At 33.0% G+C, this 117,593-nt stretch overlaps 7 protein-coding genes and 2 long non-coding RNA genes across 11 annotated transcripts; 7 read left to right on the top strand and 2 right to left on the bottom strand.

Annotated features, from left to right (window-relative positions):
* Window positions 1-92: 92 nt before the first annotated feature.
* Window positions 93-4,368, top strand: LOC117683261 (neurocalcin). Its single transcript, XM_034452338.2, has 2 exons — window positions 93-560; window positions 4,081-4,368. Exons 1-2 carry the CDS (start codon window positions 183-185, stop codon window positions 4,252-4,254), a joined length of 552 nt encoding a protein of 183 aa, XP_034308229.2. The 5' UTR covers window positions 93-182; the 3' UTR covers window positions 4,255-4,368.
* An 8,892-nt stretch (window positions 4,369-13,260) lies between these two features.
* LOC105339457 (protein CFAP276) lies at window positions 13,261-17,360 on the bottom strand. 2 transcript variants are annotated; one of them, XM_011445014.4, is made up of 4 exons: window positions 17,200-17,360; window positions 16,466-16,698; window positions 15,866-15,984; window positions 13,261-14,341 (listed from the first exon to the last, which is right to left on the bottom strand). In XM_011445014.4, the coding sequence occupies exons 1-4, from the start codon at window positions 17,278-17,280 to the stop codon at window positions 14,271-14,273; spliced, it is 504 nt and encodes a 167-aa protein (XP_011443316.1). In that variant the 5' UTR covers window positions 17,281-17,360; the 3' UTR covers window positions 13,261-14,270. The 2 variants fall into 2 exon arrangements, with proteins under 2 accessions (XP_011443316.1, XP_034308231.1); XM_034452340.2 differs by having other exon boundaries at window positions 13,261-13,725.
* A 161-nt stretch (window positions 17,361-17,521) lies between these two features.
* Window positions 17,522-37,781, top strand: LOC105339458 (endosome/lysosome-associated apoptosis and autophagy regulator family member 2). The gene is made up of 22 exons (XM_011445016.4): window positions 17,522-17,737; window positions 21,550-21,676; window positions 22,040-22,232; window positions 24,149-24,299; window positions 24,841-24,930; window positions 25,866-25,983; window positions 26,345-26,494; window positions 27,059-27,147; window positions 27,612-27,897; window positions 28,166-28,377; window positions 28,730-28,794; window positions 29,021-29,188; window positions 29,783-30,001; window positions 30,266-30,389; window positions 30,719-30,816; window positions 31,979-32,070; window positions 33,148-33,187; window positions 33,357-33,599; window positions 34,029-34,107; window positions 34,628-34,710; window positions 35,092-35,269; window positions 35,690-37,781. The coding sequence occupies exons 1-22, from the start codon at window positions 17,627-17,629 to the stop codon at window positions 35,744-35,746; spliced, it is 2,973 nt and encodes a 990-aa protein (XP_011443318.3). The 5' UTR covers window positions 17,522-17,626; the 3' UTR covers window positions 35,747-37,781.
* A 1,040-nt stretch (window positions 37,782-38,821) lies between these two features.
* Window positions 38,822-50,975, top strand: LOC105339460 (uncharacterized). The gene is made up of 10 exons (XM_011445019.4): window positions 38,822-39,106; window positions 39,700-39,796; window positions 42,303-42,436; window positions 42,881-42,977; window positions 43,202-43,329; window positions 43,524-43,626; window positions 45,593-45,735; window positions 46,082-46,205; window positions 49,426-49,589; window positions 50,104-50,975. Exons 1-10 carry the CDS (start codon window positions 39,064-39,066, stop codon window positions 50,364-50,366), a joined length of 1,296 nt encoding a protein of 431 aa, XP_011443321.3. The 5' UTR covers window positions 38,822-39,063; the 3' UTR covers window positions 50,367-50,975.
* A 49-nt stretch (window positions 50,976-51,024) lies between these two features.
* Window positions 51,025-66,604, bottom strand: LOC105339459 (protein arginine N-methyltransferase 6). 2 transcript variants are annotated; one of them, XM_034452341.2, is made up of 13 exons: window positions 66,451-66,604; window positions 61,683-61,781; window positions 59,696-59,761; window positions 57,271-57,380; window positions 56,113-56,213; window positions 55,007-55,054; window positions 53,664-53,732; window positions 53,191-53,261; window positions 52,719-52,801; window positions 52,212-52,321; window positions 51,704-51,813; window positions 51,355-51,465; window positions 51,025-51,143 (listed from the first exon to the last, which is right to left on the bottom strand). In XM_034452341.2, exons 1-13 carry the CDS (start codon window positions 66,471-66,473, stop codon window positions 51,059-51,061), a joined length of 1,086 nt encoding a protein of 361 aa, XP_034308232.2. In that variant the 5' UTR covers window positions 66,474-66,604; the 3' UTR covers window positions 51,025-51,058. The 2 variants fall into 2 exon arrangements, with proteins under 2 accessions (XP_034308232.2, XP_034308233.2); XM_034452342.2 differs by lacking the exon at window positions 66,451-66,604 and having other exon boundaries at window positions 61,683-62,528.
* Window positions 66,605-67,228: 624 nt separating this feature from the next.
* Window positions 67,229-71,184, top strand: LOC105339461 (uncharacterized). The gene is made up of 4 exons (XM_011445021.4): window positions 67,229-67,386; window positions 70,336-70,459; window positions 70,581-70,759; window positions 70,894-71,184. The coding sequence occupies exons 1-4, from the start codon at window positions 67,332-67,334 to the stop codon at window positions 71,064-71,066; spliced, it is 531 nt and encodes a 176-aa protein (XP_011443323.3). The 5' UTR covers window positions 67,229-67,331; the 3' UTR covers window positions 71,067-71,184.
* A 7,071-nt stretch (window positions 71,185-78,255) lies between these two features.
* LOC136274305 (uncharacterized) lies at window positions 78,256-80,283 on the top strand. The gene is made up of 4 exons (XR_010712577.1): window positions 78,256-78,389; window positions 79,081-79,192; window positions 79,389-79,447; window positions 79,571-80,283. It is a non-coding gene; the product is annotated as an uncharacterized lncRNA (long non-coding RNA).
* An 11,160-nt stretch (window positions 80,284-91,443) lies between these two features.
* Window positions 91,444-100,569, top strand: LOC105339510 (uncharacterized). The gene is made up of 9 exons (XM_066081361.1): window positions 91,444-91,646; window positions 92,351-92,462; window positions 92,659-92,717; window positions 92,899-93,315; window positions 93,400-93,487; window positions 95,310-95,430; window positions 95,684-96,070; window positions 96,667-96,739; window positions 96,911-100,569. The coding sequence occupies exons 1-9, from the start codon at window positions 91,613-91,615 to the stop codon at window positions 96,994-96,996; spliced, it is 1,377 nt and encodes a 458-aa protein (XP_065937433.1). The 5' UTR covers window positions 91,444-91,612; the 3' UTR covers window positions 96,997-100,569.
* Window positions 100,570-108,222: 7,653 nt separating this feature from the next.
* On the top strand, window positions 108,223-113,754 carry LOC105345416 (uncharacterized). The gene is made up of 8 exons (XR_010712828.1): window positions 108,223-108,331; window positions 108,992-109,351; window positions 109,496-109,894; window positions 110,001-110,094; window positions 110,682-110,811; window positions 112,277-112,771; window positions 113,084-113,177; window positions 113,339-113,754. It is a non-coding gene; the product is annotated as an uncharacterized lncRNA (long non-coding RNA).
* Window positions 113,755-117,593: the final 3,839 nt, after the last annotated feature.

Below are 117,593 nucleotides of genomic sequence, written 5' to 3'. Positions count from 1 at the left end.
TCAAAGTACTTATATGCATCTAATTGAAAAGCAAATCAATATTAATTCATTAAATATTGATAAAAAGGTGTTGAATTAACGAAACACGATAAACGTTCTCTTACATTTTATTTAGTACAGGAACAAGTATTTGAAGCGAAGTTGTAAATAGTCTAGCTATTTTGAAGCTCTTAGCAGTTAAAATGGGACAAAGACAAAGCAAACTCGCTCCGAGGACCCTTGCGGAATTAAGGAACCAGACAAACTTCTCAGTGGAGGAACTTCATGAATGGTACAAAGAGTTCAAAGCTAGCTGGCCAAAGGGCTTTTTGACAGAAGACGAGTTCAAGGGAGTGTATTCTAACATATTTCCGCTAGGGGACGCAACAGAGTTTGCCAGACATGTATTCCGTGTGTTCGATCAGAATAAGGACGGCCTGTTGGATTTCCGAGAGTTTATGTGTGGATTTAGTGTTGTATTACTAGGGAGTTTGGAGGAAAAGCTGAAGTTCAGTTTCAATATATACGATATTGACGGAAATGGATTTATTTCACGGAACGAAATGTCTGCGATTCTCTCTGTACGTAGTTTCTGTAATACGGGTAGAAAGAAAGATTTTATTCATTGTGTTGTTCTAATTCTGTTATTTATCGAGGCCCTGCTTGTAGCTAGCTTTAAAACAAAAATTAAAACTGTTTTTATATTATACTAAGTAATTATGATCTACGCAGTATGTCACTTTAAACACTATTAACTAAGATAAGATACTTGAAATTTTATAGAATTAAAAACCATGAAAAGAATCGAACTTTATTTACGAATTTGTTTGAAAAAATTTGACATAACTGAGCAAAAGTTGTATGTTCTTTATAGATTATTTTCAACTTTGAGATGACCCCTGTAGAGTTTTTTTTGAGCGCAAAATCGAAATTTCTCTTCCTAATTCTATCGTGTAAATCGTACTATTGTTTATGTGGGATTTCATCAAAAGATTGTCAATTTTTATCCAGTGTCGAATCAATTTTGAAATCAAGACAATTTTGTGAAAATACTAGATCTGATTTAGAAACTACTTAGTATCCCCGTTTTGCAATGTAATACAAGTACAACAATAACTGAATGTTTTATTTTTTAGCTCACCTGAGCTGAAAGCTCAAGTGAGCTATTCTGATCACATTTTGTCTGTCGTCCGTCCGTCTGTCCGTCTGTCTGTAAACTTTTCACATTTTCAACATCTTCTCAATAACCACTGGGCCAATTTCAACCAAACTTGGCACAAAGCATCCTTAGCCTAAGGGGATACAAAGTTGTGAAAATTAAGGACCACGCCCTTTTGCAAAGGAATTTATGAACATTTTCGAGAAATTTTCAAAAATCTTCTCATGAACCATAAGACCAGGAAAGCTGAAACTTGTGTGGAAGCAACCTCAGGTAGTGTAGATACAAAATTGTGAAATTCATGACCCCCGGGGGTAGGGTGGGGCCACAATGGGGGATCGAAGTTTAACATATGATTATTTAGAGTATATCTTTAAAAATCTTCTCCACAGAAACTAATCTTCTAGGAAAGCTGACACTTGTGTTGAAGCATCCTCAGGTAGTGTAAATTCAAAGTTGTGAAAATCATGACCCCCGGGGGTAGGCTGGGGCCACAATGAGGGGTCGAAGTTTAACATATGAATATATAGAGTAAATCTTTAAAAATCTTCTTCTCAGAAACTAATCAGCCAGGAAAGCTGAAACTTGTGTTGAAGCATCCTCAGGTAGTGTAAATTCAAAATTGTGAAAATCATGATCCCCGGGGGTAGGGTGGGGCCAAAATAGGGGGTCGAAGTTTTACATAGGAATATATATAGTAAATCTTTAAAACTCTTCCCAGAAACTAATCAGCCAGGAAAGCTGAAACTTGTATGAAAGCATCCTCAGGTAGTGTAAATTCAAAGTTGTGAAAATCATGACCCCCGGGGGTAGGGTGGGGCCACAATGGGGGATCGAAGTTTTACATAGGAATATATATAGTAAATCTTTAAAAATCTTCTTCTCAAAAACTAATCAGCCAGGAAAGCTGACACTTGTTTGGAAGCATGCTCAGGTAGTGTAAATTCAAAGTTGTGAAAATCATGGCCCCCGGGGGTAGGGTGGGGCCACAATGGGGGGGTCGAAGTTTAACATAGGAATATATAGAGTAAATCTATAAAAATCTTCTTCTCAGAAACTAATCAGCCTGCAAATCTGACACTTGTGTGGAAGCATCCTCATGTAGTGTAAATTCAAAGTTGTGAAAATCATGACCCCTGGGGGTAGGGTGGGGCCACAATGGGGTGTCGAAGTTTAAGAATATATAGAGTAAATCTTTAAAAATCTTCTTCTCAAAAACTAATCAGCCTGGAAAGCTGAAACTTGTGTGGAAGCATCCTCATGTAGTGTAGATTCAAAGTTGTGAAAATCACGACCCGGGGGTAGGGTGGGGCCACAATGGGGGGGGGGGGGGTCAAAGTTTAACATATGAATATATAGAGTAAATCTTTAAAAATCGTCTTCTCAGAAACTAATCAGCCAGGAAAGCTGAAACTTTCGTGAAAGTATCCTCAGGTAGTGTAGATACAAAGTTGTGAAAATCATGACCCCCGGGGATAGGGTGGGGACACAATGAGGGATCGAAATTTTAAATAGGAATATACAGAGTAAATCTTTAAAAATCTTTTTTTCATGAACCATATAACCAGGAAAGCTGAAACTTGTGCGGAAGCATCCTCAGGTAGTGTAGATACGAGGTTGTGAAATCATGACCCCTGGGGTAGGGTGGGGCCACAATGGGGGATTGAAGTTTTACATAGGAATATATAGAGTAAATCTTTAAAAATCAAATTCTCAGAAACTAATCAGCCAGGAAAGCTGACACTTGTGTGAAAGCATTATCAGGTAGTGTAGAAACGAGGTTGTGAAAATCATAACCCCTGGGGTAGGGTGGGGCCACAATGGGGGATTGAAGTTTTACATAGGAATATATAGAGTAAATCTTTAAAAATCTTTCTCTCAGAAACTAATCAGCCAGGAAAGCTGAAACTTGTGTGAAAGCATTATCAGGTAGTGTAGATCCAAAGTTGTGAAAATCATGACCCCCGGGGGTAGGCTGGGGCCACAATGGGGGATCGAAGTTTTACATAGGAATATATATAGTTAATCTTTAAAAATCTTCTCCTCAGAAACTAATCAGCCAGGAAAGCTGAAACTTGCGTGGAAGCATCCTCAGGTAGTGTAGATTTAAAATCGTGAAAATCATGACCCCTGGGGGTAGGGTGGGGCCACAATGGGGGGGGGGTCAAAAATTTACATAGGAATATATGGAGTAAATCTTTAAAAATCTTCTCAGAAATTAATCAGCCAGCAAAGCTGAAACTTGTGTGGAAGCATCCTCAGGTAGTGTAGATTTAAAATTGTGAAAATCATGACTCCTGGTGGTAGGGTGGGGCCACAATGGGGGGTCGAAGTTAAGCGTAGGAATATATAGAGTAAATCTTTAAAAATCTTCTTCTCAGAAACTAATCCGCCAAGAAAGCTGACACTTGTGTTGAAGCATCCTCAGGTAGTGTAGATTCAAAGTTGTGAAAATCATGGCCCCCGGGGGTAGGGTGGGGCCACAATGGGGTGTCAAAGTTTAACATAGGAATGTATAGAGTAAATCTTTAAAAGTCTTTTTCTCAGAAACTAATCAGCCGGCAAAGCTGAAACTTGTGTGGAAGCATCCTTAGGTAGTGTAAATTCAAAGTTGTGAAAATCATGACCCCTGGGGGTAGGGTAGGGCCACAATGAGAGGTCGAAGTTTTACATAGGAATATATAGAGTTAATCTTTGAAAATCTTCTTCTCAGAAACTAATCAGCCAGGAAAGCTGAAACTTCCTCAGGTAGTGTAGATACAAAGTATGTATTATGTATAATTGTACATTATCCAGATAGTTTGTATTATGACTCCATTAAGCTGATTTTATCATACCTCATGTTTCTCAGGTGAGCGATGTGGCCCATGGGCCTCTTGTGTTATTAGTACAATATATCTTTATGGGAAATCAATAACAAGCAACTTTTTAACAATTTTTAGGCTTTAAACAAAGGCAATTTCTCCTGTGGACTTTCCCAAGATGACCCAGAGGAGAAGACGGCTTCCATATTCAATAAGATGGACAGCGACTGTGACGATAACCTGTCTGTGGAGGAGTTCATAGAGGGCGCGAAGAAGGATCCCTTCATCGTCAAATCACTGAACCTTGACTGAGGCAGCAGGACCGGTGCCATTAGTTATCCGGGCAGTTATATCAATGAAAAACTTGTATTTTAAATAGAATGTAATACCTTTGATAATTACGATATTTTAATTTTTGACAAAGTATACATTAATTTTTTTTAGATTATTTTATTTCTGTTATCATTTGGTATGTGTTATCTAAATTTACATTGTAATAAAATTGATTTTAAAAATATATATATAGTTATATGTTAACAAAGGGGAAACTGTAAAAAAAACAACAAACTCTACCTTTCTGCGTCAGAAAAAATATCACGATTTTTTTAAAGTTTCTTCAAACTGTTGATATTATTTACTTTGATACATTGTAGGTATACAAATATGAACTTATACGAGGGCCATTCAAAAAAATAAATAAACAATAAAACTTTCGCCATAGCATTTTACTTAACGTCATATTATCGTAAAATTTGGTAGATATAATTTGGGAATAAAATTCTATATGATCTATAAAATAAAATACATTCCTTTCTATCTAACTTCAAGGATGAGATCATGGCGGACACATCGTTGAAAAACAGAATTGGAGTTGATGGAACTTTAATCGGATTATGATAAACTATTGCAGGAAATTACATGTAGTACACGATCATCTCAGCCGTTACATATGAAATTACTAATATGTATCTCAATTGTGGGTGGGTGGGGGTGGTTCCGGTTAAGAAGGGCTGGACGGACGTAGCCGTTTTAGACTATATTGATCTTCCTATATAGAAGAGCTCTGAAGAAGGAAATAGGAAATTATTCAAATTTTATAGCTTAATACTGTGTTTTTATGAAATAATCTTTAGCTCAAAAATTATATTATTTAGAAATTTAAAGTAGATCTGATTATGGCTATTCTTTGACTACCCAACTCCCTGTAATTCTGTAGTCAGTCAGTCCTGTAGATTTCTGAAGCTAGTATTCGGGTTCAGGTAAATTGATAATGATGTGGAACCATGGGAATAATGGTGTAAAACAACGAGAGCAAAAAGTGACGGAACAATCTTGGGAACTAACCAAAAATAACGATGAACGGCGAGAAAACTGCGCAAGCAATCGTCATAACATGTACTTTGAAATTATTATATTGCAAGATGTATTTATTTCAATTTTAGATATTTTGTTTTAAATTTGGATGTAAAAATTATCATCTGCTACTGTTCTCTGAACGTCAGCTTCACAGAATAACGAAGCCTTTTTCATTAATCTGATTAACTGAACGTTAGTTTTTCTACTCAATACAGTTCATTCAAAGAAACGACGACCAGCAAAGGAAATAAAGTAAGATCAAAGAATGTGACTTTGTAACAGATACATCAAACTCCAGATCCGTATCTCGGTGACGGTTCTTGATCTTCAGTGTTTTGAGTTTACTCCCTCTTCAAATTTCCAAATGAAGTTCTACTCCCATAGAAATATTTGAAATTTAATTAAAATCTTCTTCATTGAAATTTGACGTGGTTCTTCGGTGGTAACCGCAAGGCTGTCAAATTAATCTAATAATAATAATTTGGGGTCGCTGAACGAGCTGAAGGACATTCGAACGTTTCCTCAATTATTTCAAAAATTCTATCCCCGCAATGTGGAGATTTCCACTGTGTTATCCGTAATCATATTTTTCATTTTACATGTATGCATTGATGCATTTTGTAAGCTACAATAAGGAAAATCCAAAATATGATAACTCCAAAATAGCCTGGTAATGTACCTTGAATTTATTTTGGCATAAACAGTTAAAATTAAAAATAAATTTTCATGGAAATATATTTATATATCTTAATTTGAGGAAAGTCTCGTGTGTACTTTAGCGGGTTAGATACTGGAGATTCATGATAATTAAAGCGAGGAATTATATCCGCGTAAAAATCGCAAATTACATCTCGTGAATTTTAAAATTTCGCTTAAATATTTCGGATATATGTTAATTACAAGAAACTATGATACAAATTCGGCATTCGCGATTTGTTTGTTCTCGCGATTTGATGGAAAACGGTTGAATCGCGGAAATAAGAACTCACGTAAAATAAGGAATTTACAGTAGTCGTGGCCATAATTAGACTATACATTTATCTTCAATGAAAATTGTATATTTACATTTAGTTGTCATTTTTAGGGTCTTTGCCTGTGATAACACTACGTATCGATTTTGTATTATACAGTCTAATAAATTCAAATGACGTATAAATGGGGCACAAGCGGGGTTTGCTTATTTATATTCTTCAGTAACTGCCGTCGGGTGAGCAGTCATATTGAATAACGCGCGTTATATTTACATTCCCTTATTGATGAAGCAAATTATTTTATTAAATAAATCGATATAAATTGCAGATCACGGAGGGAGTAAATTAGTAACAGCAAGAACAGCTATTTCTAAAACCGGTTTATACTGGTTATCACATGGTTTGTTGAGATAAGCCTTGAAATTCAATTCATGAAAAATAACTCTTGAAATTTTGCTTTTAACAATAGAATCAACTTTATTGTTGAATATTTGTAATACATGGTGTTCTACCAACATAGTTGAAATTTTTATAACGATAACATAGAAATCAATGTTTGGGAACTATTTATGTAAACTACATGTTAATACATAAGAAATGATTGGGTTGTTGCATTTAGAGGCATTTAAAAATAACATTATTGAATGAAAAAACACAGTAGAATGTAAATATAAATATTTAATAGCACAATTGCTGAAAATTACATAAATACAAATGTAATAAGAACTCATTTTTGAATACAATTATGAGGTCGTAATTTCGGTCGGGGTAGTGATCACGCATGACAAAAATTATCACCTCATAATACTCAAAGATTCCTTTTTCCTTAAGTAAATTTAAGTAATATGAATATTATCAGTTGATCAAATACGGTCGGGTGTGATCAAATCTATCATACAGCCCTTCGGGCTTTTATTGGATTTGATCAATCTGATTGTAATGTTCAAAGAATGATTCCTTATTCATTTAATATATATAAAGCATATATGAAGGGTATTTCGTTGACCATCTAGTCAAGGGTACATTTCCGCTATTGACGATTCCAGATTAAGTTTTCCTTACTGGCATTGCCTGTTTATCTAACTCACCATTGAATTTATAAGACACACGAAGAATGTGGAATAAAAGTAACTCAGTTTGTTGTTCATTTGTCTTTGCAAATCCAAATTGTATGAAGTTTGATCAAGAAGTGTGATGTTGATATAGCCCTGTGGCTGGTTTGAGAACCCTGGCAACCAACCCTTTTATTACTAAAACCCACATGTTTATAAAAATCTAGACAGCAGGTAGGCGCCCTACAATATTCGCCTACATGTATTATTATCAACTAATGATATAGGTCGATTGACGCAGGTTACATTATTACCTATTATCTGGAGAGGTCGTCTTTATGCATGCATCATTGTCATTATTACTAATTGCGTAATTGTAATCTTAAACGGAGTGCTCTTTAGAATATATTGAGAGAGAGAGAAAGAGAGAGAGAGAGAGAGAGAGAGAGAGAGAGAGAGAGAGAGAGAGAGAGAGAGAGCGGCGTGTTTTTACGCAACTGGTACTAACTTTGAATTTGGCATTTGTGTCTGGAATCAGTTTTTACTCAGCAGCAATTTAATGATGGAATCCCTCTCGCAAAGCCATCGATGGTTCATATATGGAGCACATCAAAAATTAGAAAAACGAGCTTAACATATAGTTTCACAATTAATTACAATAATTATTATAATAATAATAATAATATGTAGCTATAAAAATAGTTTCCTACGAATTCTTTTTATATAAACCAATTAATGTAAAAGAGGGTTATCTGATTAATAAACTATCATAATTTGTAAAATTATGACTACAAATGTAATTGATAAGGTAAGATGGGCATTCTAAAAGTAACTTTACAGATGAAAACTGTACAACTATTGAACGATTAAAGGAATATGAGCTGTATTTTTTTAGAATTTTATTTTGCTGCAAAAACCAGCTATCATGCTAAGTCTGCATGTAACTTAAACTTTTATCATAAATCAGATTTGAAAAAATCATTAATTTTTGTCAGAATAAAGATCTCTCTTCTAAGGAATATATAGCAGTTCAATTTTTGTACAGGTCGAAAGTAATTCAATTTTACTCCAATTAAGGCTTCTTTTAAAAACGGGTTCTCCAACAAAAATAAGGCTAAAGAAATTAAAAAACCATGATATTTTTGTAATTTTAGAAGAAAATAACTTTTTCGTAAAAAAAAAATTCAGCATGAAAATTGCAGCTCATATTGCTTTAACTAATTTTTGTGAAATTGGTCTGCCAACTACCATATTTGATGAACTAGAGTTTATGTACGTTTAAATGGCGTGTAATATGGTCTTTTCCGACCATTAATGATTACGCCTGTTTTTAGTGAAAATTGCTTCTCAACTGTTGCTTTGCGTTTCATCCGAGAATTTGTTAACTTCTAAGAAACTCTTACAATGAGTATATTATTGACATTTTCATCAAATTACAGCTTGGAATTACAAAATTTGACCTTTTTAAATTATGGAACGGGTCGTGGAAAACATTTTAGTTTATAGTAGTAAAAACGTTAGTGTATTGAACAAATTGATATGTAAATTTGGGTGCAAAAAAAATTAAAAAATCAACGCAAGCCACAAACCTTACCGGAGTCAATTATTCTATAAAATACTTAATCATGTCATCATTTTTCCAGAAAAAACTAGCATTGGTGACGTCTAGAGGAACAGGTATCAAAAACTTTTTTTGGGGGGGGGGGGGGGGTCAAATCATGTCTTCAATAATCTTGGTCCCATACACATGAAATGTTGACGACATGAAATGTATGAAACGAGACGCACAAATACAAACTAACCCAAACTGCCATCTCCTGAGGCTAGTGGATTACTTGTTATATAAGACCCTCATGTGACATTAAAGGTCCTTAGGGTGAACACTGTGCTTTGATTCTCTCGAGCATTTCCTGATGGACAGAAGAATTGTTTAATCACGTTTCGACTCTCCCGAAATTTCACAATATATAGTAATGGGTTAAGGAGACTTTCAAGCATCAACAAGGGATAGGATATATCCGAGAAAAACCGTGTAACTTTCATCTCTTTGGCGGGGTCGATGAAGGTTAAGATGATAAAAACTTGGACCGGAAGGTAAAGCGCAAAAAGGCAGCCGGAAGCTGTGGTAATGACAATCGAGAACCGGAAGGTGGTGGTCACTTGTTGTTCAAGTTCCGGATGTTGTTGTAAACGAAGAGTCTGTCTATTTAAATGACACCTGGCACATTGTATAATCGTTTTGCTTGAAACCAGAAAAATCAAAAGGCAACTGAAGTATATTGTCAAGAAAACAGTGTAAACAGTTTTGTCAAATTGTCCGCCCATTGGGTCGTTGGATGAAATCATCGATACTATGACCTGGTTCACCGACAATATGAACCAAATACAAGCACAGAAAAACACGCACGTCCTTTTGTTCACATGCAAAGCGTAAAAGATTGGATACTTGACGGATACAAGTCTATCTACGGCTAACCCGGCGCTGTGGAGAATGGATATCTGGAGCAAGGTTCGAATGACGGCGGCGCTGACATCCACTAGTCTAGGGGCGTTGACCAGCCAGTGTACGATGGGGACCACCACCAAATTGAATCCCGTGAAACAGTCGCACGCCATCAAACTACTGATGTAAACTTTCAAGTTCTGGACGATAGTTTTAGACCTTGAGATGATGGCGATGGCGATGATGTTACAAATGACGGTCGCTATGCCTATAACTGGCATCGTGTTCCAAAACCGCCCATAAAACTGAAAATTGTCGCTAAAGTCGGACCTGTTTAATATCTCTGAGGAATTCATGAAATCAAAATGTGTCGTTCACGCTGCCATCTGAAGAATGTGCGTGATGTTGCCAGGCTCGCTTTAAAAAGGGAGAGACTTCTACCGTTAATTACCCAGACGTAAAGCGGAAAGACGTTTCCTCAATTTCAAAGGGCTTCGACTTAATTAAGCAAGCTAATATACCTGGGCTGTAAACTTTGTATCAGAATATCAGAATGAAAGCCCTTTAGTCAGGTTCACCATTTATCAGTTGTTAGAGGGATTCCAAGATCAATGTATATACTTTTTGGGGAGGGGATTGAGTTTACTTGTTTTTCTAATTAAAGAATTTCTTTATAGATTGTCTCCTTAGAATAATTGTCATCTTCAGCAGCGGATCAGACCGTAAGACAAAAAACGACAGGTGCCCTTAAACACACGGTAAAGTTAGTCAGGTAAATTCAATTAAACAACGGCAGCGGGTACGCCCGTGATGCAACCAGTTCCAGTATAATTAATGGGAAACCATTGACAAAATGATTTAGTTCTCGGCATTGTCATATACATCAATATTTATGCTGAATGGCTGTCAGTTACGCAATCTGTATTATTCCGGCTACTGTACCATGATAATGCGCCAGAGAAAACTAATCACACGGATGACTTTGCGCAGTTGTACCGGTGGTTTCTCGATCTTCCGATTTAGAGTCAGTCTGTATTAAATATTATGTTTAATGGTTTCTTTGGTAGTTCATGCGTATATAAAGGTTGTTGATCGAAACTGAACCCCACAGAAAGCATTTACACGTTTAATCAACGTTGAACTTTATTTGGATCTCTCTAAAATAAGCGAAACCGTATTTAAATGCTTAAAAAGTTGGAAGATTTACAATGTCCATTAGCAGCCCGTGATTTTCGTAGTTTTTATCATTTCAAATATAAATGTCGGTTAATCCTGAAAAAATTAATCTATGTTGAAGGGGCATGGTCAAGATTTTAGTCAAAAATTATTTTCCCGTTTTTGATGTTTACAATGCTTCAGTAAGGATTTTCTAACAGTCAACAAAAATTTCAGCGTCAGTCGTCGTGTTTCATTGTCAAGTAAACAAAGCTTACGTCGTGTTTTTGTTTCCGTTTTGGAAGTTGAAGTAAAAATTCCAGTTAAGACATAGAATGAATGTGGTAAACGCTAAAAACAATTTAGTTATGCTAAAAACGGGTTAGAAGAGAGAGCAGTTAGCTTCAAAACAACTTTTACCCGGTATATCGAACCAATGTAAACAAAAACAGGGCACGAGCCTTGTTTACATGGCAAACAATTGTGAGCTCTATATCTTACTCTAGAACTGACACTCAAATTTTGGTTGATCAATAGAAATGCATTTCTAAGGCATTGTAAACAATAAAAACAGAAAACTAAAATTTGATAAAAATCATAACCATGCCCCCTTAAGGCATTTCTATTTTGGGCTACGTACGTTTCGTTTCGAAGTTTACAGATACCCAAATATAGCGCCTAAGTACGAAAGACGACTAGGGACACATAAAAAAATATTTTTATCTCGTAATTACGAGAAAAGATCTCGTTATTACGAGTTAATTTTCTCGTAATTACGAGAAAAGATCTCGTTATTACGAGAAAAGATCTTTTCAAAATGGTGCGTTTCATTATTCTATTCTCTTTATGTCAAGTGTATGAACTACTGCAATGTTTTTTATTATACACATACTTAGCATAATCATCGCTTAGAAGCATAAACAGAATTTGATATAAAATCGGACCAATCAGTTTTAACGAAATTTCAGAGGAAGGAGCAAAGCAGGTTGATTGATGAATTGATTGAACTATATATTGATTAGAAGGATACATGTAATTTGTTTTCAGACTCCAAAATGTTGATATACAAAATCAATTATTTTCAATATACATATAGGTTGTGTATGAACACAATTCAGGTAAATCCTGTATATCAATGATTGAAACGACATAGTCATTAAAGTCAACTGTAACAATAGAATTGTGTTTTTACGACAAGGGCTATCTGGTATTTACTTCGGAGTGGAATTATGATATGTAAGATGAAATGAGAATTACATGAAGTTCTTTCCACTTATTCATATTAGTTAAATGTCAAATCCGATTAATTTATTTAAAAAATTAATGAATAATGTCCGGTGTTATTTAAACATTAATCAGAATTGAATTAACGTATATGGAAAGGGTGAACCAGTCGACTTGTAGGTGTTTTCAGAAATGCACCATTTATATAAATCTTTTTTCGTAATAACGAGATCTTTCTCGTAATTACGAGATAATTAACTCGTAATAACGAGATCTTTTCTCGTTATAACGAGATAATTAACTCGTAATAACGATATCTTTTCTCGTAATTACGAGATCTTTTCTCGTAATTACGAGATCTTTTCTCGTTATTACGAGATCTTTTCTCGTAATTACGAGATAATTAACTCGTAATAACGAGATCTTTTCTCGTTATAACGAGATAATTAACTCGTAATAACGAGATCTTTTTTCGTAATTACGAGATAATTAACTCTTAATAACGAGATCTTTTCTCGTTATAACGAGATAGTTAACTCGTTATAACGAGATCATTTCTCGTAATTACGAGATAAAAATATTTTTTTATGTGGCCCTATTCGTCTTTCGTACGTAAGATCTATAGATATGAAGTATAAAAATATACTCAGTATGCTAATGCAATGACAATGCAAACTTTTTAATTGCATGGAATTTTACAAGTTTTCTGAATCGCATAAAGCAATTTTTTTCCACGGCTTCGACAGAAAAAAAAATCAGAATATAAATGTTTGATTAAAATTTCATAAAATCGATTGAATTCAAGTTTTCAAGTTCCAAGTTCATTTATTTCGAATAGTAATTTACAGTGCTAGGGTACCTTTTATATGTATAAACAAAAATATTTGTTTCACCGTATTTCATAATTGACGCAAATTATAACGTGTACATAGCTTTCAGATGTTCAAAACAAGTAACAATATATTTTCATTTTATAAAATATATTTATATTTTCATTTTCTTCGGGTAATTCTCTTCACATCATTTTGTAGATATCCTTCCACTCTCCCAAAAATATCTACGGCAGTCTCAAATTCAGTGCTAATGATAATATAGAATTATAAACAGGACTCAAATCATCACAGTAATGCTTTATTTTTCAAAGGAATTGATACAATTGACCAACACTTTCGTTACAAAAGGTATATATTTATTAGAAACGAATTCATTAAGGCTAGATGATAAAATATTCAAAAAGCAATCGTGTGTTACAAACAATTAACAAGTCTGTTATTCAGCTGGGAATCACTTTGGAACAATCATAAATTTCTAATATACAAACTACTCTTAGTTATAAATAAAAAAAATGTAAGAAAGTATTTTTGAAAAAACACTCTACATAATACCTGATGATATAAATATAAACATAAAAATATTCAAAAACATTTGATTTTTTTTTTAAATACTTGGGTTATAATAATGCTTTGACACTTTAAAAAATCTGAAAAGTTCATTTAATCGTTGACCACAAATTAAGTGCAATAGAAGCCACCATCGTGTTTCCTGGAGTATCCACCATTAGTACCAGCGCTGTGGGGGCTCTCTGGTGACAGGGAATGAAAGAAAGGAATAGAAAAGATAAAGATTGAGAGAAGAAGAAAAGTTGATCTCTTGTTTTATGCTGGTCTGTTGTAATTTCATTGGTTAAGTTATTTACTTATAGTTGTAATCTGTCTTAATCCTGTATGTGAATATCTATATTATTGCATGAAATGTACAGTACATGTATATATATTTTCTTCAGTATTCCTAATCCTATTAGATGGAAGTTGTTTTTAATATTTCCATTTTACAACAAAATTGTAATAGCAGTTCCAACTCCCCCTTTAAAAAACCTATACATAATAAATAAAACAACATTGTAAGAAATGTGTGACACTTAATACTTAGCTCCACAGTGTAAACAGTAAAGGGTTTCGAAGAAATTTTAAAGAGTTCAAATCTGCATCAAGGAGAGCATGTTATAAACACAGAGGTTAATGTCCTCTCCAGGTGTTCTTATGCAATACATGTATTGTCATTCTGTGTGTGCATTTGTTGATGCAAGATACATGTAATGAGATTAATTAATTAGACTGGTTAATGAGTCTAAGAGGAGAAGAAGCCTCCGTCTGGTTTTCTAGAGTAACCTCTGTTGGTTGTTTGTGTGTGGTGACCCTCTGGAAATTAACAAATCAAAATTAACAAAATCACATTGATAGTAAAACAATATACCACTTAGCGATGATTTTGAGTTCAATGTCAGGGAAAGTTTGTATAAATACAGATTATAACTCTTGAATATAGGAATTTTAACATCTTGAATACCATGAGTATAAACACTTAAGGAGGCCGATTTGGGTTTTATTGCTGAAAAACTACAATAGCATAACTCTTTATTTTTTAACCATATGTTATTTAAACCAACTCTAGTTTATTTGCGAAGGTTCATGAAAATCGACCGTCTGGTTCTTTTTAGGGACCATCTCAAAATAGAGATACATTTACTATAGGAATATATAGGAAACTGTCATTTTCCGCACATCAAAGCAGTTTAAAAAAATACTACAATAGCTTTTTTTCTCAAATTGTTATATATGATTAGTAATATCATTTCCTACCTTATATGCAAAAAACACAAAATTCTACCGTCTGGTTTTTAGTGGGGGCCATCTCAAAATATTAAAAAGCACCAAATTTTGCTATATATTTGGATCATCACGAATGATGATTGGTATAATGGATTCATTCCAAAAATGAGGAAAATGTCCTCGAGGATAGCATCATTCTGTATATAAAATTTCAACAGCGTACAATTTTTACTTTTTCTTTTATGTTATTTCTTATAACGTACTCCTACAAAGCTTCATTTTATCATAACGTCATAAAAGCGCAATGACAATGCTCCCCTACCGCACAACGTAAAAATCGTGTTAAAATAAAAATTTCCTTTAAAAATTTAAATATTTTTACCTGTATTTTGTTTATTGTGTTCAATTTTATGAATGATATCGAAAAAAATTCATAAGAAGTATAAATCAACGGTATTATATTAGAATGCGCAAAAACATGCACAATGCAAACTAAAGTCGGCCTCCTTAAATGAGTTGGAAATTAGTTTTTAATGTATTTAAAAAATGTTATAGTTTTTTCATCTTAGTAACTTCAAAAAGCAATTTTGGAATTTGTTTAAAAAATAATTGAAAAAATTAATTATATAAAACAGATTATTTGAGTGGTTTTTTTTTACTGTTTTCAAACTATAACACTTAATGCCCACTGCAGCTGTACTTTTAATAGAAAATTGGATTTTTAAAAATGTTATCATACATCTGTACTGTTTTATGATTAAAAAAAAAATAATATGCAGATAACGATACGAGGACAACTTTCTTATCAATTTATTCATAAAAGAAAAACCCTCTCTCATTTTAAAATAATTTTATATCATAAAATTCTACTTATTAAACTCTCCAGTCTACAAATATGAACTTATCCCATGTTTTCTATTACAAAAAAGCTGAATAATAATTAATGCTATACTTGGGAACCATACTGGCAAAATTTGTTTCGATTTTAATATATGAAAAAAAACACCCAAGACGATACCTTTAGGAAGATTACACTTTAAAATTCATCTGCCTGAGGGTCAGACAACAATGACAAATGATATGCTTTAATTTTGACAATATGGGGGTACATACCAATGGCGTTTTCAATAGAGTGAATGCTGTCTTTCTTTTTCTGCTCTATGACAGAGAGGGGATGGTTCAGGTACGGTTTTGGCACGATGACTTCTACCTCACGGTTTTTAAGAACTCGTCTAAAATGAAAACAAAAGATGTTAACTTTGCACATATATACTTAAGGTTTCTTATTGAGATAGGTAATTTGCTATGTAGTATAACCATAAATAAATAACCAACATAATTATCAATCTTTTTATCGAAAGAAATCACAGATGCTTTGTAATTTTGTATTAGTAAAAATATCAATTCAAAAATTCAACAGTCAATTTGAAAAAAAATGCAGTAAATTTATTTATTAATACATGTAACTTTGTTGGCATCAGTTTCTTGGATTTCATTTTCAATCTAGCTGATACAAGAATTCTAGGAAAAAAGATATATTTATTTGTTATGGTTGCAAGTTTCTTTGTTTAACATTTGATTTTGACTGGATCCACTCAACAACTATTAAAATCGATGAAAAATGGTTACTTAAGGAAAAAATTGATAAATTGACAGTATCTAAAGGCAATGCATAATTAATGATATCTTATTCAATGTGTAGGAATACATTACCCATGACTATCACCAGCTGTTTCCGGTTGAGTAAGTGTTTCATTCTTGGCTCTCAGGAATTCATCATGGTGATCGTACTTTGACTTAAGTATAAAATCTAAGCTATCCCGTGGGGCTTTAGGGTCCATGTGATAGATTTCTCTACGAGAGGAAGCTAGTGTACAGGTTCCGTTCAACCTGTTCCAGGGATCTTCCTTTTGAGCCAGATGAACCGGTTTGTCATATGCTTGTTGCTGTAGAAATATAACACACAAATTAAGTTAAACAATTGGCTTCTACATATTTCTAAATGCTTTTAACTTTCACTTAGGGTTCTCTGAATTTGAAACACAGGGTATTGTGTAGGAAAAGCAATTTTAAAAAAGTAAGTACCTCGGAGTAATTTCCTCAGAAATACTTTTTTAACGATGCTTTTTTTTTCTACAAAAGCCCCTGTAGTCGAAACAAAAACAATGGATTGACATAATGCCACCAATTAATTAAGCCACCAAGATTTCACATATCCCGCCAAGAAAATTAATCCTAACCATAAAATAAAAAACCTGCATTTAGGGTGAGAATGTAGTCTTATTATGCTTTTCGGTCTGCATAACGGTCACCATGCAAACATATATGAAATATTGTATGTATACATTATTACATACCAACAAAACTTGCAGGCATACATGATCAATTACCATTTGTAGTTAAATATTCTTTAAAGATATCAATATGTATAAATTATTAAAACATACCTCCATATAGCTCGATCCGTAAAAGTTTTCATCATTCTGTAATTTGGGAAAGGGATACGGGTCTCTTGTTGACTGCATCATTTTCGTCTACTGTTATTAACGCGAAAGTTCACGCTCTCGTTGATGTAACTACCATGGATACACAAAGTCTCGAACCAAACGAGAGTTCAAAGGAGTGTAAAAATAATTTTGAAAAAAAAAAATTCTCCGGAAATATTTTAACAAGTACATTTCATGTCAAACGAAGAAGCAAATTTAGAAAAAATTGATAAGAAAAAAATATATTTTTCGAAGAAAACTGGTTCTCTTTTGTTTACACTTTTGCGCATGTCATCAGGTTGTGTTCCGGTTCAGCAGATGCTGAATGTTGAGAAAATGCATGTGCACTGAAAGCCATTGTGGTTTATTATACTACGTTTGGATATAAATGACAAACTCTCCACACAGAATGTCTCGACTACTCTGTGTTGCATTGATGATAATTTGTGTCACGAAACTAAATACTGAGGCTACCACAACTGTGACCAGCTGTTCTAAGGTTTGTATCTAGACGAGATTCAGACATTATTTTGAATTAAAAAACTTAAGAAACCCCAAAACAAGGCGAAACCAAGTTTGTGATAATCGATCATGTAAATTGAAAAAAGTGTGTTTCATTAGAGATGTACAATATTGTTTGACATGTCACCAGAAAAAGATTGCTCTGATGGCTTGATTTAAAATAATTTGAAATTTAATGTGGAGACTTTTGATACCCAATAATAAATAATTTAAATAGGATAATTGTTCCAAATACCAGGTCCAGTATAATCACTATAGATTAAACTTGAATGGAGTCAAGTAAAGTCGTACCCAAACCGACTCCTACCCAAACAGACTAATAATCCATTGGTTAATCCATCCGGTGGTTAAAACAATAATACTTGGGTTGTAAATGTAAATGATAATCTGATAAGGTTAGGTTTTGATATAATTACAATAATTAAGACAGTATAATCAAATCAAAATGTAAATGACAAAAACAATGGTGGAGTTTAGCCACGAAAACGAAATGTCAGAAGATCAGGTTTTTTGACTGATTCTGTGAAAAAAAAAGATTGCCCCGAAAAAGAACAGGGTGGCCGTATTCAAAACAAATGTATATCTTGGCGACCAATATCACTGATGGATGTTGAAAAAAGTCATGTGATGCTAAACATAAACTTAAAACCATTCTGGATCATGTAATCTTCGTTTTTGCTGCACACTCAAATTACATTTTTTGTCTGCATTCTGGTGCAGATGAATGCACATAAACTTGGCTATGATCATCTTCCCAATATTTTTATTTTATAAAAAATACTTAAAAGAAATTAATAGTTTCTGCACACCGCATAATTCTACAAGTTGTACAAAACATGTAGAATCAAAAAAGTACATTAAGTCAATAAAGTTGCAAATAGACTTTTGTAAAAATTGTCAGAAATCATGTCTGTTGCTGTGTTTGAGAATACTGTGGACATTTTATAATGATGTAAATGACCAATAACCACTATAATGGCGGCTGTAAGCTGAAGGTCATATTTGTCTTTAATGTCTGTATCATGCACTTTAGTACTAAGCTGTCTTGACTAAATTAATTGATCAGCTTTGTTACAGCAGCACCTGTTACCATAGAGTAAACAGCTGCTAGTAGCTGTTATTGTTTAATGATTCCCTATCATTGCTGAATGAATCCCAACCCAGACTATTGAAAAAATAGATTGTGTTACAAAACTTTGTTCAAAAGGTTGCTACCCACAAGTGCGCATTTTTGTTTTTGAATTGTAAATTCGCTGAAAAGCCTGAAATAATTGAAGTGAATGATTATTACCAGTATCTGCATATCTTGAAACTACCATGTTCATACAAAGATAAATAGTTTTGTTGTTGACGGATGACTGGCATTGATAAATGTACATATGCATGTGTGCTGCAGTGCTCAAAATGCTGGTCAAAATGTTTTCAGTTTGAAATGTCTGCCAGATACACTCTAGTAACACATGAAACACTGTTTAATGCCTATTTAGTATCCCATTTTTTGTACCCAGGCCCTTTTCACTGTTTAGATTTAAATGGCAAGTACATACACCAAACTGCCATTAAAGTTACACCAATGTCTGCAGCACTTTTTATTTCTGTCTGAATTGGAAAAATTCATACATTAAAATGTATCGGGTTTAATTCTATTCAGATATATGAATTGTTGTCTTGTTTGAACACGGAAAGTAAAATTGATATATGAAAAATGAGAACGATATGCCCAGTTTTTTAAGCAATCTTTAATGTGCTTTCAAAGATCTTTAACCTTTCGTGATGGTGAATTGACATTTAAATATCTAATTACAAAAATTCAAACATTGAGAACTCAATTGTGTAATGTACAGGTAATTGATTTAATTATGCCACTATAATGAAGACTCTAGAAGGTGCTATGGAAGTTTGAGAATCATTTTACAGTAAAAATGGGAGAGTATGGACAATATTGAATGCGTGATGATTAAATTAGGCGAGAGACATTAAGTTATTATGATGTGAAATGGGTGTCCCAATGTTGCTGTTAATTCTGTATTTATGAAGACCCAGCCTTAACTGTTATGGTTTTAGACGCAATTTTGATAAAGAAATCAATAAAGGATATAAACTCGTGGGACCAATGTAAACAAAGGATGTTCTTATCATTCATTCAAAGTACATGCACACCAAGAAAGGCAAAATCCATAGAAAAAAATGTTTTGAAGTAAAAAAGCAACATACTGTTATATCATGATTTTATGATCAAGAAAGACAATGGACTTAATATTCAATAGATACAACATTGTAACACAGGAAAGCATATTAAAAACAACATCGTTAACACAGGAAAGCATAAAAATCTCATGATTCCAATGGATATTTGTAATTTGATTTAAGATTCTTTATATATAGTCTATATATGTATATATACTGATGGTCAGACTGGACCATCAGTTGGACATATAATTTTAAAAAACCCACCAAAATTACAAAAATCTGGAAAATTATAAAGACAAAAATTGCTATTGAATATCCATTCATACATGTAGATGGATTAAATACATGATCTAACAATGCATGTTTACACTTTTGTCCTCATTATAGACTTATTGTTCAATCCTCTCCACATGGTTCAGTGAGTGAGAATGTCTCGGGGATCTACGAGATGTGATCGGGAGATTGCTGTCGAGTACATGTACATCTCACTGACAACCTTACAGTGGTGTTAAATCTCTATTTCATGCTTCATTTAACACTACTGAATTAAGTGATGGTAGTTAGGAGTAATGTTAGGGAAGTCATGTATGAACATATAGGATGATGTCAATCAGATTGAAACAAACTAATAACATGATACAAGGACTTGATAAGATACAAATAAAACCAATAATTATTCCAGGCCCTTGCATTAATAGCCTGCATGGTTCGATCTGCATTAGCATTTGTTGTTAATGGCCCTATAGATGTTGTTCTTGAATCTATGTTTTTTTTCCAAAGTACCCCAGTATATGGCAGAAATATTTGTAAATATTAGATGCCCTAATAAACAGCAATCAATTCATGATTATAAGAATAATAGAGCTATTGATTCTCATCTGTTTTCACCAGCATATATGTATGGGAATGTTGCCATTCTTTTCTTTATTGATTATGATTACTGGTAGTCGTATTGCATTGCATGCACAATTGAACTGATATTGTTAACATTAAAAAAACCCCAATGGAATCTATTATAAGCATGATTAGTCTAGAACATGTACCTAATAGCTTACTGCTAGTTGAAAAACCGTGAAAAGTAGAAATAAAATTCTTGAATTGTGTACTGGCATTATAGACACAATGCTAATCTGTATTTGATGCCAAAAACTGAATACTATTTTTTTAAATGTGTGAATCCCCAAAAAGGTCTGTAAATAATGTACACCTGCTTTTTTCACATTGTTAGGGATATTCAGTGACGGCCCCAAAATGAAACTAGTATCCTGGCCAGGTACACATTTAACCGGTACCATAATAATACAGCATGTTTTAGTTTAACGATATACCTGGTACACATTTTGTTGAAGGTCCATTAAAATGTCATCTTTATGAGTTGCGATAGTGATTTTTTTGTATTGAGTGTTAGTTTAAAGACCAAAAAATAAAGAAAAAAAAACCAGACGATAAATACCTTAAAAAAAAATGTCGCCAGATTTAAAAAATAAATTAGTGTAATTCTTGAGAATTTAAATTATGGTAAATGGAATCAATGGGAAGAAAGCAAAACATTACCAAGTTCAGCACATAATTCGAAAATTTTAATTTTTATTGTTACAGGAGGATTTGAAGTATGAGTATACAACATGTGATGATAATGGAGGTCGATGGAAAGTGGAAGTACCCATAGAACCCGGGAAATGTTCTATTACAAGTCCCAAAGCTCCTGTAAGGGGCAAAAGTTGTGGTAAGTTATCTGTTGCCAGGTCAGCTAGAACATTATTCAGAGGAGGGAGCAAAAAAGATAAAGGAGCATGAAAGATAATGAGAAGAGAAAAAAAACGGTAAAGAATATTGGGAAAATGAGCACAGAGAGAGAGAAAGCAAGAGAGAGGGAGAGAGAGAGAGAGTTGTCTATACATGTACCTCTGTATATAATATGTAACTCACATTTTTTTGTCAGAAATGTCCAGCATGGTTTTCCATTGTTTCATGTGTTTTGTTCCTAGTAATATATATTCTGTTACTAAATCAGATAATATACTGGGAACACTGTATACTGGAATATACTGGGAACACATGAATACCTTTATTCTTTACTTTTATGTAGATTTTACCTGCCAACCTGGCCAGTACCTTGACATGGAGACAGAGGAATGCAAGCCCTGTGGGGCAGGGACGTACTCCCTGGGGGGTGGGGAGAGGTATGAAGAGTGGGAACAGTTGCCCTCTGGATTCAAGGTCTCTACCGAGACGTTTCAGTCCTTCTTCCAAACTGATGACCAGAATACAAATTGTAACATGTAAGTGAAATGTAAATTGAAAATCAGTAAAGCAAAACTATGTTTAATGTTAACTGATATTCAATTATCACATTTCAATTCTCAGGCATTCCATATAATTGTACAATTTTAAAAGGCAAAACATGTATTTTTGTTGAAAGATTTGATATGTTTGGTAGAGAAATATATTGAAAAAAAAAACCACTTATTATTCTAATGCATAAAATTTTTACAACATTGCTGTAATCAGTATTTCTAAATCCACTGTTAGTACCGGTGTCATATAATATTTTGATACCGCGAAATATTGAACCCGGGTTCAATATATTATGCGATATTATGAACCCGGGTTCAAAATATAGCTGCGATATATTGAACCCCCCCATAAAATATTGAACCCCGGGTTCAAAATATTATGGCCGCGATATTTTGAAACCCTCTCGAATTTTCATTGCTCTTGGAGAGGCGGTTCATAATATTATGGCCACGATATATTGAACCCCCTACTGTTTCCAATTTCCTTTGGAGAGGGGGTTCAAAATATTATGGCCGCGATATTTTGAACCCCCCTCTATTTTTCATTGCTATTGGAGAGGGGGTTCAAAATATTATGGCCGCGATATTTTGAACCCCCTACCTTTTTCCAATTCCCTTTGGAGAGGGGGTTCAAAATATTATAGCTGCGATATTTTGAACCCCCTACCTTTTTCCAATTCCCATTGGATAGGGGGTTCAAAATATTATTGCCGCGATATTTTGAACCCCCCTCTATTTTTCATTGCTATTAGAGAGGGGGTTCAAAATATTATGGCCGCGATATTTTGAACCCCCCTCTATTTTTCATTGCTATTGGAGAGGGGAATCAAAATATTATGGCCGCGATATTTTGAATCCCCTACCTTTTTCCAATTCCCATTGGAGAGAGGGTTCAAAATATTATGGCCACGATATATTGAACCCCCCCTTTATTTTTCATTGCTATTGGAGAGGGGGTTCAAAATATTATGGCTGCGATATATTGAACCCCCCTTTATTTTTCATTGCTTTTGGAGAGGGGGTTCAAAATATTAATGCTGCCATATATTGAACCTCTTACCTATTTCTAATTCCCATTGGATAGGGGGTTCAAAATATTATGGCTGCGATATATTGAACCTCTTACCTTTTTCCAATTCCCTTTCGAGAGGGGGTTCAAAATATTATGGCCGCGATATTTTGAACCCCCTCTCCAATGGGAATTTGAAAAAGGTAGGGGGTTCAAAATATCGTGGCCATAATATTTTGAACCCCCTCTCCAATAGCAATGAAAAATAGAGGGGGGCTCAAAATCTCGGCCATAATATTTTGAACCCCCTTTCCAATGGGAATTTGAAAAAGGTAGGGGGTTCAATATATCGCAGCTATAATATTTTGAACCCCCTCTCCAATACCAATGAAAAATAGAGGGGGGTTCAAAATATCACAGCCATAATATTTTGAACCCCCTCTCCAATGGGAATTGGAAAAATAGAGGGGGGTTCAAAATATGGCGGCCATAATATTTTGATCCCCCTATCCAATGGGAATTGGAAAAAGGTAGGGGATTCAAAATATCGCAGCCATAATATTTTGAACCCTTCTCCGATGGGAATTGGAAAAAGTTAGGGGGTTCAAAATGTCGCGGCCATAATATTTTGAACCCCCTCTCCAATAGCAATGAAAAATAGAGGGGGGTTCAAAATATCGCAGTCATAATATTTTGAACCCCCTCTCCAATACCAATGAAAAATAGAGGGGGGTTCAAAATATCGCGGCCATAAAATATTGAACCCAGGTTCAATATTTTATGGGGGGGTTCAATATATCGCAGCGATATTTTGAACCCGGGTTCAATATATCGCGGGGTTCAAAATATTATATGACACCGGTACATGGTGACTCTTTCTTCCTGTATGTAGGTCAATATGGACCCCCCGGGGTAACTACATCAGCTGTCTCCCCCAGGGCTGCACCTCCGCCCTCACCTACTCCGTTACTCTGGTCAGGGCCGGGTATGTCGAGTTTGAGTATCAGTTCCCCAGCAGCTCAGACACAATGTTCCATTTCATCGTAGGTTCATAGATTTAGCTACTATTTATTTGTTTTACTTAAAGCTGTCCAGTTTAATATTTTTACTAGTAAAGTATCAAATAATTTTCCATGCCAGCAAATTATATTCAACGATTATGCATCACCTATTTACATTTACTCTAGCAAAATTGATCTCCTTTCAAAGATAAAAATATTTGAACTATAAATAAAAACGATTTTTGTATGTGAATGCCAAAAAAGCTCATATAAAGTCATAAGCATTCTATTGAAAGGGAGCTGTTGGATTGCTTGGGTTTAATCAGCCCATATATGCATATATTGTGAAAACAAGATAAATCTCAGAAAGATTTGTGAAAGATGTACACATTTGTTTTATATTAAAGTACTGCGAAAAGAAACTGTATGATATTGAACATATTGATATACAGTATGACTTTTTATGCCTTCTTTTGTTTCTGTTAACTTTATTAATTGCCCTTGAAAGACTGAGATATTACTGTAATATTTTTTTGATGTGATATGATTTACAGTGAAATAATTTCTGGATTGTATTTTATAGGTACAAAACAGCCAGTGTCAGTCCTATGGTAGTAAGGGAGGATCCCAGTTCCCAGATGATACAGGGGAAGGAAAATGGGGAAAAGTCAAGGTACAAGTTTACACAGATATTGTTGTGTGCTTAATGTGAAAACATTTTTATGAGGTGGCCACTTTGCATTTTTCGGTAATCATGCATGGATTTGATTTATTTTACTTTCAAATGTAAAATTTGCACCTAGTTTTCTAGTTATCTTGTGAAAGGGATTGGAAATAATGTTGACAAGGCTAATAGTAAAGATATTAGTAAAGATGAATAACATGTATAACTGTGTAAAAAGGAAACCAATGTTCTGCAGGAAGACAAGTTAAATTTCTTCACTTAGGTATCAGGTAAGGAACTATTATCTGCACCTTTGCTTTGTTCTCACTAAAAACTCCCTTAACATACTTATATTGTCTGGACTTGAGAAATGGACCTGCTTATGCAAAAATTTAATGAATTGCTGACCCAGATTTTTCATTTAAGTAATCTTATCAACAGTACAGAAATTTGCAGAGTTCTTGGAACTGCTTTTCTGAGAGCATTATAACCTACAGTTTGACTCCCATCAGTTAGGCTTTGCTAACTGGCATACACACGAGTACCTGTTTTGTGCATGTGAATCTCTACCTCAAACTCTGTAGGCTATCATTACAAAATAAGTTTTGATTTTAACTTCATGACTTAAATCCTCATCAGCTAAGGCTACTAGCAAAGCCATGAAATGCATGTCCAGGCCTATTTATAATCCATTGTTCTTGACTTTCAGTGTAAATAAGGCTTTTCTCTTGAATCATTTAATTCATCACTATCAAGTATCAATCAACCAAACCCAGTCATAGAATGACCACCAAAGCATGCCTCTGATCACTACGTTTACTCCATAATTATCAAGTTATATCCAATGTCATCATCTTGGTTGAAGATTTCACATGGTATTATGATTATTGTGGTGTATGTTTTATGTGAAGTGTTCATTGCAGTTCTTTAATGTTGGATTGTAGGTACACCTGACCTCGGGATCTAATGTCCTAATATGGAAGGCCCTTTCTCTGGTGTCCGAGTCGTCATCAGAGAGCAACAGACGGAAACCAGTGTTAATTAGAAAGGTGGAAATTCATGGTACGCCAAGCTTAATTCATTTCTTATTAAGCTAATTATGTACATGGAGGCCAGCTTAGGTTGAACATAATTGATTGAATTTCAAAATTAGCAACTAGTTACAGTGCTTGTAAAGTAGCCATTAATGCCTTTTTTCTAAGTGACTATTCTGAATTTATTTCTTATTCAGTGCAAAAATAAGCAGCAGCAGCTAAAAGTTCACACATACACTGTACACAACTGTAGTTTAATATCTGATAGAAGATTTGGAAATTTCAATAAAGATGTAATTCACAAATGAAGGATGTTTTGTTATAACTGCACAGGTAGGATTAATTATTTCAACTTTATTATATAACATACCGGTACTTCCAATTTGTAGGAGTGGCTTTTACATCAGAATGCACCAAGTGTAAGAACGGGACGTTTAGCAGTGAGGGAGCGGTGTCTTGCTCTACGTGTGAGAGGAACACTTTTTCACTGAAGGGCCAGCAAAGTTGTACACAGTGTGACTCAAAGTCAGAGTACTCAGGTAGGTACTTAAATAAAGGTGAATGTGACTCAAAGTCAGAGTACTCAGGTAGGTACTTAAATTAAAGGTGAATGTGACTCAAAGTCAGAGTACTCAGGTAGGTACTTATATAAAAGGTGAATGTGACTCTAAGTCAGAGTACCAGAGAAAGTACCATGTCAAAAAAGAGCTTGTAATTTTGAAAGATTAAAATGTTAGATATTGAATATTGAAACTTTGTTAATTTTAGACAAATATTTTCATTTACATTGATTAAAAAATGAAATTAAAAAACATATATTCAGAAGGCACATGTAGGAATCTGCAAAAATTCTTTGATCAAGAATAAATGTAAATTAAAACTGATATACAAAAAGCAACTTCCAAAGAGTCAAAGGAAAGATAAGACAACTAATGTGAAAGAAAGAAGATATTCACATATTTTTGGCATCATGGATAATCTGTTTTTAGTTTTATGTGATAAACTGGGTTAAAAATCAAAGAGAGCTTTTGAACACTCTAACACTACCGTCATAGATTGATATGAGAATGAAATAGTAACCTTCACTGATATATGTGTTTCAGAGCCAGGGGCCAGTGTCTGTTTAAAAAGACCGGCTTGTACTAAGAAGGATTACTATGAGGTCCAGGATGTATGTGATAGTAATAAAAAGGTAACTAATCATTCCTTAATGTCAGTCAGGAAACCAGTACTGTGGAATCATTTAATTTCGTGGGGGTCAATTTTCGTGGATTGTGGGATTTTTGGGCTTATTCATGGGGATGTTATTTCGTGAATGCGTCGGTTTTCAAGTTCAGTAAAAAAGATAACTCTTTCTAAATTTGTTTTCATTGAGGATGTAAATTCATGGGTAAGAGGTACCCACGAATACCACGAAAATTGAGCCACCACGAATTCTAATGATTCCAAAGTATGTATTATACTGTGCATGATTATTCTTTGTCAACGTTATAATTAATACCAAGGAACTTAACAATACACACATATTTCAGACAAAGAACTTAGCAATACACACATATTTCAGACAAGGAACTTAACAATACACACATATTTCAGACAAGGAAACAATTCACATTTATTTCAAATAAGGAACTTAACAATACACACATATTTCAGACAAGGAAGCTATACAAGTGGTTTGAGCCCCAGATTTGCCGGACAGACATGACAGGGGCTGTGAAACTGCCTGGGCCCAGTGAGCCTGAGGACTGTCCCCCATGTAACCCGGGCATGCACTTTGTGGAGGGGAAGGGCTGCCAGTTCTGCCCGGACAACATGTTCTCTGACGGGGCCAAGAGTTGCCAGCCCTGCCCCGCCTCTACCTCCCCAAACATTAACTTGGAGTACCGCTGGTGGAACCAAATGCCAGCCAACATGTCCGCCAACTGTCTCACGTTCGCTGGTAGTTTTCAATTCTAAATGATACTCACATAGTATTGTTGATTAAAAAAACATGATTTTTTATGCATTTCTATGTATTTATTCATGGACAAAGTATTTGCTTTGTGTGATATATATATTTAAATGCCCAGTGAAATGTTAACCTAAACAATGTAAATTCTGAAAATATTACAATCTGGTTTAAATCAAGCTTCAAAAGTCAATAGGTAGTCTCAGGTATAAGTAGAATTATCATTTGATTGCTGTCATTTAACTCTTCCTCTCCACAGACACGGACTGTTCCACCAATGCCTCCTGGGTCCTGGCAGGAGATCATATTCACACTCAGTTTGGACGCAGCAGAGACGCCTATCTCGTCCTCATTTTTAAAATTGATGGTTTTAGAGGGCAAGAGAGTGAGAATAAGGACATCACTATAGGGACAGTGGAATTCCAGTTTGAGACCACCTGTGCTGGGAACTGTGAACTGCTCTTCCTTTCTGTGTGTTTTATTATTACATAGACATAAATTATATATTTTGTAAATATTTAGCTACAAGTTTAGAACCATAGCAAGTAAAGTTTTTATGCATATTCAACAATAATTTGCCCTTAATCATTATAAATATCAAAGACCCCTTTTTTCTCTGACAGACTATTTTGATACATATATAACTATCCAAATACCGTATTGGCCACATCTAGGGTCATTTATGTTAACAAATTCAATTTGTTTTGTTAACAAATTCAATTTGTTTTGAATGTTTTTTAGGTGTTTTTTTTTTTTGGGGGGGGGGATGTTCCATCAGTAGGATGATGTGTAATTTACACTGCTTTATGAAATAATATTATAGGATGAATTTGGATCCAGTGGTATTGTGAAATCTTGGACTGCTGGGCAGAAGAAGCAGGAATACAGGTAATTTTGTTTTATACAATAAATGTCAGTGTTTATATTTTTTGTGATTTGTATTGCCTGTACAGATGCTTATTATGAAACAACTCTGAAACTGTGCAACTATTAATATTTTCAAATGTATAAGTATTGCAGATACAAGTGTAAACTGTTTATGTTAATGCTGGTTTTTATCCCTCCTGGAAATTGTTTCCATTTACCGTAATTAATTTAATATTTTTCTTTGTAGACATGAAATCAAGAGTATACAACCTTTAGTCCTGACCTGGGCTTTCCAGGGATCTGGGGAAACGGAAGCTGAGGATGTGGCCCGTATCTTCAGTGTCAAGGTTACAAACACCCTGTCAGGCGGGGCCACGGACTGTCAGAACTGTATGAGAGGGGTGAAGGATAACCAGTAAGTCACAGACAAAGCTAATGTCAAAGGTACATATGTGGTAGAGTAATGCACGAGGCTATATTGGGGCATTGACCAAATATAGCTTTGGTTTATTGGGTTACCTTTATTTGGTCAATGCAAGGGGTAGTTGGAGGATAAATAGCACTCCTACTAGCTCTGGCTAGTGGGTTTACCCTTTAGCTCAATTGGTAGAGTGCTAGATTTGCATGTCAGAGGACCCATGTTCAAACCCCAGCATAGGCAATAAGTTTCTTGTTAAAACATTCATAAGCAGAGGATGCTTGCAAATTATTATTGGAAAAACCAGTTATTTATTCCTGTACGTAAAGGGAAATTAACAGAATGAGTCATTGTTTGCAAAAGATGATCATTGAGGATTTGTTATCTGTCAGCCATTTGCAATTAAAAGCTTTTTTCCAATATACCCGGTACTTGGTATATTGTACCTCTTTTTTCATTGAATATCTTTCATAGTTTATGAATATATCTGTAAATCTTTTCATTGGAGTGCATATTGATATGTTTTATTTTGAGTTTCAGTTTTAAAGGTACGAAATTGTAAGGTGTGGTATTTGTTTACAATGTTTACAGGTGTATACCCTGTCCAGCTGGTCACTATGTGGACCCCAACACCACCAACTGTCACCCCTGTCCTAATAATGAGGTTATCAGGTCAAGGTTAGCCTGGGGGGAGGACTCTTGTGTCAAATGCGGACCAGGGTTGTTGGCCAAGGAAGGAACCATGTGTGTGTCTGATTGCATATACACAGACGATGCCAACAGAAAGTATGACTTCACAGCTCTAAAAAGGTAAATGGAAATACACGTATACTTGAATTGTTTTGAATAAGAGTAAAATTGATTTAAGCTGACAGAAATTTTAGCTTTCTTTTAAATTTTTTTATTTCTCATTGAAAATTGAATGAAGAATTTTATAACACATTGTATTAGAATGTTGATGCAAGTTTCATTTCTCACTGGTATGCTATTCGGAAGTTAAAAGATTCCATTTAATCATTAACATGATTAAAGAATCTTCACGTATGTAAAATATTGGTAAATCCTTTTTTACAGCCCAAAGTTTGTGAAGGGAGCTAACCTGTTCACTGGTAGTGGTACTGGATATTATCATGGATTTAACATATCGCTGTGTGCTGAAGAAAAAACCAAGGCTTTCTGCCAGAGTAATATGACGGAGGTAAAAAAATATGTTTTGTAAACGTTAAAAGTGTACCTGTATATTGATACAATAATGTGCTTTTAGGGGCACAATTGAACAATTATGATTATAAAATAAGGAATTTCTTATATTTTATAATTTGATATGTTTAAAAAATTATGAAAATTAAACTTTGCAAAAGAGTTTCACTGTAAATTTGTTAATATCTATTATTGATTTGGAAGGATTAGACTTTATATATGACAAAATTGTGTTAATTGCGTAAATATTATTTGTTACTACTATTTTAACCTAAAAAAGGGTGTGAATAGAACTGAGTTTTATATTAATTACAATTTTATTTCTAGTCCAAGATGACTGGTGAGAAACCTGTTCACTCCATGGTGTGCAGGTCAGCCATTGTGCCCACCAAGGAGGCCCACATTGTGTCCACACAGCCTGTCAGGTGGGCTAAAGTTTCGTTTACAAATATCAGCTGTTTCAGCCTGTTATTTCTATCTAATTTACAATTTATATACTGTTACAGGTGAATCTCGATAACTCGAACTTCGGGGGACCATGATTAAACTTCGAGAGATCAAGAGTTCGAGAGATCGAAAGTTTAAAAAAATCCGGAAATTTTTGTTCCGATCATTCTGGTTCTAAAATTATAGTAGCAGGAAATTTATATTTATAACATGGATGGATAGTCTTACATGATTTCAGTCGTATTTTCTGCTACATTACTTCAATTTAAACAATACAGAACTTACTTGTGTGGTTATTAAGTGTATTTTTTCACGTTAAAAAACTTTTCAGCATATTATGTTTTCTTAATCGTTACGTTAGAATATTTTAAATAAAGAGCATTTACCGTAACATTCACAAGTTGTTGAAATTAATAGATCACATACAAATTACTTATCTACCTCTTGAAGGAAGCAATGGGTAGTGTCACTTTCGTAATCAACCAATTAACACTACCACGCTAGCACCCAGGAGTTCACTCAACCGTCCAGGTAAGGTCCACGCGGAGCTATAATTATACGCTTGATCGGCTGCGTGTGTACACAGCAATTACTTCGAGTAATCAAGAATGAAAAACAATGAAATATGTATAACGGGACCCAGGTTTTACTTCGAGAGATCAAGAACTTCGAGAGATCGGAGTTCGAGAGATCAAGAGTAAATTTGCTTAGTTATATAGAGAAAAAAATTGGGACCGTGAGTACACTTCGAGAGATCAAGAACTTCGAGAGATCGAAGTTCGAGCCATCGAGTGTCACCTGTATTTGTTATTTCTACTTGGCCTGTCAGGTGGGCTAAAGTTTTGTAAACAAGTAAAAGCTATGTCTCTGCTTTACTTATTTCTATATCTATACACCTGTTTATGTCTCCTGTATCAACATACTTCTGTAGGGCATTAAGTCTAACTTAATCATAGCAATATGTGCTAAAAAATTCTTTCAAGGCAAATAATTTCGCTGTTTACATCAGACATTGCCCAAGTTGCTTCAAAAATCAAAACCATGTTTTTAATTTTCAGTAAATACTTCAAAGATTTTGAAATGTTTGAATAATTAAGAATGTCTAAGCTGTTGTGATGATGAGAGTTTGTTCAATTTCAGCATTGGAGATTACCTGACAAAGATCTTGACCAATCAAAGCCATGATTCTGAGCTCCACAAGCTGTACGAACAAGGAGGAGTTCCTACAGAAGGTAAACTAAAATTACCTAACAATATTACATGTCTCCAAGTAATTGTCATGGAGGCTGGATGGTCAACAAACTAACCAAGAGATCTTTACTAAAATTTATGGATATGATTTGTTAAGCAATAAACTATCATTAAGTTAAGAAAAAATCCACACATTTAAACTTTGTGATTTGAATATTTAGCTATATCTGTATATAAAACTCTTCTTTTGAACAATGTTTAATATAGTTTAAAAATGGCCATGACCATCCAGCCCTCTTGATGCTAGGGCAATGCATAAATGCATATGATCAATAACTAGATATTTTTATTCATTTTTGGGAGTTGATTTTAATTTTAAACTCTCCTATGCAGTTACTCAGACAATCCGAAAGTGAAACAGTGTTTGGACCTCAGCACAAATCAATGCCGTTGACAAGACTTAGTTCTTGAAAATAATTGATGAATTCGATGTAATGTATGCTAAAGCATTGTTTTTCAAGGAAACTTTTTTTATAATTACCTTGAAAAAAGTCAGATTTTAAATGGTACTAACAATTTAAATATTTTTTGTATTCGTATGTATTCCTATGCGAGAGTTCAATATAGACTCGTTCAACTCGACGCTCGGCTGTCTCCGTAAATCCTTGTCGGAGATTTACGGTGTCAGCCGAGCATTTGGTTGAACAAGACTAGAGTTCAATATTGCTTGGATCCATACAATTTTTGAGAAATGTTTCTATCACGGATACATAGTTTGATGGAATTGATTTTATCTTTAAATATTATATAACATTATTCATATGGGGGTTTCTCAACATTCTTGTCGAAAAAGTCCAAAAATTCATATTATAAAAATGTGCGTAATTCAAATTAGAAACTACATGTACTTGCCATGCAAAATAACATATCCTTGATTTTAAAATAAATAAACATCGACAAAATCAACTCCCATCAGTTCTTCAGTACTTTGATTAAAACTAAGAGGTTGATCTCAAAGAGAGAGAGAGAGAGAGAGAGAGAGAGAGAGAGAGAGGGGAGAGAGTGCATCATTAATCATATCTTGAAAGATAATGATGTGAAACTTTCTTTTGATGTAGGCATGGAAAGACATGTTCATTTCTTCTATAAGACAGATGAGTAAGTATAGAGTTATTCAATGAACAGATAATTTGTAGATTTTAAACTTAAAAACTTGTAGAGATAAATGGTAATTTATTCTTTATTAAGGAAAACATTGCAGGCAGTAAACCAGGGCACACTTTTACTTAGATTAGAACTTACTTGTATGGACTACTCTTTGTTGCAGGAAAACCCAGGCGTGTGTCAAGGGAAGGGAGACCATCATTTCACTACAGTGTGACCTAACACAGGAAGGAGACGGGGAGATTGAAGTCCCCCCTAAATGTCCGGACGGAACCTGTGACGGCTGCATGTTCCACTTCCTGTGGCACAGTGACCGGGCATGTCCTCAGTGTCAGGAGGAGGACATCCAGATCATTGTTGGGGAGTGTGCTGACGAACTACAGACTGTCCACTACAGCTACCCCAAGTAAGTGTACACTACTGCAGAATCATCAATGTTTAAATAAACTACAGACTGTCCATTACAGTTACCCTTAGTAAGTATATACTACTGCAGAATAGTCATCAATGTCTAAGTAAAGACTGACCATTATAACTTTCTAAAGTAAGTAATGCTATAGAATCACCAGGTTATAGTCAGGAGTGTATAATCTGGTTTAAGAATTTCAAATCCTTTATTGGCTAAGTAAAAGTAAACTACATGACATTGTTTTAACCATCCATTACAGCTGCCATAAGTAAGTGCCAGTATATTGTGCTTAGGAATATTGATGTATGCAGTTTAAATTTGTTAGGTTTTAATTTGGAGTTGGGGTTGGGGGGTGGGGTTATACATTGTACATGTATATGCAGTGCCTAAAATTTTCATGATAAAAAGGATATGATTATTTTGTAGATATTGCAAACCAAAGAAGGGAATGAAAAGTCAAGAACAGAGGAAATGCAGATTGAAATTAGCTGCTCTTCCATTCATTGTAAGTTGGATCTTTCACATCTTTCAACTTGAGAAACGGTAGACAGAATAAAGAGCTGAATAACAGAACTGTACATGATACTGTAGATTCCTAATTAAATGTGAGGAATTAATGTCCGCCTAAAATCAGGAGAGCACAGGTCGTGGATTTTAAAATCTCAGCTTCTATTTATGGACAGATGTAAACTGAATAAAACAGTGATAAATTTACGGATTTATATTCTCGCAATTTGATGAAAAACAGTTGAATCGCGGATTTAAGTACTTGTATAAAATAAGGAATATATAGTATTCTTAATGTTGAAGATGCAAGATTTATGTTGCATACTTCATTTTGTAACATGGGGGTCTTGCTTATATCAGTTTTTCAGCAAATTATCAAAATTCAATTCAAACGGCATAACTATCATTTGACCTGCTGTAAATTGTAGAATCAAAATAATATCGCTTGCAAGTACCGTTACCTCATCATAGTTATACTATATGACCTAATTTAATATGTAATTGTTTTGTGATTACAGCTGAAGGTGGCCATCCCATCCATTGTAGGGATTGGTGTGATTCTGTTCCTGTGTGTCATCTACTGCTGGATGAGGAACCGCAAGTAAGTCCCCTCTACACAGAAGTACAAGTACCCCATCGTGGGGTTTCATTGTTATTTGTAGATTTTATTATGAGGACACACAAAATTAAATGTTCATCACAGTATAAATCTTGAAAATAATATTAACATATATTGATTGATAGATTGGTTTTCCACAAATAACATGTACGTGATTATCCTCAAAACAATGTGTTAAACAGAATCCACATAATTGCTGCCCCCTTAACAAGTTGTACATAAATTTTTAACTTGAAAATAAATTCAAATTTTGGCTAAGAAAGTGTTTAACATTCGCAAGACTTTAGGGTAGTTAGACATGAATTTAGTTATCTGTATGCTGACAGCCACATGTATATGGATGATAATTTTCTCTCCCTGTAGACTAGAGTACAAGTACATGAAGCTGGCCGAGGGGTCGGGACCTAACTACGATGGAGAACTCCCGGGGGTCGACTCCTGCGGTCTGGAGGATGGGGAGGATGAACAGTTTGATACCGTCTCATTCAAGGAGACCAAGAAGAAGGGGCTCTTCAGTAAACTGAGGGGCAAGAAGTACAAGGTCTGTATATAGAAACGTTCGTACTAAAGCTGCTTCATTTGATTGATACAATAGGTATTATTTTTCATATTCATAATAAAAAAATATTATTTAGAAACTGGTTTTAAAACTGTTATTTGTTGGTTGTTTAAAATTGACACAATTAGGCATTTGGATTTTATCAGACAGAAGTCTTAATATTGTATATAAATAAAGCAGTTCTGTTAGTCATTTAGCATGGTTGTCTTTACAATACAACTAAAATATGTCAATTAAGAATATCAATGTCAACTTCATTCTAATTTCAAATTGATAAAAGAACAGAAAATGAATGACAGAGAAAGAAAATTGTTGAAATATCTCTTGTGTTGAAGGATTGATGCTGGAGATGAAAAAGTTAAAAAATTTGTTTCAATTAAATTACGACATTATACTTTTCAGTCCCATGATGATAATCCATTTGAAACATCCCACACTGAGAAGCTACCACTCACGTAAAGGTGCTCCTCATTCTCAACGCATTCCAACTGTAGGGGATCACAAAGCTTGCCATAAAATAAGGATTGTACACAAACATGAATTTCCAACTATTGTGTTTCAAAAGTCTCCAGGTTTACATCGCGTCATGTACCTATTACATTTGTATATGACAAAATCTGTTTGCTAGAAAAAAACATTCTCTTTTTCAGCATTATCTTATTCTGCTCAGCTTCATTGTTGTCTTATCTTTATTTTAAAATTGCTTCCTGGCAATGTATTTTTCTCTTACAGTGTATTTAGATTTCCACCACTTTGATAAAAACCATGTATAAAAATGCTAAGTTATTTACAATTCTGTTCAATCATTCATGTGACGCATTGATGAGTTTAACAAAGATCTGCTACTACAACATGTGTCTTTATTCATTCCAGTTTCTTTTTGGCATCAAATGTTCCATTCCACTTGTTACATTCCTTCTGTCTATTTATTGTGTTGTTAAAGGTAACTGACCTTTGTAAAAATGAATGTAAAATGATTTTTGTGGGTTTTTTTTAACAATAGGCCCATACATTCTCTGAACCAAACCAATTTAAAGGAAACATTATCATTTTCTTGAAATATTTCAAAATAAGCATTCTTTTAATTTTCTTTGGCTTGACCTCTCTTGAACACACATTACAAAGTTTAATGGTGCTGTTATTACTTTGATTTTATGGTCTATACCTCAAAGTTCCTTTTATGTATGTGAAAAAGCATTTACAGTTTATTTTGAAGATTTCTATATATTTTCACTTAATAAGTGCAATACTAATTTTTGGTCATTAATAAGCTAGTTGCTTGGTAGCAAAATATATTTTTTTTTCCTGACTCTTACTTTTATTGTATTTCTCAAATGAATAAAAGAATTATAATTAAGATGGCAAGAAAAAAGAAATATTTGCAATGGAAACAACTTTTGAAAGTTTGTTTTCTTTGATATTGGACCAATGCCATCATAGTTATTCATGATCAAGAGATAGTAAGTAGAGGTCTTTCCTGTGTTTTTTCGTTTGATTATAAACACTTTCTTTTGATTTCATTCATTTTTTTTTTTTAATGAAAACTTGTTTTGAGGAGACTTATTAATGAAGAACTAGATCTGTTAATGTTTTATACAACGTTAGTTTCTTTCATTTGATATTTATTATTTAATGGCATTACCATGTTCTGTACCTCGTTGCAAAAAAAGTAGCTATTTACATTAGTTGTCCCATATGAATCTGATTGAAATCCACTCTTTTTAAAAGAGCTTCAGTGTTATGTTGTTCAGTAATTCTTTTTCTTTAGTTTTTATATACTTATATATATATATTATTAGTTGGTTTTATCTCTTGTTGTGACTTGGTCTCGGCTGTAGTTCAGTGTTGTTGTGGCTTTGTACAGGCGTACACAAAGTCTAGTTTTTGTTTCCATAGTTTGTCCATTTTTATGAAAATGGTTGTGGGTTTATCATTATGGTACATGTACTGCATTTTAATTCTGTGAAACTTTTTGAAATTCACAAATTTATTTTGTATGTTTTACTAGAGTTAAATTATCAATTAGATACAAGGGTATTTACAAGTATGTACATTTACTGTAATTATATCTTTCATTGTCTGTGTATTTAATGACTTCTCAGCATAACATCTGCATTTATTTTGAATGCTTTAACCAATGGACAAAATTTACAGATTATTAGACCCCCCCCCCCCCCAACCCCTACCACAGCTTACTATCATTTCTTTCTGTTTTGAGGCATAATATCTCCTATAATGTCTATCTCCCACTCGAGTCTTGATCTGTGCAATATATGTGTCAACGTGTGTCCATTTATGATGCATATGTGATGATGATATTTCAAAAGTTTTCTATATTTTGACTAAGACTTGCAATGATAGAGAATATTCTCCATGGCCATGAGAGAGAATGGTTCGCTGTACATACTGGTATCAATGAAAAGTTGTCACATTTTTTTGTTCTTTTTCTTTTTTAATGAAGTATATATATAATATTTAATTAAAAAATTTAACTAATTTGGACTTGTTATTTGTGTTGTACTTGCATATGAACTTTAGGATCGTTTTACTTAGTGGTACATGTACAGTGTATATTTTTGTTACATGTATACATTGAGGTTAAGTTTCAGACAATGCATTTGGAACTTATCAAATTCTCTAATTTATACATGCTAAAAAAGGACTGTCAACAATTATTTGCAAATTTAACGTCTTCATTAAAACGCACCACCATTCTGCAGTAAAAAGGAGTAAATGTTAAATCAAGAATTAAGGCTGTACTAATACAAACGTTTATAGATATAAGATAAAAGCGGAAGCTCTGTTTTATAACAGCAGCATGAAACGTGATTTGTGAAGCTGTGTCCTATTCCAATCGGATGGGAATTCGGATTAAACACTGTATCACGTGACCGCACCTTTAGACTGCAAAACCTTTTTGAAACGTCAGTCTCGTCCGGTATAGAGTAGAAGAAAAATGGCATGCGAATAAATGAATATGAATAAAAAGTGTTTATCTGTGATGCCATAACGAGATTTCACACGAAACAAGGTGATTATAAAGACTAATCCAGAATGCCTTTATTTTTCATTACCCATCATTACTTCAGAAATAAATAGGCCGATGTTAATCATTTTCATGAATTTTGCAAGATTCGTTTTAAAAAAAGGGGGGTGGGTGGGGTTAGGTGCAAGGGGAGTTAAGCATTGATTGGATTGTCTACCTCCCGTATTCACGTCTTCAGGAGTGCACTATATGTGGGCCTTCACTCCTCATGATCAGCTAGCCATGCGTACTAAAACCAGTAAATAATGAAATAAATGTTCAGAGGTGAAATAAGACAAAGCATTAGATTGCAGTATCTTATACATGTTCCTTTTTTTTATTTGTGTTTCAAGGTAAGTTATAATACTGGGCAGGTTTAGCACTGTTTAGCAATGTCATTTCAACCGGTTTCACACTCGATAAATACCTGTATCCCTGTTATGTTTTTGAATACACATAATCCGAGAAAAATCCAGCAATATTCCAGCACCCAACGAATAATTACCTCACGATCCACGGCTATACAAGGCTGCTGCCGGGCTCACAGCTACCCGAAAGATTAGACTAACGACCTTCTACTGAGATTTCTATCATTAAGTCCACTATTCAGGGCTGACCAATTAGAGGAATAAACCCAGCGGGGATCTGGTCAACCCTAGGTCCGAATGGTACTAGTTGGTGACCGTCAAAGTTAGATTTATACATATATTTTTAAAATTCTTTCGTAAACAGGGCATCTAAGAGGTGAGAAATGGCAGCTGGGAGATGGATTTCACTTTTTCTGATGATCGCAGGTAATGTGTGTAACGTATTTTAAATTAGTTGTCAGCGACATCGCTAAAAATTTTCATTTGGTATTTTTTTTTCAGTCGTTTTCTATACCTAGTACCATAAGTATTTAATTGCGATATGCCAATATGAAGCGCAAAGTCAAATTTATGTTGTAATAAATCCCAGGATTTGTCCGCATTCATACAAACCAGTTATAGTTAATATTTAATTTGAAGGAAGAATTAACAAAAAAAATGTCGTTTATCTGGAGATGATATTCTTTCTAGTCGCTTTCTTCTAAAGGTATTTTACACTGGTAACGCTGAGGCCATTCTAGTTTTTTTTTATTATGTTCAAGGTCAATCTAACAACCTTGAAATCAATTCAAGTTCAATCTAACAACCTTGAAATCAATTCAAGTTAAATCTAACAAACTTGAAATCAATTCAAGTTCAATCTAACAACCTTGAAATCAATTCAAGTTTAATCTAACAGCTTTGAAATCAATTTCAAGTTAAATCTAACAACCTTGAAATCAATTCAAGTTAAATCTAACAACCCTGAAATCAATTCAGGTTGAATATAACAACCTTGAAATCAATACAATTCATTACAGTGGTCACCGGGCAAGATCTTGTGTGTCCGGAGGAACAGCTGGCCGAGTGTAAGGAGGCCCCCCAAATGAAGACCCTGTTCTTAGAAGACGCTTGTAAGTACGTATTCACTCCAGCATTTATCTCTATGTCTCAACTTCTATATTCTACTATAAGTGAATCACTTATACATGTATAAACACTGCCTTTTATTGCCTTTGCTATTTCAAATTACAATACCTTTGATACCCCCTCTCTCTGAAAAAAAAAACCCAACAAGAAGCTACAAAAAAACAAAAACAAAACCCAAAACAAACAAAAACAAAACAACATCAACAGTGAAAAAAAATCAATTCTTTGAAAAAATAAGAAAAAATTTAAACCCAAGAATGGGTCTTTTTTAATCTAGCTCCAAAATGACCTTACAGATCTTTTGATATGATTTCTTAATACACAGATTTTTATTTCATCTTTATTTGAATATGTTCCTATATAGATTACTATTTTAGCGTATATTGAAGATATAATTATATCCTTATACAGAGCTACTCTAGAAGAGATCTATCTTTTATATCGTATAAAAATGACCACAACCATCCATGCCATAAAAATCAGGAAACGCTCTACGAATTAGAGGATTTGAATGTCTTTACACAGAACTTACACGTATACATATGACATGCACGGATTCAAAACTTTTTTTCCAAGGGGTGGGGGGGGGGTGGATTCCGAGGGAGTTTGATTCACTTGGGTGTTTGCCAGTGGGAGGGTAGGGGGTTGGGAGTTCGGTGCCTATATTCCGTAAATTTACAGTGTGAGTTAAATAAATTTGAATTTCAAGGGGGGGGGGGGGGGGGGGGGGGGCTCTCCAGATCCGCGCTCGTTTCGCCAGTCCAGCATGCATTGAGCATTCGTTTAACCTGGTAATTGGTCGTTACTCAAAAACACGATGCAGTGATTCAGAACGGTAGTTGACCGCAGCTGCTGAACCGTAACTCCAACGTCCAACCGTTGGACCGTCAACCCGAGAGTTTTCCGTGTAGCTTAAGTTCTGCAGGTAAGTTGACCGTTGCTTATACAGAACACTGACTGCAGGGTTGCTTTGTGAATTTATTTTGCTTTTTAAATAAGCCAAAAGAAGTTCATCTTGAGAGAAAGCGGTGATGGGGACGAGTTTCAAGAACGGACGACCGATTTTTTTATCATCCGTTGCATGGCGTTATCTGTGTAATTGTGACTCGAACATTAAGTCAATTTCCAGCATTTTCTAGAAATGTTGGGAGTAAGATTATAAATGACTACATGTAATATCACCCCAAAGCAATCAATGCCTTCTAAACGTAGCACTATTTGAATGATATTTATCAATAAACTTTTACTTATTACACCTTCTTTCAAGGGTCATGGCGACCTAATGTATTTTATACATAACACCAATAAGCTTCTTACGCATCATCTTTAACCAACTTGAAGATATTTTTTGCTTGGCTTGACAAACATAGAGATGAGGCGTGATCTCCCAGCGCTAAGAATCGTGTATATACACGTATATACACATGTATATATATGGGGGTGAAGATCGTCTCAGTATGGGTCATTACATTTGATGACCCCTGGTCATTATTCTACTTAAAAAAATAACCCCTTTGTCTGAAGAATATAATTGTCAATTTCATAAAAATGAGCACACTCAACATGAAGAAAAAAGACCCCTGTAGAATAACGACCCCCTTAAAAATTATGTTTTTCAATATCTTTTGTTGGATTAAATATGTAATTCAGTCTCTACATTATTGTAATTTTTCTTTCACCCTTGGTCAGCTAGTACAAGCGTTGGCGGGATGACTCGGCATCCTACAACCTGCCCAAGGACGCCATCGCTAATGTTGGTCGACAGCCCCAGACCATCGCGATCGGCAACTTGTTTGTATCTTACACATATTTGACAGTATCGTACACATATTTAATCGCGTATCATACACATTTTCCTCTACCATACACATATCTGTTGCGTATACTACACATATTAGCCCGTATCATACACATATTTAATCGGTCATACACATTTTCTTCGTATCATACACATATCTGTTCGCGTATTTTACACATATTTGCCCGTATCATGCACATATTTGTTCGCGTATCATACACATTTTCCTCTACCATACACATATCTGTTGCATATACTACACATATTTGCCCGTATCATACAAATATTAAATCGCGTATCATACACATTTTCTTTGCATCATACACATAATTATCTGTTCGCGTATTTTACACATATTTGCCTGTATCATGCACATATTTGTTCGTGTATCATACACATTTTCCTCGTACACATATTTGTTTGCGTATACTACACATATTTGCCCGTATCATGCACATATTTGTTCGGTATCATACACATTTTCCTCGTACACATATTTGTTTGCGTATATTACACAAATTTGCCCGTATCATACATGGTCATATATTTATTCGTGTATCATACACATATTTGATCGCGCATCATACACATTTTCTTCGTATCGTACGCATACATGTATTTTCTTGTATCATACACATATTTATTGCGTATCTTACCTGTCACTCTATTATAATATAATCCATTCTTTCTGCATAGATATTTTGATGTTCTGAGGAACTGTATCGCGCAGTATTCTTGGGAATGCGCGGAAGCCGGCTCAGCATTATACCAAAAAATGGTGCAAGAAATGCTTACAAACAAAGAAACGTTTTGCAAAGACACGAAGCCAGGTATGTAGATGTCTTTGCAATTAATATATAGTTTTTGCAAGTCTAGACTGATTAAACTTGCTTGTTTTGCGGTATTGTAAACGAATTTAATTTGGCTGTGTATTCTTTTGAGCTATTTTGGTAGTATGGACTTGCAACACTAAATGCCTTACATATATATGTATATAACGAGATACATGATTAAAAATTCATAAATAATAATGATTTGAATATGCTTAGTTTACACGTACAGTTTATTTGTTGCAAAGTAGTTGACAGTCATGATGCTATAGTTAAAATGCAAAAAAAATATAAAAAATTTTCAAGGAAAAAAACCCTTTTAAACCTGGTATTCTGTTAATCAGTATATCTAACGGCGCCAGATTCTTACTTTTTCGGTACTTTTCTCCAAAGCAATATGGAGATGTTCATAACTTTAATATAGACTGCATTTTATCAAATTAGTGTGTGATGAGAAGAACCTAGAGGCCTGTTTTGTTCAGTACATCGATCTGACTAGTGCGAACCTCCAAGACCCGGCTACATTTCCCGTGTTATGCAGGTATAGATTCTTTTTTGGATATATTCATGCCAATTTTTGCAATAAAGTAACATCAAAAGACAACAGCAAAGTGGCCTAAAACGTACCTGACGGGCACGTAACAACTTTTTTTGAAAAGTTAAGTAAACATAAGGAAATGACCCTTTGCCCCCCCCCCCCCCCCCCGTTGATAAGTGCCTGTCTGAGCGAAACATTAATTTATCCCTGGTTTACATTGTGGACAGGAATTTCACCGAGTTATCCGACTGTTACTCCAAGGCTTCTGCTCCGTGTTATGGGGACCCAATGTTCGTCAATTCTCACTGGGAGGGAATCTTTGGACAAGTGAAGATCAACTGTCTATCAACGTCAGGTAAATTTTCTTTTAGGTTGTTATATTTCAAATTCTGTTCAGGACTAAACACAAAGTATTATCTAAATGTCAAATCTTAACATCGGTACACCCCACCCCCACCAAAAAGAAAGTTAAAAAATGCTAAATTTCACTAAAGAATTCCATAAAATTGACGATTTAACTTTGATTTGCTTTTTGTGTTGATCACACAGAATGTAACTATTTTGAGATGTCCAAGTGCGCAAACATGTTGTACGAGGCCCTGACGAGTCTTGCGACCATTCCTTCTTCTGCATTTCTCAACGCGGCGTGCAGGTAGATATTCGTTCCTTTTCTTCTCATGTAGACATTAAGTTTCTACACAGAAACAAAATTTCCAATGCGCTTCGTTGGCGTCCATGATAAACTTCCTTTTATGGATAATTGAAAGGTGGTGCTAAGTTTGACACAACACAACACAGCACCACAATATAACAACACACAACAACAGCACAACATAACAAAATAGCAATACACAACACCACGCAACAACAGCACAACATAACAAAATAGCAATACACAACACTTCAATACAACACCACGCAACAACACAATAAACACAACAATACAGACCACGCAACAACAGCACAACATACTGTGGAATCATTTCTATTTGTGGGGGTCAATGTTCGTGAGTAGCCAACATTTTTCTGGTTCGTTCGGACGTAATTTCGTTGATAGTGCAATCGGGATAATTTAAAAAAAAAATTAAACAAATGGGTGTTAATTGGCTTGAGGGGATGTAAATTCGGAGGCAAGAGTTACCAACGAAAGCCACTAATATTGGTCCCCCGCGACCAATGATGATTCAACTGTAAAAAAAATAGCACTACACAACACCACAATACAACACCGCAATACAACATCAAAACATAACTTAATAGCCAAACACAACACAAACCACAATACAACACAACATAACAATACATTACAACAATACACTACAATAGCACAACATTATATAAATAGTGCCTGTTTGGGAGGGTAACAGTTGAAATTGACACCCCGAGAAAACCATTGTCAACCGACGCGAAGCGGAGGTTGACAATGGTTTTCGAGGGGTGTCAATTTCAACTGTTATCCTCCCAAACAGGCACTATTTATTTTGTTATACTGAATGTCTTTTTTAAAATTTTTAAGAAAATTTTACTGCTTTTATATAGGAATAACGTGAATTCTACAGCGAACCGTACGCGCATAATTTTCGCGCATGTAACATTTTTTAATGTTACCCGTTGCCAAGTGCGTTGCTAACGCTGAGGGTAATAGTAAATATTATTAACTGCGTCTTAACCAATCAGATTTCAGTATTTAACATGAAAGTATAACAATATATAAATAGTGCCTGTTTGGGAGGGTAACAGTTGAAATTGACACTCCGAGAAAACCATTGTCAACCGACGCGAAGCGGAGGTTGACAATGGTTTTCGAGGGGTGTCAATTTCAACTGTTATCCTCCCAAACAGGCACTATTTATTTTGTTATACTGAATGTCTTTTTTAAAATTTTTAAGAAAATTTTACTGTTTTTATATAGGAATAACGTGAATTCTACAGCGAACCGTACGCGCATAATTTTCGCGCATGTAACATTTTTTAATGTTACCCGTTGCCAAGTGCGTTGCTAACGCTGAGGGTAATAGTAAATATTATTAACTGCGTCTTAACCAATCAGATTCCAGTATTTAACATGAAAGTATAACAAAACTAAATAGCACAACAAAACAAATAAACACAACACCGCACTACAACAGCACAATACAACACTACAACATAACAAAATATCACAAAAACACTACACTACAACAGCACAACATAGCACTACAACAGCACAACATAACAAAACAGCACACTATAACACAACAGCACAATACACGACGTGGTTTGAGAACTCCGTTTTAATAAACGTTTAATTGATAAAATATAGAGTGGATATGATCGATTAAGATTTGTGTTGATTTTAAACAAAGTAAATGATTGAACCTAAAATATTCCACAGGAAAAAATTAAGTCTGCCTTTGAAAAATTTGATGCTTAGCGACATCATTTAAATATGATGATGTTAGAACTTTTGATGTGTTTTCCGGAGCTTTACCGGATAACCCGAGAAGAAACTATCGTATTTAATCCAGTTTTCATCATTTCTTTTTACCTGTTCTGACACTTTTTCAAGAAATATTTTTATAAATATTTTTTGATGAACATTGTTCGACTAAAGGAACTCCATCTTGAAATTTATGCAGTGCGTATGTCAAGTTTGAGCCCTGTATGGAGCCTCTCCTAACGATGTGCATGGCAAGCTGGAGTGCTAAGTACGAGGACTTCCTTTTCCAAATGCAAAATAGCGCCTATTTTGTCGAAGTTCTGTGCAAGAACCATTTTCTCGGTAAGTGTCTGGACCTATGTTTTATGGATTGTGTATACTTTATACATGTACATGTAATCATTGGGTATTTGGATGTGTGCATGATTTTTTCAAATCGAATGGGACACACATTCTTTTTACGCCAACTACGGACACGGACACTTGTTTCTTTAATAAAATCTCACCCAAGAGTATAACAAAATTACAAAATTATGTTTTTATGGCACGATGAAATGCTGAAATATCACAGTCACCTTTAATTTCACAGCTGTGAATTACCTGTTACTCAGGTATGCGATGTTGGCCCAATATGTCTTTCTCTCCATTTTACGCAATTTAATTGTGTCTCCCGTCTTACAATTTTCAGGCCTTATACAACACACTACGTGCTATGATAAACAGGAAGTTCAGACCAAGGCGGACGAAACCTGTACGAACCCCTTAATGTCCGTCACTTTCGCCGGGCCACCTGATGAAGTGTCCCTCTGCAGGTACTTGAATATCTCAGCACAATTAATATCTTTTTTCACTGACCTGAATGCAACAGATCTGCTAACATATCCAATAACGTAATAGCAATAGCAATTGCTGTTCATAATGCCATGATCACCAGAAATTTCTGACCCTATAAAGCAAACAAGCGGTGTAACTTTTTCGACTATATGTACAAGGTTTTGAGAATCGTTTGTTGCTTTTGCAAATGGCGTATACCACTTAGACGTAATATTGGTCATGTAGACATCATCAGCTTTTAAATTCTCTTTTATTCTCCAAGGTCTTGTTCAAGGCTACTGTTTTAGAAAACCCAAAACAATCTTTCATAAAAAGTATTAATAAGATACTAGTAATTTTCTCCTTTATTTGGGGAAATCTAGAGCGCATCAAACGTAACACCTTACATAAATGAAGGCGGCATTGGTACTACAAATCTTTGCAAAATTTTACGGTTATAACGAATTCTGATATACTAGTAATGAATTTACGGATATAACGAACTCATTTTGAGTCCCGTAAAAGTGAATAATAACGAAATTTGACATTTTTATAACGAATTTCTTTACAGGTAAAAAGTTTGCACTATCATTTATCATATTAGTTTGAATGAACATATTTTCATTAATATTTTTCAATTCACAAACCAATTATTAAAAGTATCAAAGTAATATATTTCATTTTAAGCCCAAATTATCAAAACTTATAGTGTGGTGAAAGAGAACATGTATATAGTGAATTCGCTATATTCATTATTACGAATTTGTTATATGGATATAACGAATTACAGATATAACGAAGTAAAATCATTGGTCCCTCGGACTTCACTAAACCGAGTTTTACTGTACAAACTTTGAATCAAAACTCAAAGCTATAAAAGCTTTATGGGTTTCGAAAATTAATAAAAATAAAAATGGTATATCTTCACTTTTAATCGCTTGTGTAGTTAAACATAATATCGATAATCTATTTTTGCTCAATTCAAGCATTACAAAATACGAAGAATTTAAGTTATTCAATTTATAATGAGGGGATATTGAACAATTTTGAATCATTTAAAACTAGTTAAATATGTATTGCTAGATAACAATGAAAGTGAAATGAACCAAATTCACATGACAGACAACATTTAACGAGCTGGTCATTTTGGACTTTAAATTTTTTTAAAGAGTTATCTCCCCTTGATGAAAAAAAGAAAATTTTAATTTCGTCAACATATCTGCGGTAAATGATTCATTTTATTTCATATTTCAATAAAGAGAAAGTTTATGCATGTATTAACCAAAAGAGCTTTAGGAATTTTAAGTTACTTTTTACAATATTTTAATAAAACATACATTGTCCATAGACTTCAATGCAAAATTCAAAGTGTAATTAGTTGGACCATAATCAAAATTTTGAAAATCCCTTTGGTGGAGTATTTTTATTTGATAACACCTTCAAAATGATATCATGATTAAGAATATCGGACCATTCATTTATAACGTACAAAATGTGGTCGTTATACATCGAATACCTTAAATTAAACTCTCTCCCTGTGTTCTATTAAGAGGTCCTTGTGGCCTTTAACGAATGCAATGATATTTCATTAACCAATTTTGCTAATCAAAATATCTGGTTCAATAAAAACATATGTTTTAAGGGTAAATCTCTATTTTTTTTCAAGTTGGACTAAAGGTGGTTTATAACTAGTAAAAGACCTTTTTAATGAGAACGGCTTCAAAACAATAAAAGATATAAAAGAATTCTTGGAATCAACAAACAATTTTTTATGTGAGTACTTCATAACTAAAAATGAATTTAAGATGCACCTTTCAAGAATAGATCTACAAACCATAAGTTTCACGAATTCGCTCACTAAGTTGCATTTCTATTTTGAAGGAAAGCTAGAAATACTTCAAATAAAACGTCTTAATTTTCTACAGCATTCTCATAAAAAAGAAATCCCAAAAACCTATTATGGAAAAAATGGTGTAAGGAATTCCAAATAGACAAGTACTACCTTAATGTAATTTACAAGAACAAGATTCGGTCAATATTTTATAAATCTGTATCAGAGTTTAATTATAAATTACTTCACAATTTGTTGTTAACCACGAATCTATGGGTTATTAAATGGGATAAAAGCATTAATGGGAATTGTAATAATTGCAATAAGCCAGAAAACATAAAACATTTAATCTTTGAATGTGACTTGATAATGCCACTTTGGCGGAAAATTTCACTGATACTAAATATTGATGGTTACATGGAAATTGATTTTCATTGGCTTTATTTTGCACGAGCAACAAATATTCGTTTATCATAGATAACACTTTGTCATTCATTGCATGTAAAATTTACAAATATAAAATGAAATGTGGAATCTTAAACGAACATGTTTCATCTGAGAGTATGCGCTGTTTTCAAAAAAAGATGCCCTTATGCAATGTATCTTACTGTAAAAAAAATCAAAATGTGTAAATTTAAACTACCATTCTTGAAAAATTATCAAATAGTATATGATAAATGAAATATTGTAAAGTTTATTATAAGTACTATGTAATGTATAAGAGGGAGACCTGCCCCTCTTCACATATATGCGGTAGGCAATTTTGGACTGTGGATGTTGATGCTAGTCCTGCCGCATATTTGCTTAATGTTCCGTGTTCCTCATATATTTGTATATTTATAACTAAAAAATATTTAATTATGTTACTTCCCCGAATCTTATCTTTTATATATATATATATATATATATATATATATATATATATATATATAATCTATATAATATATATATATATATATATATATATATATATATATATATATATATATATATATATATATATATATATATATATATATATATATATAAATGTACCGTGCTTAATAAATATTTAAAAAAAAAAGATACCCCGTTTTCGTCGAGATAATTACATGCCTGCATTTAATCGAGGGATGACTCCACCATAAATTTGAAAATTTTAGTCTAAATGACAGGACAATCATTAATTGACAATATCGGCCTATCGGGACAAAATAATAACGTTGCTTCAACAAAATATTGTAAAATGAACAAAAAAGACAAGTTGTCCAGAAACCTTATTGTTCTCAATAACCTAACATGACCATGAATTAAACCACATCTTTCTCTAGCAAAATAACCGACACAGTACCCGTAATTTAATCCATAATAGTGTACAATGTGATGATACCGACATGATTTTTCTTCAGATCCTTTAAATCCTACGTTGACTGTTTGAAAGGCTTTATTGAGGCCCAGTGTCCCGGAGAGGCGGGAGCTGCCCTGGCGATAGCGGCGTACCACGAGTCCTGGTTGTCGGAGAATATCAAGACATTGCTAGGGGTCCAATGTCCGCCACTCGGGTACTACTCGGGTAAGTCCAGTTTAATCTAGGGTGAGTCCAGAAGTACCCCGGGTAAGTCCGGTTAAAACTTGGGAAAATTCTGATAAAACTCGAGTAAGTTCGGCCACAACTCGGTAAGTCTGCATGGTTAAAACTCGGTTAATTCCGGAAACAACTCGGGTGAGCCCATTACAATTCGGGTACGTCCGGATACTATCAGGGAAAGTCGGCTGAACGACCGGACACCTGGATGCGCTGACAAGTCTAGCATGTCCATACGGATATACTAATATCTGACAAGAAGGCACGTGTACAGGTTGCAACTTTTAGAAATGTGATAAGCAAATATGTAAAGTTTATATCCTAGCAACACGGAAGCCCGTAAAATTGGCATTAGACATCGCCAAAAAAAATTAAAAAGTAAGTTAAACCAATCAGATTATAATTGTAAAGGTATTGTGGTGTATCATATAAAATTAGAGAGATTATTGATTTTTATATTTTAATCAAATAACAGTATACATCTACAATTATCTATTTGCAGGCCCTGAAGAAACAACTACAATGCCGCAATGGCCAACCGGCCATCTCCTGATACCGAGCACCACAGAGGCACCACCTCCGCCGCCAAGCAGTCATGAGCCACAAACGTTCAATCCAGAATTTGCAACACCAGAACCAACACCGCCAGCCACCACCTTGAAAAATGTAGAAGACAAACCTGGGGCAAGTTCCGGCGAAGTTTGCAGACTGTCCCGAGTTTTCTCTGGAGTTTTACTTGTGTCTATGACATTTTTGGTAATATAACTAATGCAGTACTCGTTATCATAGCACAACACGAGTTTGTGTTGTGCTCAGGAAAAATGCTTGAATTTTAATTTTTAGATGACAACATATATTCACTCCGTGGCCGTCAATTGTTAAGAACAGCAAAACGGTCGCGTGAACAATAAGCCCAAATGATAAAAGAAAACGTGTGCAGTGTCCATGTTAAAACTAATCGTTTAAACTTTTGTGATTATTAAGATTGTCCATTACAAAAAACAGTGTGTACATCAAAGCAGAGCTCAGTCGTCTCTTTTAATACGTCATATAAACAACTTTTCACTTTTTCGGAAATAATGTTACTTAAAATGAGCAAAATTTCAATTCAGTAATTACTTTCACAACTTACAGGTGTATACTTATTTTTAGCAGATGTTTATACACTTATTTTTCTAAGCCTTTCCGTGTTGGCTTGAGAAATCCATTTATATTTCAGATTTCAAAAAAATGTGTATAAACACTTGATCCTTATTAAAAAGAAGGAAAGGTAATCTTTAAAACAAATAACTTTTTCTCAACGTAAGCCAATGAAAGGTATAGTTCTTTATACACAAAGCATTGTTTGTATAAAACTGATACATGCTGTCAAAACAAGCCATTGTCTGTCAAAAGCTTGAAGTGTTATTGTCAACAATGAATGTATAACGTATAGAAACATATAATATCAATAATTATCACGTTATATTGTCACTCATGTAATAAGATTTTTGTTGAATGTTGTGTTTATCGATTTGAAAACCGATGTTAACATCGAGGAATCTGAAAAAAGAAAATTTTGTTTTTTAAATGTACTTAATATTAACATAGTCTGCAAATACGACCTAATGTTTTATTCCATTTGTACATTTTCATAAATAAGTACTATATTAAAAGCTTATGAAAAATACCAGAGTGATTTTCTTTATTATGAGGATAGTGTTATCTAAAAAATCACAAAATTTTAATATATTTGTGAGAAGATAATTTGTACCTTGGTTTGGCTTTATTTGGCTTCATAGTTATCGTTCCTTGTATCTGTGTATCCTGTCTGACGTCACACTCTTCTTCATTATAAAACAATGTCTGTCCCCAATGTGTACTTCTGTAAATGAAAATTACGTTATGTAAGTAAAGCGTTTTTAGCCTTCTTGCTTTTTTTTTTACCCATTTTCGAAATTCCCTTTAAAAAATCACTTGCGTTTTGCTAAATCATTGATTTAATTTCACATGAAGTTGAAATTATTCAAACACTCCCCTGGTTGAAAGAATGATGAGTGTACAATTAAATTGCAAAAACCGTCTATATAGCCTTGTTAATACTGAGAGTAAGAAAGACTTGCTGTGAATATGGTGAGGTAGAGAGAATGACGTTCTCTGGAAACGAGACGGTGAACCAGAGGACAAATCCATGGAGGACCGAGGAGCCGAAACAGGTCAGCTCGAAATTCCTCTGCATAAGAAAAGAGCAGACATTTTAACCGAGATACTGCCGTCCAATCTACGACACATTCAAAATATTATCATAGCCAAAATGACAACTGTTTTTACAGTTAAGATATAAATATACATATATAAAACTTCGATAACTTTTTACATTTGGCTTTGAATCAATAGGCTCCTTCACAGTAACCTCGTAATAAAATTACAAATTGATATTAGAAAAATCTTGTAAAATTGAAAAATAATGTATCTACAAACAATTGCGATAGAAAAGAGTTTATGCTGAAATTGGAAAGAAAATATCATTACTGGATCATTTTTTTCTTCGGGGTTTCTTCTCTGTTGAAGTTGAGAGTATAAAGATAACCTAAACAGTTTTCATTTGCAACTGAAACTAAAATGAGAGACCTGGATGTCCGTGACCTCCTGGACGGTCACTTTACTGAGGTCAAAGTTCACTAACTGACATGCATGCGCAATGACATCCTCAGGACAGATGCACCGGACATGGGCGCCATCTACAATCATCAGGAGGAGTACCGTTAGAGGACTATCATTAAAACAACAACTGATTAATGTCGGATCTTAACTGTTGTCCACACAGACTTAAATATACTTTTTATAGCAATCTAAGGAGAATTTATTATTAACATATGTATAAACAGTTTTTCGACCAATCAGAAGAGTCATTTTCTCACCACTATTACTATTAGAATACTACTGTATTATAAATATGATTTCCAATAAAAATTGCATTAAAATATAAAATCATGTTTTCATGTAAATGTGATAAATACACAGATATTCACAGATTTTAAAATAAATACAACCAAGAAAGAAACGTATCTATTCCATTGAAAACTACTGGTTTGCTGATACCATGAACAAAAAAACCCAAGCAATGAAGAAACTCACATGACAAGCTCTGTTTTGCGTATGTTTTCATACACTCCATGGACACCTTATACTTTTCTTTTATGGCACTCCATGTTTCCAATCTTACACAAAAACAAGAAGCAAACAAATTTAATTGTACCAACATCATATTGCATATAACACAGTAATTTTACAGATATTGTCTATTCTGTTTCAAAAGCTGAACACGTTTTCATCATGTTTTACCATTTTATACCGAATACTTTGATGATACTTGCCCAGAAACCTTGATTTCTACATATCCTCTGAACAAATTTACATCATCAAAATTCAATCAATACCCATCATTAAATAATTCTTCATGCCAATTATTGTGTGTGTGATTAGTCAGCTAACCAATCAAAATGTTCTTTCTATTTGACCAATAAGATGAGAGCGAATTAATATCTGGCCAATCAGGCGTGCTATTAATCTGAATGATCAATGGGGCAATAACAGTGTTTCTGTTCACCTTTCTGAAATTTCGTCGTCTGAAAACGGGGCAATATACAGAGATGCTGACGACGGGAGAATGACACCGTCCTGAAATAGAAAAAATGTTGTACAGCACACAGAAATATTGACTTCAAAGAAAAAGTGTGATACATATTTTGTATATATAAAGCATATTTCCTAAATTTCATAAAGAGATAAAAAAGGCATATAAATTATGCAAATCATAGCAATAAGTAAAATGATGTTTACTGTGGAATCATTTGAATTCGTGGGGGCCAGTTTTCGTGGATTGTGGGTTTTTTGTTTATTTGTGGGGATGTAATTTCGTGGATGTGTCGGTTTTCAGTTTAAGTAAGATAACTAATTCTTTCAAGTTTTTTTTCGTCGAGGATATAGATTCGTGGCTTCTCACGAATACCACGAAAATTGAGCCACCATGAATTCTAAAGATTCAACAGTATCCGATTTTTTAAGGTCTTTCAGTCGTACTTTCTTCATCCAGCGGTCTCTTATATGTAGAACAGATGGCAACATGGATTCATAAAACAACGCATAGCCCTGTAATAAAACAAGAAATGATTTATTCACGTTCATTTTTTTTTAATAAACAGAGTAATGTAAACCCAATAACATACACACTCAATTTACATTTATTTCCCGACAACCCACATTTAAATAAGTCAAAAATTATTTAAGAGAATAAAAGACGCTTTTTAGGCAGTTGTAGAAAAATCACGAAGAAAGTCACCGTACAAATCATTTAGAGTATTGAAAATAAAATACGTCATTTACTTGTCATCAATGAAAGTCGTAAGTCTCATTGCCAAAACGCAAAACCGTCTATATATGCGAATTATTTTGTCATTCAGAAGAAAAATTAAGTGACGACTAATTCATCTTCATCAGTAACGAATGATTGTCACAATAAATTAAAGCTATACACGCTATAATTTACGTCAATTTTGAATGACAGTGAAAACGCATGTGTTTGTCTACTTATAAAAGTTATCCTTAATCTGTAAATTACAATGGTTAATTCCATCTCGTTACAAAGATATAGATTTTTAATTGTTTATTTTTCTGCCAGGAAAATATACCTTTTCATGAATATTGATGAAGGAAGAGCGAAACCGACCTCATTGCGCATGTCCGCGGAGAACTAGGTGGTCGTTATTGTTTGCCTAATTAAATATCCAACTTGATTTTTAATATGCTTTACAGTTGTTAATTTGAAATACATACATGTATAATGAGTAAAATACGTTTGTCATTCACGATACCCTTACTTCTGCATTAACACTTATAGGATCTATAAATAGCACACAGGGGGAAAACACAGGTCTACGTCATTTTTTTAAAGGAAGTATTCATATCTACTCACCGGCTTGTATTTTTTTCTTTTGTTTGTACTCGTATATCAGACAAATTTATGCTTTACTGAAAATATCCTTTCCTTTGTGAAACTATCACAATTATGAAGATGTTAACCCTTCACCAGTTGTGGTATGATAGACTAAATTTAGCTGTCGATATCACGTGATAGATTGATATTCACGAGGAGGCATTACTTTCCTGGCAGGAAAATAAATATTTTTTATTGTTTAATATTTGATATATTTGTTACGTGATCGAATTGAGCATTATAATTAACAGCATAAAGGTAACTTTTATTAGTAATCAAACACATACATTTTCCCCTTTATTCAAAATTGACGCAAATTATAGCGTGTATAGCTTTAAGGAACAGCTGTGTTCCAAGTCTTAAGTTTTTTGCCTCCCCCCCCCCCCCCTTGTGATTAACACCAGTATAACAGTTATAAATTTATACAAACCATCCATTCGCTCACAATGACATCCACTTTTTCTGGCAATTTGACATCCTGCAAGTACAAAACACAAATTTTGAAAAAAGTTTATACATGTATCTACGCAAAGAGTGACGCCTCACATGAAATTCATCTGAAATTTCCCAGCGAGTTATAATACTTATATTGTTATCATTACCGTGAATTGAATTTCATGATTTCGTAAAGTCAAGCGGCCAAAAAAAATCAACTTAATAGGGAGGCGTATTTGGTTTTTTTTGCGGAAAAACTACAATAGCAAAACTCTTCACTTTTTAACCATATATGTCATTTAGATCAATTCTAGTTAATTTGCAAAGTTTAAAAAAAATTGACAATCAGGTTCTTTTTAGGGACCATCTTAAAATAGAGGTACATTTACAATAGGAATATATAAGAAACTGTGATTTTCCGCACTTCGAAGCAGACTGAAAAACTACTACAAAGCGTTTTTTCTCAAATCGTTAACTATGATTTGTAATATCATTTCCTACCTTTTATATAAAAGATACTAAATTCTACCGTCTGGTTTTTAGTGGGGGTCATCTCAAAATGTTAAAATGCACCAAATTTTGTTATATATTTGGAGCATTACGAATGAATATTGGTATAATGGATTCATTCAAAAAATAAGGAAAATGTCCTTGATGATAGCATCATTCTGTGCATAAAATTTTAACGGTGTACGATTTTTACTTTTTCTTTCATGCTATTTCTTATAACGTACCCTACAAAACATTTCATCATAACGTCATAAAAGCACAATGACAACACTCCCATATCGCACAACGGAAGAATAGATCGTTTAAAAGATAAAAAAATTCCTTAAAAAATCTAAATATTTTTATTTGTATTTTGATTATTGTCTTCAAATTTGAAAACGATGTAAAAAAATCGTAAAAAATCATAAGTACATTATATTATACTAGAATGCGCAAAAACATGGGCAAATATCACGTACAGTTCATGTGATGCTTTTTTTTAAAGCGAGGTACATTTACATGTAGCTGTGTATCCATTAAAGTATTGAAGGGAGTGGAGAAATAAATACCTATTAGATAAAGTTATTCATTGTTAGTTATTTTCTACCATACCTCAGCTCTACCCTGCAGTACTGTGATTCTATCCGCCATCTTGTTTTCTTCAACTACCAATCTGGTCTGTTTAGCGAGAGCACTTCCCTCTATCGCATACACTGTCAAAAAATTGTATAATTACATACATGTACTGTAAAACATAAAAACGCACACAGTATGATATTAGGATGCTAGGACGTTACAAAGGAATGAGCTTTGGTCGTAACTTTTCATTAGTTAATGTTCATTGCACATACTATGTTCATCTGTACTCTTTGACTGCGTGAGCCTGATATGACACAGGGAAGTAAAAAAGCAAGGATTTTACTTAGGTTTCAATTTGACCTTTAACTCACAAGTTTTTTTTAAAAAACAATCTTAAGGTGAAGTACCTATATGGCTCAAGGTCGTGAAAACAATTTTTTTTTAATTGCAAAGGTCACAAGATTCAAATCCTTTATCCTTGAGCAATCTTTGGGTCAGGTAAATGTAGAGGCCAGCAAAGACAAGTTCCAATAAAAGAACAAAATGTGATATAGAAAATGAATAATTTTTTTTTGATAGCAATCTGAGACGAACTTGGCCTTGGACCTAGAAAGGCCGTTTAAGGTCTTTTATATAGTCTTTACCCTTAGCCGCTTTTTTGGTATAATTCGGACGCACCACACTTTAGTTTATGTTTAAACCAGATAATACAAAGGGAAGAGAAGATATGGAAGAATTTTACCAAGCGATCTCCTGGCGTTGATTTTGACTTTTTGCTTACAGTTTAGACTTTTTCAGGTGAAAATCAAACCTATTGGCCAAGGGAAGAGAAATTAAGCCTCTGACAAGTGATATTGGAAGGACTGACGAACGGACGTACAGACTGATCACTAACAAACACCCACAGAGCGACACACTAATTAAAGTTCACTTCTTTAGTATGCGTTAATATAAATACATGTAAATTGAATATACGGTACAATATATATCAACTTAGCTGCAGGTCTGTAGCTCCCGGTCTAAAAAAAATTGAATTGACGACCTCCATTCATTTTTCTTTTTTAATCTTGAACTACAGACCTGCAGCGAATATCAACTATATTATTTGAACAAACAAAATATCTGAAGAAATATTTTGTTTCCTCACTAGTATTGAACAATGCTGGTGAATAAAGGCAGGAGTGACGTCACCTTTCTTGGCGCCAGCCTGTACACAGAACACGCTCAGTATTCCCGTCCCCGCCCCAACATCCGCCACCACTTTCCCGAGGATCTTCTCGTAATTCTTCAATATGGCATATCTGTCAAAATCAGTACAACCGTGACATAAATATTGGCTCAAGCATCTTTAAGACAAATCGTTTATTGCCGCGGAGATCAGATCTCGTTAGCGTTTGGGATCTGGTTTTGGCACGTGGCTGCTTCCCGCCAAACGGTCTTGAGTAAACACGCGGAGGCTGCGATATAACTAATCACTACCGGCCGCGCGCTCTCAATTGTTTGTACGAGATCGTGACAGCCAGTTCTTAAGCGATTTTTGGATAAAAACAAATAATTATTATCTGATTCATTTTTTATTTAAAACCCTGATATTATCTAATCAATATTACGCCGCGGAAGTTTTCATTTCGAAATGAGACGGTTGGATTTCGTTGTGTGTAGGAACACTTTTTGTTTGTGTAGTAAAATCGAGAGCGCTTATAACAAAACAATCGTTTATCTTCATTAAAATGTCCAATTACTAATATTGAGAGAATATCAATACTTTCAAGTTGTGTATGAATAAGCCTATTCTCTCCTTTTTATTACAATATTACACGTGTAATATGGTACATTGACGTACTTTAATATATTAGCTAAATTGATCTAAACCTGGGAAAAGGGGGGGGGGGGGAGGTCCGGACCTTCATGACTTTTCAAAATCTATGAATAAGTATATATTTATATGTAGAAACTAGAAAATGACCTTGGAACCCCTCCCCCTGGAGAAACATGGCCCGCGGGACCCGCACTTAATTTTGGTAAGAAGAGATATATATTTAGTAATACTTGTATTCTGGCAGTTGCTGGAGTTTTTTTTAAGGGGAAGGGTGGGAATGGACTCATTTTCCCCTAAAGATACAATGTCCTCGCCTTACTAGTAAATGCATCCCTTTACCACCTGTAGGCAGTTTAGAGGGACAAAAAAATATAACGAGTCCCACCTGTAAGCAGGTTAGAGGAATTATGGGATACAGCAAGTCATACCTGTAGTCAGGTTAGAGGAATGATGGGATATAACGAGTCATACCTGTAGGCAGGTTAGAGGAATGATGGGATATAACGAGTCATACCTGTAGGCAGGTTAGAGGAATGATGGGATTTGATGAGTCATACCTGAAGGCAGGTTAGGGGAATGATGGGATATAACGAGTCATACCTGTAGGCGGGTTAGAGGATTGATGGGATTTGATGAGTCATACCTGAAGGCAGGTTAGGGGAATGATGGGATATAACGAGTCATACCTGTAGTCAGGTTAGAGGAATGATGGGATATAACGAGTCATACCTGAAGGCAGGTTAGGGGAATGATGGGATATAACGAGTCATACCTGAAGGCAAGTTAAAGCAATGATGGGATATAAGGAGTTTGACATTTAGATGGGTAAGAGGGATGATGCATGGGATATAAGGAGTCCTACCAGTAGGCAAGTTAAAGGGAAGATTGGATTTAATGAGTCCCACTCGTAGGCAGGTTAGAGGGATGATAAGACATTATAAGTCCCACCTGTAGGCAGGTTAAAGGGATGATAAGACATTATAAGTCCCACCTGTAGACAGGTTAGAGGGATGATAAGACATTATAAGTCCCACCTGTAGGCAGGTTAAAGGAATGAGGGGATATAATGAGTCACCCCTGTAGACATGATTGAGAGATATAACGAGTCCCATCTGAATACAGCTTTGAGGGATGATGGGATATAGAGTCCAACCTGTAGGCTGGTTAGAGGAATGATGGGATCTAATGGGTCAACCCTGTTGGCAGGTTGGAGGGATAATGGAATATAACGAGTCATACTTGTAGGCGGGTCAGAGGAATGATGGGATTTGATGTATCATACCTGAAGGCAGCTTAGAGGGATGAGGGGATATAATAAATCCCACCTGTAGGCAGGTTTGAGGGAAGATGGGATATAGAGTCTAACCGTTCTGTAGGCAGGTTAAAGAAATGATGAGATATAATGAGTCCCATCTGTGAGCAGGTTAGATTGATGATGGGATATAATAAATCCCACCTGTAAGCAGGTTAAAGGGATGATGGGATATAATAAATCCCACTTGTAACCAGGTTAGAAGGGTGATGGGATATAATAAATCCCAACTGTAGGCAGGTTGAAGGGATGATGGGATATAATAAATTCCACCAGTAGGCAGGTTTGAGGAATGATGGGATTAACGAGTCCCACCTGAGGGCAGGTTTGAGGGATGATGGGATATAGTGTCCAACCTGTAGGCAGGTTAGAGGGATGATGGGATATAACGAGTCCCTCCTTGAGACGTATTAGAGGGAATATGGGGTATAATGAGCCCTATCTGTAAACAGGTTAGAGGGATGATGGGATATCATGAATCCCACCTGTAGGCGTTCGTCCTGACGACGTCATTCAACATCTCCTCGTGAATCCCCACATCAGCGTAACTCCTGAAAAAATACGGGAAAAAATAATACAGGAATAAAACAGATGTTAGATGTAAGTTTACTTCCATTTTCAAGTTTCTATACCTTTGAATTTACAATTTTCTATCTAATAGGCAAAATTATTTTTAAAAATTATACAATAAATATCTAAAGAAAACAAAAGATTGTCTCCCAAACTGATATTAGCTATAAAGAATGCAAAAAATACGACTTAAAAACTATAACTTCAAATATTTTTCTAGAAAACAAATCTTCTAAAGTTCATTGAAGTTCCCCATTGTTTTGGAAGTAATTTTCAATCTCGAGATGAAGTACAGTAGCATTGGTGTGGAATTAAAGAAGAAAACCAGATTAAGTCATTTATCCCAAAGTTTGAAATATTTCAGCCGACTGGTAGTGTCGATTTTCTCACTTCAGATGTAAGAATATTGCGTAATTCTGTACATCTCCAAGCTCTTATATAAACCGACCTCAGTGATTTACGAGTCATACAAATGGTTTGTTTGGTAGAGATGAAACAGAGCTTGGTCCTAACCATCTATGCGTTATCAGTATAGATTACAAATAAAAACATCTGGAATTAACGTGGATGGTCGGATCAAACTCAATCCAAAGACATCAATTTTTCATAGATCAAAACTGTTCCCTTTCATCTTATCTTGACATTTTACAAGACTGAATACAACATACATACTTCTATATTTCCTTCAAATTTATTTCCAATGCAGATCAGCGAGATGTGTTACTACAGGGCAAGCTTTGGCGCGATTAGCTGCAGATATCAATATATAGTAACGGTATTTCGTCATCCATCTTCATTTGTCTCGAATTATCAGCCTCACTGACTGATTCGCTGTAATCAGCATTACATGGTAAGATTTAATGAAACTCCTAACAATCAGAAATGCCCGTACAATCCATTATCTGCAGCAAGAACAATGCTTTATCGGAGACGAGATGTCTGAGGATGCAGATTCTTTTTTTTTTTACAATTAACTTTAAGTGTTAAAAAAAGAACACTGGGAGAAAAGCGAAAGGCTAAAATGCGACCTGAAATACTTATGTTGTGTAGTAAGGTCATACAAATAATGAAAACTCCGAACACTATACATTTAATAGTAGTCCATATGTCTCGCAAAAGTCTTCCAGGAATCGTTTGATGTGAAACGATACACGTAAATTTCTCGTGATATGCCCACTGTGAATAGAGATACACTGTACTGAGGAATAAATGAAATATCGTCTAAAGATTTACTGGATATCGATGACGTAGCTACCAGGGGAGGTAATCTGTGTACCACCTCACAGATATGGTACCCTATACACAACTAGCTCCCACCGTGTCATCTGGTTCTTTTCAAATTAGGCCTGCCATGTCTAAACAGTTCTTGCAAATTACCAAAAAATATAGCGACACGGTAAGTATAAAAATGCCCTGCCTCAGTGCATAGATTCTAGATATCAAGATGCAGAAAGGGTTTCCGATAATATGCGTGTTCAAATATGCATTTTAAGATGGCAAAAAAAAAAAAGGTCAACTTCTTCGACCAAGTCACAAATAATTTTTAATATTTGTATTTTTTGTGGTTCGTAACGATATTTCATTTCCACCCAGAATTCTCCAGGGGTGGGTACAGACTACTGTGATATTTGTAAATGTTAAATATAGCGGGAGGGTTTATAAAGTTTACAAACTTATAAATTAACAACTTGGAATTTCAATAGTTACACCCAGTAAATTCAAAATCCACAATATTTCTACAATTCAAGACCTACGATACTTCTAGTGTTGATTTATTATAAACGTGTCGTAAATTGCGAACACGTCAAAGTACTGCTAACATAACACACCACGATGCAACGCACACGTTTTTCATTTACATGACAACACGTACAGAGACAAAAACAAAATATTGTGACTCACTGGAAATATTCCTTGTCCTGACTCCCCGCTTTTATTTCTTGCTCTTCGCCATTGCTTGACATAGTCCTCGAATTCTCGGTATCATCGTCCAACTTTTTCCTGAAATATTTATACACAAAATTGAACAAGTCCATTGTTGCTTTTTTTTTTTTATCCCGTTTACTTCCCTTTGCTACTCCTTGAAATGGTCTGAATAATGCGCACGTGTTTTGATCAAGTCCGTTCCGCTATTGCGAGTGAATCTACTGATTCTTATTGTTTACATTAGAATGCTTATCTAACACAAATAAATTCAACAACATCGGTTAAAACGTTTTAAACGTCAAACAAGTGAGCATGGCTGCGTTTTTTAAGCATCTGACACGAGTTGAAGATTAGCAAGAGTTTTTTTCCCCCGTAAGTTCTGATCACACGCCAAAGAACCAAAAATTAACTTCTTCATCCGGCGACGGTGCTTTGCTCTAATTCTATCCATTTTTCAAACTTTGTATCTATTTCACAAGATGTTATACATTTATTTTTTTCTCTCTATCCAGTACCGCCTATATTGCGTCCAGACGCAAGACATCTTTAATCCCCTCTACTCGCCTGCGTTTAATTTGACGTGCGTTAATTGATATTGTCAATAGCATTCACTGCGCTATTGACATGACACGATACACATATATAATTATACGCGTGCTTTTAAATCAATCCACCAAAATCACGCAGCACTTACTAAATTATTTAACCCCCAACCCAAACTACACAATAAGCCCCCTCTTCCTTCTCACGCAATCTCTATATAGAAAAATTGTCCACTCTCATAAATTGGTTTGAATTTGTTTGCGTTATCCCCTCGCCCCTGCCTTCTGTTGATACAGAGCCATTAATAACTGCTATACAACAAGGAGTAGACCAATGGCATGTCTTCTGACCCAGTCGAACATTTATACTAGTTTAACGTACATCATGCACAACATCGGCGTTTGGATTTGTCGTAGATTGAATTTTACCGAGTTTTAATGACCCTACATTTCCAATATTGCAACTTAAACGGAAACTAATACAATTTTATGGAATCAATTTTCCACCAGGAATAAAGATTCTGAGAAAACCAACACGTATTTGTCGACCTATAATCTAATATTTTCCCACGCCGGTTAGGGATTCCGGACTTGGAATAAGCCACCATTATGATAACATACAACAGTATTGACATGAATTGACATTTATCATATAACTACAGTAGAAGCTGTGTCGCTGGGCATCTCAGTACTCCAACAAACTGTAGATTACAAGAAACATTGTAATCATTCACCAGTGGAATAGAGTTACGTCCCCTGATCTCCCTCACAGTCATGCCTGTCAAATTACTCCAAATCTGGTATACAGCTCTCTGTTAGAGAAATCATAGCTAACTTCTAACCCTGATAGGATGTTTTCAAATGGAAACAAACACACAATAAACAATTAATGTTGTTGATATTAGATTATTTTTCTTTTTGGAAAAATATTGCATTGATAGTTGTTATGTTTGTTTTTGAATAACTTGATTTATGTACATGTACTATAGCATGCAATTGCAAGGATTTCTCTGATTTTCATATTTTAGCCTTGATAGTAAGTGAATTCAAAGTGGGGAAATTTAAAATGGTATAACATAACTCTTTACACAAGTACTTTGGGGCTAATTCAGAACTTGTCAAGGTAAAAAAAAAGATATGTCAGTGCGATCAAGGGAACATAAAATGAGGGCATTCAAAAGTACCTTGTACAGAGGGTTATAACATCGTGTTCTCAAAGGACACCAAATAAGATTCAACCTATTTTTTGTAAGTATTGCAAGTAAAAAAGAATGTATGAGAGTGTGGATAGGCTCTGTATTGCATCTCCTACAGAGTGTACTAGTACTAGCTAGTGGGTTAACCCTTTAGCTCAGTTGGTAGAGCATTAGGTTTTGGACTGAAGGGTCACCAATATTTAAGGCTACTTGTGGTCATTCATCCTATTCTATTACAAATGTTATGCCCAAATATCTGTAGATATATAAATTATAGATTCTATCAGGTAATACTCATATACAATGTATCTGTGTGTGTCGAGCCATTGTCATATATGTAATATTGTACAGTTATTGACTTGGTATAAAAATAATTAGTTTGACCTAAAGAAACCAGTGTTGCCCAATGTGGAGGGTCAAATTTCTGTGTAAAGGTCCAAAATTTATTTGTTGCCCAAATCCCATTCAACATCTGTTTTGTTATACCTTTCACTACAGATGCAAGTTTAATTTCAGGTAGCAATCAGCCATTAATGTCTCACAGTTCTTCAGCTATTTATTTCACCCAGATCAGATGAATATTATTTAGCTGTGACGTAAAGGTGTAACAATTTTTATGTTGGACCAACAGCGCAGACAACATTAAAGATTATTATACTTTTATGTTAAATACTGAAATCTGATTGGTTTAGATGCAGTTGGTAATCCGCTCTATTACCCTAAGCGTTAGCAACAAACTTAGCAACGGGTAACACAAAGAATTGTTACATGTGCGTAAATTATGCGCGTACGGTTCACCATAGAATTCACTTCATTTCTATATAAAAGCAGTAAAATTTTCTTTAAAATTAAGACATTCAGAATAATAAAAGAAATAGTGCATGTATGGGAGGGTAACTGTTGAAATTGACAGCCCTCGAAAACCATTGTCAACCTATGCTTCATGTCGGTTGACAATGGTTTTCTCGGGGTGTCAATTTCAACAGTTACCCTCCCAAACAGGCACTATTTATATAATGTAGGGGAATAAGCCGAGGCATAAGCCCACTTCAGTACATTTGAAAAATCCATAGTTTTTTTTCTTACAATTATTACTTTTGTTACATTTATTAAGCATATGTAATCATTTGCATTCAGTATTGCTAAATCCTTCAAAAATTGACTTCAAATTTAATTGATATTAAGACATCAAAATATGTATATGCTAACTGAGCAGCAAAATGCTATTGAAATTGGATGTTCAGAGTATATTTTTTTTAAAGAGTGGGTCATCATACCATTTTTAAAGAATGTACACTGATAAAACATGTAAATGTCTATCTTTTTCGAATTTAAAAAAAATGGTACCAAGACCCACTCTATGGTAAAAAGCAAGTTTTCTCCCTTCAATTTTCAAGATGATCATCAAATGGCCAAGACCGAATTATGTTTGCGTAATACTAAATTGAGTTCATTATTTAAATGGTTTAAAACATGTGTTTCCGTGGTGTAGCGGTTAGCGAGGGGCTCTTAAACGTAAGTATGGTATTCCAATGAATATTATAAATATTTTTTATATATTTGTTTACTTTGTTTAAGGTCAGACGACACGTTCCTCAATTTTATATAACTTTTTCCAGGAATTTGTTAATGGTTTACTACTACTTTGACAAGCTTTCTTGGAAAAAATTAGGATACCTTACCAGGCATTTCTGCAAAATAGTAGAGTATGTAATTTCCTATATAATCTTCTTGAAAATACACTTGAATTTCTGATATAAAAGTTAATAAATATACAACACAGCAAAAGACCATAGTGGAACTCTATCTTGGCCGGGGCCGGGCTTTGAACTCACGAACTCAATAACGTACGCTCTTGGCAGTGAGCGGCCACGACTACAACCACTCGGCCATCTAAACATATTCCAGTATATACACGTAAATTTTAATCATTATGAAATAATTATAAATATGATAATTTTTATTTGAACTCTTTATTACGAGGAGATACAAAAAAGATGCTCGAGGAACGTTTCATCTGACCTTAAATTGGAAAAACTAATTTGACATAGAGAAAGTAAAAATTGCGTTATTATGAATTAAACACATGTACTTAATCATTTAAGAGTTTTTTAGTTAACTGCTTAATAAGTTATCTTTAGTTTTATTTTTTTAAATAAACATGTTACTTTTATGAAGGGGTACAAATTATGGACTTAACGACAAAAGATTAAAATTCTTTATTCTATGTACACACACACACAAATTCTCTGTAGATATGTAAGCACAGGAAATGGGTAACTTTATGTAATCTCACAATATCTAGTGTCAATGGAAAAGTACGGTAACTGACTGTCCTTGAATAGTTTGCTGGTTAGTTGATGAGCTTGATATATACTTGTAGCTCAATGCTAACTCTATGTGTGTTTACTCTGGAGTTTGATGTTTTATCAATAAAAGAGCTAAAAAAAGATTACATCCTCTAGTTTAAAAAAAAAGCAGGTTTTTATTTATTAGAGGATGTAAAAGAGCTAAAAAAAGATTACATCCTCTAGTTTAAAAAAAAAAGCAGGTTTTTATTTATTAGAGGATGTAATACTGACTATTATGGCTCCATTATTGATTTAACTTCAGACTCATGTAGATTACTTGATAATCAAAAGTAACCAAGCTGCATCAATATATAAATACGTGTTGTAGACTACATAAATCTTGATCTTATTATAACGTTCAATAATTGCATGCCAAAGAGACATAATCCTATGTTGAGTACGGAAAATAGCAAAGACGTTATCATAATCAGAAGTAGCATAACGATAGGAGAAATGGAAAAAAGAACATATAACAAATGGTACATTCATCAACAAGCAACCTATAGTACTGTTCTAGATGTACATGTAAACACCTGTAAGTAATTTCATTCCTGAAGAGAACTTCTGGAGAACAACAATAGGATGAATGCGGTGAATATATATCACAGACATTATTGACAATCAAAAATTGCATTGTGTAAAAAAGTAAGCTAACCTTTTGCACGGACAATCCTCCATTTAGACTGTTGTCACTAAATGAAAAATGTTTCTCATGCATGTGATATGGGCGCAGACATTGTTGTTTTTATGGGTCTGATTTACGCGTATACAGATCCCGATTAAAATTCTCTCTCTCTCTCTCTCTCTCTCTCTCTCTCTCTCTCTCTCTCTCTCTCTCTCTCTCTCTCTCTCTCTCTCTCTCTCTCTCTCAATTCATGCAAATGAACTATTTTTGTTAGGTAAAACTTTTCTGTTACTTTTAAAACCATACAACAGGATTTTAAAATCACAGGGACATCGTATCCGCCCCTGTGGTTATTACAGACCTGCCCGCAATCTTTTACGTGGAGGATCTTTTTTTAATATTACACCGGCGATCAAAAAGTTGTCTGAATAAACAAAATCCTACTTATTTTCGAAGCACTATGCGATAAAGATAAATTAGGTCCCTTTGTACGAAATATACATTTTTTAGCTAACGTACGTTGCTGATTTATATTTTCATAAGTTAAAAAATCGTTGAAAAATACCCTCAAATAATTATGAAACACATAAAAACACTTGTGTTCTTAATAAATCTAATCGAAAAACGGAAAAAAAAAAATAAAAATAAGAAAAAAAATAAAAGTAAAAGTAGAGAATACATGTAGAATGTAATATGTGTTTGTTAAATTTCCTAAGCAAAATTTCACCTTCTGATAAATCAAGATAAGGAAATCGATCGTATTAATTTTAAAGGTCTTACCCCTTCTGGATGGCTCTTATACCCCAAAACACTACTTGTTTGTGTACAGTGTATCGATTTTCTTATCAGAACCTGTAAAATCTAGGGTTATACATATACCAACACGAACGGAAAAGTCAATTCAACTAAGGATGGACAGCCTAAATTTATTTGTTGGATTATTTGGAACATTTCTAATTGGTTTTGGTGAGCTCAACCAATTTATTTCATAAATTGTTCAAGTTATATTTTTATCAATATTTACCCTCATTCAGCAAATACTACTTTTGTGTATACACACATTGTATTAAACATTTTTGAGAAAAATCTAGAAAATTTATGTGACGGATTATTTCATTAATTAATGTGTTATCCTTGTAAAAGTAATTTGCCGTGATTGTAAATTTTATTTCAAAGAGGTAGATATGGTGAAATATGTAAATGGACAGTCATTAAATTGATTTTCGGTTAATAAATTAGGAACGGGTAGCTACAAACAATTTAAATTCAACCATGTCCGTATCTGAATTATACGGCTATCTTATGAACAAAATGATTTACCTCGTCACATTGAAGTATATTACGTAATTGATACCTGATACCGCCCCCCCCCTCTCCCCGACCAAGTTTGCACCTCAACACTGCTTTAAAGGTGGAATGTCCCTCTGATAAGAGAGATAACTTCTGTAGAAAATAATATCACTTTGTTTCTGTTAACTCACAATTATAAAGGCATGTAACAACAAGGGAGGTGGTGCTGGGTCCTAATTTATGTTGGAAGGTGATACACTTATTCAAATTCAATAAAATAGAAAAAAAAATTGACCGGAACGAATTGAACCCCAGGGCCTTTTTGAAGCAGTCGGCAAAAAAGTAAAGAAAGCTTTTACAAAATATTACAAGAAATGTATCATAATGATAAAGTATTTATGAGGCAATACATGTATCTACATGACTATTCCTCCTCCTCCAAATCCCGATGGATTAATTCCTTTTTTAAATATATCAAAATTGTATGTACTTGTTCAGTACATGTACAGTTGATGTTTGATGTTTTAGGCCAGAGAATATTTGGATGGAATGTTTTTATTTCTCTATCTGTAGCTCGGTCACAGAGCTGAATGAATTATAATTGGGAAAAATGTGACTAAGACAATTACAAATTCTATACTTAGTTATAATCGTTTAAATCTTATAACATTTCAAATGTTTAAAATTTAATCAGGCTTTTCTATTCTGAGGGAGCAGATATGGGAAAACAAAATAAAAAAACAAACCCAATATCTCATTTGATTTATGGAAGATTGTTCGCTTCATCCCCTTGTTGTGCTATAACAAAATTTATGCCCTGGTTTACATTTTTAGGATTTCTTAATATATGGATCCATTTACTATTATCTTATCCAAATATGAAAACAGAAAACCTTTTTCTGAAAATTTAGAAACTGTGGCAATTTATCATGCAGTGGATGTAAAACATGTATGTAAAACCTTCAAAAGTCTATGATAAAGAAAGATAACTCTTGCTGATTGAGGCAATATTTTTGCAAACCTATACAACAAAATGCTATTCTGAACTAAAATGCCGCGCTTCAATATGTTTTGTAATATGAAATGAAAATGTATATAACTATATATTATTTTCATATACATTTTGGATTTTTAATTTTATGCTGCGATGGTAAAATTTTGCTTTTTCTAATCACTATGTCTATTTTTCTTCATATCATGATTAGACACATTATCAATTTTTGAAAAATCTAGCAGCGCTTCATCACTTCATTTTTGTTTCATATGAATCGATTGATATTGAATTTGATGAAAATCAATATGAATTTAAAAAAAAATAAATATATGGCAAAATTAATAGCAGAGGGATATTACACCTTAACCTCACACCCCTGAAAATAAAAAAAAAGCATTAAAAACCCATGTGCCTACCCAAAATCCTGCTGGGTGATAGCAGTTCCACAAAATAATTTACGGCTTCTTTGGCATCAATATCATTCTCATGAGCGAAATTACTCGACTGTTTTTGTTTTGATTCATTGAGCACTACTATTGGAGATTATTATGCCTTCTGTCAGTTTGTCACTATATAATTAATACTCATCTATTTTCGCATAGTATACAATGGATTTATATAGCGTAAGCACACTATGCCGAAATAGAGCACGGTAAATATATTCAACGAAAATCTTTTTAACCCCGACAGCGGGATTCGAACTCACGACGCTAAAATCATTCTCTCCTGAAGTCCAACGCGTTACCTCTACGTTAAAAGATCAGTTATTATACTTAACGGTATTTATGTACATAAAACGTAGATATTTACGACTGAATTCAAGCAATTAAAATTATTCATTATTGACGGTAATTTCAAAGTTAAAGTTTCTTATAAACTTTTGAACAAATAGATTTTTTCTCGGTAAGGCCAAACGTCTCTCATTTCTTGAAAAGAACATAAACCTTTGTTGACTTTTTATTGTAGTCAACAACTTGTTGATTAAATAAACAATCTAATCAATTGATTAATTTGAAAAAAAACCCCACCAAACGCTTGCTTTTCCGGTGATTATTTTTAGGGACTTGTCAACACTGGAACGTCACAGCTACTTATAGCAAAGAACGTCAGTATATTCAACAGTCGGCATAATAATAACAATATGTGTTGTGCATGTACTATGCCTATATAAATAGTAGTCAGGGTTTGATACATAGTGCACTCGCCTCCGGCTCGTGCACTATGTATCAAACCCTGACTACTATTTAGGCATAGTACATGCACAACACAACACTATTATATAAATACTATTAAGTATAAGAAATCATGCAGAATTTATCACCAAATAAGTAGATATCCATCCTCATTCAAATTTAATACCCTGTTCCTGCCTTGTAAAATAATTGATTGGCGAGTAGTCACATTGACAAAAGTAGATATCACATCTGTGCAACGGCAGGGGTGGATCCAGAAAAATGCATCCTTGGTTGGGCGGGATCAGTAGTAATTTTTCATTTCACTAAGGCACTCCCAGCTACATGTTTGTACATGCGGGATCCTATGGATATTCTTTGTAAAAAATGCCATATAGTAGAGGTGACTGGGCTAGAAATACAAGTTTACTCTGAAAGAATCTTGTTATTTTTTTAAAGATCTTCCCGTGGTATCTGCTGTGTATTCCTGTGTGTCTTACAACCCCTACTTCAAGACCGAGCTTTGCTACAACAAACAGACCTGTTGCGGATATTATAGCTACCGATACTGCTGTCACGACTTGTAAATATCTTAAACAATGACTAAAACTCTGTGATACTGCATGCATGTCTTTGAATTAATTATGAAATTTTACATATACACGCATTAAAGTTTAGATGTACATGCTTGTCCATTTTTGTAGAAGTTCAGGCTCTATCGCTGGGATTGTAATAGGATGTATCATTGGAATCGTCTGCTTGGGAGTGTTCATTGTCGTCTGCTGCAAAATGATGAACAAAAATAGGGGCGCGACAGGAAGAGTTGTCTACCCTAACAATGGCAACGGGAACGTGACCATACTGAACTCACAGAACCATCCAGGTTCGATAACCCTAGACTGCAAAAATTGACATGATTTTCTTAAATTCAGTATAAAAATTAATTCATTATCTGTAAATTAATTTAACTAACTTCGGTAGAGTTGATGAAGTTGTTTTGATATTTTTTTTTTACAGTTTACCCAGGTTATTCTCAGCAAGGTTACCCCGCCTATCCCACAGCCCCGGCGTACCCTCCCCCTGGGGCCGGTCCGGCTTATCCCCCTGCAGGACCGTCGCAGTACCCCCCTCCCCCGCCACAGTACAGCCAGACGGACCCCGCCCCTGCCCCATACCCCCAGAAGTACTGACCACGAAACAAGCTCTTCTGGAAGCTCATCTGTGATTAACTCATTCTTTTTGTTGTCGATTTCATAACAAATAAACTAAAATTGTAACGAATGGATGAAGATTACAAGAGACATTGCACAGTTGTTAAAAAATATCTACTAGTCTTGAATTAACAAATCATTGTTATATTGTTTTGAAATATAATTTTAATTTCTTCTTTATATGAAGCAAATTGAGATCTGTTGTTGTGATTTATAAGTTTTCTTTGTTTAATTGTTTTATTGACGTTTATGTAATTGATATTCTGGAAAATTCAACATATTTTTTCTGCTATGTAATATATATCAAAGCTACATGTATGACATTTTAACGAATGGAATTTGTAGTTGTATTTGTCTAGTAAGTGAATAGCTTAGACACACAAAATGTTAGTAAACGAGGTTAAATGTATTATTACTGACTACACATGATAATCGAGAACGTTATAATACCGGTATTCATTGATACATTTGCACTCATGTAATATGATGATTAAAGATGTAATTTTGTTTAAAGCACAACGTTTCTCTGATAAAAGAGGTAATCCATTAACATTGCTTTGTGTCGTGTTTTGCTTCAAATATTCTTGTCAAAATTTTTAGATTTGTCAAATATATAAAAGATTATATAGATAAATAATAATTATCGACGAGTAAGTGTGGTATTTAGCATGATTTTAAATGACGTAAAATAAAATTAAAATTAAAAAACCCACAAAGGGAGCAAGAGATAACGGCACAAAAAATAGTATTGGACACCAGAGAAAAATCAACAATTACTTCATATTAAGAAACTTTTGTTATGTAATTTTTGTTGAAATGAAAAAAATCCACAAATAACTTTTTTCTCTGGGTTTTTTTGGCATGAAAAGTTTAAGGTGTCCCACATTTGCATGTATTTCCCACCCAAATTATTGGAAACAAAGTTAATAATGTCGGCTTCTGTTTTTCTAAACGATATCCTGCTTTTATAATGTGTCAGCAGGTTTATATCAAAACCCATTGGGACCATATCAAAATCCTTCAAACAATTCAGAGCTACCTTTTTTTATTTGTTTTTTTTAACAAATAATTTCAAATAAACTATTCTTTCTCCAAATGATATGTTCTTGGCATGTCTGTCACAGACAACATATATTGAAGATAATATACATATACAGCAACACGGATCCTTTACATGTGTAGATTTAGGACTAACACAAAACCACTGTGTCCATTGGTCTGTAGAACAGCTGCTGTAAAAGTCAAAATAATTCGTTTATTTTTATTAATTTCGAGGAATATCAATTGTTTTTGTCGTTAGCCATTTTTAGTTGGAAGACGAAGGACGCCGTGTGGTGAAAGCCAGAGACAGAAGGAAACTACAAGGCTGAAAACCCTTCTCGGACCCAGAAACATCAACATAGGAACTTGGAATGTCAGAACCATGGACGAGGCTGGGAAAACGGCACAAATTGTAGCAAAGATGAAATATTATAATCTAACACTGCTCGGCATACGTGAGGCAAGATGGATTCAGTCAGGACAGTGCAGACTACTACAGGGGAACTACTCCTCTATTCTGGACATGAATAAGAAAACTCTGCACACACACAATGAGTGGCACTAATGCTATCCAAAACAGCAAGGGACGCAATGATAGGCTGGGAAGCACATGAGTCAGGGATCATCAAAGCATCATTTAAAACAAAACACAAAAGAATTAACACAAATATTATACAATGCTATGCACCAACAAATGATGCAGAAGAAACAAAGAATGAGTTCTTCAAGAGACTCCAAAGCGTTGTGAGGAAAGAGATGTTACCATCATGATAGGAGACCTTAATGCAAAAACTGGAAATGATAACACCGGATAGACGAGGTAATGGGACAACATGGACTGGGCCAAATGAATTAAAATGGTGAAAGACTTGCAAACTTTTGTGCATACAACAAACTAGCTATCAGTGGCATCTTATTTCAACACAAACAAATCTACAAATCCACATGGGTATCATTAGATCAAACAACTGAGAACCAGATAGATCATATATTTATTAATTAAAAGTTTAGAAGATCTCTGCTGGATACCAGGGTCAAACGAGCAGCAGATGTGGCTTCAGACCATCACCTACTGACAGGCATTATCAAACTGAAGCTCAAGAAAAACAAAACGGAAAGAACCACACAGAGACTCAGATATAACACCAGGCTTCTCAAAGACACCCGAATGCTAGAGGAATATAAGATTACAGTGAAAAACAAATGCAAATGTACCAGGCTCTGCAAGAAATTTATGAACAGACAAGAGTGGGAAATTGTTGGGAGGGTATAAAGGAGACCTTCACCAAAAGCTGCCATGAAATACTTGGAATGAAAATGTACCATCACAAAGAATGGATCACAAACGACAAACTCACGAAAGTAATGTAGAGGAAGGATAAGAAGGCAAAGTTCAACTCAAGCAGAACTAAAGCAGGGAAAACTAAAGCACAAAAAGAATATGTAGAGGCCAATAAGATAACAAAAAAGTATCCAAGCTGGCAAAAGAAAATACAATGACGAACTAGCAACAGAAGCAGAACAAGCAGCAAAAGTAGGTAGCATGAAGGACCCGTATGACATAACCAAGAAGCTAGCTGGAAAACGAGCTAAACAAGAAAGGCCAGTTAAAGACAGGAAAGGACAACAACTAGAATCAAAGTACTGAAAGTACTGAAAAGCGCTAACCTTGCTTGGTTCTAAAGGAAATTAATTTGTGCAAGCTTAGTTAGAAATGAGACTTATCGGTATAATGTTAATTAATATTAATTGAAAGTATTTATGCCAGAAGGGTCGAAATGGCGTTTAAGTTGTACTTATCCAAAATTTATCCTTATTTAATTTAATTTGGTTAAGAAAATTTGGTCGAAATTACGTTTCTTTAAACATACATGTATACCCGGTATTATGATTTATCATATACACCAAAGTTAATTTAAATCAAAGCTGAACACGACTTCTAAATGGACACCTGCCTGAATCATGTTATATAAAAGCCTTTGATTTTGTTACACTTTATTTCACATCTGTACCTTGTGTGCGACGTGTTAAATACGTTTGTTTGACAAATGTCTGAACTTGTATTGTCGTTATACGCGTGCATTTTCTTTATAAAGGTATTGCATTGACCATTATAATTGATGTTCTGAATCTTCTTCTGCATATGTACTGCATTTATCTGGTAAGTTGTTGCTTCTACGTAACAAATATAAGCGACGTAAAATATACGTCCACACAGATGAGATCTACTATGCAAACTTAAAGTGTTTAGGTTTGCTTATATATGTGCTGTGAGGAAAGCGGCGAACACCAAGCACTATATGTGGCTATTTACAAGTCGTTTTGATTTTTCTACATTCCAGCTTCTGTTTATGCACTCACAAGATTAGCTTTTTTAAAAGCTAAGAAACTCAGCCACTGGAATATACATTTTAGGTGACAAGAGACTACACACTCTACATGTATAAAAATACAAGATATAAAGATTTTGGATAATAATATGCAGATGTACATATATTTATATAACTTATGTGAGGAGGCAAGTGTGTAGCAGTGTACACGTATACAATGCAGTTTGACCTAAACCCGACCAGTTTCATGTGTTTAAAATAAACAACATCAATCAACCAGACTTGATATTGAACTATTAGGACCCGACACTCTAAACCACACCTGATTGTTGCATCATGATAATATTGAAAAAATACATGTAGTTATAATGGTAGTTGTAGAGTGTTTCGGCGGTTAAGTAAGCCTCATCAGGGGTCCAGATTTAATGTATCTACTGCAAGCGAGATTTTATCAAAAGATCTCCGATATTTTTGTGTTTGCTGTATGCAATGATAGGTTCCGTGTCAAATAACTGTTTGCAAGTTGAGTCCGTCTTCAAAATGTTCCAGTACTTTAATAAACGTTTTTTTAATCCTTTGACGCGGGGGTTGAATTGTGTAACCATGACGTGTGGATGCTTGAGTTTAATTTTTTCCTCTGTTTTACTCAGTAAGAGTTGCCTTTCTTTTCCTGAGATTTCGTCAATGATCGGATTTATTTCCTTTTCAGAGTAACCCCTCTTTAATAAGTGCCCTTTGAAGTCCTCTAAAGTTATATTGAGGGTGGATGGATCGTTTGTGTTTCTTGAATGCCTGATACATTCTCCTTTGATGAAACCTTTAAATACTGATGCGTTGTGAGCGCTATTTCTATGAAGGTATTGAAAATTATTCGTTGGTTTGATAAAGGATTTGATATCCAGTTTTTGACATTTGCTAAATCTTAGGCCTTTGTAGACCGTTGTATCAAGAAAATCCACGGATGTTTGAGAAATTTCAAATGTGAATTTAAGATGCCTGTGACAGTTGTTACTGATGTCAAAAAACTTAAGGATTTCTTCTTTCGATCCATCAAAAATGATAAATCCATCATCTCTAAATCTTCCGTGAAATAGTATTTTGTTAGAATACTGAAATTGAGATTCTATGTATCGAGTAATTTCGTACATTCTCATATCCGAAATTTCTGGCGAAGGTATTGCACCCATGCTACATCCTATAATTTGCTTGTAGTATTTCCCGTCAAATTCGAAGTAATTGTTTTCTAATACGCATCTGAGCAGGAAAATTAAATCTCCGACATCTGGATGCTGTATGTCTAAATTGCTCTTATTAGCGTTGGTGTACGCATGTTTAACAGCGTTAAGTAGTTCTTCAAATTCCATGTTTGTACTGGTTACATCATAAGTGATCAGTAGCGCATCAGTAGGGAGTTGTAAAGATTCGATCTTATTGATAAAATCAGTTGTATCCTTGATATAGGTTGATTGTTTTTGTACAATTGGGATAAGAAAGTAATCACAATATGCCCCAATTTTTCTTGTTGGTGTATTGCATTGAGCAATAATTGGCCGTCCGGGGGGTAGCCGTCTGATGCTACATAGGTCATTAAGGAGGGCATTTCGGACGTTGTCCTGAATTTTGTGTATTTTAGGGAGCAGGTAGAAATTACCGCATTCAAGCAGCGGCTTTTGTTCCTTAAGAAATCGTAGAGTATCTTTATCTATGGAGCCCCTTGCGTGCATTTCAATAATTCTCTTTTGAATTAGGTCGTGCAAGTGTTGTAAGTCAGGTTTTTCTACTTGCAAGTAATGTTTTGAAAGTAATTGACGCTCCGCCTCAGAGATATACTGATCTCTGTCCATTATAACTATAGTATTACTTTTGTCAGCTTTTTTTATGACAATATTGGAATTGTTCTTTAGCGAAGAGAGTGCGTTTCTTTCACTATTTACCAGATTATCTCTGAGTGTTTTGGTTGTGATAGACGACAATTCTAATTTCGTTTTGTCAATGTATTGTTCGAGCTCATTACAAGTTGTAGGGGGTTGATACCCCGACAATTTTCTCAATGGGTGAAGTTTTGAAACCGCACCGGTATCAAAGTGATATTTGCATCTTAATTTTCTTGCAAACTCATCAAAATCTTTCAAAATACGCCTCTTTATATTCTTCTGTTTTGGTGATGGAATAAATTTGAGCCCTTTGGCAAGTAATGAGTATTCGTTGTCATTGAGCTTATGTCTGGATAGGTTTAAAACAAATTTGCGTGCCTCTGCTAAATCTTGACATGATTTGTCAATTTTGAGGTTTGCAGCGTAAGGCTTGATTCGTTGTTTTGATTTAGATTCTTTTTTCCGCCTATTAAAACGTCTTGCCATTTTAATAGAGGAGTTCACTGCCGAGTTCGTAATAATATTGAAGCTGTAACTTAAGTTCCGCCTATCACACGTTTTAACGTTGTAATAGAGGACTGTCCGTGATTAAGTGAAACAACCCGTCTAAGTATCAGAGTGTGATAAGTTAGAGGGTTTTGATAGTTTTACTTAAGCACGAAGCTACACAAATTTTATATAATAAAATGGAGTGTCACGTGATCAATGACACGCCTTCCAAGTGTGACATTAAATAAATAAATCAGCAAAAAAGAGGGTATACAAGAAAAGTTAAGTTGCAATATATTTCTTCGAATTTCACTAACACGGACTGTCTTGTAATTCCTTCCCAGAATTCCAATTTACGCAAGCGCATTTGAAGTTTCACTATAACTTAATAAATCAGCCCGAAGGCTGACTATAATCACTGCGTAGCAGCCCCTGCAGTGATGTACGTAAGCCCTGCACATTAGATTCACAATAGCCCTTGCAGTTATGAACGTAAATCCATGAAACTGGTTCCCCAACCAGTTTAAATGATGTATATTTCTGCTCATAGGGGGCAGTTATTCGATGCACCGGAAGTAGAAGTCTAACGCCAATAAAGCGCTGAGCTATGCTTAGCGCTTTAAAAAGAAAAAGAACAAAGAAGGAGATGGAAAGAACATTTGAAGAACCGCTAAATAGGCCAACACCACCTAATCCTCCAGGCAACACACCAGCAGATGAAGACCTAAACATAGACTGTGGTCCACCGAGGAAAGAGGAGATCAAGGCAGCCTTAAAACAGCTAAATGTGTAGCTAAGAACAGTAATTTACCAATGTATGCAAAATTAAGTCATTCAGATTTATTATTTTAATTCTGCTATATGCTGTACATTCTTCATGGCAATCTGCGTTCACGTGTAGTTTTACGTGTAAGTGGGTGTCTGGTCGTTGCATTAAGAACTCTCATAATTTTAGCTTGGCAAAATCATCTTAATCTTTTAAACCCTTCAGAAATGCTATCAACTTTAGTTTCCTTTTTAACCCCCCCCCCCCCCAAACCCCCCCCCCCCCAAAAAAAAAAAACAAAAAACAATGTTTACATAGTTTACACATTCATCGTCAAAATATGTCTATATTTCAATCCTATTTTACCTACTTGATTTGTTTTTTTTTATATTATCACGTTTGATGTAAAAGATATAATTATTCTTATCAAAACTTGGTCAACAGGAAATACTTTGTTTTTTTCGCATTTAAAAAATTATATAAAGGAAAATAGCTCTCAAACATAAAAAAGAACTTCCCATTATGTTAATAATTATACGGCCTCGATCAAGGTTTACTAAAACTTTATTGCTATGAACCTAGTTAATGTATAAAATAACTGTAACATTAATGTGTTCTACAATGTAGGTGTGTAATTTCCGTGTAATGCTTATGTTAGCACCGCAGTTGTTTTGTTTGTGATACAGCCCGCTTATTAACATTAATGTTTTAAATTCATGAAGCATTGTGAAGCTCCGAAGATTAGTATGAGAAAGTATCTGTCTGAAGATGTTTTTCGTTAAAACATTGATCTGCATAATTGGTAATGTTATTTTTCGATAACTATCATTTTTATATAGCATGTTTTTTTATCATTTTGAAACAAGAGGCATTTTTGGAATTTGCCATTATGATTTCTTAAATAGTGAAAATTGGAAAGATTATAACAGTATATTTCATACTAGATAAAAAAACATCAAATAAATGAAATTTTCAATGTTTTGCAAACAGGTTGGTTTTGAAATTAATAAGATTGTTATCAGGATTAAAATCATTCGTCTGGCATTTAGGATATTTAATAGACACACGCATCAGACATCGGCCATTAAGGGAATAGTACTTTGTCCTTTAAAGGACTTAATTTCTTTAGCTCCGATACATTTTGCAAGGTGATTTCAATTTTTTTTTCTTTTAAATGATTGAATACTTGTTCTAAATTCAATGCCTGATATATATGCCATTACCAAGATTATGCATTTGTTCTAACGTCTAGAACAAACTTTCTACTCTCCTTCCTCATGAAAAATCCACAACATTAGTTCATAAGATTGCTACCATTCAGGCACTGTCGTGTTTAGTTAGAACACTTACATCATATATATAAGAATTCTTTTTCAACACACAAAATGTTTTATGGAATATTGAACTTCTTTGCTATCCTTTGACATACAGAATACTTATAAATTAATGAATTCGTTTGATATCGTGCCTAATTAAGTATATATTTTTTTCAGTTTTAGCCAAAAGCGAGTTCTTGCCAGTTTCAAGTAAGATCATATCAGATGGACCAATTTGTGACTACCAGAAGGAAACGGATTTCGGTCTTCAAATTAACGGTTCTGTTAGGTGTGGTTTCAAAACATAGATGAATGAAAAACTGTTTGAATTCAAATATTCTTTATTTTTTATGAAACATATATATAAGTTATGCCGTGAAGTTGAAAAAAACCCATTTATATTCTAATAGGTAGAACATCTTCATGTGATATTGACGATCTGTTACCAAAATAATATGTATAATGATTTATATGTCTTTTTGCAGAGAGTCCCTAGAAAGCTTACCAAAAATAATAAAAGGTTTTATATCAAAATATCCTTCAGGTTAGTTCACAAGACATGCCTTTTTATTCAAACTACTGTATTTGACTGATACTAATATATACTTTATTTCTCATTGATAATTGTCCTTGCCATTTTAAACTAATTACTGCAATTTTTTTTAAGATGAAGAAGAAAACATCAAGCATAATCTTAACAAATGTAAACAAAGTCCAGACTGTCGACTTCAAATCGTGTTGGACAAGAAAAATGCAAACTCAATGACCCTTTGTGTAATTGTGAATGAAATGGAAATTTGTTTTATCTCAACCTGTACGTGTCCAACCAACCGTACTCGACGACAAATCTTATCATCCGTGATTACGGAAAATCCCATATCAGGACCAAACATCAAAGAACCTACGTGTAGTTTCAAAATCAATTCCAAGAAAACTATATCTGACAAACATCGAAGAAATTGTACAAATCAAAAAGATGACATGTCGGTAAATCTCAAAGAAAATGCTACCTTTAAATCCGGTAAGAGGAATAACAATTCAAAAAATTATGACGAGAAAAATGAACATATTTGAGGTACACATCTTTAGCAATTATATTGATTGATACAGTTTTAATAAAAGGGGTTTATAATAACGCAGCACTGTTAAGGTAAACGTTGCAAATATCAACTGGATTTAGACGTTATTTACTATTATTTAAATTTTATATTTATTGAAAGAGGATAGTAAATGTCACTCTGATTACACTTATTGTGGTTCCTTAAATTTTTGGTAATTGATATGTGTTGATATTTCTCCTGTATGAAGGCCAATTAAGAATACACAGACTTCAATATTACAAAGGCGTACCTTTACTTGATATAAATTTTTAAATGATGATGAGATCCTACTTGTATAGTATTTAACATTAGTTTATATGTTGAACATTACTGCTGCTATGTATATTTAATTTTGTATCTATATTTATCACAAAAATGAGCTCGAGATTTGCTAAATAATTTAACGTTATAATTAAATTATTTTTAATATTACATTAAAACAGCTGCACTTTTTACATAACTTAAATATTCTTGAATCAATATTCAAAAGCTAAAAATAATTTCTTAACTGTCTTTCCTTGTAATAGGTAGATTAAGACTGGCTTCTCGATGTCAAACACATCGAACGTGTACATTGCACCTCCGGAAAAAAATAAACACATTGTTACACGTTGAAATTAAACGAGCATGATAATAGGATGTAAAAGGTTATATTAACATTTTCCAGTGTCTTTGCCTGTGATAACACTACATATCGATTTTGTACTATATGACACATAACTTCAAATGGCGTATAACTGAGGCGCCTGCTTATTTATATTTAAATATTAAATCGTACAATGGCTTAAAATTATATAAATATAAGTAATAAGAAATCATTCCTTGAATATTATGAGTTGATAATTTCGGTTGGGGGGTGATCAAATCTATCATAAAGCCCTTCGGGCTTTATTGGATTTGATCACGCCCCGACCGAAATTATCATCTAATTATTATCAAAGAATGATTCCTTATTCCTTAGATATAGTGTTTTTAGAAATTTCTGTGTTGAGAAGTTGCTTTATCCGCCACTTTCTAAAAACTAAGATGCGTCAACATTTATCATATGACGTCACATTGCCAAATGTATTACAATGGGTGTTGGATTCATTTGAATACAGATTAGCAGATTACGTATTATTAGTTATTTTTAATATAGTATTATACTTTTATGCAGTTTTAAATTATATTACTTTATTTTTATTTTTGTCGACTTGTTGTTTTCTGTGATGTCATAATAATTTTTTTTTCTGAAAATTATGGTCGGTTCGCCTGCATACATGTAGAAGACATTTCCAGTGTTGCAAATTACAATTCATCCCTTTTGGTGAGTAAAATATGGTATATGGATTTTCCATCAGACTCGGCATTGGGGCTTGTAAGTTTTGCAACCCTTTTTTTTCAAGATGTAAGCAGAATTATTAATTCACCCGAATCGAAGGTTAAGGTGATCTTGGGAGACCATCGCAAAATTGTCAAAATAGAATACGTCTCCTTAAAATTCTTCTTGTCATGATCATGAACTACGATGCTACAATTAGTGATATTGTTTAATATACTACTGGAGTCGAGCGTAGCATAAATTTGAATTAAATACGCACAGGAACGTACGATTCATAACGACGAATTAAGATCAATTTTATGTAAGAATCAAAATTCGGTGGCCACGCATAGTCACAGATTTTCTTCATACTTGACAATTTGATTGACTTTGGTGAATAAAAAAGCCTTACACAACTTTTTTTTTGTTAGTGGCCCCGTTGCTGTGGTAACCGCGGGTAAAGATGTAAAAATGGCATTTTAAAGCTTATTTAAGAACATATTGTGAGTAATGTGCAGAACTTGGTGTTTCCAGGGTAGAATATACATGTATTACTAAAAATAGTTGTCATTTTTCAAAAGAAAGAAAAAAATTCATGGAGAAACGCATATTTTTAGAGCGTTTCCATGGTTACTAAACAGAAATTTTAAAATCTGTTTTCTTCATCTAAATTGCCTCTGATAGCCGCGTTAGCGGGTTATGTAAATTTTTTCTGCAATGATCGCTACCTTTAAAACCCGCATGATTCATCAAAGAAAGCATTTTATTGTTTATATTAACATCTTTCTTTTTACTTATCAATGAATTGACTATGAAATGTTAGTAAAATTCACTAAATTACTTTTAGTGTACATAAGAACGTTAGCTAAAAGAAACAGCTAAATCGTCTCTTGTGAGACTTGGAGTCTGACATCATCATAGTTATTTCGTGCAGTCCGTGATTTTTCTTTGGTTGCTATAGGCTTCGACCAATCGATAAACAGGGCGTGTCAATTTTAGTCCTGTCAGTTTCAGCCACTGTATATTTCGACCAATCGATAAACGGGGCGTGTAGATTTTAGCCTGGCTGTTTCTATGGAGCTTTGAATTAACTTTGAAGTTTCCGTAAGAAATATAGGAAATAATACTTGGTAGATGTAAATATAAGACACTAAATGGCTTTGAATCATACTAACAATTTGAAAAGATTTTATCACGGCTGATGTAGGTTTCGCTAATCGTCAGTCAAATAATGAAATCGTTTATAGTAATCTGCATTTTGGATGAAGTCATGATTACTCTTAGATTTAGTATTTGTTTATTTTGCCTTTTTAATACTAAAACAATACAGTAGAGCTTTAAAACATGTTACATATATTTGTATTTATATACAATTTGCCGGTTAATTGGTCATACTGAGTTTAATTAAACCGATTGGCAATTTTGCTCTCAATAGACACCCCTTTTTTTAAATTAAAATATAATGTTCAGACTATTAAAATTAGAAAAAAGTGTGTAACACACTGTAAAATGTATATTCATTTAAAAAAATAAATAAATGGCTTATTACTCAGCTTTTCTGGTCAAATGGTTTTTGATAAGATTTTGAGATCATGAAATTAAATTTTCATTGAATCTTTATAATCTTACTTTGAAAGATAAATTTAGCCTTTATTGTAATAACTCGAATCACTTTGGCCAAGTTTGGTTGATATTGGTCAAGTAGTTCGGGAAAAAGAAGTAAAAAATGCTTTAAAAGTTTACGAACGGGAAGATAGACAGAACGACGCCGGACCAAAAAAAAATGATTATAAAAGCTATAAAAGATTTACTAACAATTATTGTAATTTTGAGACAAAACTGTCATTAATATACTAACAATAATTATCGAAAGAGGAAACGATATGAAACATATTAATAAAATCTAACGTTGTGTCCGGCTGTATCAACCACTGCAATCCAAACACAAATAGATATTAATACTGTTTCTTTTTAAAAAGAAAAAGTCACACTTTAATCCGTAAATTTTACACTTTAATCTGTAAAATTCACACTTTAAAGTGTAAAATTTACACTTTAATCTGTAAAATGTACACTTTAAAGTGTAAAATTCACACTTTAATATGTAAATTTTACACTTTAATCTGTAAATTTTACACTTTAATCTGTAACATTTACACTTTAATCTGTAAAATTCACACTTTAAAGTGAAAAATTTACACTTTTAACTGTAAATTTTACACTTTAATCTGAAAATTTTACACTTTAACCTGTAAAATTCACACTTTAATCTGTAAATTTTAAACTTTAATCTGTAAAATTCACACTTTAAAGTGTAAAATATACACTTTAATCTGTAAATTTTACACTTAAAAGTGTTAAATTTACACACTATCCTGTAAAATTGGCTCATATATACACATACATTGGAGAGTATTTAACATTTCCGATAGTTGATCGAAGCATTATGGACTGAAATATTTTAATTATTAACGAGGCCGAGTACAGAACGAGTACGCACGCTTTTGCGCAGCGTTTCATTTGTATTGTGACGTCATCTTTTTGCTTGGTTGACGCCATGGCGTGATAGTTTCAACTGCAGATATTTAGCGAAAATTGTTGAAAATATCTCGTTTGATGCGTAAAAATAATGTTATATTGTGGAATAAACATAAATGTCTCGAAGTATAAGCTATATTTGGGCTCGGGTCGAAATCGTAAAGAGGGTTCAGCAAGCCTAGTCCTCTGTCACGTTTTCTTAACCTGCCTAAATATAGCTTAATTCATATATTTCAAGACAGTAACCATGTATTTTATATAAATGACCCTTAATATGTGATGTTATATATTTATTTATTACTTAAATATGTCTGAATGTTTTAATAATACAATAAAGATCACCATTTTCGCCTTTGTCAAATATAAAATAGCCATAATCTGACAAATCTGGGAAATTGGGCATACAAATAACAACTTTGATAAGACCCCTGGAACAAACCAGGAGGTAAAAGGTTTTTTTTATTTGACCATTTGATGCCTTTTAGCAATAACTTTAATATGTAGAACAGAAAAAGAAATCCCTAGGGCAGAAGTTTTTAAAAAATGTAAAAAATGTGCAAAATTGATACATTTTAAGCAAAATCCCATAGGGTCCTATGTTAAAAATGATCAAACTTTGAGATGACCCCTTAAACAAACGGTGTGGTAAATGTCTTATTTTTCTATCTTAAAATAATAAATATATCAGTACAAATTCATGTAAAAAATTTCATTCAAAAATCTAGGGCAGAACAAATTAGACCCGGCCTCGTTAAATATTTCAAACTTTGTCTTAAATACAGTGACATCATTACACAGTGATATTTAAAAAAAACCGTGGATTTTTCAAATAGATATAAGTGGTTCTATGCCTCGGATTTTTTCCACACTCTTTTATGATGATTTTACTATAAAAATAACAAATAGTGTTGAATTACTGATCATTCAAAGAATATACAATATGTATCATTCTGTCTAAACCTCGATTTAGCATAAGTACGTTCAGTACTTTGAGTTGTGTACGTACTACAAAAACCTGATTAAATAAAATTGTACTGTATACAAATAAATACAATTGATGCTTTAAACTAGTAAAAAAGTCTTGTATACATTTAGCAGACTGTGTATTTGCATAAAAGTGAACAAAAAGTCAAAACCCCAAAACATTGTTACAGATAATTCTACATTTTATGTTGCGGACGGATGGCCGTCAGATAAATTAGTGGTGATCGCTAGTTTTTAGTTCATTAAATTATCACTTTTTTCAGTTTTTGTGAAAATTTTAATCTGATTAAAAGAAAGTCCTTTGCGTTGAACATTTTTGGCCATGTGACATTGATACATTTTGTCTAAGAAAATTTAAATATAACTGTTTCAGTTTTTGAAAAATTCAATACTGTTTATGAGAACTCATTTCTCGATTGCAATGTTTATTAATAAAGCAAGATCAGAGAAATGTCGGACATTTAATTAAAACAGCCATGTGGTGTTGACATAGTATTTTACAGATTAATGTGTGATTTTTACAGATATATGTGTAAAATTTACAGATTAAAGTGTGAAATTTACAGATTAAAGTGTAAAATTTACAGATTAAAGTGTGAATTGTACACTTTAAAGTGTGAATTTTACACTTTAAAGTGTAAATTTTACACTTTAAAGTGTGAATTTTACACTTTAAAGTGTGAATTTTACAGATTAAAGTGTAAAATTTACAGATTAAAGTGTAAATTTTACACTTTAAAGTGTGAATTTTACAGATTAAAGTGTGAACTTTACACTTAAAAGTGTGAATTTTACAGATAAAAGTGTAAAATTTACAGATTAAAGTGTGAATTTTACAGATTAAAGTGTGAATTTTACAGATAAAAGTGTAAAATTTACAGATTAAAGTGTAAAATTTACAGATTAAAGTGTAAAATTTACAGATTAAAGTGTAAAATTTACAGATTAAAGTGTGAATTTTACAAATTAAAGTGTGAATTGTACACTTCAAAGTGTGAATTTTACACTTTAAAGTGTAAATTTTACACTTTAAAGTGTGAATTTTACACTTTAAAGTGTAAAATTTACAGACTAAAGTCTAAAATTTACAGATTAAAGTGTGAATTTTACAGATTAAAGTGTGAATTTTACAGATTAAAGTGTAAAATTTACAGATTAAAGTGGAAAATTTACAGATTAAAGTGTAAAATATACAGATTAAAGTGTGCAATTTACAGATGAAAGTGAGTTTTACAGATTAAAGTGTGAATTGTACACTTTAAAGTGTGAATTGTACACTTTAAAGTGTGAATTTTACACTTTAAAGTGTAAAATTTACAGACTAAAGTGTAAAATTTACAGATTAAAGTGTGAATTTTACAGATTAAAGTGTGAATTTTACACTTTAAAGTGTGAATTTTACAGATTTAAGTGTGAATTTTACAGATTAAAGTGTGAATTTTACAGATTAAAGTGTGAATTTTGCACTTAAAAGTGTGAATTTTACAGATTTAAGTGTAAAATTTACAGATGTAAGTGTAAAATTTACAGATTAAAGTGTAAAATTTACAGATTTAAGTGTAAGATTTACAGATGAACGTGTAAAATTTACACTTAAAGTGTAGAAAATGAAAAAAATGTAAAGTGTATATGTGGCACTAATACGCTTCCGTAATTGGTGGATAAAATGAGTTCTAGAAATAAATGTGCCAATAGAAAATATAAGTTTTTTTGCTCTTGCAAAAATTAACATGCTTCATAACGATCCACCCCTAAGGATTAATTTTCGATCCGCGCCTGACTTAGTAGTAGCACCAATAGTGAAACAGACTATACTATTTTAAGCAGAATGTTCCTTGAAACTGGCTCGATATTCTAAGTTTTAATTTGATATAGACACCCGTTTAATTGTTAAAAAACGGTAATGCACACCAAAAGCATCAAACATGGCTATAATTCTTTAAGCAACCAATGTTTATATTTTCAACCACGTGTAGAGTAGTTGAACACGAACGACAACTCTGTTTTGAATATCATCGTTTAGTTAAATTACTAGTAATCGCTAGATGATGAAATAAACATATATCTTAATATATTTTCATGTTTTAACATAAATCAAATGAAGGATATGATATAAAAAACGTCCAGTACTTACGTATTTTGAGAATATTATCCGAACACTTATACTTCCGCTCGAAATTTCACAGGAATTGAACAAATCTCGGGAAAGTCTCGTGAACTTTCATTCGAGCACATGTAGATTTATTATAAACTTAGCAACGATAAAGAAAACATTCCGAACACATTCGCAGGGGTGATAATGGTCAATACTAATACATAAAGTTTAGATGCTTGATTGGTTCATTTTCAAGTGAACATTTGGCAGAAAATGGAACAGGTCCTTCATGTTTCTAGGCAAGGAAAGATGGTCCCGTCCCATGGACAAACACGGTGAAACGGAAAAAAAAAGCTTTCAACTGGCCGTGCAACTGAAGTAAGACGTTTGTTAAGAAGAATACATGCCGTTTAGAATCTAAATATATTCCACATTACGCAGCTCTTCATTTCAGTTATTTAATATGTTAGCTTTTGATTACGGCCTTATTTAATATAAATTATAACTTGCATCAAGTAATCAATTCTATTTATCTAGAAAAATGCTCAATTTTTTTTATATTTTCAGTTTGATAAAATATTACTTTTTTTATGTTTTCATGTGACTACTAATTCCTGCAGACGCTTCCAAAAACAGACACATGTTCCAGTTCTGCGATAAACCAAAGGAAATGGTCAACAAATCAAGTTTCCTAAATAAAACAATCGATGTCAAACTGGATGACAAAAATATTTCACTGCATGAAATCCGTCCATTAGAAACTCTTGCTGTGTACGCCTATTACTTTAATTAAGAAGGTTTGGGAAATTGGTAAAACATGGGACTGATTAACACAAATTCATGGATCTCAATTTTACCAGCTGATATGGAGGTAACCACAGGACTGTACTACAAAAACATTAGACAAAATTCAGTGTCATGTAAACATGCAAGCAGACAGAAAGCTGTAGTACCGGCAGTGCGGTGGTATACATCTGCTAAGAATAATACACAGGGTCTATTTTAAATCAAAGCTAAAAAACCTGTTAAATTAAAGTTTATAGACAAAAAATTATTATTTTTATGCTAATCAAAAACAATCCCAACATGCATTGTTTTATTTTATGTAAAATATTTCCATATTAAGTAATCCAACTTAATCAAAATTCGATTAGCGCCCAAATATACATATGAAAAATATATAAAATATAAACACAACATCCCATACTAAATCCCATCAGAGAGACCTTTCAATTATAAAACAATATTTAAAAATGTTTACCATGTCCGATCTACCAGCCAAGATTTCGGCAGTGGGGATTTTATTGGCTAATAGAAAGATTGCCATGATGTAACACCGCATGTAATGTTGCTCAATCTTGCATAATTAGTATTGTATCATAAAAGAGCGGTTGTACAAGTATTATTTTGATAAGATTGTGAGAATGAATCGTTGTTATTGCAGTTGCTATAAATAACTGTAAATATTCAAAATTTGAAAATAATTTGTAAATTGCTTTATATATTATTTCAAACGTATAATTTTGTGTCTTTGAAGCATTTGAATTTTTACATTTAAATCAACTGATTTTTTCCAATTCTTGATCATGTTGCTGATGACGTATATACATGACAATTGTGTCTATCATTTTGCCTGGTTCTCTCTCTCTCTCTCTCTCTCTCTCTCTCTCTCTCTCTCTCTCTCTCTCTCTCTCTCTCGCCGACTTTTTAATTTTACAAGTTCTCATGCGAATGAATTTTAATTTTCAGACAAAACTGTTATAAAAATATTAACAATCGTTATCGAAAGAGGATACGATATGAAAGATATATCAATGAAATCTAACGTTATTTCCGGCTGTACCAACCACTGCAATACAAACACAAATAGATATTAACACTGTTTCCTTTTAAAAAGTTAGGAATTGTAATGATATTAATCAATTACAACCCTCACAACATAACGTATAACTGCCTTTTAATGAAAATGCTATTTTTTGCGAATTGTTTGAAGAATTACTTGAAACTTTGAGGACAAAAATGGTACCAAAATCAATAACATCAAAACAGTCAACGCTTTGTACACCCATTCCCCATGTCAAATTTAAATCTAGGCTTTTTGATAACATCGACAGTTGTTTCTTCAATAAATTGAACTTGCAAAAAAGCTTACCTTGTTATTGGAAATCTACAACATTATTTTGGAAAAAACCATTTTGATTGCACTCACAATTACTCTGAAGTTGACATTAAAAAGATGGTTAAGTTGTGTCCCATTGTAAACAAACCTATTTTGTAATCTTTTGTAATCTTATTAAGCAGAAGTTACTAAAAACTTGTAAGTGAAAGAAATAAATCACTTGCTGTGACCTTCAACTCAACATTCAGGTATATCGACGACGTATTATCAATTAACAATTGTTATTTCCATACTTACGTCGACTCGATATATCCCAGTGAACACTCCCCTAGGCACCGGATTCTACCGCTATCGTTTTAGAGGTCCGTGTTGCTCTGCTTTGAATTTGTATTTCGTTTAATGGATTTTTGAGATGGCTGACAGTTTGTTATTATCATTTTTCATTAAAAAAGGGACATGCTATTTTTGTGATTTTCAATTATTACAATTTCACAATGAATTCTTGATTCGAATTGACCCTGTTGAATTGTTTGAACTTCAACACGTAATCTTCAGTGATCAATGTAAATGTCATTAGCTGAAAAAATTGCCAGATTCACCATTGATGAAACTTATCATTTTCAATAACATCATTAAATATATAAATAAGAACTATATTAAGCTGTAAACAGTGCCATGATAGGCCTTTTAAAGTAAAGTACCAAATGCTTTAAAGAGAAATAGTTTTGTTCGAGGGATAAAGAGCATTCAATTATTTGAACTCTTTAGAACAATGATAGAGAGCGATGTCATATGACAAGTGGATAGGTGAGTTACTTAATCCATAATATGTTTTTGCAATTATGACTTCACCAAAAACAATTGCCAAAAAATAGCACCCCTGAGAAAAATCCAGTTAATGGGTTCATTTCTTTGAAGTATAGACTGCCATTTTAAGCTTATAAGGGGGAATTTGGTATTTAAATAGCGTTTGTATCATATATGATTTAAAACATAGCTGCAACAAAAACTAAGATCAAATTCAAAGATTCTTTATTCTTGATAAAACACAAATCATTAGTACGTAAAATTATTCTTATCAGTAAAACACATTCATATGATAATGAAAATCTATTTCCATAATATGTTTAATGATTTAGATTTTTTCTGCAGATTGCCCTTAGAGAGCTTATCATTAATCGTAAAAGGTTTTCCATTTAAGTATGCTTCAGGTTAGTTTGAAAAAGCATAATTTTTATTAAAATAATTCCATCTCTCTCTAGAGGAAAAACTGTATTATACTGATACATATGTATACTTTATTTCTCGACAAAGAACGTGCTTTGCGATTTGAAGATGAAGAGGAAACCATCGACCTGGATCTTAAATGTATGCAAAGCCCAGACTGTTGACTTAAATTGTGTTGGACAAGACAAATGGAAACTTAACGACCCTTTGTCTAGTTGTGAATGAAGTCTGCTTTTTCTGTACATGTACGTGTCCACCAAACCCTTATAGTCGAAAAATCTTATCCTATTTGTTTACGGAAATTCTATTATAAATTAACAATGCAAGTTCAGATTTAATAAATAAGACATGACCAAAACGCTTGCGAATTAACTTTCATATTCACCTCTTTTAAAAATAGCCATCATTAGTGAAAATAAAATAAAAGTTTTAATGATATTCCGGTCTCACTCTAACGTGTTGTCAGCTGTAACAGGTTGCAATCCAAATAAAATTTCATTTATTACAAGTTTCAAGTTAGATACTGACACTTTTCCTCTCTAACAACGATGCCGAGTGTTACGTAATGCTGTTGAATATCATCCCATCTTACATACACCTTCTTGAACTCTACGAAGTAATATTTAGCTAAGAAAAGTAATTTACCAATATAATGCAAAATTAAGTCATTCAGATTTGTTATTTTATTTCTGCTATATACTGTTCATTCTTCATGGCAATCTGCGTTTATGTGTAGTTATACGTGTAAATGGGTGTCTGGGCGTTACATTAAGAACTCGCATAATTTCAACTTAACAAACATCATCTTATAATCTTTTGAACGCTTCATAAATGCTATCAACTTTAGTTTGCCTTTATTTTTAAAGAAAGTTTACATAGTTTACACATTCATCGTCAAAATGTGTCTATATTTCAATCCTCTTTTGCATAGTTGTTTTTTTTTATTATCACATTTGATATAAAAGATAAAATTATTCTTTATGAATACTTGGTCAACAGGAAATATTTTGTTTTTCTATTTTCGCATTTTAGAAATAAATTTTATAAAGGGAAACAGCTCTCAAACATAAAAAAGAACTTTCCTTTATGTTAATAATTATACGGCCTCGATCAAGGTTTTCTAAAACTTTATTGCTATGAACCTAGTTAATGTATCAAATAAATGTAACATTAAAACGATATTCCAAATGTGTTCTAAAATGCAGTTGTATAATTTCCGTGTAATGCTTATGTTTGCACTGCAGTTGTTGTGTTTGTGATTCAGCGCGCTTGTTAACATAAATGTTTTTAGTTCATGAAGCATTGTGAAGCTCCGAAGATTGGTATGAGAAAGTATCTGTACGAAGATGTTTTCCGTTAAGACATTGATCTACGTGATTGGTAATGTGATATTTCGATACCTATTATTTTTATATAACATTTTTGTTTATTTTGAGACATGGGTCATTTTTTGGAGCTAGTCATTATGATTTCTTGAAAGGTGTAAATTGGAAAATATGATACTAGAAAACATTTTAACTGTATATATCGCAGATAAAAAACATATCAAATAAATGAAATTTTCAATGTTTTGCAAACAGGTTGGCTTGAAAATAAATAAGAATTTTATAATGATTAAAATCATTCGTTTGGCATTTGGGGCATTTAATAAAGACGCAAGCGTCACACGTCGGCCTTTAGGGGAATAGTTCTTTGTCCTTTAAAGGACTTAATTTCTTCAGCTCTGATACATTTTGCAAGGTGATTTTAATTTTTTTCCTTAAATGATTGAATACTTGTTCTAAATTAAATGCTTGATATTCATGCCTTTACCAAGATTATGTATTTGCTCTTACGTCTAGGATAAACTTTCTTCTCTCCATTTCTCATGAAAAAAATCCACAACACTAGTTCATTAGATTACTACCATTCTGTCACTGTCGTCTTTAGTTAGAACACTAACATCATATATAAAAGGAGTCTTTTTCAACACACAAAATGTTTTATGGAATATTGAAATTCTTTGCTATCCTTTGACATACAGAATACTTATGGATTAATGCATGCGTTTGATAGCGTGCCTTATTAGGTCTATTTCTTTTCAGTATTAGCCAAAAGCGAGTTCTTGCCAGTTTCAAGTAAGATCATATCAGATGGACCAATTTGTGACTACCAGAAGGAAACGGATTTCGGTCTTCAAATTAACGGTTCTGTTAGGTATGTTTCCAATACATAGCTTCATGACAAACTATTTGAATTCAAATATGCTTTATTTTTGATGAAACATATTTATTAGTTATGTCATGAAGTTGAAAAAACCTCTCTATTCTAATAGGTGGAACATCTTCATCATGTGATATTAACGATCTATTTCCATAACAATATGTATAATGATTTATATGTCTTTTTGCAGAGAGTCCCTAGAAAGCCTACCAAAAATAATAAAAGGTTTTATATCAAAATATCATTCAGGTTAGTTCACAAGACATGTCTATTTCAAACTATTCTCTCTCTCTCTCTCTCTCTCTCTCTCTCTCTCTCTCTCTCTCTCTCTCTCTCTGTAAACTGTATTTGACTGATACTAATATATACTTTATTTCTCATTGATTATTGTCCTTGCGATTTTAAACTAATTACTGCAATTTTTTTTAAGGTAAAGAAGAAAACATAAAGCATAGTCTTAACAAATGTAAACAAAGTCCAGACTGTCGACTTCAAATCGTGTTGGACAAGAAAAATGCAAACTCAATGACCCTTTGTGTAATTGTGAATGAAGTGGAACTTTGTTTTATCTCAACCTGTACGTGTCCAACCAACCGTACTCGACGAGAAATCTTATCACCCGTGATAACGGAAAATCCCATATCAGGACCAAACATCAAAGAACCTACGTGTAATTTCGAAATCATTTCCAATAAAACTATTTCTGATAATAATGGAACAAATTTTACAAGTCAAAGTGATGATATATCTGAAAATCTCAAAGAAAATGCTACCTTTAAATCTGGAGCGAAGAATAATAATGTGAAACATTTAAATGAGGAAACAAACCTGAAACTATATGATTCAGGTATACATATTATCATAATGAAATTTTCGATTTATAAAAATTTTCATCAAAGACGTTCATAATAATTGCAGTTTATCTCTTCAGGTGATAACAATATGTTATATGGATTTTTCATCGGACTCATCATAGGGGCTTTGTTTGGAATATTTGGCACTTTTCTTTGCTTCAAAAGGTAAGCAACATTACTATCTCACCTGATTCGAAGGTTGCAAAGGGTATACATTTTAGTACATGTTTATTGATATATTAATAAAACATAAATAATCTTTTTCTGAAAATTTACTATGTTACAAATTTTGATATTAGTATGCAAACATCCCCAGTTAGTGTATAAAGGAAAATATTCAAAACTCTTCCTACAAACTAAAACTACTAAACATTGCAATATTACCATGCAAGCATCTTTTTTTTTTATCATATTCTGGAACTTTTTGGTATTTTACAGTTATTTATTATCAAATTTTTGATATCTTTTTGCTATGGTTAATAAACCTTGTTAGTTAAGGGGGCTAAATGGTAAGCAAACTAACCATCAGATTTGTCTTTAACTTTGACCTATAGTATTTTCGACCGTTAACAAACACCTAGTAACGAAACCCCCAAAATATTGTAGCTTAAATAGTGAATCATTTTCCCTTTTATATCTTTATTCGTTTTTTTTCTTCAGAAGATTGAAATAGTCTAAAAAGGGTCACGACCCCCGAAACCTCTTAATATAACTTGCATTCTCTTTATATCTTTAATCTAAATTGGGACATAGCTTACGTTTCTCTTTCTATCATTAATCATTTAACGAGTGTTTCAACTTTGACATGTTGAAGCCTAGGATATTAAGATTCGTAGTCAATGGATTTTAAAACTAGGAATATAATAAACCAAAAAAAGTTTTAATTATTTTTTTTGGTATATTGTGTTATGTATTATCAAATTTTGGAATGTGTGTGGGACCGTTAGCGAGTTTTACAATATTTTTAGAATAATTTTATTTTTACAAAATTTGATAAGAGATACAAGAACTCTTGTTCTGGTGAGCAATGTGTCCCATGTCCCTCTTACCTTACGTGTGCATGACGATGTAATGTTATACATAGTTTTTATTTGTTAATATTGAATTTTTTTCATATTTATCTATTTCATTGCTCTAAGTATTACAGTTAACTTGTTAATGAATAACAGTAGGTTAATTAGTTCTCATCCCGCGTTCAAGGGTCACGTGATATCATAGTGACTACCCTTTACTACATATAAAGAGGTTGTATCTCTAAAGAGATAATCAATTTACATTAACACTGGAAAATTTAATTTATATATGATCTTAAAGGTTAAGATCAAGAAAATGATATCATAGTGTCTTTTGGGTGCTAGATCCATTATGATGTCATGTCTAATTTGGTGCTTCGTTTTCCTGTTCTTTTGACGATGAGAAAGTTATACAGAAAATAAAACATTTTTTGACATTTGACATTCCTATATAAAATCCTATAAAAAGTTATCCTGATTGCTATGTTCAATTCAAAGAGGACGGGGACATCCTTTATGCCGTTTCAAGAGAAAATGTAGGCATCCAGGATATGATTAATTTGTCAAAAACAGAAAAAATTCTGCGTCTATTTACCATCATATTTCAAGGAAAATAACAGTTGAAAACACGAATGTTCACCTCGTTTACCTTCAAATTAAGCTCAGGCACACCAATCAATAAAATCAAACTATCGTTATGAAGGATTCTTAAGAGAATTCATATCTTCATTTCTGAAATATAAATGCTCCTTTCATTTAGTACTTGTTCTTAACTTTTAGGCCCTTAGAGCAATGCTATATATAAAGTTAATCTATTTTTTGAATTCTTCAAAAATCATTACGTTTATTTACAAAATGGGGAGGGTTGTATTAAGACGCCATGTTGAAGTTTTTTGTGCGTGTTACAGAAGAGGAAACTTTTGTTTATGATAAAACAAAATGCCATGCCGTCTTTTTTATGTTTTTTATGATAGAAAATTGTCTATGCCAAGAATAATGTCAGTGGTTAATGGAATATACAAGAGTGAAAAACCTGAAGATGATAAGCTGTACCTCCATGAAGTCACTGAATACTCAGAAATACCAGATTCGGAGGTACTTTTGTTACTCTTATCAAGCTTATTATAAATTATAGAGAATTAATTTCTTGTGGTTATATTATTTTGTAAACAGCGCTCTTTTACAGTCACTGGTCTTCTCGATGTTTTTGTCAGAAAATTTCCTTGCCTGATTATTTCCAAGAAATATAAAGTTTTAAAAGTCAATCAAAGTTTTTAATTTAAATTTTACAGATGATATTTACTTTTGAACCCGTTTTAAGAGAAGTTTTACTTTTATATTTTTGAAGCAAAAGAATGAATTCCACCTATATTTAGACAGTCCTAAACATGTAACTCGTGCGAAATTTCACGCATCTCCATCTCTTGTCGTTCATGTCGATATGTGTGAACACAGCTTTCAGAAGAATGACAAAGATAATAAGGAACATACAAACGACAGGGGACTAGTGGAAAATCCAGGTTTAGCTCGTTTGTGGAGCTCAGGTGAGTCTGATATTCAACAAGAAAAAGAATGTTATGTCAAGAATGGAATTAATTTTTCAAAAGCCACAGTTCACGTGGACATAACTACTAAAACCAAAGAAAACAAAACAACGGAAACACACACTGAACAGATGGAAAATCTCAACAGCAATTCTACGTACTTCGTTTTGAGTGCAGATGAGAATAAAAAGGTATGTTATTAGTTTCTGTGATATTTTATGCGGGTATTAAGAAAATATAGTGATTAAGGAAACATGTCTTGACCTTCGTCTGTGTGTTATTCAAATCTTCATTGGGAACATTGTTAAACTGTTGATTAAATGCAGAAGTATATGAATTGTTCAATTGTCGATCAGATCAGCACGTTTAATAGAAGGGCCTTGAATTTTCCTTAAATAACGGTTGCGTCTGGCGTTGCTCCGTGCATTTTATCTAGTTTGCGCTCTACATATATATGTGGCTAGAATTAAAAAGACCTCGGCATAATCAACACATAATTAGCTTCAAAAGTTTCTGAAATATTTGATATGTATTTGAAATAAGATTAATATTAGATAAGTTAAAGATTCTATGTGAAAGCGGTCTTTAAAAGATTAAAAATATGCGCATCTTCAAACAAAGGGTTATCATCTTAAAACAAGTTATCCTAGAAGATGTAAAAATCAAATTTGTTTGTTTAGTTTTATAGAATTAAAAAAACAAATAAGATGTCATTTTCACCAAAAAATGTAGCAGCTATAACATATATTGTTTCATAACTCCAATATAAAAAATCACCATTTTTCAGTCTATGGTTCCCAAATTTACCAGTTGTGAAGATGAGTCCGAAAACAGCAAACTGCAAAACACGGAAAATAACGGTACCACTTCAATTTTTGTTTTAAGATACGCATTTTGAAATATTTTTCTCGACATCTGAAAATTACAAAATATTTTAATAAAAGATGTTGTTTTATATAAAAATTGAATCCTCATCTTCTGTTATTAATTTCATTTTTGTAATTTGATTGAAAACTAATTTATATCGACAGAGGTGTCAGAATGCAAGAAAGTGGACGGACAAGATAATGAAAGGATGTATTATGAGCTGACTAATTTTTTTCCTGATGTCAAATAACCGGGACTCAACAGGTGTTTATAAATAGAAGAGTTTTTTTAAGTATACAGCTCATCAACTTTAACTAATGAATCCTACAGGACAGAGACACAAACTAGGACGTAGAATATTCAGACTATATATCAAAAGTGACATAGTGATGGTACTCAAACATATGGAGAGTTGGTTATTAGGTAATTGCAAGTACTTCCCGGATATAGACACTTCCTTTTGCAAAGAGCTAACAATGCTAGATTCATCCACTTCAATTATGGTTACATGTACACATAATATTTTTTCAAGTTAAACTCCAATGCTAATTAAGCGGTTTCTCTTTAACTTGTGCAAAATACAAATTTCGTTATTTGGACATTTCTGTTAAAATCAATGTATGTATGTCGATAAACTGGATATGAAGATTTTTTCTTATGTAATTTATGTCCTATAAAATAAGTTTATGTTCGTGCATATTACTTTGTTTACTAAGGTACTGTTTAGAAAAAATATTTTTATCTAAAACCATGTGAATGATACATGAGGTACAAAACAATATTCACAAATGACAAAATAAAGGTCACGTAAGGAAGAGTAATCAAACAAATTTTTAGAATGATAATGATTTTAGTATTGACAAGCTGTACGATAATTATCTGTGATGCACATGAGACTCTTGAATTTATAAGTATAATCATTAGATGGTTAAAACATTTCATACCAATTTATATATACAATATGGACATAACGTTTGACATTCCTTTTGAATTGTGATTTATCGCCCAATGAATATTTATCACATACAAATATTTAAAACATTTTCTTCGTTATTCGATCTTCTTATGTCAATTGAAAGTTTGTGGAATTTTTTTAGAAATATTGAACAAATTGTTTGGAACTCTGTTTAGATAAATTCATTTTAAGACTTATGCAGGCATCAAGAAGAATCCTTTACTCTATTTAACCAATCTTGTACAAGCTGATTTAAATACATTTTAGCCAACAGATGATAGTAAATATTTGAATAATTTTTTTCTTTAAAAATTCCATCCAGCATACTTTTTTTGTATTTTAAGTTATGAGTGCATTTACGAAGTTATATAAATTCAGTTATAAAACTACTTAAAAAAAAAGACAAAATCCTTTTATAAGATATCGGTATTTTCGTGACGATCGATAGAGGTAGAGGTAGATTCGACTCATGCTTTTATTTAAATTAAAATCCATTAAACAGCCGCATGGGAAAATCAAATTTCTCATGTTTCTAAATACCCCGTATTTTTCCATAGTTTTTTTTTTTTTTTAGATATGCTCAATTTGTTGGTTTTCGTATTTCTAATTTAAAACTATTTTCAATGAAAAAGTATATAAGATCGACCCGACTTTTAAGCGATAAAAATATCCTTGTTATTATTACTTTTTTTTCAACAGATTATGGAGATTAAAATAATCGTACATGATCACTATTTTAGTTTCCAATTTTTTGCTCAAATTCTTCACCCATGTAATAATAATTAGTATAAAGTTGATTTCTAAGCCATTAATGAACAATAAAGTAGAACAATTTCATCTTGTTTAACTTGCATAATACATTTATAACATGTTATGCGTTTTATATGTAACCTATATTTACCATTGAATGTATACCTAATGTATATAATGTATTGAACATACTTATAATGCATTGAAAACATCAACTATTCTCATCATTGGTTAACCTTATTAACCCCTAACAAGATTCTCTTACCACGTTAATTGCTTGTTTAAAGTCTGTAGATGCATAGTAAAGTGTTTGTTCATTGCATAAGGCATGCATTTACGCTAAAAAAAGCTTATCTTATATACATGTAGTAGAGTCAGGTATATTACATTCCTACTAACCCTGCCTAGTGGGTAAACCCCTTACCTCGATCTGTAGAGTGCTGGACTGGTGTGCCAAAAGATCCTGGTTCAAACCCCCAGCAGAGGCAGTAAGTGTCTCTGTCACATTTGGCGCCCACATTTGCGTACATTTTAAATCATTCCCTAAAACCCGTTGACCTTATGTTATAAATTCTACATTCTTGGCAATATCATTCCAATGTTTCTAAAGTTTGCAAGTACACAATTCGTTTAAAATAGTCGGGGATGTTTGGGTCGCCCCTTAAATGTTACTATTTATTGAACAATACCAATAAGCTAATCTTTTGAAACAATACGGAAATAAAAACAAAACCCGTAAAAATGACGTCATAACAAAAACACATTATACTAGCACTGCTGGACATGGATGTTTGTTATATATCTTGTTTATTATTTTTCAGTTTAACTCTTGGGAAATGTATGTTTGCAGTAAATCATCAATTTAAAACACAATGATAATAAATATTGAAATCACATTCGATTACATCGTAATGATTAAATAAGCTTTATAATCCACTTATTAGATTATTATAAGTAACGAGGAGATAATTAATAAAATCCTCTCGTGATTTGACTTTTTTTTTTTATAATTGCGTCGTTTTAATTAATGTCAGTATTTAAGTTTATTGATGCTAATAGCCAACCGATGGCACGTTCCAATGTTCAAGTGAAACAATATAAAATTAAAAAGGTTTACTTGTCAACAAATTAAGGCCAGATTGTTAATAAATCGAAAACCTAAACCATTTTTCCATTGCGGAACACACATTTTCTACAAATACTGCAGTTATAATGCAGTGATCTGAACTATAACTGAATGTTTTAAAACTACATCTAGCAGAGCCTTTACTTTTTTTTTACCAATGTCTAAAGGGCCAAATGTTTTTCAAAAAACCCCAAATAACTACCCTCGAACAAAAACACTATCGGAACTTGCATGTACTGCTCTTATATCGGTATAGCATAACATAAGTATACTCTTTTTTGCTTTGTGTATGATCTAAGAGAACCTTGGCTGACGGTTCATTTCGTGATTTTTCATTTACTTTTAAAATGTAGAGAATAACAACTTGAAAATATAAGGAATCAAGAAATAAGGGAAATGACAAGTGTACTGAATAAAAGAACGGGTTTCATTAGATGCTACTTACCGTAATAATTATAATAATGCTAATATTTTAATTTATATTTGTTCCCACATTTTAGGTGTGTGCTGTAACTAAGGGTTAATAAACATAATGCATTATGGCATTTTTGCTTCGTTGAAAATTTATTTTTTCGAATGTTGATGTTGAAGTAACACCTTTGTTGAAAAATGTAATTCCTTCAACTCCATGAAATTATTGTTTATATACACAAAGGGGTTATTTTTTGTATTACGAGCTGTAATTGCCATGTTGTGATTTTCGTTACAAAGACTAAGCTTTTCTTCATTTTGTGAATATGTTGAAATATGTGGTATAAATTGTTCCTGGTCCGATCAATCAATCTTTTTTAATTCCGTCAACTGCTGGTTCCGTGATATCGTAACTTCTTTACCATTTATAGACATTGTTATGTCCGTGTCAACGTAATATAGTATCTGTATATGTATATTATCTAAGATATTTGAAAAAAAAACCATTTTCACATTTCTGTTTAACTAGTGAATAAATTGTATACTGTGTTTTATTTTAAAGAGACATTGGACATTGTGAATTGAAATTGAAATAAATGTATTGTTGTTACTACAAGATGGTAAAAAAAATTACAAACTTTCACTTTTATGTTTCAACCAATTTCAGATTTTCTTCTATTCCTGTTTTGTTGAATTTTTTTGGTATGCCTTCTAGATCTGTGATAAAAATGTACCATAACATTTAAACACGCATCTTTGACATGATAAATACGGTATGATTTTAATGGCTTTGTATCATTTATTGAAGTAATGTCAACCGATGAACTATAAAGCTATGAAAAGCTTGTGTATTGTTGATGTACTTATTAATATATCATATAAGAATAATTCTGTGTTTTGAAACCCCTATTTGCAGCTGCAGAAAAAAATATTCCAACAGGGTAATTTTATAAAAACTGTCAACATTGGTTATTCATTAAAAGCACAGCAATTTAAAACATAAAGAGCAAAAAGTCGGAAACAAAAAAGGGACCGGACGAACAAAAATTAAGCAGTGAGTACAGGTGAATTAAATACTTAAAGAAAAATAAGCAAAATATATTATGAAACACTATGTTTATGACCAACCCCAATCCAGATTTTATGATATTCATTTCAAAGCAACACGTGCGTGAGTGTAAACTCTCGAAAGTGTCATAAAATGTGTACAGGACAACAAATACAAATTTTAAGCAAAAGCTTAAAGGGACTTGGACACGATTTGACCTAACATTTTTAAATTTTATTTTCCCGTTCATAATTCTTTGTTTTGTTAACAAGGCTCGAATATTGTCATTTTTTGAATATGTGTTGTATTGGTGTAAGTTTCAATCAAATGTATCTTTCTTTTGTTGATAATAGTATTTATAAAGATATTGAATTAGTTTCAATTGTTTTTACATGTCATTTTGTCTAAGTAATGATAATTCTCTACATTACATTTCTTGTAAACAACTATAAGACTGAATCTTTGTTTACATTACAATCAATTCTTACCTCTCTATCTCGCTTGTAATTGATTTGGTCAATCATTTAAAATGCACCAGTAATACATATACATAAGAATAAAAATAAAATTTTTGATCTCCAATCGTGTCTAAGTCCCTTTAAGAAAATTATTACATTTTGACTAAGTTCTCGAACAAAATGGAAAAGATTAGGGCAACCCCCCCCCCCCCCCCCCCCCGGAAGAAGAACAAGAAAAATTGCCGCAAGTACAACCATAGACAATTCGCCCCCACTTCATGACTACTTGATCCCACTAAAGTCAACTCGCCCCCCATAACCTTTATTTCCACAATGTTTTATGATTGTTCTTAAAAAATGTTTATATTCTTATTTTGATGTTTTTATTTAATATTTCTTAAATTCACAACACTATCCATAACAGATTTAATTTATATATTTATCTTTGCCTTAATTGAAATGACTGGATCTTTTTTCGTGAAATATGTGATTAAGGCAAATTAACCTTTAAAAAAACCCTGATGATTTAGGGACAGGACTCTTAGTAAATCACCCGAATTGTTTTTACTTATAAATTGCCCTACAGTTATTAAGAGTTTAACGATGTAACTATTGAATCAACGACCAAATTGTCACGTTATGATACTCTTGTGATATTGTTGATTACTAAAATAAAATCATTATTATAATGAAATCTAAGCTGTAATTAATCAGAAGGACATATTTATGGACAATTTTGAATCAAGGTAGTGACTAATAAGCGTATGTAACCTCCTTGGCTTTCATGAATTAAGTTGATGATTTATTGGCGTATCCAATCTGCAATCTGCTTCAAAGCGATGATAATAAGAGAATGTTTTACTATTCAAAGTCAGGAAATTTACTAAAATGAAAAAAAGAAAAGGATCATCTGGATGTATAAATAAATGTACATATGATATGATTTATATAAAGTACACGCATAAGAAAAGTGCTACAAAAAACTGAAGGGAAAATTAATTCCATTTTTGCTTTTGTTAACAAAAATATTAGGAGTCTAAATACTTAAATTAAATTATTATTATTATTTAAAACAATCGAAAAGGTATCACAATATGCAAGTCTAATGTGCAATATATATGTTATATACATGTAAATTATTATATTCGGGGCGGGCTACTTTATACTGCTGCCAAGTTGTCTTAGGGTTGAAAAGTTTTTGGGTGAGTTGTCCAGCATTCAAAAAGCAAGAGAGTAACTTACTCGTTACAAATTACAGACGAATCTGACATCCGTAATAAAAAGTATAAAATAGAAAAGACCTTCATATGTTGACAATTACTAAGCATTGTTCGTCATGATAGGTTTTCACTGATATCAAATATTATCTGTCCATTTTATTCACTTCAAAGCCACAAAGACAGTGATATTCTCTGATAAGAAAGATAACTCTCTGTAGAATAAACATATTTCAATCATATACCTGTTTAAAGGGTTAATGTACTTGATGTGAACAATTTTGATACCCTGTATTTATAAATTAAGATGTTCAAGAGGTGATAGTAATTTTTTTCGATTTCCTATTAGATATTTGTAAATAACATTAAAGATTTACAAACAAAACGTATCAAAATCATATTTCGAAACATATTGATCTACATAAGTATAATGAGATACATTGTATTTGATATACAAATCAGTATTACTAAATGATTTTGAAATATCAATATAATGAAGCAAAAAAATAGTTACTGTACAGCTGGATGTATCACTTTTCAGCATGCATAACCAGAATATAATGCTTTTATATTCGGTTAACAACAGTGTGACTGAGACATAACTAATAGTTGACTGAATGGCAAAGCTATGCTGTCCTGTCAAGATCTGTTGGGTACATTTCAGTCGCCTTAATGGCAGAACTTCATCCTGTGAATTACCAGTAAAAATCGATGATTGAATGGAAACTATGTTGACTGTGTACTGGATCGTTTTTGGCCACTACTCAAAGGACATTGTTGATAAAAGCAATGAAGCAACCTTTTCACATTTACATTGACATATTTTGTTTAGAAATAACATGACTTACCTTTGTGCGAATTACACTTTCAACGGTAAAAAAGTAATGAAGGTAATTCATTAATTATTGCATAAAAGTTGCATAGAAAATCATTTCACCCATTCAAAAATAATTTCAATTCTTGAATATATACCCTTAAATAATTATCAAAATAGTCAAAAGACGTAGTTTGGGAGACAAGGAAAAGTATTTATAACAAGAATATTTGAATGTTTTCCTTATATGTTAACACAGTAAATCAGTTGTAAACTTATCATTATGACAGCATCCGTGAATTGGATGTATTTTTTTTCAACCAGAAATACTTTCATTGACTATCCCATTCCTAGTAATTAAAAAAATGAATTTAAAATAGTGTTTTTTTTTCTTTTAAAGCAAACCGCAAATATTATTTAATGAGTTCTTGTAAGTGAAATATGCACTACATAAGACATCGAGACAGTCCTACCAAATCGTTCCAATAATCTTCACTTAAATAATGTGATGGTTGTAAAAAGGAAGTAAATATACAAGATACTGTTTCCTCTTCAGTTCGAAGATGACGGTGACAGCCACACCATAAAGTACTGCATTTAAGGAAATTGCATCTCAAAACAACTTCATCAAATATTTATGGCTCAAATCGCAATGCAATTACAGTTACAATTATTACACCAGACAAAAAGCAACCTAATAGTCATAGCCTAATAGTCAAATTAAGAAAAGATTAGCTTTAAAATAGATATCTTAGGTGTCTCTGCAGATGCTTTTTAGGTCATTCCAAAATAATACTTTAAAAATGTTTTACTAGTACTCTTAGTCTCTGTTGTTATTTAAAGCGGTATGCCCTAGAGTGTGTAAGAGAGAGTTAAGGAGCTCAGATCTACCTAAGATTTTAAGATACGATTTCTTACCTTAACTAAACTTATATAAACTAAAAAAAACCAATCAATTGTAACTTTTTAATTTGGGTGTTTCCTGATACATTTATGTAGAGCACTTATTAAACAGGATATCAATACAGTCTAAACATGGCCACGACCATCGAGTCCTCTTATATTCAGGAACACCAAGCTTAGAAGACAATTAAGTTAAAGCAATATGAGCTGTTTTTTTTTAAATTTAATTTTGTTGTAAAAACCTGCTAGTTTGCTAAGTCTGTATGTAACTTAAACTTTAAGGACAAATAAGGTTGAGAAAAATCATTAAATTTTGTCAGAGGAAAGATATTTCTTCTAAGGAACATATAGCAAATCAATTTTTGTACAGGGCGACAATAATTCTATTTCGTTCTAATTGAACTTAAGTGAAATGTCCTTATCATTGTGATTCACTTCATTAAACAAATTAATTGCTATCTAATCTTTGAATATTTGGTAAATTGAAGATGTTGTTAGTTATTAATTTGTGGCTTTTTCCGGAATATCTTTCTTATTAAAAAACGTTATGATTCATTTTCAAACTTGGTCAAAAAGAAATATTGTAAAAGATAATTTTCATTTATCTTTTATTTCAAACAGGTTAACACACTCTAAAATGCACAGCCTATTTTTTCTTTCTGAAAATGTGTTTAGTTTCACTTTTTCTAAATAAAAAGAAAGAACATTCAATTTCAAAGCGCATGTAATGTTCAAATTGTAACAAATATAATATTTAAAGAAGTGAATCATTTATATCATACATTACATCATTACAAGCATTATCAAATAAAGACTTTTTATTCATTTACTATCCTTGAATAATTAAAAAGCGTATTTTGTAAAGTTTGTTGTATGCGATCAGAAATAATATATACCTTACCCTGTTCTATCATATAAATGGTACAATGATTTTATAACTGTTTGACTTTGTAGGGTACGTTTAACTTACAAATACACATGCTAATACAAACTTTTGTATAAGACACTGAATATGCATTTGACAATAGGGTGTATTCTTTCTTTGTTAACAGTTATTTAACACATTAATGTATGATACACTATAAGCATCATTTTTCAAATAAATTATTTTTGCATTATAAATCGATTGAAATATAGAATTACATACTTAATTTGTACCTAAACTAACATTCTTGGTGTTACATATATGTTGTATATAAATTTGCTTAATATTGGTGTAACCAAGCAGAAAGGAAATTCAAAGGCAACTGCTTCATTCTACAGATTTATTAAACGTTTTAATTTATTGACCTATACACAAAAAAGAACAATAGACATTAAATACAATATAATACAATTTACATGTAAGTTTCGTATGTTTAGTTTCTTTAATATTTTGACAATAAGCAACCGTTACAGTAGTTTTCATTTATAGGATAAAAACGTGTTTTGTAACAATTTATAATATAAGTATAAACTTTGCAATTAAAACAAATACCCCAGTCACTATCACGACAGTAAAGAAATTCTTTAGTAAATATAATATTAACATACCACAATATGTAGCTTATCTGAATAAAGCTTGGTTTGACCATCAGTGTTGAAAGTGTAGCACTGCTCAATTTACTTAGTTTGAACGGTTGGAATCAAATTTAATGGATAATAAATTAGGGGATGACTAAAGGTAACCATAAGTGCACAACAGACATTCAGATAAATAATATAGAAGAATATACTACACAAAACGAAAATAGAAAAAAATCAATACATCCGTCCGAATAAATACATTTGAAATAAAGAGAAATGAATCTGTTCTGCCACATTAGTTCAGTTATTTGCATACCAGTAATTCAGGAATCCTATAAAATTTTAAATCGTTATTGACAGATATTTCCCCTGCGGACAACAGCAAGGTTTTCAAAAGCATCTTGGGTGTTTAACCGCTTTCTTCAATATGCAAAAAACTATATACCATAACGTTGAACAGGGCAGCAATATTTACTTATGTTTTTTAGATATCTCAAAAGGTTTCGATACGGTCTGGAGGCATGACCTCCTTATCAAATTACGCGAAATGAGTATATCTGGAAAACTCTGGTCAATCATCAATGACTGTCATACAAACACAACCAATCAAACCCAATCAGACTGGTTTCCCGTGTCACAAGGTGTACGATAAGGTGGAGTTCTGTCAACCTACGTATGTCTTGTGTATATTAATGAACTTGTTGTTAACTTGGAAAAGTGTTGTACAAATACTGGTATTTTTAGTATAACCAGCAAATGCCCATCGCTTGCTGATGATATTGCGTGCATTGCAAGAACACCAACGGCGTTACAACGCATGCTTAATGTCTCTTACAAATATACCAGAAAGTGGCGTTTTTCCTTTAATGCCCAAAAAATCGTGCTTTTTACAAGTCCGCTCCAAACACTCCATACTGGATTTTGATTATATATGGAAACTTGGTGATACAATAATTTCATGTGCTGACAACTATAATCACCTAGGCATTATTATCAACAACAAACTAACACTCTCAGATAGGATAATAACAGCTTGTAGAAAAGGACAAAAATCATATTATGCTCTCAACAATATAGGCTTCAACTATCTTAACCGCTTACTTTGCCACACCTCTATAAGACGATCGTTTTCCCACAGTCCTTTACGGTTGTGAATTATCACGATATTCAACGCCTAAATGTTTTTCAACATTTTGTTTGCAAAAATGCACAACACTTTCCGACCAAAACAAGATCCGATATCTGTGAAAGTGTTTTCAACGTTCTACCTATCAAATTGGAAATATATATCCGCAAATTCTAATTTCTAGGCCGACTCTGTCACATGGATCACCATCCTCTTTCAAAGAAGATATTCTCAACACGTTTATTTTCATTCCTGGAGAACATTTCTAATAAACAGCGAGGAATTTTTCCTGATGTCATCAATATTTTGTCCACTTACAGTACTGATACCTACAAACGTGGCTCCATGATTGCTCATTTCCACTGAAGCAGACTTGGTAAAAGAAAGTGAAATCTGCTGTATTTAAGCTACACTTACTAATAAACAAACCGTAATATTAGAATGATAAATGACAATGATTTTTACCGTTTCAAATCAATCATCCAAAACCAAAACCCAAGTTTCATCTGGTCCATTCCGTCCAACTCATACGAAATTTCTAGTTTTAAATTTATCTGCAAGCTTATAGCTTTCCCTTCGGAACAGACCCCCTTTATCTGCAGACTACGCGACACCGTGTTTGTCAAAATATTGCTTGTTGTTGCTCTTCTACTTATGACTTACGTACGTACTGGTGGGATCAGATAACCAACTCCTTCGATATTCACCTCTCCGCGGACCTGTGTGCCATGACTAAGGATGATATATTCTTCTACCTTCTAGGTGGGAAATATTTCACATGGTTGTCAGAAAAGACCTACGTGCAGTTCGTATATTTAACTTTCGTTACATTCGAGACACTTCTGCACGCTACAATCGGACCCTCCAAGCTAAACATAACCTAATGTTACCAGCATAACCTGTGTTTTTGCACCCCCCCCCCGGTGTAGGACCTCCCCCCTTTTTATTGTTTGTTTTTTTTGGTTTTTGTATATATGTAAATACTTATGCGTTGTCTTGTAATGATATGTGTTGCATGTATGTATAATTGTACGTTCTGAAATAATCCTTATATGAGGGAAATAAAGTTTGAATTAATTAATGAGTGTTTCTTCCGCCGTAGGAGGGATTTCCCACGTGTTTACGTACAGCTTATGTCCTTGTGATACAATCACTTCTGATACGTATATACATCATATTAGTTGAATGATTATTGTGTACCTCCGGTACAAGGAATTAAATGACGCTTGTTTACAAAATGTGTGTCGCCGAAAAATATATTTTCATAACTGGTAATGTTGGGGGTTTTTTTATATCAATTTATATGGTATCTGTTTTTGTAAAGAAATCTGGAATTTAGTCATTACACGTTTTAAAATTTCAATATCAATATTAAGATGCTTGTGGTATGTTTAACACGTGATTTTGAAATTGAAAGTCAACGTACACGCTGCCACTATGGCACTGAATATGAAAGAAAATATATGAAAAAATCGTGATTTTTATTCAGTTTATTATAATTTATAGTAGATACGAACTTTGCATTATCTGCACTTTTAATGATAAGAAACTTAATTGTAAACAATTCTGATTAACAACATGCATAATATTGAGTCAACTTTTTGATAAGATGAAAACCTGCTATTAAAAACAATGACTCGAAATACATATGTAAGACAATTCCTATTCATTGACTTTGCATTTTATATGATTGCCATTACATGAACAGTACTATAATGTCTTTAACATAACTGATAAGGGTTGTTTTTTTTAAGTTATTGCTGATCAAAAAATAATGTCAAGGGCCGGTAACGCATTTCTCTTTGTGATACACTAGCATAGCCGTATAAATGGTTTAGATAATTAATGCAAATTCATAATCATATAATGTTATTTATTTATATATGTAGCTTGTCTGATAAAAATGCCAACAAATTAATATATGGTTTTAGTTTTAGTCCTACGTGATCTGCTGCCGACATCAACCAAAACTGTGTCAGCTGGGCCTACTTGTACTCATCCATGGAAAAACAATTTTGGTTTTAAGATAAATGAATCTGTTGGGTATGGTATAAATGATTATAATTATGAGCAGATGATAACAACTGAAGTTTTATGGGTGTGTAATCCAATCAACAAACAACCTGCGAACAGTCACAATGTCATGTTAATATACTGTAACACAGAAACCTATTACAATAATTATTTATTGCCTAAAAAATCAAAATAGCTAACACAATCATTTTATTACAGAACATCAATTAAGAACCTACCATACATTCTAAAAGGATTTCTAAATATAGAAAACCAAGGTTTGTAAAGAACTTTTTTGAATGTAGCCTCTTCTAATTGCAAAATGATTTGGCTTTGGTAAGAGGTTGGGTTCAAATCAGAATTATCATATTAACATGTATTTGTATCATATTGCTTGCTGTATACTAATCTTTTCATTGAAGATAATTTAGAAACAGACTTAAAAGATCCCATGAATATTTGCATCAGCAGTGTGGACTGTAGATTATACACAGTGTTGGATAAAAATAATACCAATTCATTAACCTTTTGTGTTGTTACAAAGAAAGTGAAAAAATGCTCTGCATTTACGTGCACGTGTCCTGACACACGTAATCGACGATCTATCAACACAGCCCATGGCCAGGACAGAACAAATTCTGATTCAATATTTAAGATCACGAATCCCATATGCCAATTCAAGTTCATTAACGATGAAAGAATCTGCGATACAGCACAAACAGATGTCACATTCACAGAAAATAACAGTTTGGATAATCCGATGAAATACACCACTGCCATGAATAAGCTTTTAAATAAAGATAACATCAAACTAAAAGAAGGTGATAATTGAAAGTTTTGAAGTTTCAAATTATATGTATTAATGTGATTTAAAAAACAATCTTGTAAAGATAAAGTCACAGAAATTGTCTTGTTATTTACTTTCAGGAAATACTATTTGGTTATATTTTCTGATTTTTGCAATCGGAGTCGGAGTAGGGACTGTAGTTGGAAGCCTGACAACATTTATTTGGTTTAAAAGGTATGCAGAATAGCCTTATATTTATGACTAAAAGTTAATGTTTGATAAAATGGAGGAAGTTTTGTTAAATCATTAAGTTGACACAAGTTGCCCTACGTTAACATTTATTAATACATTTATTATTCGTCGTTTAAGCTTACATTTTCAATCAAATTCAACGGTTGCCACAAAATAAATATTTTTTATTCTATCCACTAAATGTTTTCAAATATGCCTGGATATTTGGCTGAATGACAGAAGAATGACATTCAGTCACCTTTAAATTGACTGAAAGCTCCTGTGCGAAAAACTGGTTATGGGTAAAAAAAAAAGTTTTTTGAATTTAATTGAAAACGTTTATTTATAAGACCTTATTAATGAAAACTGAATTTACATTTTTTTAAATAAAAAAACAACTTGACTGTTTTTATTTGACGGTGGTTAAGTTAAAGTAGAACTCATCTATTCTAGTACAAATATGAAATACGTCTTTATGACTCTGTGTTACGGTTTTGTATATGGTGTTAAATGTATCAAACACGATGATGATTGCAAATAATAACATTATAATTAAACAAGATCTATGAGCATGATTGTTTTAATTAAAGGAAATATTTGCTGCCTAAAACCTCATCAGTGGTAAGTGGAATATACAACAGGGAAAACATTACAACGGTTATACATGATGACATAGAATACTCAGAAATTCCAGAGGACAGTAAAACAGCCTGTTATGAGGTAGACGTTTTAATCAATATAATTTATACTTATTGTTAGATGTAATGGCAAAACAATGCGTCTTTCCTATTTAATCAAACTTATTTCTTATTATAGCTAAAAATGTAATATTGATCAATATGACACAAGAATATAAATGAACTATTTATCATTATCTTGTGTCCATATAGAGCGGAGCTATTGATGTAATTTGATTGCTTCAACACATCAAGTTTTCAGTCTCCTTACTGATTACTGGATTAGAGTAATTTTACACCAAATGTTTATACCGTTTTTAACTATAATGCAGGATTTATTTAGAAAACGCAATATCACATAATTTAATTGTGTTTTTAGTCGTAACCAATGTTCTTCGACCATGAACAATCCATAATAGTGAATGTACTTACCGTTGGAACATGACGCAAAAGTTATTTTTGCGAGAGCAGAAAGAATATTTAACGTTGGATCGTTAAGTGTGTTTAATTTTTGTTACTAAAGACGATGTGAAGATTTCTAAATTTATGAGCAGTCAGCCGCGAGGATGAACATTTTTCAAATGAAACGAAATATATGGAGGTTCAACATATGTTAAAAAATCCAAAAAAAATCACACTGTGCCGGATAATTATGCCAGTGCCAGGGTGGCATTTTTGCAGCCGCTTAAGAGGCAGTTTCGGAAAAATTCATACATATAAGGTAATATATCATAAGGTAAATATCTCACCTGACAGGTGAGCTACGATGATAACAAAGGTAATTGTAAACTCTTTAAGCAATGATCTATCATGTGGCATATTTGAATTTTTCGATATATGCAGCTTAGACGGGTGCAAAAATGCCACCTTGACACTGGCATAATTATCCGGCACAGTGATAAATTTTTGCACTGCAAAAATATTTCAATCAAGAAAAAATATTGCACTTTGGGATAAACATCATTATTGATGGTCAAAGTGCCGCTATCATTGAACCTTACATTAGATAACATAAGATAGGATATTGTCATAAACGGTAAATAGTACCTAGAAAAAAGTTACTAATTTAACATTATATACTATCCATCCTGTCATGCTCACATCAACCAAAATACAAAATTAATGTATATTAGATTCCACAAACTTGACTGTTAACAATATACCAATTTACAAATTACTTTAAAGGCTGCAAAATAATTTTAATGATGCACAAATTAAATTGAAATAAAAACCCCTTTTTTACACAAAAGTGTTTCGATATTTTTAATTCCTCACTTTAAATTTCATCGAATATAATGTAAAAGATAGCTTTAAAGTACATGTACATACGTTCGCAGAATTAATAATACAGTTAGATATGATGGATAAGGATAGAACAAGGATTTACTTGTAAACTATTAATAGCGACAGTGTATCATTGAATCAGTTTGACTTGCTTATTTTGTTGACACAATATGAAAATTTACAAGAGAATTGCACCAACACAAGTTTTACTTGCCATTCTACAGCCAATAGAAGATTTTCAACACCACCACCAAGAAAGTTTAAGAAATGCAACTCATTCGAAATTCTGCGCTTCTCCTTCTTTAGTCACTCATGTCGATATGTGTGAACATAGCTTTAATAGTGAAGACCAAAAGAAAGAGGAACAAGTGCAGCACGTGGAGCAAAAGAAAACGTTAAAATTATTATTTTCGGGTAATTCAAAAAAGACGGATGGTATTGCTATTGCCAACAAGGAAGTTAACTCTGGTGATCGACAGGAAACAGAATGTTATAGTGATGGCGCCAATTTCCCTGCTCAGGTTAAATACGATGTTCCTTTACAAAACACAAATATGGAAAAAAATCGGGAAAATACGATGGAATGTCTATGTGTTGTTGGTACTATAAACCACTCACCCAAGGAAGAATGCGAAATAATGACGCATATTGCTTAGGAAGATAATATCAATAGTAAATCAGTTTATTTTGAATTGAGTGCAGCTTCTGAGAATGAAAAGGTATTCAGTATAAAATACAACCAGACAAAATAAAATAAAACTTACTGCTAACTATTTGCTTTTATAATTTAAAGTTGACCGTATTTGATCTTCTTAAACTACCCAAAGAATGATTCCTTATTCTTTAATTACAGTACGTTACCAAGACTTAACTTAGTGAGCACAAATATCACAAAGTTTAATGTTGTGTTTAATTTGTTTGCTTTTTCTATTATACAGTGCTGTAGATCTTTTGATTCAGTTAAATATTTTCCCACGTAAACAGTGATTGTATGATATTCTAATTTTTGTTCTGATAAAAATATTTTGAAGCTCTTGGTTCCGGAGTGTACCAATTACCATTGTGAAGACCAGGACAAAAAGGTCGACAGGATGGAGACAAAACACGCTAACCGAAAGGAAAATGGTACAATTTTTTTCGACTTTTATTAATTTATCTGTAAAATGTACAAGTACTGTAAAAAAAGGAATTGTATAAACAAAAGTTTGTTGTACATAAATCATTAAAACCCCCCATTCTATCGTATTTCATGTGACAATAAGAATAAAGCAATGTTATTGTTACAGCTGCATCAGAATGCGAGAAGGGAGACGATCAGTCTACTTAGAATGTGTATTTTGAATTGAGTAAAACTGATGATTGTTTATCATCATGAAAACAAAACGACGTGACTATGAAATACATGTATACGGAACCTTTTCTATCAAAAAGCGGTTCTAATTTAATAACATTGACACAACTTTGAAATGTCGTACAAGGATGGAAGTTGTTTAACCCTGTTCATTTACAAGGAGGATCTTATTGAGGCACTGTATATTTAAGAAAACAATATTTTATTATTAAATTATAAAATGTTTCCTGAATAAAGGAGAAAGTATGCGTAAAAATTGTTCAGATTAATGTTTGCTCTGTAATACATTTTTGATTTTGTCGCTTGTTTTGAAATAAAATGTATATTGTAATGTAATTTTCTCTTTTTGATTAACTTAAGGTGGACCAAATGTGTTTTGTCTTTTAAAGAAATAAGAAAAAATGTATGTGAAAATCGCTTTATTACTTTGCGTTCAACAGCAGTATTATGTAGTGCATATTGAACGGTTGTAATTATTTAACTTGATGGTGTTGAGATATTAGATATTAAGTCATTATTTACAAATAAATGTTTAAAGATGCATATAATGCACATTTTTAGACGTTAAAAAATAAGAAAAATATTGAAAGAGAAATACAAAGAGAGCTAATAGGAAAAGGGTAAATAGAGATGAAGACAGAATGAAAGGAGTTGGGTAAACAGTTATTGTTTTTTTGTATCTTTATTTTTTCTTTTTAGAATAAACATAATAGATGCATAAATTCTGCAACATTAGCTTTGGATGCAAACAGTATTCATTCTCCTCTATTATTATATTTATTTGGTATATAATTTCATGTCAATGTTTGTTCCCATTTACAGGTGATGGCTTTGATAAGCTCCTAAATTTGTAATATGTATTTTAAAAGACGAACATGGGTACATTAAACAAACTTCGGGTGTCCTAGCAGACTACTGTTTTATTCAAATTTTACGAAATTAAAGTTAATGAAAAAACAAATAACTGTTAAATACGTACGAGTAAAATCGATACAAGAAGACAAATAAGACCTGCCCTAAATGTTAAGATATTATTTTTTAAGCTGTAAATTGTTACTTAGTTAAGAAAATTCAAAGAGTTTTAGCTTTTCAAATTTAATATTTTCCTATATCTTTATACAAAGCTCTTCTTCGAAAAGAGACCAATACAGTTTAGAAATGACCACGGCCATCCAACTCTCTTAAAGTGTACCCACTCCTCTGCTTTTTTCAAAATGTGACACTACTGGGCTGCCGTTTTTAAAAAATTTAAACAGAGTCATGCCGTATCCACCTGTTAATACCATAAAAATGCACCAAAATAAAAAAAATATATTTTTTTTTTTGAATAAGTTTGAATGCAACAATTCAATTCGAAGTAAATTCTTTACTTTAGCAAAAAAAATGTTTCCAAAAACATGTATATTGTTTCCCCCAACTTACACCTCCATGACGCTAATAAGAAATTGAGAACGAAAACATATTATTTACGAAGATTTTTAATTCGACATGTCGTCTTTTTCCTATTCGGAAGTACTCAAGACACCTTGCACATTTTTCAACGTTATCTTTCAGATACTTTCATAGCATTTGCAATCTAAAATCACAGATTAGTATTGGCTGTGTATTTAAAGCTAACGGGTCAATGGCGGCGTTTCAAAGGGGAAAGCTTTGATTTTTTCATGTCATTGATGAACATGGTTTAAAAGGGCATGGTCAAGAGTTTGGTGTAATTCTATTTTTCTGTTTTTATTATTTAACAATGCTTAAAGAATGCATTGCTAATGAACAAAGGAAATTTGAGAATCAGTCGTAGAATTATTTGCAAAATACAGCGCGCGCTTACAATTCTTTGTCATATTTACAAGGCTCGTGTCCTGTTTTTGATTACATACTAATAGGTTAAATATACCAGTAAAAAACTTTTTCAAGCTATTCTTGTTCATTCTGAGCATAAATTTAACAATTCATAACGTTTAACACATTCATTTAGGTCTGAAACTGGAATTTTCATTTCAACATTCAAAATGTAAACAAAAGCTTTGTTTACATAGCAAAGAATTGTAAGCTCTGTAATTCGCCCATTACCCAACAAATGACACTCAAATTTTGGCGGCCTAATTAAAAGACCTTATAAAAGTATTTGAAATATTAAAATAAAAAAATAATTTTGACCAAAATCGTGATCATGCTTCTTTAAACTCTGAAGTATTTATCAATATCAAAATATTAAGCAGAATTGCACGTCACAAACGTTGCACGTACGCCGTAAACATAAAAATCAAAGTCATACTGTATGTCCCTTTTGTTCTCTTAAGCTATCTGTCTGACAGATATTTGACCAGTTAAACCATCGAGAACCTAGCTTCAAACAACAGTTTTAATTTTTTTTAAGATAAATCCTTTTTGGTTGATTTCTTCCTTCCTTCCAACAGTATAAAGAAATTTTATTTTGATTTCCAAACATTTTCGTGCATTTAAATTAATTGTTTGGTATTAGTTTTTATTTTTTTCTAATAAACATAATAGAAAAAAAATTTCGATCATTGTGAAACTTGGTCAACAGGAAGTATGTCAAAAATATATTTTTCAGTAATATTTACCTCGAGCGGAAAGCAGACATAAAAAATTCCCATTAATTTCAGGAAATGGCCTAGAATATTTTATTTTCTGCAAACGCGCTGAATACCATTGCAAATTGATTTATTTTCAGTCTTAAAAATAAACAATTTGATTTACACAATGGCATTTTGTGCTCCATTTGAATAAATGCGCAAATAGTTCAAGTAGTTCAAGTAAATTAATTAGTTGTTTATTAGATGTTAACAAGTACTCGAGTACTCGATTATCGCTTGGTCACACTGATGATCGACTAATATTTTCTCAGTCAATTACTCTGTAAAACTGACTTCTTTAAAAATTTTCAATACACCAAATTTCCAAGCATGCGTTTTTCAATTCAATTCATTTGCAGACACTTCTCTAGAAGTTTTCCAACAAATCAAGGATTCTGCATACACTATTGACTGTTAAACAAAAAAGGGAAAGTTCTTTAAAATGGGTGTTGCAAATGGGCAATAATGTGCTTTTCGTTCACCTGTTCGAATTAACAAACTAGCTTAAGTGAACGACGAGCTTACAACACAGGTTAAAAAGCTCTAAATCAAATCTTGGGATATGGACATCAGATGCAGATTCATAATCATTAAGAGTTTTAAAAACCCAATTAAACAAACAGTTTTCATGAGTATCAATTTAAATTAAAAAGAGAAAAATACGAGACAGTCAGAAGTTTAACATTGAAAGTCATTAACCAAAGTTAACTTAAGGCAAAGAAAGTTGTAAAGATTAAATAATTGAAAGCATAAATAAATTTCAGGATATATTACACGATTCTATTATTTGAGTTGAAGAAGTTACATTTAGCATAGAAAGGTCGTTCAATCTGAAAACTAATCAATACATTGTACTGAAACTTTTAAATTTAATTAAACAATTGACACTATGACAAAATATAGATACATGTCTTTTTAGAGTGACATATATTATAAGTATGGAAACATGACTAATTTGCATAGTTATGCCATTCAGTGATAGAGATAAAGCTGCCCTCACTCGCCTTTCAGTTGACTGAATGGCCTTTTTTCATCATATGCGAATGTCTATATGATTTATATTATACACTGTCAATAATTAAAAACGTTTATTAAGTCAACCAAATACATCATAAGATCATAATCATAAATCATAATTAAACATTTTTTGTTAAGAAAATCAACTGGATTTTCCAAATATATGACTTGTATTTTATTGTTTTACCCTGTGGTAGTTTGATGCAAATAGAAGTTATCTAGAACAATGCCAAAAGTCATTGTATGACTCAGTATTACGGCTCAGATGCGGAATAAGTATACAACATATTGACACTAATATATAATACCATGTAAATAATAAAACAAGATATTAAGCCATATATGAATATAAATGATCTTTATCAGAGTATTATCATTTAAGCATATTCGAGTGCATGTTACATATCACTTTTCACATTATCAACAAACTCAAACTGATTAACACAGACTAATTAAACGTTAGTTCATTGCTTACAAAAAATACTACAATGTGAACAATGATATATTATTTTCAATACATATAGTTTCCACACTCAGCTTACATATTTTAATACATAATCAGAGCTTTATTGATTAGTA

The sequence above is a fragment of the Magallana gigas genome, chromosome 4 (genome assembly GCF_963853765.1).
Source record: "Magallana gigas chromosome 4, xbMagGiga1.1, whole genome shotgun sequence".
In the NCBI taxonomy this organism is placed as follows: Eukaryota; Metazoa; Mollusca; class Bivalvia; order Ostreida; family Ostreidae; genus Magallana; species Magallana gigas.
This window is presented reverse-complemented; position numbering and strand designations above follow the sequence as displayed.

Excerpts from the sequence above, each read along its gene's own strand:
- LOC105339459 (XM_034452342.2), bottom strand. The coding sequence starts at position 61,816 with ATGGACTTGTTCAATTTTGTGTATAAATATTTCAGGAAAAAGTTGGAC. Across the intron at positions 57,381-59,695 it reads GTCAGGACGAACGCCTACAG|ATATGCCATATTGAAGAATT; the intron begins GTGGGATTCATG and ends TGATTTTGACAG. Across the intron at positions 52,322-52,718 it reads CGCAAAACAGAGCTTGTCAT|ATGGCGCCCATGTCCGGTGC; the intron begins GTGAGTTTCTTC and ends TGATGATTGTAG.
- LOC105339510 (XM_066081361.1), top strand. The coding sequence starts at position 91,613 with ATGTTTTCCGTTAAGACATTGATCTACGTGATTG. Across the intron at positions 96,071-96,666 it reads GTGCAGATGAGAATAAAAAG|TCTATGGTTCCCAAATTTAC; the intron begins GTATGTTATTAG and ends ACCATTTTTCAG. Across the intron at positions 96,740-96,910 it reads GCAAAACACGGAAAATAACG|AGGTGTCAGAATGCAAGAAA; the intron begins GTACCACTTCAA and ends TTATATCGACAG.
- LOC105339457 (XM_011445014.4), bottom strand. The coding sequence starts at position 17,280 with ATGATGCAGTCAACAAGAGACCCGTATCCCTTTCCCAAATTACAGAAT. Across the intron at positions 16,699-17,199 it reads ACGGATCGAGCTATATGGAG|CAACAAGCATATGACAAACC; the intron begins GTATGTTTTAAT and ends ATATTTCTACAG. Across the intron at positions 14,342-15,865 it reads CTCTATTGAAAACGCCATTG|AGGGTCACCACACACAAACA; the intron begins GTATGTACCCCC and ends GTTAATTTCCAG.
- LOC105339460 (XM_011445019.4), top strand. The coding sequence starts at position 39,064 with ATGGCAGCTGGGAGATGGATTTCACTTTTTCTGATGATCGCAG. Across the intron at positions 43,627-45,592 it reads TTTCTCAACGCGGCGTGCAG|TGCGTATGTCAAGTTTGAGC; the intron begins GTAGATATTCGT and ends AAATTTATGCAG. Across the intron at positions 49,590-50,103 it reads GCCACTCGGGTACTACTCGG|GCCCTGAAGAAACAACTACA; the intron begins GTAAGTCCAGTT and ends ATCTATTTGCAG.
- LOC105339461 (XM_011445021.4), top strand. The coding sequence starts at position 67,332 with ATGGACAGCCTAAATTTATTTGTTGGATTATTTGGAACATTTCTAATT. Across the intron at positions 67,387-70,335 it reads AACATTTCTAATTGGTTTTG|ATCTTCCCGTGGTATCTGCT; the intron begins GTGAGCTCAACC and ends ATTTTTTTAAAG. Across the intron at positions 70,760-70,893 it reads GAACTCACAGAACCATCCAG|TTTACCCAGGTTATTCTCAG; the intron begins GTTCGATAACCC and ends TTTTTTTTACAG.
- LOC117683261 (XM_034452338.2), top strand. The coding sequence starts at position 183 with ATGGGACAAAGACAAAGCAAACTCGCTCCGAGGACCCTTGCGGAATTA. Across the intron at positions 561-4,080 it reads AAATGTCTGCGATTCTCTCT|GCTTTAAACAAAGGCAATTT; the intron begins GTACGTAGTTTC and ends AACAATTTTTAG.
- LOC105339458 (XM_011445016.4), top strand. The coding sequence starts at position 17,627 with ATGACAAACTCTCCACACAGAATGTCTCGACTACTCTGTGTTGCATTG. Across the intron at positions 25,984-26,344 it reads TAGAAAGGTGGAAATTCATG|GAGTGGCTTTTACATCAGAA; the intron begins GTACGCCAAGCT and ends TCCAATTTGTAG. Across the intron at positions 34,711-35,091 it reads TGCTGGATGAGGAACCGCAA|ACTAGAGTACAAGTACATGA; the intron begins GTAAGTCCCCTC and ends CTCTCCCTGTAG.